This window comes from Capra hircus, chromosome 1 (assembly GCF_001704415.2).
Source record: "Capra hircus breed San Clemente chromosome 1, ASM170441v1, whole genome shotgun sequence".
In the NCBI taxonomy this organism is placed as follows: domain Eukaryota; kingdom Metazoa; phylum Chordata; class Mammalia; order Artiodactyla; family Bovidae; genus Capra; species Capra hircus.
The window spans coordinates 121714836-121859014 of NC_030808.1; the positions used below are offsets into that span (position 1 = coordinate 121714836).

The following is a 144179-nucleotide window of genomic DNA, read 5'->3' on the forward strand; positions in this document are numbered from 1 at the left end:
TTGGGTAAAAAAATGTCAGTCCCCAAAGGTCACATACTGTATGATTCCATTTATGCAACAATTTTTAAATGACAACGTTTCAGAAGTCGAGGTCAGAGTCCTGATTTCCAGAGTTAGCATAGGAGAGAAGATGTATGGAGAAACTAGAGCGAGGTGGGTACGGTCATACAAGGGCAACCTGATGGATTCTTATGATCTGGAATGTTCCATAACATGACTAAGGTGCTAGATACACAAACCAACAACTGTGATAAAATTACATACAACTCAATCCCCCTCTAACACATATGTGTACACACACACACACACACACACACACACACACACACACCCCAGTGGAGAATAAAGCTGGAGAAACCTAAATAAATTCAATTATATCAATGTCAATATCCTTGCTGTAATACTAAGTTTACAAAATGTGACTGGTGGGGGAATTAAGTAAAGTGTTTAAGGGATTTCTCTATTATTTTTAAGCAACTACATGTGAATCTACAACTATCTCAATAAAATTCAATTTAAAAATGATACATGTAAATATTTCTCCCAGAAACTACCCCCAGGAACTCTAAAGTCAGATTAGCCATTGGATTGTTGCCAGAGAAACACTGTATAAAAACTCCCCAAGCCCAGTACTACCTCCTGACCATACTCACTAACTCATCTAAACTATTAAACAATCTTATGAGAAACTGTGAGCTTCCCAGGTGGTGCAGTGGTAAAGCATCTGCCAGTCAATGCAGGAGACACAGGAGACGTGACTATGATAATTAAGCCTATGGATCAAGGTATGCCAGACTCCTGAAAGAGTTCAGAGCACTGAAGTCTCTAAATGACTATGTTTTTTCTAATCAGTATGCTTTGTTTATCATAGCACAATCCACTGGTTTTGAGAAGTTGGGACTTGGCAGAGTGTGCTAATTTCCTGTGACATAATGACTTCTACTATGACTTGGTGCAGACCAAACTGAGGTCAAAATGAGCAGCTCTTTTCCAATATTTTTGGAAGAGACACTGACAAAACCCTCCTTTCTTTTGACAAAGCTTACTGCCCAAGTGATAAATGCAGAGATATAGGAGCTAAAGCTCCCTTGATAGCAAAAAGCAAACAAAAGAGATTACATATTTTTTTTCCTAACTGGACAATTTTTAGCTTCAGAAGCTCTGAAAAATAAACATGAATGTATTTTTGATGATGGGGAAAAGGTAGGAAAAGACCAGTTTCAACAACAGAAGGTAGGAGAAGATTACACATTAAGTTTGAGACATATAAACAATAACAAAAGCGATGAAGTTCTTCCTTCAAAATCAGCAGGGGAAAGACAAGGAGCAAGAAGACAGAATTGTTGGTTTCACCAAAATACTACAGCTGGAAGAAGTACTTAATTTCTGGGCCCTATATCAGAATAATTAAGTCAGGGTCTCTGTACATACAGTCTGGATTTTAATAAATTTCTCCAGACTAAGGTATAGACACATTTGCGAACCATGGTTCTAGACTGATGTGAGGCTCAAATGTATTTCCCATGTGGAGCTTAGAAGATACCCCAGTATACACCCAGCAAACGACTCTTATCTAACGTAGTTTGTCTACCAAAATCTCAGAACACACTATCAGTGCTACAGAAAGATAACAAAGCAAACATCAGATATATACAACTTGAATGCACTGTTTTATAAGTTGGTTCAAAAATAAATTTGTCTATACCTATAGGGTGATTCTTTCAACTGAGGAGTTTTTTAAAAAAGAGAGAACAGATCTGTAGTCCTATATGAATATAAAATATCTATATAATTGAATTTGGTCTAGTGGGAGTCTGAATTTTAGGCTGAAGGCATGCTAAACCTCACTCTATAAAAAATCTTGCTTGAGTTCAGAAAGTAAGTTAATGGCAAAGTCCTAACAAAAACCCTTTTTACTATACTTGGCTATAAGTATAGTAGCAAGTAAGTTGTTGGGGAAAGTGCTACATTAATTTTAGTCTAAGTTTTTATCTGGGTTTTCTAAATTCACTGTCCATATTATCTTAGAGATAATGTTAAATGAAGAGAGAAAGAATCAAGAGGTGAATAAAAGGAGAAAGTAAACATTTTCTTTGGTCTTCATCGGCTCAAGAGGATTCAGCTTCGGATTATTCTGTGAGAAGCTTAAACTATGCTCAATACGTTTCCAAAATATATTCATATATACTATTTCATCTGATTCAAATTCTTTCACAGCAAAGTGTTTGTATAGGTGTCGAGTCCGGCTCAACAAGGCACGGTTTCCGAAAGCACAGCACGTTTTCCCCAAAGCACGGTGCGGCAAAAGAATGAGAAAGACACAAGAATTGAAAGTGAGGATCAGGGGACCAACACCATTCTGAGGCGAAGGTGCCCAATCTGATCAAGTCAGCTTTATTGTATGTTTTCAGGCAGGGGAGTATGTGCAAGGGAGAGAGACCATGCTCTCAGAAGCATATGGAGCCATACGGCTGTCAAAGATAGGCTAGGCATGTAGCATAAAGATTTACTTTTATCTAATGACTTATGTTTCTGTCTAAAAAACAAAGCTCCAGACACAACAAAATATCTGACTCAGAGATGCCAGGTCACGGAACAACCTGATGATGGCTTTCCACCTCCAGGCACACACTGTGCTTTCAAGATGTTTTTCTGTTCCCTCTGGACTTATTGCAAGAGTCATATGTCTTGAGGCATCTGGTCAGCAGACTAATAATGTTTTTGCATGCCTTTCCTAGGGTCTGCTTTTTCTCTCTTGTACTTGTTTCCTCATAGGTGTGTGTCCTCAGTCAAGTCTGACTCTTTGCAACCCCATGGACTATGGCCAGCCAGGCTCCTCTGACCATGGAATTTCTCAGGCAAGGATATTGGAGTGGGTTGACATTTCCTCCTCCAGGGGATTTTCCTGACCCAGGGATCAAACTTACATCTCTTGCATTGGAAGGCAGATTCTTTATCATTGCTTTATTTAAACACATTTGGTATCCATAGAATCTTTAATCTATTCTTTTATCCTCCGTTTTTGCATCATCACTGTCTAGTTATATTTTTCAGTTTTAACAATTTGTATTCTTCCTTCACAACATTCATTCCCATGGAATTTCAGCATGGATGAGAGAATTCAAGACTCTTACCCCCAACAACTTACTTCCGCTTTCTCCACAAGTATAAGACAGTACAATATTTCTCAGGCTTCTTCCTCCAGAAACCAATGCCAACAGTGCTTATGTGACCTACGAATGGGTACCATACACACTCTCACAGAATGCATTCTACAGGAAAATGGATATCAGAAATTTATTTTTAAATTTATCTTTTTTTAGTTCTGAAAAGATGGTTGATTTTCCAAGTACTGGTTTTGTCAGATTTGCTTGAAATTTTTTTTTCCCTTTCAAGATTTACACCAAATTTTTATCTTTTACATTCTTTGATAAGCCTTCCCATTTTTCTTCTGGCCTTTCCTCTGACTTTTTGATACATGTACACTAGAGGATTTAACCAGTTTTGACCCAATGTCTTTGTATCTTATTTTTATGAACTCCTGTTTAACCTGTTTCAGAATTCTCTACATCCAAAATATAAAGGAACAGTATTGTACCACCCAGCTTTGATACCTTTCTGGGCATCTTCACATAGTGTCTAGGTCATACTATAACTATACGGTATAGTCAATCCAACATTTTCTTAACCCAAACAATAAAAAACCTTCAATGAGCTTTATCATTTTTCTCATGTTAACACAGAAATCAGGGTGCTTTCTCTCTCAAGGTCCTCTATGACCTACATCTGCCCATTTGCACAACTTGACAACTTTCACCACAAACATGTTATACCCCAAAATCAGTCATCACTGTTAGTAGATCTTTTGCAAAATATGGTTGCTATAAATTTTGTTTAGTTGGTTGTTTACAGTCTAGTTCAATTCTCTTGAAGGTGCCATAAAGAGAGGAAATTTGTTCTCTCAGGTCTTGAGGTTGTTTGGAACTCAGTGTAGACATGCACCACTTTTCTCCTGAAATATTCTTTAGCATAAACAACTTAACTTTGTGGTTTTGTTATTGTTTCATTGCTTTCTTCTAATGCTTTATACCCCAGAATTAATTTCATTTTACTCCCCTCTTTTAACTCAGTCCTGATTGTCCAAGAACTGAAATTTCTCTTTTGATGCCTCAGAAACTTTATGGATTTCGGCAAACCCATATTTCTCACAATTGTTTCAAGAGCTAGGGGAGTAAACACTGGCAATGAAGAAGTCTTTTATCTTCATACAGATGAACAGATTAACTGTTTTCAAATAGCCTAGAACAAGTCCAAAATTGGTACACAAGAAACATTTTAGTGTACTCTTCCATTGGAGGGAAAGTGTTGTGTCCAAAAATTTTGCAGAAATTGTTGATTCTTCTAAAATCTTATCAGTGATTTAAAATCAGTTTCTACCCAAGCCCATTAAAAGTGCTGGTAAATATCTGAAGCATATTACTTTGAAGAAAGGTCAAAGTTTTACCTGCTCAAGGCAACTTACTGGGCTGTCTTCATTTCTGCCCCTAGAGGAATAAGTAATGATAAAACTGTCTTAAGCTAATAGAGATAGGTGTTGAAACTCACTTCTGATATATATAGTTATCATTATGTGGACATATGAATGAATAAAAGAAATAAATTAAACTATAAGTCAATACAATTGCATTTCATTCAACATATCCTATACATCAGAAACTAACCCCATAAATATTTTATTAGTCAGAGTTCTTCAGAGAAAAAGAACCAACAGTGTGTCATGCTCAGTATATGAAAGAGAGAGAGATTGAGATTGACTTACTATGAGTCACATGATCATGGAGACTGAGAAGTCCCATGATTTGCAGTCTGCAAGGTGAAGATCCAGGAAAAGGTGATAATGTAATTTAATCTGAGTCCAAAGGCTTGAGAATGAGGGATAATGATGTTATAAATCCCCTTTTGAGGGCAGCACAAGATGAGACGTTGCTGGGAGCCACCACGGGAGATCCCACCCATGACAAGGTCATGTGGAAGAGAACTGTTAAGCAAGGCTTCAGAACTCAACGGGCTCCCTAGGCTTTCTTGAGCATCTACCCCAAAACCAGAATCTGTCTGTTTTACTATTTCATGACTTTCACCAACTCCTCTGACATTAACAGGGGTCTAACCCTGACCACCTTTCTCTGGAGAAAATCAACTTAGGGCTATAGCTAATAAGTTTCCTGGACATGAGAGGAATATTTCAAATCAAACCCCCTCTGTTAGCATTCTAGCTTGCTCGGTAGGTATATCCAGACTCTTACAGCTACGCATGTGATCATTTACAGCCTCCCAACTGTGAGAGGCATGGAAAGCCTAAAACATAGAGCCTTTGAAAGAGTTAAAAGTTATTAGAGTAGTGCTGGTGTAGGATTTCATTACTGGGCCAATGCTTGTTGCTAAGTTCCCATATCTCTTACCCACTGTGCACCTGGAAATGCATTAGTTAACATAGTGAGAATGTAAGAAAAACAAGTGAAGCCTGGAATTTAACCACATTAGATCTTTGAGCTAATTGGTTCTTTCTTGTAACTCACTACACCTTTACTCTGTGAAAAATGTAACTCTGTTTGGCATTTTCTGAAGCTGACATAGATTAGAAATATAAAGAAAAAACATTTTGAGGGAAAATAAGTTTTCTGGTTGAGTAGCCTTTTTCAAAAGAGGGTCATAAAATGTTCACAGGCCTCCAAGGCCAGAAGATACTGTACACAACATCATTTGTGGGAAAGGTATGCAGAAAAAATCCTGGTTTCGATAAGGGCAAAACTGCTGGAATGTTTGGGCTGACTCTGTATGACCTTGCATCTTTCATTTCCCTCTATGTATAAGGCAAGGTATAAAAGTACCTTTTGAAAAATAAAGCTTTTGGGCCTCGCTATTCAAAAGAGCTTGGTCACCCCGTGTTTTTTCTTCTCTCTTTCTTTCTCTCTCCCTCTCCCTCTCTTTTTCAGGCTGATCCCTTGGAGCATAGAGGCTCCCTGCGTTCACTTATCTGCCCAGGTTTCTAAGACCTGAAAGGGAAGATAAACCAAAGAATATCAGCCTCTTTCTCTCCTCTATTTTCTTATCTTCAACATTCTTTCCTTATCTCTCTCTCTCGAATGTACACTCGTGGTGGATTCATGTCAATGTATGGCAAAACCAATACAGTATTGTAAAGTAAAATAAAGTAAAAATAAAAGTTAAAAAAAAATCAATCAATCAATCAATCAATTGAAATCGCTGACACCGTTCCTCCTTCGGGTTTCCCTGGATCCTGCGGGGGCTGGACCCGGGCAAGATGTCCTATCTTAAGTAGTGAGGCAGGAAAAACAAAAAAGGACACATTCCTCCTTTCTCTACCTTTTGTTCTCTTCAGGCTCTCAACAGATTAGATGATGCCCATCCACAGGGAAGAGGGCAATTTGTTTTGCTGAGTCCACCAATTCAAGTGCTAATTTCATAAAACGACACTTAAACGACACACCCAGAAATAATGTTTAATCTGGGCATCCTATTGCCAATAAAGTTGACACATAAAAGTAACCATTACACTTAGACTCACACATTTGATAAAAGGTACGTGTATCCAAATATTCATTGCAGCACGCAGCTTTTAATATTTAAAAGCTTGCCAACTTCCATATATTAGCAATTTACTCTTTGATTATTGACTTAAAATATAATTGCAAAAGCCATCACACTATTTAGGTTTCACAGTATTATTTTTTGAAAGATAATACATGTGAGTTGTAGAAAAAATCAAGTCCATGATTTAGGAATGGATAAGTAAATGTGATATAGGCATAAGTGAAATATTTGATAATAACAAGAAATGAAGTACTGATACAATGGTACAACTTCAATGACCTTGAAATTATATTAAATGAAAAAAGCTAGTCACAAAGGACCACATATTGTGTTGATCTCATTTTTATAAAAAGTCCAGACTTGGCAAATCTAGAGAGACAGAAAGTAGATTTATTGTTGCCTAGGGGTGGAGTGGGGGGGCTTCCCTGGTAGCTCAGATGGTAAAATGTCTGCCTGTAATGTGGGAGACCTGGGTTCAATCCCTGGGTCAGGAAGATTCCCTGGAGAAGGAAATGACAACCCACTCTAGTATTCTTGCCTGGAAAATCCCATGGACTGAGAAGCCTAGTAGGCTACAGTCCATGGGGTTGCAAAAAGTCGGACACAACTGAGCAACTTCACTTTCAAGGGTAGGGGAATGGAGGAAGCAGGGAAAGGTTGGGGTGAAAGGTAAAGAGGGTAGAGTTTCTTTTGAGGGTAATAAAATATTCTAAAATTGATTGTAGTAATGGTTGTACAACACTGTAGATGTATTAAAAGCAACTTTATTGTTCACTTTAAATGAATGAATTATACTGAAATAAAGTTGTTTAAAAAGTACATAAGGACATATAATGAAAAGCATCTCTCTATTCCCAGTGATTTCTTTAGAGTCGATCACCTATTTTATCCTATTGTGTTCTGGATAATGTTTCAGTGCATAGATAAGTGTTTATTGATCAATTATCTATGTATCTATCTAAATTTCCAATTTCTTTTCTCTGCTTCTTCTTTTTTTTTTTTTTTTTGGTCTTTTTTAGGGGGAGGTGGTATTGGCATCAACAGGGAAGGTACTTAAGACTGTTCTGTAATAGTATACATAAACTTTCTTTAATGCCAAACAATATTTCATCATACAAATGAGTCAGTCATACATCCTAAGTTATAAGGAATTATGATCATTTGTCTTAAGAATAAAAACAATCCATTGAAATAGACTCAAGATGACTCAGAATTGTAAGTTTTCATAAATGTTCAAGAGCTTAAAAAGATGATTATAATGAAGAAACACACTGCAAAACTCAACAGAGACACGGAAGATGCAATAAAGAACCAAACAGAAAGAGGAGAAATGATAAGTGTAACACGTGAAATGGAGAAATCATGGGAGAGGCTTAACAGCAGATCGAAATAAAGGTCAAAGCTTGAAGAGAAATTCAAAGAAAATATCCAGTTCAAATAGAAGAATAAAAGAATGAACATACAAACAAAGCCTCAGTGATCTGTGGGACAAAATCTAGAGTTCTGGCATATATTTCAGTTGGATTCCTAGAAATAAGGGAAAGAATGGCGAAGAGAAATTTCAAAAAACACTGGCTAAAACTGGGAGAGGAGGAATCAACTGACATACCCACGAAGCTGGGAGAACCCCAAGCAGGAAAGACACAAAGAAACCACATATTTTAGACTAACTGTAAGCAAGCCAAAGATGTAAATACATCTTTAAAACAATGATAGCCTACTCAACATCAGATAACAATGGAAATCAAACGGATGCTGTTTTTAAAATTTGTGGAAATACAACAATAAAACACTGCCAATATCCAATTATGTGTTTAATAAGATGAATCTCAAAAGCAAAATAAATTTATTCTCAGATTAATAAAGGATGAGATAACTTACTGCCACCAGATCTGCACTTTAAGATATTCAAAAGGAAATTTTTTAGCCCAAGGAGAGGTGCACTATGTAAAATTCAAATATCCAAGAAAGAATGAAGCACACCTGGAATTGTATACATGTGGTAAGTATAAGATCTTTTTCTCCCTTCTCTTAATACCTATGAAATAAAACTGACTCTATGCCAAAATTATAACAATGTACATGAAATTTATATATGTTCACATAAAATATGTGACAACAGTGACCTGAAGGATTGAGGAACTGAAGCATGTTGCACAAATTTCTTAATTTTGTATTAAGTGATATATTAATACACTCTATGTGGACTGTGACAAAATAGAAGCAATCAGTTAAAAATAACAACACACAACATGAAAAAGTGCAGCTAAAAACACTAAGACAGGTGAAAATAAATACTTAAAAAAATATGCAGTCATCACCTGACTTACTGAAGCCAGAACATCATCAGATCCTGACTTTGTTAAAGACTTAAGTTTAGATCATCATAGCTTTGGTGCCTGTTTGTTTTATACTTTCACGGTAAAGAATCTGCCCACAATGGGGGAGACCTGGGTTCAATCTGTGGGTCGGGAAAATCCCTTGGAGAAGGGAATGGCAACCCACTTTAGTATTCTTGCCAGGAGAATCCCATGGACAGAGGAGTCTGGTAGGCTACAGCCCACTGGGTCGCAAAGAGTTGGACAGGACTGAGAGACTTTCACACTATCTCTACATTTGAAAAGTGTTCTGTGCAATTTCTATGAAAAAATACAGTATTTTTTGAAAAAACTTATTCTCAAATAGCATGCATATCAAGGAAAATGGAAAATTCCAGAACTTCCCTCCCATATGCTTTCTCCTATCCAAACTTCTCCCATAGTGGGTGCAGTGCCAAGTTCTCTTCAGAGTGTAATCTATTTTTGTCCAGTTCTAATTTCTTATATGCTTTTGAACTGTGGTGTTAGAGAAGACTCTTGAGAGTCCCTTGGACTGCAAGGAGATCCAACCAGTCCATCCTAAAGGCGATCAGTCCTGGGTGTTCATTGGAAGGACTGATGTTGAAGCTGAAACTCCAATACTTTGGCCACCTCATGCGAAGAGTTGACTCACTGGAAAAGACCTTATACTGGGAAAGATTGAGGGCAGGAGGAGAAGACGACAACAGAGGATGAGATGGTTGGATGGCATCACCGACTCAATGGACATGAGTTTGGGTAGACTCCGGGAGTTGACTGACAAGGAGGCCTGGCATGCTGCAGTTCATGGGGTCACAGAGTTGAACACGACTGAGCGACTGAAATGAACTGAACTGAACTGAACTGAACTGAGTTTCTTGTAAGATCAGGGACCCAGATTCTCCCAGTTCTCCTCAATGTGTAACCAAATAGGACTACTTCTGGTCTTCTCAGAACAGACCTCCTGCACCCAGACACACCCAGATTCCTCGGCCACCTCTTGTCTGTAGAAAAACTTTAGCTCCAAGGCCTTCACTAAGTTCCAAATAATAAATTTAATCAGAGCGGTGAGAAAACACAGAAAGAAAAACAGTCAAACAAGACAAACTATATAATAACGAAAGCCACTAAACAAAGTCATAGGCCTTAAGTTCCTTGATCTCAAAGGCTATAGATAATATTCTGAGCCATATCCTTTGAGCTCTTTTGCAGAAATTGAAAACACCAGCATGTGGAAGAAGTCTACTGGCTGCTGCAAGCAGGTAGACTGGCCCAGACTGGCTGGAACCAGAAGGCTGAAGATGTTGACACCGGATTACCTAACCACCAACAAATCAGAACAATGTCCAGGAGCGGATTATCCACCCCACACCCTGCCTCCTTCATTCTGACTTTACCCTTTTGCCTAAAGACCATCAGGGAGTTCAGATCTTTTAAGCACAGGCTGCCTAGACTGCTTGCTTGGCACTCTGCCATAAACCACTTTCCTTCACCACAACTCTGGGTCAGTAGATGGGCTTTACTACAGTGACCCAACAGCAGCTTTACTGACCCAACAGCGACAAAAGAACCGTGTTCCTTCCCCGTGGACCTCAGATCTGAACCTCAGTAGTTTAAAATCAATACTTGTGTCTAACAACCTTAATTAACAAATGCCATTTTTTCTCTCAGAAAACACAGGCAACCCTGCTCCCTTACTCTTCTTTCCTGACACCATTCCTTGCTCCTTCCGACATCAAACTGGCCTCCTCCGACCCTGTGGAAAGGAAAACAAATGCCTGAGCCCTGAACCTCCGTTTTCAGCCAGCACTGCATCGCCAAGACCAAGCGCGCAAGCCAACGGTCTGGGTGGGGGCGGAGGGGACGACAGGTGCAAATTAACAGCGCTTCTTTTCCCTCCTGGACTCTGTAACCTCTGTCAGGAAGTCCTGCCTCACAGGCTTTAGAAAGTGTCTCTCGGATTACAGGCAACCGTCGACGTGCTCTTATTCTTTTCTTTACCTCACATGAGAGCGGTGACGGTGACAACTTGTTTCTCCTTGTTTTCCTGTCTCCCACGTTTTTCGCTTGTAAACTGGCTCCAAGTGGCGGCCGCGCCTCCAGAGGCCGCGGACCGCGGAGGCGGCGGAGCGCCCAGCACCGGGCGGCGCGGGGAGGCGAAGGTGCCCCAGGAGGGTCCCTGCCCGCGGGACTACGCCCCCAGGCCAGCGCCCCTCCCCCGCATCTCTATTTTAATTTGAATTTGAACAGCCTCCTCTTCCTTCTCCCTTTACCCGCCCCGCCCCTTTCCCGTTCCTCGGCGGATGAAATCGGACCCCAGGCCCGGCGTCCCGGTTCCGAGGGGACAGCTGATCTGGCGGTGAGTGGGGCTGGCCCCCTGCTAACAGAGGTGCGAGGCCGGCAACGCCCCGCGCCGCATCCTCAGGTAGTTCCTGAAGTTTCGGGGCACCGGGAGGGAGCCGGCTTTGAAGACGGCGGCCGTGGCCCCGGGAAGAAGGCTGTTGGCTAGAGTGTTCCGCCTGGGCTCGCCCCTTGGCGCCGCTTGCCCACCGCCGCGTTTCTGTCCTGCAGGCTGGGTACCGCCAGACGGGGCTCCTCTGGGATCTCGGGCTGGCGTTCCCTCTGCACAGCGCTGGGGACCCGGGTCAGGTCGACTCGCAGGTAAAAGGGTTTGTAGTCACTTAACGTGCTTTGCTGGCAGAGGGGCCGGGATTACAGGGAGAACCCATCTCTCTAGCATTCAGGCAAACTGGAAAGATGTAGTTATTTCAGGTGCTCCTTCTCAGGTAAGTCGCAAGGGACTCTTTGCTACCTCATGGACCACCAGGCTCCTCTGTCCATGGGATTTTCCCAAGCTAGAATACTGGACTGGGTTGCCATTCCCTTCTCCAGGGGTCTTCCCCACGCAGCGATGGAACCCCGTCTCCTGCATTGGCAGGCGGTTCTTTACCACTGAACAACCAGGGAAGCCCATTTCAGGGTGCACTTGCATGTAAAATAAAACTGGTATTTCTAGACTTAGGTTTTCCCTAAATTTCATATTCTCCTTTTTGTTTACCTTTACTGAGAACCTGCACTGAGTTAAATTTTATATCACATATTTAAAATTGGAGCCACCTAAAAGAGGTCTATTGGAGAAGGCAATGGCAACCCACTCCAGTACTCTTTGACGGAGCCTGGTAGGCTGCAGTCCATGGGGTCGCGAAGAGTCGGACACGACTGAGGGACTTCACTTTCACTTTTCACTTTCATGCATTGGAGGAGGAAATGGCAGCCCACTCCAGTATTCTTGCCTGGAGAATCCCAGGGACAGAGGAGCCTGGTGGGCTGCTGTCCATGGGGTCGCACAGAGTCGGACACGACTGTAGCATCTTAGCAGCAGCAGCGGCAGCAAAGTGAACTAAATCATCTCTAAATGAATTATGTTTGCATACTGCCTTTTAAAACATTAAGTATATGTTGCTTTGTTTTGAACTTACTTTGACACAGCCGCTTTCCAAAAAAGATAAGGGGGAAAAAATCAGATTGATGCCATGTATGCCAAATTCTTCATAGTGCATTAGAGGACAAAGAATTGTGACTATCTTGGAAGGAATTTGGATATACAAATAAGAGCAATACCAGGTCATATGAACCACCAGCCTGAGAACTCAGTGCGTAAATCACAAGTACAGTATAATTGCTCAGCTTTACTTTTTTCATTTATGTTCAGCCTAAGAATTACTGTGTGTATAATGTTTAATATATAATATATTTTACATGTTCTATAGTAAATATAGTGGTATATATTGTAGTGATTACATACACTGATTATTTAGCATGCTAAAAATTTAATATCTTCAATCATCAAATTATTTTATTTCTCCCTTGTAGTCTACCTCTCTCTAAGGCCTATTACCACAAGCCTTGATCAACCTGTCAATGAAATGGAAAATAAAACAGAGCTCCTGGATCTAATGTCTGGTGTTCCTCCTGCCTACTACTGCCATTTAAATTCATCAGATACCAAATTCTGATGCCCCTCCAGAATACAATTCCCAATTTATACCTGCTAAGTTAAATATTCTCTTCGACAGAAAATGACACGAAAAATTAAGGTTGCTCTTTTAATTAACTGATTAGTTTCTTGATTCAACAAATAAATATTGCATGCCTGCTGGATTCCAAGTAGTTTACTGGTTGTCAAGTGGAACAAATTCCTGCCCTCAGAGAATTTATAGCCTCCTGGGGTCAGAAGCTGTGAAAACATTGATGGCATTCTCCACATTATTAGGGAAATATGAAGCAAATATTATGGAGGAACAGAAGACAGAGTAACTGATTCTGCGAGAGATGAAAGTGAAATGAAAGTGTTAGTCATTCAGTCATGTCTGACTCTTTCCAATCCCATGGACTGTAGTACCCTCAGACTCCTTTGTCCATGGGATTTCCCAGACAATAACACTAGAGCGGATCACCATTACCTTTTCTCCAGGAGATCTTCCAAACCTGAGGATCAAACCCAGGTTTCCCACATTGCGGGCAGATTCTTTACCATCTGAGCCACCAGGGAAGCACAGAAGACAAGAGTAGCTGATTCTGCCAGTGATGAGGGAAATCCTAGCTAAGGAAGTAAAGTTTTGTTGTCATGATAATGATTTTCTCAACCCTCCCAAAAATCAGAAAGGGACCAAGCCTTGGAGAAAGAAAAACATATCCAGAAGCACAAGGTCATGAAGACCTGGTGGTTTCTTGGGGACATGATAAAGGGCTATTTGGGACAAATAGCAAAAGTGCAGAGAAATGATGGTGAAAGGGCTTGAGTGCAGATAAGGAGTTTGCATCTTATCCAAGAGACCATGGGGATCTGCAGATGCTGTTTAACAGGCCATCGGGACTATAAAGTAGATACTTGAGTTTGTTTTTTCATCACCTTCCCAACTTCTGGCACAGGGTCCATTGCATAATGAGTGCTCAGTGAATATCCTGTGAACAGCTAGTTGATATCTAATAAGACAGCTCTAAGGATCAGTGTGAAGGAACTACTGGAACAGAAAGAAATAAGAAAAAGGTGAGAAGTCAACAATAGTCCCAACTGGATGAGGCTTGGTAACAGTATCAAGAAGAGAGGCAAAAACTTACAGTTTCAAAAATAACGATCTGTGAGATGATGCAGAGATACTGTGTCTTTCTAGAAATGAGATTCTGTAGCTCAGGCAGCCTTTGCTCCTGCATTGTTTTCTGAAAATGGCAGGGCTCTTTTCCCCTCTGCCTCTTGTTTATGCATGTTATCTGGATCTGGTCCAGTGTAACCCCCAATTCTTGGGTCAATCCCTTCTAAACCCAGATGTTAACAATCCAACATAATACAGTCAGTACCATTTCTCAATATTTAGTGTCTTTCAACATGATTTAATTTCTTTTTTTAATGGAGATAAATTTCTATACATAAAATTCACCACTTAAAAAGTATGCAAGCCAGTGGTGTCTAGTATGTTCGCAAGGTGGTACAACCATCACTAGTTTAAATTTAAATTTAGAACATTTTCATTTTATTCATCACCTTCCGTTAACGATCACTCCACATTTTTGTCCTTCTCCTGGAAACCACTGATTTACTTATTGTATCAGTTCAGTTGAATTACTCAGTCGTGTCTGACTCTTTGAGACCCCATGAATTGCAGCATGCCAGGACTCCCTGTCCATCACCAATGCACAGAGTTCACTCAAACTCATGTCTATCGAGTCAGTGATGCCATCCAGCCATCTCATCCTTGTCAACCCCTTCTCTTCCTGCCCCTAATCCCTCCCAGCATCAGAGTCTTTTACAATGAGTCAGCTCTTCACATGAGGTGGCCAAAGTACTAGAGTTTCAGCTTTAGCATCATTCCTTCCAAAGAACACCCAGGACTGATCTCCTTTAGGATGGACTGGTTGGATCTCGTTGCAGTCCAAGGGACACTAAAGAGTCTTCTCCAACACCACAGTTCAAAAGCATCAATTCTTTGGTGCTCAGCTTTCTTCACAGTCCAACTCTCACATCCATACATGACCACTGGAAAAACCATAGTCTTGCCTAATCTGGATATTTTGTATAGATGGAATCATAACACAGATGGCCTTTTATGCCTACTTTTTTCAGCATATAGTTGTCAGGGTTTATCCATATTGCAGCATGTGTCTGAACATTATCCCTTTTTATGCTGAATCATATTCTGTTGCATAAACATCTTAATTATCCATTGATCACTTCATGAACATTTGGACTTTTTCCACTTTTGGGCTACTATAAATAATGTTGCTATGAACATTCACTTTTAATGGCAGGTTATGTGTTCAGTTCAGTTCAGTTCAGTCACTCAGTCGTGTCCAACTCTTTGCGACCCCATGAATTGCAGAATGCCAGGCCTCCCTGTCCATCACCATCTCCCGGAGTTCACTCAGACTCACGTCCATCAAGTCCGTGATACCATCCAACATCTCATCCTCGGTCGTCCCCTTCTCCTCCTACCCCCAATCTCACCCAGCATCAGAGTCTTTTCCAATGAGTCAACTCTTCGCATGAGGTGGCCAAAGTACTGGAGCTTCAGCTTTAGCATCATTCTGTCCCAAGAAATCCCAGGGTTGATCTCCTTCAGAATGATCTGTTTGGATCTTAAGTTTCAGGAAAAAAATTCTAATCATCTCTTAAAGTGTAGTTTAATATATGCTAAGTGTATCAAAACAGTAGGATTTCTTTTAATAAAATAAAAATGATAGATTTCTGGCCACATATTGAATCAGGATCTCCAACAAAAATCTTGAAAAACATCCTGTCTTGTTGATTTTTATCAACAGCTAAATTTTTAAACTTTATTTTTAATTGGAGGACAATTGCTTTACAATGTTGTTTTGGCCTCTGCCATACATCAACATGAATCAGCCATAGGTATACATATGTCCCCTCCCTCTTGAACCTTCCTCCCACCCCCACACCCCACTCCACCTCTCTAGGTTGTCACAGAGCACCAGGTTGATCTCCCTGTGGTATACAGCAACTTTCCACTAGCTAGCTATTTTACATATGCTCATGTATATGTTTGGAGAAGGAAATGGCCACCCACTCCAGTGTTCTTGCCTGGAGAATCCCAGGGACGGGGGAGCTTGGTGGACTGCCATCTATGGGGTTGCACAGAGTCGGACAGGACTGAAGCGACTTAGCAGCATGTATATGTTTCAGTGCTACTCTCTCAGTTTGTCCCGCCCACTTCTTCCCCTGCTGTGTCCACAGGTCCATTTGTTACATCTGTGTCTCTTTCTGGCCCTGCAAATAGGTTCATCAGTACTATTTTTAATATGCATTAATATATGATACTTGTTTTTCTCTCTCTGACTTCAGTTTGTATAACAGACCACTTTGTATAACATTCATTCACCTCACTAGAACTGGCTCAAATTCATTCCTTTTTATGTCTAAGTAATATTCCATTGTATATATATACCACAATTCTTTATACATTCATCTATCAACGGACATCTAGGTTGCTTCCATGTCCTGTCTGTTATAAATAGTGCTGCAATGAACATTGGTGTATGGGTGTCTTTTTGAATTATGTCAACAGCTAAATTTGAGAATTACTGTTCTAATATTGTTTCCCAACCTATACATCCATGAGTAGACTGTGAAATTAAGTTAGAATTTTCAGTCAATAAATTCTTGACAAAAAAAAGGTGAGAATAGATAAAAACCCACAAATGTTATCAAGGCTTCAGTCAGTTTTATAGGTCAGGTCTCAGCTAGAATCTCCTGTTAATTTGGAGTTAGTTGCATTTTAACTAAAATAAATCTGTAATAAAACCTGAGAATAAAATATTCAACCTGGTTTCTTCTATTTTGTTTTTAACTACAGTAGTTTTTAAAAACCATCTCTTTTGACTGGGGTTAAGAGGAAAGCACCTTTTGTCTTGTGGATCTGACTGTTTATTACATTTTGTTCTGGCCTTTCCTCAAAGGTCAGAGAAAGAGAGCTGTGGTTCTCCCTCTCACAGGGCTTCAGGTAAGGCTCTCCAAAGCTAGCAATAACTTAGAGTTTATTAGATACCCCTTAGTAGTGGACCCGGAGAAGGCAGTGGCACCCCACTCCAGTACGCTTGCCTGGAAAATCCCATGGACAGAGGAGCCTGGTAGGCTGCAGTCCATGGGGTTGCTAAGTCGGACACGACTGAGCAACTTCACTTTCCCTTTTCACTTTCATGCATTGGAGAAGGAAATGGCAACCCATTCCAGTGTTCTTGCCTGGAGAATCCCATGGATGGAGGAGCCTGGTGGGCTGCTGTCTATGGGGTCGCACAGAGTTGGACATGACTGAAGCAACTTAGCAGCAGCAGCAGCAGTAGTGGAAAGTGAAAGTGAAGTCGCTCAGTCGTGTCCGACTCTTTGCGACCTGTGGACTGTAGCCCACCAAGCTCCTCTGTCCATGGGATTCTCCAGGCAAGAATACTGGAGTGGGTTGCCATTTCCTTCTCCAGGGGATCTTCCCGACCCAGGGATCGAACCCAGGTCTCCCACATTGTGGGCAGACGCTTTAACCTCTGCACCACCAGGGAAGCCCCGTAAGCAGTAGTGGACCAAAGCCCAATTACTTACATAAATAAACCAATTAATTAGTTTAAATCTAAGAAAGTAAAATGAAACAAATTTGGAGATAAAAGTACTTAGATCTTATTTTTTTCAAGAACTATAGATTCTTCCCAGCAGAATGGACAGTCTCATGTCTAAATGCTGGTAATTTTTCATATTTTAAGCAGTCATTGTGAAATGTTTGTGGAAAGTTACCCATGCTTCATTAAATGTTAGGGGATCCTGCTTCCTTACAGGGAGGCTTCCTTTTGCACAGGTGGAGGTGCAGTGCTCCTTGTTACTGCTGGCAGGAGTTCAAGCTCCCTGTTAGGCCTGTACTGATACCATCCTGGCTGGAGAAGGCAGAGATAAAAGGAGACGATATCCCTGCTGCTTTTAAGAGACATTTAGTAAAAGAAAAACAAAATCTGAAGTCACCCATTAATTATACCCTCTTATTAACTCATGATTTTGAGTGCTTTTCTTAAACATCATGTCTCTTTAAGGAAATCTGGTTTCCTTGACTGTGATCTTTTTTATATTGCCAGAGTTAAAATTTAACTGATCCTTGGTTGGAGGAAAGCTTGTGAGAACCAGATGATGAGGGTATAAACAGGTGATGGAGTCACAGACAATGCAGCAGTCTAAATCATCCCTTTGAAACTAGCACATGACTTCAAATCTCAGTGTTACCACTTACGTGAACTTGAACAATAATGGTAAAGAATATAAAAGTAGGAATTTGCATCATGGTAATTTTATGCCAGACCCTGTGTTAACTAGCTTTATGTGATAGGCATAGAGAGGGTAACACATTACTTAATCTCCTCAACCTTAGTTTTTGTACTTGTGAACTGGGCATAATTATCTCACAGGTATAAGAAGATTAAATGAGTTAATAATCTGGAAATCCTCCCACTACATTTTTGGTACATGCCCCTTCCCTTAGAAAATGGAACTTCTTGCCATTGTTAAGAACCTGTCATGTGACTCATATAATCTTCATATAAAAATTAATGCTAAGTCTCAATATATTAGTTTTCACTATATATAATTGTCTCATTTGTTTTTTAATGCAGGCTCCCTGGAACAGCTGTCCCTTCACCTGCATACACCCCAGGAGACTTGCCTGTGGGATACTACAGCCTACAGCAACTCAGAACCCTCCCTTCATACCTGCCAACTGGTGGCACCCATCCTATACAGTGCCAACATGGCTGGTACCCTTCACCAAGTAAGTCTGCTCCAACAACTTGGGTGCCAGAGCCAGCTCCTATGCCGAACTGTCCTCCTGGTCTGGAATACTTAAATTGTTTTCTTATGAAATATGATCTGGGAGATCCAACAAGAAGAAATGAAAAGTTGAAGAGGGTGGATAAAGGTTAGTGATAACAGGTGTCTAATTTGTGAGACTTTAAAAGTGGTGGTACTAATTTAAGAAATGTAGAGGATAGAGATTCTTTTAGTGGGAAGAGTGTGGTTTTCATAAACAGAGTAGGTTGAACTGTAAGATACTCCAGGTGGCCTCTTGTAGAGAATTAGAAAAACAGAAGTAGGAATAGAAAAATGCTATGGTAGATGCAAGCTGGGGTGTCATTTACTAGGCACTAAGAATGAACATGAGGAAAGGTGATATGAAAGAAACAGACACTTAATGGCCAAATCATCAAGTGGCTTGACCCCTTGCTTTCCCTCACCACTCATAATTCATTAGCCACTCCAGCCCCCACCGAAACCTAATACCTTAGTAAAAAAATAAGGTGATTACCAAGCATATATGGGCTTCCCTGGTAACTCAGTTGTAAAGAGTCCACCTGCCAGTGCAGGAGATGGAGGTTCAATCATTGGATAGGGGAGATCCCCTGGAGAAAGAAATGGCAACCCACTCCAGTATTCTTGTCTGGAGAATCCCATGGATGAAGGAGCCTGGGGAGCTACAGTCCATGGGGTCACAAAGAGTTGGACGCGACTGAGAGGCTAAACAACAGCAACCAAGCACACATAGCTTCAAGTCAAGTCCATAAGACTCCCCTTCCCACAAAACGGTGATCTCCTCAATCCCTTCCACATAAAAATTGTAGAACCACCCTGAAACCCTGATCAGAAATTTGGGGATAGGCAGGTTTGGTGAACAAAATGGTGTACACGCAAAAATTGTACTTAAAGTTGTTAGTGGAAAACCTTCTGTAATCTTGGCCCATTTGGTTTTGGATGCCAGGAGTTCTAAAGTTCACTGTGAGCAAAAGACTATAATTTAATACTTGTCTCCCAATATAGTCAATAAAATATTCCTTGAGGTTGCCCAGTTCCTTTTGGCAATTCTATTTGTTAATCTTATGCACTGCAAACTATTGATACAATGCTATAGAAACAATGTGTGAAATTCAATACAGTTGTATTAGGAAACTGAAATTTAACACAAAAATTTTATTAAATTTTCTCTTTGTAAAACAACTATAAATACACATAAAATCCATTAAACTGCTAGAGTAAACCCTTTTATAGAATGTTTATAGGTAATACATTTTGGAAAATCACTTTTCTACTCACACACTAATAGAGGAATTTGTCCTTGCAAGCCTAGGGTCTCCTAGACCATTTCCCTTTCTTTTAAAATTGTACAGATTCATGTCAATATATGGCAAAAACCACCACAATATTGTAATTAGCCTCCAATTAAAATAAATAAAATTTTAAGAAAAGAAAAGAGAAAAAATAAAAATTATAATGCATAATAAAGAAATAAAATTGTACAACTTTAAAATTACTTAAGTTCAAAAAAGTTGTTCAACTTTTTCTGTTACCTTGAAAGATACTATTGATTCACTTTTCCCTTCAGAAATGGTTTCAGTTAAAAAACAAAACCAGAAATAAAAATAAAACAGGCTTTGGAGCCAGACAATATGGTTTTTAATTCTGACTTTATCCCCTACAAGCTCTGCAACCTTTAACACACTTCTTAACTTGTTGGTATTTTAATTCCTTCATTTATAAAACAGTACTATCTATCTCTGCCCTACCGGGCATTATGAGCATTATTGACATGTAATATAATTCCTGGCACACAGGAAGTACAGAATAAATGAGAACTATATTGATGCTGTTTAGTTAAAGTGCCTCCTTGGTTGTGAGTGGAAGGCACACGCCCAATCATTGTTCTGTATTTTCCCTAGATCTTTGAGATGTCATATGGAAGATATGTAGATCCTTTTCAAGACCTGTTAGTGGAATTCTGTCTAGCATAGCAGGATTATTTGGTGTCTGAGACTTAAGTTTGCCAGCAACTCCAATAAATCCTCAAATAACTACTTCTAAATAGCCGCAGTTTGTTATGGGGTAAATTTCTCCCACAATGAAGAGCTTCATTTCTTTAGGCTATTTTGCCCAGCAGTGGACATTTTACCAAGTAGTGAATATGTTTTCTCTTTAATCCTAGATTCAAGATACTAGAATATTTTAAAGGGATGGTAAACCATTTTAATGACCACTTTTGAAATATCACAAGACATTTTCAGACTGCCCCCACCACCTTTTTGTGTTTTCACAGGAAAAATACTACTGAATTAAACATGGATAGTGTTATCTCTGTCTGCATGTAATCACTCACATGACTAAACACTCATCATTTCAATTCATTTCAAAATGTATTCATTAACTTATTCAACAAATATTTAAAAATTATGGCATTTCAGTCAATGTTCTATGTTCACAGATAAGGAATGATGTAAAATTGTATGAGGCATTATCATCTGTCCTCAAGGAGAGTTCCTCTCTTCAGTTCAGTTCAGTCGCTCAGTCGTGTCCGACTCTTTGCGACCCCATGCATTGCAGCATGCCAGGCCTCCCTGTCCATCACCATCTCACAGAGTTCACTCAGACTCATGTCCATCGAGTCCGTGATGCCATCCAGCCATCTCATCCTCTGTTGTCCCCTTCTCCTCCTGCCCCCAATCCCACCCAGCATCAGAGTCTTTTCCAATGAGTCAACTTTTTGCATGAGGTGGCCAAAGTACTGGAGCTTCAGCTTTAGCATCATTCCTTCCAAATAAATCCCAGGCTTAGAAGGAATCAAATATAATAGGTAATGGAACTGTCAAATGTCTATCTTGGGAGTAATTCTGAAATAAAGTAAAGATAAAAATTTACCTAATGGTATTCCCAACCTCCCTTTTCTTTGTGTTGATCCTAGTCACATGTTGCCTGCCCTATCCATACTTTTCCCAATGTATGTGCTGCGGGAAGATGGTGGTTAGTAGTGTACATGAATGGCATCACTATGTTATTTTCTCAGAAGTACCTGTGAAATAATTTAAAATTGGACATTGTTATGCTCCGAGCCCGTATCTCCGAACCGACCGAGAGAGCAAGTCCACCACAGTAATGCAAAAACAAGAAGGGAGTTTATCTCTAGCGCGCTAGGGCTCGAGTCTCATCCCACACAAGGGAATCTGACAAGAGCCGCCAACAAAGGAGTATGGCGGCTTATATACAGGCAGTTCTTTGTCTCAGTTACAGGAGTAGCTGGCGTTACATGATTGGCCAGGCAGGATGAGCGCATATCCTGTCTCTTTTTGGTAAACATGACTCAGGTCCTAGAGACTGTCGTTTGGTCCCTAACATTCCCCCCTGTCCTTAGATCATATAGAGGAATCTTCCTCTCGGTCCTGAGACACAGTTTGATATTGTTGTCGAAGCACAAACAGCTGTACGGTATTTATGCGTTTCTTTACAAAGGCTACAAGTCTATTGATAATGCATGGGCCAAAGGTAAGCATTAGTAAAAGTACTAGCAGGGGTCCTAGCAAGGTGGAGATTAAGGTAGTCAGCCAAGGGGATTGTTGAAACCAAGATTTAAACCATCCCTGTTGAGCCTCACATTCTCGTTTACTTAGGGCTAGTCCTTTTTTCACTTTGGCCATAGATTTTCTAACTATTTCTGTATGATCTGCATAGAAACAGCACTCTTCTCCTAGGGCAGCACAGAGTCCCCCTTGTTGCAGAAAGAGCAGATCTAATCTCCTCCTGTTTGCTTTTTTCTGGATTGAACCTTATTCTGACTTGTGCATAATTGCAACTTTCACAGCTAAAAGTTGGATCTCCAAGGACCCTAGGGAGGGGCTTGGCGAATGAAAAATTAAGTAAATCTCGATTTTTTACTTTCCAGCGCCGAGGTCCATTATTAGAAGTAACATAATCTCAAGTTTTATAATAAGAGTCTTGTGCCCCCCCACAGGTCTTCCAGTCATGCCTGGGTGCGCCTGGGCATGCCCAGAACCCATAACCCCTAGCCCAAGGCACATTTACCATCGGCTTAAGGTCAAAGTACAAGTCTGGCCACCATGTGTTTGGTGGATGTATTGCGGTGGTGGAGTTTAGCACCTCTCATGTTAGTCCATTTTGCAGCTTTCAGGTGATTTTGACGGGTTGATGCGGGTTCACACTGGCAACTCCGGAGCAGAGTAACTGGGTCATCCACAAGAGGGCCCAGCCAAGTTGTCCTGGTCCTGTTGGCGCTTTCAAAGCTTTAGCCTCAAGGGGTTGGACGGGTGCAGAGATGCTTCCCATTTTTTTTTTTAGCGTCTTCTCGTTCTGCTGAAGCAGCTGGGCGTACGTGGTTGCAATGCACCCAAGGCCCGATACCGTCAACCTTTAGGGCAGTTGGGGTGGTAAGAAGAACAACATAAGGACCCTTTCATTTGGGTTCTAGTGCCTTGGTTTGGTGCCTTTTGACCCATACCCAGTCTCCTGGGCCAATGTCATGTGAGGGAATAGTTTCCTTATTTTGACCCACATGTATTTTCCGGAGCAGTTTTTAGACACGAGAGTGCATCTTGCTTAAGGCCATCAAGGCCTCTTGGAGTTGCCCCAACGTGGGAGGCGGTAGTTTTTTTCCCTTTAAATATTGGACATACAGGGGGAGGTCTCCCATACAGAATCTCAAATGGGGTCAGATTAAGTTGATAAGGAGTATTACGCGCACGGAAGAGGGCGAAGGGAAGGAGGGTCACCCAGTCCCCGCCAGTCTCTATAGCCAATTTAGTTAAAGTTTCTTTTAGAGTCCGATTTATTCTTTTTACTTGCCCTGAGCTCTGTGGACTGTATTCACAATGTAACTTCCATTTAGTCCCCAGGGCTAGGGCAAGGCTCTGAACTATTTGACTCACAAAGGCAGGTCCATTATCAGAGCCGATGGTCCTGGCAGGCCAAACCTGGGAACTATTTTTTTTTTAATCTTTTTTGCCACTATCATCGGGTTTTTTTCCTTTGTAGGAAAAGCTTTTACCCACCCTGAGAAGGTATCCACCAACACTAACAAGTACCGGTAACCATACTTGCCTGGCCTTACCTCGGTGAAATCTATTTCCCAGTGTTGCCCTGGTCCTTTTCTCCGATACCTCAGTCCTGCATGTTGTCCTTTTTCTGGCCTCATCTGTTGACACGCCTTACAAGCATGCACTATGTTCTTTACAGTTGTCTGGTGCCGGGGAAATCGCAGGCGCGCAGTTTGAAAGAGCATCAGAGTCTTCTTTTCTCCCAGATGAGTAGACAAGTACAAATGCTCACATAGTTGCCGTCCCAACTGAGCAGGGAGTATCAAGTAGCCGTCTGAGTCTCGGTACCATCCATCTATATCTTTTTGAAGGTTGGTGTGTTTTTGGATCTAAGCAAAGTCTGTGGATGAATACTCAGGGGTTGGGGGCAAAGTTCCCATACCTGGAGGTGGAAGTCCAATCGCCAACACAGGGGTGATGAAATCTTTATCAGCTGCTTTTTGAGCTGCCAGGTCTGTGGCATGATTCCCTTGTGCCGTGGGGCTGTCACCCTTCTGATGTCCAGGTACGTGTACTATTGACACAGCCCGAGGCATCTGTACAGCCTCTAAAAGTCTACGGATTTTAGGCAAGTTTTTAATTTCTTTTTCTTTAGCTGTCAAAAACCCCCATTTCCGATATATCGGGCCCTGGATGTGTACCGTGCCAAAAGCATAGCGACTATCAGTGAAAATAGTTATTTTTTTTCTTTGGCTCTCTCTAATGCTTGAATCAGGGCAATTAACTCTGCCTTTTGTGCTGAGGTATCCAGGGGAAGGGCCTCTGCCCATATCGTCCGTCCAGAGTCATCTACTATTGTGGCTCCCGCCCATCTCTGTCCATCTTTTACATAACTGCTGCCATCTGTGAACCATCTTAGCTCACTGTTATCCAGTGGAGTATCGGTTAAGTCCTTTCGCATTGCTGTTACCCCGGCCAGTATCTCATCACAATCATGGAGGGGGCTATTTTCCCCCGGATTGGGCAAAAGAGTGGCCGGATTTAGAGTGCAGGGCGTTTGGAAATGAATCCGTGGGGTGTCAAGTAGCAAGGCCTGGTAGTGCGTCAAGCGGGCATTAGAAATCCATTTACCTGGGGGTTGCTTTAAAACTCTCTCTATGGCATGAGGAGTGTAGACCAAGAGTCTCTGTCCATAAGTCAGTTTATCAGCATCGTGGACTAAGAGCGCAGTGGCCGCGATGATACGGAGGCAAGGTGGCCATCCGGCTGCCACTGGGTCCAGTCTCTTGGAAAGGTAAGCTACAGGTCGCTTCCATGGTCACCATCTCTGTGTTAGTACCCCTTTTCCTATCCCCCGCTTTTCATCTACAAATAATTGGAAAGGCTTAGATGGATCAGGGAGGGCAAGGGCAGGAGCCTCTAGCAAGGCTCGCCTGAGCTCTTGGAAGGCCTCTTTCATTGGCTCAGTCCATTTTCAGTCTTTGCTTTCTTTGGTCCCCTCATATAGGGGCCTGGCCTTTTCTGCAAACCCCAAGATCCATAACAGGCAATATCCCACCGTTCCCAGAAATTCTCTCACTTGTCTAGGGTTAGCCGGCTCAGGGATCTGGAGGATGGTTTTTTCATAGCCTGTGTTAGCCACCTCTGGCCCTGTTTTATCTTATAACCGAGGTATGTAACCTCTTGCTTGGCAATCTGGGCCTTTTTGGCACTAGCCCGGTAACCTAAAGTCCCCAAGGTTTGGAGAAGGTCACCTGTTGCCTCTTGGCACTCTTTCTCTGTAGCCGCCGCCAGCATAAGGTCATCAACATATTGTAATAAAACAATGGTAGGGTGTTCAACCCGATACTCATGGAGGTCTTTTTCCAGGGCCTCGTTAAATAACGTGGGCAAGTTTTTGAAACCCTGTGGTAAGCGAGTCCACGTCAGCTGCACAGGGGTCTGACCACCGTCTTCCTGCCATTTGAAGGCAAAGATCTCTTGGCTTGCGGGGGCAAGAGGCAAACTAAAAAAGGCATCTTTTAAATCTAAAACAGTGTACCAAATGTAGTTTGGAGGCAAGTTGCTTAGCAATGTATAAGGGTTAGGAACCATAGGATGAATATCATTTACCCGTTTGTTGACTTCTCGTAGATCTTGAACCGGTCTAAAATCAGTTCCCCCAGGCTTTTTCACAGGCAACAGGGGAGTGTTCCATGGGGACCGGCACCTTTTCAGGACCCCAGCATTTATGAGACGTTGTATATGAGGAGTAATTTCTTGTCCAGCCTCCTGACTCATGGGATACTGTCGTACCCTCACCAGGGAAGCACTGGCTTTCAGTTCCACGATGATAGGGGGCCTCTGTTTGGCTAGTCCCATTCCTGCAGTTTTAGCCCAGGCCTGAGGGTATCTTTGAACCCATGGTTGTACTTCGGGGCTTATTGTCGCTGGGGCCTCTGGCAAGTAGAGTCTGTATTCATCTTTTAATGCCAGACACAGGACCTGAAGAGGATGCCCGGTCCCATCTAAAACCGACACTTGTCCGTGGTTGAAATGAATTTGGGCATTTACTTTAGACAGTAAATCTCTTCCCAACAAGGGTGCTGGACACTCAGGTATCACCAGAAAAGAATGGGTTACCTGGTGGGCCCCCAAGTTCACATGCCGTTTTGTAGTCTATCCATATCGTTTAGTCCCGGTTGCTCCCTGCACCTAGCTACTTTTTTTAGACGTGGGTCCATCTTTTTGGTTTAAGACTGAGTATTGGGCTCCCGTGTCCACCATGAAGCCAACCGGTTTCCCCTCCACATTTATAGTTACCCAGGACTCGGGGAGGGGCTTCGAGCCCTGACCCCCCTAGTCGCTATCCTCACCCGCGTAGAGGATATGACTGTCTGGAGAGGGAGTCTCGTTCTTGGGGTTCTTGGGCCCCTCTTTTTGATTTTTACGGTTTTCTTCAGCTCTAAATTTTTTTTTTTTTTAATGCGGTCCTCTCTCTCTCCTGGGGTCTCTCCATGATTAAAAACTCTCTCGGCTGCCCTCACTAGATCTTGCAAGGATTGTTCATTTAACCTCTCTATCTTTTGTAACTTTTTTTTTAATATTGGGGGCTGCTTGATTTACAAATGCTAACATAACTGCCGCTCATGACTCATCTGCCTGTGGGTCTATAGGGGTATACTGTCTAAAAGCTTTCATTATCCTTTTTAGGAAGGCTGCTGGGCTCTCATTTGGCTGTTGTCTCACTGGATTTATTTTGGCCAAATTAGTTGGCTTTCTGGCGGCCCCTCTAAGGCCAGCCATGAGAGTCTGACGGTACACTCGGAGACGCTCCTTACCTTCAGCCGTTTGAAGTCCCAGTTGGGTCGCACCAAGGGGAACCCCTCCTCAATGAGGTTAGGCTGTATTGTGGGCCTCCCATCCACCCCTGGCACATTTTTCCGGGCTTTTGACAGGATCCGTTAGTGCTCTTCTGTAGTAAAAAGTACCTGTAACAGTTGCTGACAATCATCTCAAGTGGGATTGTGAGTAAACAGGATAGACTCTAAAAGATCAATAAGACCCTGAGGTTTTTCAGAGAAGGAGGGAGTCTGGGTTTTCCAATTGTACAAATCACTAGTGGAGAAGGGCCAGTACTGATATGCCCATTTTCTACCCTCTCTGGCTGGCCCCGCCCAGACCAGAAACGCATGAATGGTGGAGGAGGGAACCTCTGGGTCTTTTTCTGCTACGCCGGCCATTTTTTTTTTTTTTTTTTTTTTTGCCTTTTTCCGAGTTCCCTAGGTGGGGCCCCTTTTTCTGGGAGGAGCTGAAGGCTTGGTTCTCTTTTTGGCTTCTCCCAATGAAACCTGTGGAACCTGTGGAAGCAAGGGCGGGGAAAAGGGAAGGGAAGTGAGGGGCTAAAAAACAAAAGGTTTTAGCCAGGCCAGGGGGTTTTTCACCAGGTCCTGTCAGACTAAAATGTATGGAGTTTGGTCTGGCTGGGTGTCCTGAAGGGTAGGGGGTGAGCACCTTCTCTCTGACCGCTTGAATAGTAGGCAGGCTGAAGGTGCCTTCTTGTGGCCAGCTGACATCAAAAGCAGGCCACTCGGCAGAACAAAAAGTTACTAACTTGTTTTTTTTTCACCAGCAATGATAGATTCTGTGCTCTAGACTTGAAATCAGAGAAGTGGTTAATCATAAGAGATAAAGGAGTAGAAGTTGTTTGTCCCATGATCACAGAAAAGTACACTGGGAGCCAACAGAGCACACAAAGAGCAACGCAGACACCACAAATAGACAAACAGATAACAAACACAAGGTGGCCACCGAAAATGCACTCAGTCTTACCTGCAGGATGTTCACAGAGCCAGCTGCCTCCCCAGCACGAAGCTAGGCCCCGGCCTTACGCTGACTTAATCCAGTATCAGAGCCAGCTGCCTCCCCAGCATGAAGCTAGGCCCCGGCCTTACGCTGACTTAATCCAGTATCAGAGCCAGCTGCCCCCCCAGCACGAAGCTAGGCCCCGGCCTTATGCTGACTTAATCCAGTATCAGAGCCAGCTGCTTCCCCAGCACGAAGCTAGGCCCCGGCCTTACGTTGATTTACCTCTGCACTTTACAGCCAGATGCCTCCCCAGTAAGATACTAGGCCTCGGACTTAATCTGGGCTTCTGCAACGTTAGCACCGGTGCTCAGAGCTCTTATCTCCTAATGAGGTTACTCCCTTCTACCAGGAGAGTTGTCCTCCCTGGCAGGACGGAGATTCCGGACGAGCCCCCAAATGTTATGCTCCGAGCCCGTATCTCCGAACCGACCGAGAGAGCAAGTCCACCACAGTAATGCAAAAACAAGAAGGGAGTTTATCTCTAGCGCGCTAGGGCTCAAGTCTCATCCCACACAAGGGAATCTGACAAGAGCCGCCAACAAAGGAGTATGGCGGCTTATATACAGGCAGTTCTTTGTCTCAGTTACAGGAGTAGCTGGCGTTACATGATTGGCCAGGCAGGATGAGCGCATATCCTGTCTCTTTTTGGTAAACATGACTCAGGTCCTAGAGACCGTTGTTTGGTCCCTAACAGACATTCCTGCATAAAGTCCACTGGCTAAGTCACTCTCTGTAAACCACTGAGAAAACTGGCTTCTCTGTGTCTGGTCCATATTAAACCATCATGAACTTCCTGACAACTCCAGTCTGTGGGAGACATGTCAGGCATCAGTGAGTAGAGATTCACGGACTAAGCTGGGAGCAGTCCATGTCAACACAGCTTCTTCTCAATTCAGTCACTGTAGCAGGAACGTGATTTTCTGATATTTTAGATAAATGTTTTGATCTTTTACGGTAGAACTGGAGCAAACTGTTTCTCCTATCTGGTCATCTCTGCTAATAACCATCTGATCAGGTGCAAATAGGCTAATTTCACTTGATAAAATATATTTTTAATTAATTCTATTCATAGTAAGTGAAGTGAAGTGAAGTGATGTGAAGTCACTCAGTCGTGTCCGACTCTTTGCGACCCCATGGACTGTAGCCTACCAGGCGCTTCAGTCCATGGAATTTTCCACTCAAGAGTACTGGAGTGGGTTGCCATTTCCTTCTCTGGGGGATCTTCCCAACATGGGGATTGAACCTGGGTCTCCCGCATTGCAGGCAGATGCTTTACCATCTGAACCACCAGGGAAGCCCTGATGCTATTATTAAAGACACTTTAAAAATCAATTAATATGCTATAATATATGATCGATTTCTTTTCTAATGCTGACTTAATTATTTTGTTTCTCTCCTAATTGCTTTTTTTCTCTCCCAACAGTTGGACTACATACATGTTCTTCAGCATTTTGAGCCTCTGGAAAGTATGTATAATTCAACAATATTCAACAGTATTTGAATAAGGTGGAAGTTTGAATTAGCAACATTATAATCAGAATTATCCGGTAGCCACTTTCTTCTTTAGATTAATCCATTTTAGTGGTTCAAAGAGGAAAGATTTCCTTTAGAAACTTAGAGAATTATCTTTGTGTAATTTTATTTATTTATAAATCATGTAATTATCAAATCTTATATATTATCTGGTTCTTCGTTTAGTCCTTGTCTCCACTCCTATCATTAACTTGTATAGATAAGGGGAGAAAAAGAGCAGAAAAACAAAATGACTTAGCAAATGACAAGCAGAATCTTGATTTGCTGAATTTCAGTCCAGGGCCCTTGCTTTGGAAATAGGAAGAATGAGAACAGTCAACATGGAGACTGTCCTTCATCACTAAAACATTCCCAACCCTTAAAGCAACAGCTCTACACATTTGTTTGACTATAGCATAAAGTTTTTAACTCTTCTTGGTCCTTTTCCTATTTGCAAGTTGCAATTATAGTAATCATCTTCCACAAGCTGACTAATTCATGAAGCAACATACAATCTCATCAAAATACTTTTATAAGTCAAATTTTCTGGATATAGGTATTGCATAAGACATGATCAGTCTTCTTCAATATGGTTTCAATCTTTACTCTTATGTGAAAAAAAAATTTTAACCATTTTACCCTGAGATTAAAATAAATGTTTTAAATTCTAAAAGATCTAAATACTTCTTATAAAATAGTTTGATGTTTGAATCAGTTTCATTTATTTCACATGAAATTTTTAAAAAGTTGTTTTTCTTTATATCTGTAACAAATGTTGCACAAATAACTTCTTGAGGACTATTTTCACTACTTCTAATTTAAGATGGCTCTCTCATTTTGTGTTTTAATGATGGCAGGTTTTGAAACTAATTGGAGAAGGAAATGGCAACCCACTCCAGTATTCTTGCCTGGAGTATTCCATGGACAGAGGAACCTGGTGGGCTACAGTCCATGGGGTCACAAAGAGTCAGACAAAACTGAGTGACTAACACACTTTGAAACTAATTATGGATACTATGCTGAAAACAACCTGGACCAGATGGTTTACATTGTAACTGAACATGGAGCCGACTTTATGCAGAATGCCGCTGAGACACTGAGGCCCTCTGTGCTCAGGGTCACTGACTCTATAGGCCAAGAAGTCATGGCAATGCAGAGACCTTTCAAATGCATCTGTTTCTGTTGTCCCTACTCTGGGCAAGAGGTCAGAGAATGAAAGTCTAATCCATTGTTTCTTCCTGATCCAGCTGTTCACCACATGGTTGTACTCTTTCCAAAACCATGGAAATGGGGATTCTCACTGGCTCTGACAAGTCAGTATGGAAGAAGATTTGGGGGAGGGGAAAATTTAATTAATCAATTTAATTAATTCACCTAAGGAAAATCACCAAGGGATTTTCTTATGGGTTCATGCTTTTCAGTGATAATTGGTAGGCCAAGAACAAATTAGAATTGTTTAGTTAGTGTCCACAGTTCTATCAATCATGTGTACTCTCCAGAAAGCAGGAATAGAAGGAACATACCTCAACATAATAAAAGCTATCTATGACAAACCCACAGCAAACATTATCCTCAATGGTGAAAAATTGAAAGCATTTCCCCTAAAGTCAGGAACAAGACAAGGGTGTCCACTTTCACTGCTACTATTCAACATAGTTCTGGAAGTTTTGGCCACAGCAATTAGAGCAGAAAAAGAAATAAAAGGAATCCAAATTGGAAAAGAAGTAAAACTCTCACTGTTTGCAGATGACATGATCCTCTACATGGAAAACCCTAAAGACTCCACCAGAAAATTACTAGAGCTAATCAATGAATATAGTAAAGTTGCAGGATATAAAATCAACACACAGAAATCCCTTGCATTCCTATACACGAATAATGAGAAAGTAGAAAAAGAAATTAAGGAAACAATTCCATTCACCATTGCAATGAAAAGAATAAAATACTTAGGAATATATCTACCTAAAGAAACTAAAGACCTATATATAGAAAACTATAAAACACTGATGAAAGAAATCAAAGAGGACACTAATTGATGGAGAAATATACCATGTTCATGGATCGGAAGAATCAATATAGTGAAAATGAGTATACTACCCAAAGCAATTTACAAATTCAATGCAATCCCTATCAAGCTAGCAGCAACATTTTTCACAGAACTAGAACAAATAATTTCAAGATTTGTATGGAAATACAAAAAACCTCGAATAGCCAAAGCAATCTTGAGAAAGAAGAATGGAACTGGAGGAATCAACTTGCCTGACTTCAGGCTCTACTACAAAGCCACAGTCATCAAGACAGTATGGTACTGGCACAAAGACAGACATATAGATCAATGGAACAAAATAGAAAGCCCAGAGATAAATCCACACACATATGGACACCTTATCTTTGACAAAGGAGGCAAGAATATACAATGGAGTAAAGACAATCTCTTTAACAAGTGGTGCTGGGAAAACTGGTCAACCTCTTGTAAAAGAATGAAACTAGATCACTTTCTAACACCCCACACAAAAATAAACTCAAAATGGATTAAAGATCTAAATGTAAGACCAGAAAGTATAAAACTCCTAGAGGAGAACATAGGCAAAACACTCTCCGACATAAATCACAGCAGGATCCTCTATGATCCACCTCCCAGAATTCTGGAAATAAAAGCAAAAATAAACAAGTGGGATCTAATCAAAATTAAAAGCTTCTGCACAACAAAGGAAAATATAAGCAAGGTGAAAAGACAGCCTTCTGAATGGGAGAAAATAATAGCAAATGAAACAACTGACAAACAACTAATCTCAAAAATATACAAACAACTTCTGCAGCTCAATTCCAGAAAAATAAACGACCCAATCAAAAAATGGGCCAAAGAACTAAATAGACATTTCTCCAAAGAAGACATACGGATGGCTAACAAACACATGAAAAGATGCTCAACATCACTCATTATTAGAGAAATGCAAATCAAAACCACAATGAGGTACCACTTCACACCAGTCAGAATGGCTGCAATCCAAAAATCTGCAAGCAATAAATGCTGGAGAGGGTGTGGAGAAAAGGGAACCCTCCTACACTGTTGGTGGGAATGCAAACTAGTACAGCCACTATGGAGAACAGTGTGGAGATTCCTTAAAAAATTGCAAATAGAACTACCTTATGACCCAGCAATCCCACTGCTGGGCATACACACCGAGGAAACCAGAATTGAAAGAGACACATGTACCCCAATGTTCATTGCAGCACTGTTTATAATAGCTAGGACATGGAAACAACCTAGATGTCCATCAGCAGATGAATGGATAAGAAAGCTGTGGTACATATACACGATGGAGTATTACTCAGCCGTTAAAAAGAATTCATTTGAATCAGTTCTGATGAGATGGATGAAACTGGAGCCGACTATACAGAGTGAAGTAAGCCAGAAAGAAAAACACCAGTACAGTATACTAACACATATATATGGAATTTAGGAAGATGGCAATGACGACCCTGTATGCAAGACAGGGAAAGAGACACAGATGTGTATAATGGACTTTTGGACTCAGAGGGAGAGGGAGAGGGTGGGATGATTTGGGAGAATGACATTCTAACATGTATACTATCATGTAAGAATTGAATCACCAGTCTATGTCTGATGCAGGATACAGCATGCTTGGAGCTGGTGCATGGGGATGACCCAGAGAGATGTTATGGGGAGGGAGGTGGGAGGGGGGTTCATGTTTGGGAACGCATGTAAGAATTAAAGATTTTTGAATTTAAAAAATAAAAATAAAAAATAAAACATAAAAAAAAGAAAAAGAAATTTACCTGTCACTGAGAACAGTAGTCACACACTTATCTAAAGGTACCTTTGGATCCCTACATAAGGTATTGGTAAACATACGCTTAGGCTTTTAGTATTAGCAGAGATTTTAGGTAACTTTACACAATCCATCACACACATATCTTGCTACAGATAAAGAAAGAGTGGTTCAGAAGACTTAATGTCTGATGATGGTGTTATGTTTGGCAGGTGGCAGTGCCAGAACTAGAAAGCAGATATTCTGAATTATGGTTTGGTTGTGCGTGTGTATCTCAGTCACTTCAGTCATGTCTGACTCTGTGACCCTATGGACTGTAGCCCGCCAGGCTCCTCTGTCCAGGGGATTTCCCACGCAAGCATACTGGAATGGGTTGCCATGTCCTCCTCCAGGGGATCTCCCCAACCCAGGGATCGAACCCACATCTCCTGCATCTCCTGCAGTGGCAGGCAGAATCTTTGCCGCTAGCGCCACCTGGAAAGCCAACTCTTCTCCAAACTGTTCGCTACAAGAAAAGGAGAGCAGTTTTAAAAAGAGGCCAAACAGAATTTTGAATTCCAGATATGTCACCCACTTAAATGTCTACAGTTTCTTTAACTTCTTTGGAACCCAGTGTTCTTGTACTTAAAAATAGGCACAATAATATTCACAGGATTTTTTTAAAGACATGTTTATTAGCATTGACTAGATGTTAATTTATTTACATTAATAATTTACTAAATGCTGATACTTAATGATTATGTGATTTGATTTTCTATATAATAGAGAAAATAATAGTACCCATCACTTGGATCTTTTTGAGGGTTAAATAATAATAAATATTAACTGCTCTGAACAGCACCTGGCACATAGTACACTGGTGGGAGATTGTTATTAATATTTATTTCCAGGTATCATACTTTATCACTACTGCTTTTGTAGTAACAGTCTTATATTTGGAATGAAGCTTTATTTCTAATCTTTGATTATTTTGGATATACTAGGAATTTTTCTTCATATTCATGGTTTGAGTTTTCTTCCAAGATTAAAGTAAGCCATGATTCAGTGTGGCTCCATGGTAAACAATCTACCTACGCATGCAGGAGACACAAGTGTGATCCCTGGGTTAGGAAGATACCTTGGAGAAGGAAATAACAACCCACACCAGTATTCTTGCCTGGGAAATCCCATGGACAGAGGAGCCTGGTGGGCTTCAGTCCATGGGGGTTATCAAGAGTTGGACACAACTGACTACACACACACGTGATGTACTAAAGCTAATCAAAATTACAGACTTACTCAATTTATGGAACATTTATCCCATGATAGGTTTTTTTTTCTGATTTTTCCACTTATATTTGTGTTATATGTGTTTGCATGTTTAGTTCTATGAAATTTTATCACCTGTATAGATTCCTGTATTCACCACAATACAGATACCAAACAGTTCCATCACCACAAATATCCCCTTTTATAACCACATCCACCATAGAATTAGAAAGGGAGCTGCCTGTTTTATAGCAAGCAGTAGTCAGCCTCCTCTGTGTCCTGAAGGAAAACATAGCCCCATCCTTCAAAATTTCTTTCTGCAAAGATATTCTTAAAGTGTTAAGAGTGAAGTACCAGAGAACCATGAAGGGCTATCTCTCCCAACAATAGTTTCCCTAGTCCTTGAATAAGTTAAGAATATATCAAGTGGTGTGTGTGTGTGTGTATAAATATAGCATCTTCACCTCTGTCTCTGCTTCACTGGCAGCTGGAGGTGCAGTGTCCTCTTGGTGTCACCACTGGCTTTGTAGCTGGAACCTGTGCAGGGTGGTGTAGAACTTCCAAAATGAGAAGAAAGAAGATATGATTGGAGTGCTTGGGCCATGTTCTACCTATGGCTGTGGTTCATTCTATTTTTGAGGTAACCTAACCCTTATGACAGAAAGTGAAGAGGAACTAAAAAGCCTCTTGATGAAAGTGAAAGTGGAGAGTGAAAAAGTTGGCTTAAAGCTCAACATTCAGAAAACGAAGATCATGGCATCTGGTCCCATCACTTCATGGGAAATAGATGGGGAAACAGTGGAAACAGTGTCAGACTTTATTTTGGGGGGCTCCAAAATCACTGCAGATGGTGACTGCAGACATGAAATTAAAAGACGCTTACTCCTTGGAAGAAAAGTTATGACCAACCTAGATACCATATTCAAAAGCAGAGCCATTACTTTGCCGACTAAGGTCTGTCTAATCAAGGCTATGGTTTTTCCTGTGGTCATGTATGGATGTGAGAGTTGGACTGTGAAAAAGGCTGAGCGCTGAAGAATTGATGCTTTTGAACTGTGGTGGTGGAGAAGACTCTTGAGAGTCCCTTGGACTGCAAGGAGATCCAACCAGTCCATTCTGAAGGAGATCAACCCTGGGATTTCTTTGCAAGGAATGATGCTAATGCTGAAACTCCAGTACTTTGGCCACCTCATGAGAAGTGTTGACTCATTGGAAAAGACTTTGATGCTGGGAGGGATTGGGGGCAGGAGGAGAAGGGGATGACAGAGGATGAGATGGCTGGATGGCATCACTGACTTGATGGACAGATTGAATCTAAGTGAACTCCAGGAGTTGGTGATGGACAGGGAGGCCTGGTGTGCTGTGATTCATGGGGTCGCAAAGAGTCAGACACGACTGAGTGACTGAACTGAACTGAATGTCAAAATTGGAGAAGGCAATGGCAACCCACTCCAGTACTCTTGCCTGGAAAATCCCATGGACGGAGGAGCCTGGTAAGCTGCAGTCCATGGGGTCACGAAGAGTCGGACACGACTGAGCGACTTCACTTTCACTTTTTACTTTCATGCATTGGAGAAGGAAATGGCAACCCACTCCAGTGTTCTTGCCTGGAGAATCCCAGGGATGGGGGAGCCTGGTGGGCTGCTGTCTATGGGGTAGCACAGAGTCGGACATGACTGAAGCGACTTAGCAGCAGCAATGTCAAAATAATGTATTAGAATTTCTCTATGTGGGCAGATCAGCCTCTGAATGGTCTTGTTTCAGTCCACTTTTACATATAAGTGAATTGAGGTTTATAATATCACTCATAAAATGAATATAGGACTTTCCTGGTACAGTGGATAGGAATCCACCTGCCAGTGCAGGGACACCGGTTCTATCCCTGGTCCAGGAAGAATCCACATGCTGTAGAGCAACTAAGCCCAAGTGCCACAACTCCAAGCCTGTGCTCTAGGGCCTGTGAGCCACAACTACTGAGCCCACGTGCCACAATTCCTGAAGCCTACACACCTAGAGCCTGTGCTCCGCAACAGGAGAAGCCACTGTAACAAGAAGCCTGAGCACCGTGACAAAGAGTAGCCCCTGCTCACCTCAGTTAGAGAAAGCCCATGTGCAGCAACCAGTGCAACCCAAGAAATAAAGATTTTAAAAGCTTTAAAAAATAAATAAAGTAAATATAGTAGTATGATGAAAGAGTTAATTACCCAGCTGACATCAAAGCATTTTCAAAGATTGCTAATGGGTTCCATCATCTTTTCCCAAAATGGGAGGTCTTTTTTTATGATTTCAGCAGTTGATAAAGGTACAAAGAGTAATAACTCACTAAAAATATCAAAAATGTTGAGAAATAGCCTAACCTAATATAATTTTTAATAAAAACAGAACTTATAACAAGTCATACTATAGCATTTTTTCATTAAAAAAAAATGCCTTTCAGTGTCTACGAGAAATTTCTTATTATCTAACAGTAAGATTTGGCAAAAGAAATTTATAGAAATATTTTCAGGACTTTTTAAAGATTCCTTTCTGAATGCTTGACAATCCATCTAAGTTCATCATGTTTATCCAGTAAACTTTTCAACTTTTCCCATATTTATTTCACCATATTATCCGGCATTGCTTATCTGATTAAAAAAGACAAAAGTTACTGTAGCAAGGAGAAAATGTGGCTGAGCTGAAGAGTGGGAAGGATGGAGTATATTATTCCCATGAGCAAGTGACATTAACACATTCACCGTATAGTAAGTGCCTGGGTCTCCCTTTTAGAAGCAGAAGTCCTTTGGTGTCCTAGGATACCTTAAAGACAGTCAGTTTAACCTACGAAAGGTTGTGAGAATATGGATTTTTATGAATTGCACAGTACCATATCTCCTTGCTTTTTCATGTTGCTTGCTAAGCTGGAGGAGAATCCTCCCAATCCCCAGTCCTAATCTTTTGCTATATTGAGAATAATTTAGTAATTAATTCAAATCATACCTCATGACACAAGTTCCCCCTAATGCTTCATTTAAAGATGAAGAAAGAGCATCAGCCTGATAATTTTAAGACATAGTCCATTCTCTACATTTGCCTCTCTATTCTTGCCCTCAAATAGGTTCCTCTGTACCATTATTTTAGATTCTATATATATGTGTTAATATATGATATTTGTTTTACTCTTTCTGACTTATTCACTCAGTATGGCCAACTCTGGGTTCATTCACACTACTGCAAATGACCCTTTCACCTAGAGCCTGTGCTCCACAATAGGAGAAACCACTGTAACAAGAAGCCGAGTAATACTCCATTGTATACATGTACTACGTTTTCTTTATCCATTCATCTGTAGATGGACATTTAGGTTGCTTCCATAACTTGGCTGTTGTAAATAGTGCTGCAATGAACATTGAGATTCGTGTATCTTTTTGAATTATGGTTTTCTCAGGATATATGCCCAGTAGTGTGATTGATTGAAGAAGGCAATGGCACCTCACTCCAGTACCCTTACCTGGAAAATCCCATGGACGGAGGAGCCTGGTAGGCTGCAGTCCATGGGGTCACACAGAGTCAGACACAACTGAGTGACTTCACTTTCACTTTAATGCATTGGAGAAGGAAATGGCAACCCACTCCAGTGTTCTTGGCTGGAGAATCCCAGGGACGGGGGAGCCGGGTGGGCTGCTGTCTGTGGGGTCGCACAGAGTCAGACACGATGGAAGCGACTTAGCAGCAGCAGCAATGTGATTGCTGGCTAATATGGTAGTTCTATTTTTAATTTGTAGCTGTTAACTAGTTGCATAGTATATAACCCTTCTTAACTATAATTTCCTCAGTTGAAATTACATTAAGTTCTAAATCCTTTTCCTGAATTGTTTTTATGCTCTCTCAATATAAATTGTTTCTAATTTGAAAATTAAAACATGTATTTTAACACTTTTCAATCATCACAAAGTTTCATTCTTGTCTTTCTAGGTAAGATTACTTGATGGCATATGTAGCATGGGCGGTATTACTTGGACGTGGAATGATGAGCGATGCTGACCACTTTGAAATTCACTTCCCATTAGACCTGGATACGATGATGAAAGCCATGGTTTTTGGAGCTTGCTTCCTCATTGTAAGTCTGTCACTTTTGAGTTCGTGAAACTGTTATTCTTTCTGATGGGGAATAATGGTACAGAGTGCTGGGAAGGGAATAAATGTGAGAACTAGGACACCTCCTGTCTCTGCCACACTCGGTAGGTACATGACTTGTGACATGATTCAGTTGAAAAGGTCAGTCAGTAAAATCTGAGTTATTCATTAACCTACACGGAAGCCAGGAACAGTCTCAAGTACATCTGAAATATTCAGTGAATGCTGAATGAATAAAAGTCCCATTTTTTGTAAGACATGGCTGGCTATTTAAGGGGAATCAAAAATAAAACAGTAGTATATCCCTCAGCAAATATAAACAAATTAAATATATAACTAAATATGAAGTTTCCCAAGAGTTTCCAATATAAAGTGAATGCAAATTAATCTTTTCCAGACCATGTCATGAGACAAGTGTCAATTACTTCTATTTTTTAGAGATAAATCTAAAATTTTTCAGGGGTTCATAGTAGGCAGATGGGAGTACTGAGGAATCTCTTCCTTCAAATGGAATTGTAATGAAGGGAGTTGGAAATAAAGGGAGTGACTTGAAAAGTTCTGGAAGAGAGGTTGCAGAACAGGCAGAATTTAGCTGATACAAAAGCTTAGTGAGCTCATAAGTTCAAAGTTCCAACAGAAAACTTGATGAGGCAGCCTGCTGTCTTAACTCTGTTTTCCCAGTCCCCTACAGTAGGCTGGTGGTCAATGCCCCTGGAATGTGTGGTGGGGCAGGGAGAGGTCTAGGGCTGCAATGACCGTGGTACATCCACTCTTGAGATCAAAGCTATATTCTGTTTACCCAACCAAGTGTGTATCTTAGAGCATCTATCCATGTAACAGTTCTTGGATTCTAAGAAATCAAAACATATGTACAGTAACAACACATTATAAGGCAAATGATTTACATTGGAAACCTATATATAAGTGAGTTTAAAAAATAAAATCTAAAATTAACTTTCAGACACATATAATTAAATAGCTGAATAGTTGCCTATTATATTTTCCCATGGTTCTTAGTTCTACTGCTGATATCAACAAAGGACCAGTCATGTGAAATTAAATAACTTTGTTATATATAATTTCTAGGTTTACCTTAAAATTAAATGCAGCCCAGACTTATATGCATCTGGGTAGATTTTGAGGAAAAAAATCCTAATCATGAAATAGGTGGATAATGTAACCAATTACTTATAACAGCAAAGATGCTAACTGTGATGCTAAGGATGATAGGGGCAGCTATTCCTTTTTAGTGTTTTTGTATTATATGCATGCTTCTGGTTCTGACTACTTTCTGTGTAGTAACTCATTGACTTCTTATATGTTAGATAAGTTACTATGATGATTCCCATTTTAAAGATGGGAAAACTATGGTTAGTTATCTTGTGCAAAGCCATCTAGTTACATAGGTGTCCAAAAGCCACTATCGAAGGTAACTGCAGAGACTATACCTTAAACCACTGTGCCGTGTGCCTCTTTCATCTCTGTGTGATCTCTGGTTTCTTTCTGTGTTAACACAGAGGAAGAGAAACAGGATAAATGGTGGCATGTTGCCTCATGTATTTTTTAAATTTTAGGATTATAACTGGGAAGCCCATGAGGCTCTAAGGAGGTCTTGTCTGAGGGTGTTTTTCCTTCTTCTGGTGTCCCAGTGGTGCAACCAACTGAAGACCACTTTTTATGTTATTCTGTCAATTTGGTGCTGCCCAGGTCCTGTATATGTTTTAAATGTGAAACCCTAAACAAGTACAAATGTTGATTATGAATTCTCAATGGACAGGTTTCTCCCTACCTCCAGCACAGACTAGTGCAGTCAAGCTTTTTATTAATCCTCATTTGCTGGTTTTTTTCCCCTGGTTTCTCTTTTATACTGGATTGTGTACCTTAGAGGGTTCCCATGTTATTGGGAGGGTCATTAATACAATACATTTAATGCTCAGGCCCACTGCCTTGCCACAATCGGTGAAATCAAATCAGAAATTGGCAACTCTTAGGAGCCAAAGAAAATGCCTGTGTAATACATAGAATTTTCAGATTTTTCCTTACTTTCAGCTGCACAGATTTCTGTAAATTTCCTAGGAGTTTGGCTTTGTATGGAAATAGGTTTTAATTATGCAGTTTTCCCTAGAACAAGGGTTTGAACTGCAGGTCCACTTGTGTGCAATTTTTTTCAGTAAATATGTAGCACAATGCCACATGATCCACACTTGGTTGAATCCACAGATGCAGAACTCTAAAGTTATATGTGGATTTCTGATTCCCACTGCCAACATTGTTCAGGAGTCAACTGTACTTTAGTTAGTACTTTTAGATTTTCACATTATCTACTTTGAACATTCCAGAAATGGAAATGACATGGTTTGTTAGTGCCAAGAACATAGGCAGAGTGCTCAGACATCAACATAACAATTAAAATAATTTTCTCCTTGTGAATTATTAATTGTTTGCAGTGACTAAAAAAGATAGTCCTTTGTTTTCTGTTTGAGATAACATATGCAATGTTTTGTCAGATGGCATTCATACAGAATTTCCAATTGTCTGAAAATGTTTGTTTCCACTATTGTTTATTATGTAAAACATCATTCAGTTAATATAGGAGCAACTGTCTTATGATCCAGGATACAGAAAAATTTATCTTGGAAAAATTGATGAAACCATGTTTCTTCTGAAAATTTCAAGAGCATGTTTGCTCAGTTATTTTCACTAACAGTCATTGAACATTATTTACTCTTTTTTTTTGCTAAAAACAAGCAAAACAGAGTTAGAAAATAAACAAATTTTAGACTCTTGCTTATGCAAGGATAGGCAGATGAGGGATGCCAGTGAGAATAATTAAAATGACAAAATATTTATCTAGTTTTTTAAATTAATTTTAATTGCTCCTCACAGCTGTTTCTGCCCTCTCCACCATAAAACTGAATAAAACAAGCCTACAAAAGGGGGCAGCACTAGCTCATAGCTTTCTTTACTAAAATATACTCATTTTCTTAACCAGAATTATGCCAGGTCTAATCAGTACATTTTAATAAATAGAAACAAAGGATTTTAGAGTTAGAAGAAACAGGAAGAACTATCTGCTCTACATTCTAATGTACAAGTGAGAAAGCTGGAAAGGCCTAGTTCATGTAGCCAAATTAGTGCCAGAAATTAGTACTAGAACCAGAACTGTGATTACACATCCCCCTTTTTTGTCCAGTATTCTGGCAGTCACACCAGAAATTTGATTTAAAACATTTCAAGGTACTTTCATAACAGTGACATTTTAATTATTAATTATTCTAAATTAATTCTAAACTATTTTAAACTCGTGCAAACAAGGCCCATTTCAGTCATCCAGACTCATCTCACAGCAGTCCTCTAACTATGGTGGAAGAACCGAATTAATCTGTTGCAGAAATAAACACTTTAAAAGTGTCTACATCATAGATTACATAGAGGTTTATTTTATTTTAAATGTCAATAAATGTATCTTTACTTTCATGGCTACCATTCACATCTGAGTTTAATTTTTTATTAATATAACTGCTTTTAGATTTTTTTGGTAAAAGGATATTTAGCATTTGACAGATTTACTTGCACTGAGGTAATTTAATTACTGGTGGCACAATATCAGATGAGCACAGACAGAATCAAATCACTACCTTGATTAGGAGATGGGAAGTATATTTAATGGGCTGTCAGATACAGTCTGCCCAGATATAATCCAGCCTTCCTGCCAGCCTGACAGAAGACATGCCTGGGGTGGGAGAATATTTCATTCAGAGGTCTAGCAGACTCAGACAGCTATGGAAATTATTCTGGTTACTGCTACAATATTTCCATGAGTTTATTTTTATTTTTTCATTAGTTTTAACATTTGCATTTTTTGTTATGTTTTCTCTGTTTGTATATTTCTTTCTGTTCTGTTTGTCTTTGTGTATTTCTGTCTACATGTAATCCATGCCGTTTGTTTGTGATATGGCTATAGCACCTGCCTGGAAATGGATATCAGGGAGAGACTGTGCCATTTCCTTCACTCATAGATTTACAACATTCTAAGAGAGAATGTGTTCATATTTTTTTCATTTTTCAAGAGGTCACTTTATAATCAATTGAGAAAACAGGAGTGAGAAACATGTTATCTTTATCCTGACAGAGCTGTTGAGAGTACATGGCTGTGTTCTTTGGGAACACAATAAGTACCCTACATGCAAACCTTCATGTTATGAACTTTCAAAGATGCGAACGTGCATCTGGTTCTTGGAGGGAAACAGAACCTGAGCTCTCAACATCAAGTATGAGTGAAATTGTAGCTTGCCCTCCATCTCCTGTTGCTAATCATCCTTCAACTCTGCCATCTCCCACCTCTTCTCCCTCCTCCAGTTAGTAACTGTTCTTGCCTGTTCACACGATGGCAGCCCCTATACCCCAAATGTTGTACTGACTACTGTACTTTTTGAGGTACTGTACTGTAAGATTAAAATGTTTTCTTTGTTTTTGTGTTTTTTATGTGTTATTTGTATGAAAAGTATTATAAACCTATTACAGTATAGTACTATATAGCTGATTTTGTCATTTGGTACTTTGGCTAACTCTGACTTAATGAGCAAACTGAACTTATGAATATGCTCTTGGAACTGAACTTTGTATGTAGGGGACTTAGTGCAATAGATCTGTAGAAGGATACAGAGTGACATTTACTCTCCTTGTCTCAGGCAGAGTCAAAAAACCATAGTCCTCAGTGCATAGTTGACAATGCACTGGTCAACCCAAGATAGATAAAACAACTTTAAATGAGTAAAAAAATACAATCTTATATACCTGGAAGGAAAGAAAATAGTTTGTAAGTAACACTAATGCTAACTCACAGATGTTCTAGTTTGGGGTTTTTTTTCCCCTTTTCTTCAGAAAAGCTTGCAATTCAAAATGTTTTATGAAATCACTTAATATATAAATGTGGGCAACTGACTACATTTTTAAAACACATCTGTAGGTTGATGATGCTTGCTGGCTTCTAGTTTTGTATTTCATTTTTATCAACTAACATCTTGGTAGAAGCTAGGATAAATTAGTTGAGTGAAAGGCCCTAGGGATAAGGAAAATGAAAAACAGAGGGAAGTTTCTCAATTGGACACAGGCAGAGGTATCAAAGATATACATTTACTCACTTCGAAGTTTGCCTGCCCTGAATGTTTAAAATTAAAAAGACTGACAAAACCAAAGTGAGAGTGGAGAACAACTGGAACTGTCATAAATTGGTTTACCATTTTAGAAAATCATTTGGAAGTATCTAATAAAACTAGACATATACTTTATGATTTTAATTTTTAAAGGTATATACTCAAGTAAGTGCAAATGTTTAGCAAAGGTCGTGCACAATAATGTTTCTAGCAGCTATTTTCATAGCACCAAATGCAAAGATCCCAAAATATTCATCCACATAATCTCACAATGGAATACCACACAGTAATAAAAGGGAGAAACTGTGACGAACAACACATCATGGCTGATGGAAAATCTCAGAAGCTATCTATATTAGTCAAGTTTCTCCAGAGAACCAAGAGAATATATATTAATATATGAAATTGGCTCATTTGCTTTTGGAGACTAAGAAGTCTCACAGTCTTCCATTGGCAACCTAGAGACACAGGTGAGCTAATGGTATTCTAGTCCAAGTCCAATGTAGGAGAAAACCGATATTACAGCTCAGACAGAGAGTAAATTCTCCCTAATGCCAATTTTTGTGGGCATCCAGCTGATCAGATGATAATCAGCCATACTGTTTTGAAGGGCAATCTGCTTTGCTCAGTCTACTGATTCAAATATTAATGCCATCCAGAAACACCCTCACAGACACACCCAGGAAGCCTAACTACATATTTGGGCAACCCATAGCCCAGTTTTTGACACATAAAACTATCACGAGTCTACTCCATGTCAACTTGGCACCTATACATACCTCCTTAAGCCATACTCCACCTTTGAATATAGACAATAAAAGTTAATTCCACCTAACCTGATAGGACTATACTTCTACAACTGAAAATACAATCACTCCTTCCCCAGAAGATAAAGTCCTTGAGTGACATATACCCTTCTGATACCTGGTAACTTAAATACTATGTGCCGGGGTCCAGCCCCGGTGGATCCAGGGAATTCGAAGGTGGGGACGGCGTCGGCGTCCTTGGAAAAATACAAATTTAATTACAGATATAGAGAGAGATTAGAAGCGGATAGTGTAGTAGGATTAGTGGAGAAAAAGAGGCTGAATAACTTGGATTACGTGAAATAGCATCCATGCTCCAGATGAGAATTCAGCCAGAAAAACGAGGAGCAAGAAAGAACGACATGGGGGTATCAGTCTTTCCGGAAACTGATCCGATTTCTTTATTTTTGGGTTTGCTTGTATTCCTTTTGTTATACATAGGGATGAATACAGAGTCACGCGGGGGTCAGCAGTCCTGACCTTTATCAAAATCAGGTGCTTCACATAAATATATAAAAAAAAGGTCTTGGGGATATTACATCATCTTCTGGCCATGAGTGAGACCTGCTGACATTTTATGATCCTTTCTTTCTGATAATCAAAAAACTTATTTTTTCCAAGGGTGTTTTTTCTTAAACCAGGTACCACTCTCCAAATAAAGTTACATTCCTATAAGGTGAGGGTGTAGTGAGTTACAATCAAGAAAGGAATTTATTTAACCCAAGGTTAACATGATTAATCTTAAAGGTTAATACTTATTTCTCCTATATACTTAAAGGTTAATGCTTATTTCTCCTATATGCTAGTTATATTCATTATAAGGGCAGGGAATATGGAGATTTAGCAGCAAACATAAACCCAACAAATGAAAATCCTTTCATCAATGTTCCTCTTAAGATCTATTTAGTCTTAAGATAGTGATAAAGTTACATTTTTACATAACAAGGACACAGTGATTTATAACAAAGTACAGTGATCTATTACAAAAGAGAAAATTCATTAACTCAAAAAGTCTAGTATTTCTAACCTTAAAAACTACTATATTTCCTTTTCTATATTCCAAATACATTGATTAATATATTCCCAGGTATCTAAGGATATGGAGGCCTGGTGGCAATCATTGACTCAACAATGAGAAAAGCTATGCTAATTAAGACATTAAAAATACTCCAAAACTCTCTGTGCTGTTTATGGTTGAGAGGTAGTAAACAATCATGTGCCTGGTGGCAGGAGTATGGATAATCCTGTCACATAAGCTAGTCTGTCAGCAGAGAGGTTTGACCTAAGACACCCTTGTCACACCCAGGACAGGGAATTTTTATTGCCTTGGAGCTGCATGTTTACTCCTTCTCCAAGAGAAACGGTTATGGGGGAAAGCCCCCCGTAAAGTCAGAGGTGTAGGTGAGAGCATAAAGCAGACTCTGGTTTGGGGGTTAGATGCTCGGGAACAGGGGGTTTCCTGAGGCTTGATCACGCCTTTGCGTATGCCAAGCCTCCTTCCTCATGACCTTTGCCATGGGCGGAGTTCCTCACGCTGGCCCCCGTCAACTATGGTATAAAATTAATATATAAGTACCATGATAATAAGTCAGTACATCTTATGTGACATGATAATGGAACAGGAGAGGAAAACAAAGGCATCTGGTATACACACAACATATACAAAATAAGGAACACTCTAATTCCCAATTCTGTAACAGATCACATGGTCATAGCTGGCATTTATAATTGCCTTCTTCCTCTATCCATTACCTTTGCCTGCAGACTACACTTCAGATGCTTTGATTTTTTACTTGGTGGACTTACCCAAACCTTCACTCCTAAAGAGCATAGCACACTAGTAGTCCTGTCTGGATTGGGTTGTTGTAGTTTTCCGTTGACATTAATGCAGGGCATGGTGATATCAAGATATGCCCTAAGAGACTTCCTGTATTCCAGAATACTCTTCTTTACCTTCATTGTTGAGTAGAATCCAGTTTCCCCTTGGTAATCAGGATTAGTCACTTCATTCAGGATAGTTACACCCTTGTTTACCTGTTGATTCAAAGGCTCAAAGTGTTAGGGTGGTGGTTCTTAACTTTCAGTTTAATGCAGTTCATTGCTTTTCCTCCTAGGGTAGGCCTTCCTCATCCTGGTACTAAGGCTTCTAGGCCAGCAGAGCATGAGGTCACAGGAAGAGGAAACATAAATTGTGCTAATGGATTCACTATGGGTAATAGTGGTTCTGCTCCCATTTCCTCCCCTTGCTTCCTGTATTCGTGAATACTGGCTACAGAAGAACAGCACTGTATTTTGGATTCTGAGTCAGAGCAAACACAGCCTCCTAGAGAACCTCACCCCAGCTTTGCAAGGCATTGGCACTTGGTGCTGTAGCCAAATATTCAAAAAGCTCTTTAACCATTATTTCAAGCCAGCTGCTTCCAGATGGTAAAGAACATGGCAACACCAGTGAAGTCCATGAACAGAAACCCATTGCCACACTTCTTTTGCTGTAATGTGTGTTCCTCAGTCAGAAGCAACATTTGTGAAATACCATGATGTGGTGGAAAAAAAGAACACAAATGGTAGTTTTGGAAGAAACATTGCATGCAAGGAAAGCAAATCCATATCAGTTAGCATCTATTCCAGTAAGAACAAAATGCTGCCCCTCCATGAGCTAAGAGCCCAAAGAGGTCAACCTTCCATGTGGTAGCTAGCTGATTACCTCATGGAGTGATGCCATGCTGAGGACTCAGGGTTGAGCTCTGCTGCTGGCAGAGTGGGTGCTCAGCCTTGGCCATGTGTGTGTGTTAGTTGGTCAGTTGTGTCTGACTCTTTGGCCCCATGGACTTTAGCCAACCAGTCTCCTCAGTCCATGGAATTCTCTAGGCAAGAATACTGGAGTGGGTTGCCATTTCCTTCTCTAGGGGATCTTTCCCGACCCAAGGATTGAACCTGGGTTTCTTATATTGCAGGGTCTCACCATGCTTGGTGAGAAGTTCATGGTGCTGAACCTGTGCTGACCGCTCTCCCTGCCACCGTGAATCCAAGGGGCAATGATGTGTGGCAGGGGAAAGGGATTGGCTGGTAGAAGAGAATGGTTCATCCTATTTGCTTGATTATTAAAACTCTCCTCTATTGAGGTCACCCTTTGAGGAGCATTCACACAGGACACAGATAACTTCATGTTTTTGCCCAAAGAAGTCTGCCCAAATACCTCTTCCTCATATTTCCTTGTCATTGGTTTTCCAACCATGTTCATTCCAAAGTTCTGATCATCCAACCAAACGGTCATGTAGCCATTGATGAATCATTGATGAATATTGATGAATCATATAGCCCATGCAACATTATCACACATCTGGCCTTTTATCCTTCCAAAGTGAACAACCAGGTATCTTGCCCAGGGGTCTGCTAACTGGGAGGATTTTCTTGGCCACTGTCCTTCGGGGCTGTCCCAGAAAGGGGCTGTAGTGTTGCAGCTATCCACAGCTGGTGCCTGTGTATCCTGCAGAACCATCTGTAAATCAAGCCTGAGTGTTTTTCTCCTCTGTGAATTGATGGCAGGGGTATTCTGAGAGTGAACAAGAAGTCAGTGTGGCAGGAGTGGGGACCACAGACATTGGGGCTATTTCTTTATGTAATCTGTGCCTTCTTGGCCTACTCAGGCCCAATCATATATATACCACTTCCATTTGATGATAGAGTACTTCAATGCACACCCAGTCTTATGGCTTGCTGGATCAGATAACAGACAGTTCATGACCAATAGCTCAGGTCCCATGGTACTTGGTGGTCAATGCTTAATAATTTTTTTCTCTGCTAAGGCCCATAGCTGACCAAGAGTGATTTCTCAAAGGAAAGTAGTTTTCTTCAGAGGATGTCAGGATTTTGTTCCAAAACCCAGTTGATATCATCCAGTCACCAAGTCATGTCCGACTCTTTGCAGCCCCATGGACTGCAGCTCAACAGGCCTCCTTGTACTTCACTCTCTCGAAGTTTGCCCAAGTTCATGCCCATTGTATCAATGATGCCATCCAACCATTTCATCCTCTGTCGTCCCCTTCTCCTCCTGCCTTCAATTTTTCCCAGCATCAGGGTCATTGCCAATGAGTCAGCTGTTTGCATCAGGTGGCCAAAATTTTGGAATTTCAGCTTCAGCCTCAGTCCAAAACCATAAGGCTCTGCTAAAGACTCCAGGCAGCATCTCTGTATGTCATAGACACTTCAAACACCATTGGATCTGCTGGGTAACATGACCAAGCAGCTTGCACAGCAGACCAGATCTGTTGCAGAGCTTTCTCTGGTTCTGGCTCAAAACTATCAGCCATTCAGGACACTTGGCAAATGAGCTGCAGTAACACTCAAATGAGAAAATGCTGCCTCCAAACTCCAAAGGCTGCAAGGAGGCACTGTGCCTGTTTTTGTTTTTGTTTTTGTTTTTTTCAATTGTAGAAGGGGCCAGGTGCACCAAATTATCCTTCATGTTAGAAGGGATATTTCAACATGCCCTGCACCACCAAACTGCTAGAAATTTCACTGAGGTGGAAGGCCCCTGAATATTTGCTGGATTTGTTTTCTACTCTCTTGTTATGCAAATAACTTACCAATAAGCCTAGAGTAGTTGCTATTTCTTGCTCACTAGGTCCAGTCAGCATAAAGTCACCAGTACAACAGACCAGTGTGGTATCTTGAGGAAGAGAAAGGTTATCAAGATCTCTGTGAAGTAAACTATGACATGGGACTACAGAGTTTACATCCCTGTGAGGTAAGACAGTGAAGGTTTATTATTGGTCTTGCCAGCTGAAAGCAAACAACTTCTGGTGAACCTTGGAGACAGGGATGGAGAAAAAGGCATTTGCCATATCAATAGCTGCATACCAGGTACAAAGGGATGTGTTAATTTGCTCAAAGCAATGAAGCCATGTCTGATACAGCAACTGCAGTTGGAATAGCCACCTGATCATCTACAATAATCCGCTGTCATTCTCTAAGATACTTCTGTCTTCTGCACAGGTCAGGTAGACAAGTTGCATGGGGATGTGGTGGGAATCACCACGTTTGCATCTTTCAGGTCCTTGATAATGGCACTAATTGCTGGGGTCCAGCCCTGGTGGATCCAGGGAATTCAAAGTGGGGATGGAGTCACCGTCTGGGAAAGGACTATTTAATTAGAAATATAAAGAGATTAGGAAAGAACAGTGTAGTAGGAAATTTAGAGGAAAGAGGCTGTATTCCTTGGTTTACATAGAAAGCCAATAAAGCCCCGAGACAAGGGACTTGAACCATCTACGTAGGGCCACAGATGTCCACTTGAATAGCGGAGGGTGCCCCACCTTGGGCTCCCTCTTGTGTGGGTCTTAGAAGCCCAGGCAAATAAGTATACATGGCTAGCCTCTATGCCCCAGATGGGAATCAGCCAGAAAATAGAGTAAGAAAGAAAAGAAGACACGGGGGAACCAATCTTTCCAGGAACTGGCCCATCCTTTATTCTCCAGAAAAGCTTTTTATACTTTTGGTTGTACATAGAGATCAATGGATAATACAAAGTTATGCAGCATCAGCAGCCCTGACTCTTATCAAGACCAGGCTTTCTCTCTGCATACCTAGCTATACACACAAGTCTTAGGTGATTTACATCATCTTCTGGCCAGGAGGCCTATTAGCATTTTATGGCCCTTTTCTGATATGGGTCCGTCAACCAGAAAACTTATTTGCCTTAAAAGTGTTGTACTTACTAAAGTCTGGTGCCACTCTCAGAAAGCAGTAATTAAGGTTACATTCTTATATAGCAAGGACATAACAATTTATAACAAGGAAAGAGGAGTACAGTGATTTATAACAAAGAGAAAGTTCACTAACTCAAAAGTCTAGTGTTGCTAATATCAAAACTACTATATTCCTTTTTCTATATCCCAATTACATTGATTAATATCCTCCAGGTGCCTAAAAGATGAAGACTATGGAGGTCTGGCAGCAGTCATTGACTCAACAGTGAAACCCATCACCAATATAATTTTTAGCTTTTTAGAAAAGGCTCTATATCTTTAAGATGGTTGGGGTCGTAAACAATTCACATGCGTAGTTGTAAAAATTTGGACAGACTGGTCAGGTAAGTTAGAAAGCTATCAGAGGGGTTTAAGCTGAGACAATCTTTTTACACCCAGGAGACTTATTGACTGGAGCTAAGTTAATTCCTTTTAGAGGAAGGTGGTGGGGGACAGCCCCCTGTTAATGTCAGAAGCATAAGCGAAAAGCATAATGCAGTGTGGCAGGCAGACTCTGGTTTGGGGGGTAGATGTTCGAGAGAATTCAGCGAGGCTCCCTTAAGGCCCGACTCCTGTCGGACCCCTTAACCTCATGACCTTTGCCACGGGCGGGACTCCTCGTGCCGGCTCCTGGCATCTAATCTCTACTCTCTCTCTGGGTATTACAGTATTGATTTTGGTTTACTATTTTGCTGGGTAAAAGTGGCCCTAGTTGGCTTCTCCTTGGTCTTTTCCACCATAATTGCCTTCACTCCACATGTCAAGGAACCAGTGAGGGCATTCTGTCAACTACTGAGTATTTCTTCCAGTTATGCACTCTAAACTGGGGAAATAGCAACAGGATGGGCTCAGGGACTCATTATTTCCTATCCTCAATGCACAGTTACCCTAGTAAAAGGCCATAGGTCCCACAGGGATGGCTTGGGGAAATATTAGTTGTGTAAATTTTTAGTAATGTCTCTGGGTCCTTCCTCCAGGGGACCTGACCTCCTCTTTATTCAGGGACTTTTCAATCTATAAACTGACTAGAGTCTGGGAGTTGACTCAGTGTGTGTGACCTTCTGTTTTTATGATTCAGTTATGATTCAGAGATTTAAGTTATCCTAATCTAGAACTTTTCTGCTGCAAGTGTAAGACATCAGAGAGTGAAGGAAAGTGGGAGAACTGATGGTGCAGGCCACTTTAAGTGAAAGTGAAGTTGCTCAGTCCTGTCTGACTCTTTGCAACCCCATGGACTGTAGCCTATCAGGCTCTTCTGTCCATGGGATTTTCCAGGCAAGAGAGCTGGAGTGGATTGCCATTTCCTTCTCCAGGGGATCTTCCTGACCCAGGAATCGAACCCGGGTCTCCTGCATTGCAGGCAGACGCTTTACCGTGGGAGCCATCAGGGAAGCAGGCCACTTTAATGTCCCTCAAAGTAAAATACAAACAAGCAAATAGTGCTGACATGATCCTAACATGTGGACTGGCCTGACTAAGACAAAAAGACTCCATTTGCACCCATCTTCAAATAGTATTTACATACCTATGCACTACTTTTAAACAATAAATGGGTTATTAATAAAAATTAGTACTTAAAACAATTTATTATAAGCAGCAGTATTTCTTTATGATTAAAATAAGGACTGTGGAAATAAATATCCAGTTAGAGTTAGCATCCCATTTCTACTATTTGTTCCTCTGTACTTCACTTTCCCCTTAGATCCATGCTTCGGGCAAATCATATTAACCTCTCTATGCCCTAGTTTTCCCATCTGTAAACTGGGGAAAATTATACTACCTACCTACATGAGTTGATTTGGGGATTGCGTGCTTAGTAGCTTCAGTTGTGTCCGCCACTTTGTCGGACTATAGTCCGCCAAGCTCCTCTGTCCATGGGATTCTCAAGGCAAGAATACTGGGGTGGGTTGCCATGCTCTCCTCCAGATGATCTTTCTGACCCAGGGATCAAACCCAAGTCTCCTATGTCTGCTGCATGCAGGTGGATTCTTTACCCACTGAGCCAACTGGGAAGCCCAAATTGAGGATTAAATGGGTTCTTATATATAAAATGCTTAAGACAATGCCTTCTTCACAGCCACAGTAAACACTACAAAGGTGGTAGCTATTATGTTGTTTCTAACTTTTCCTTTTTAAAGGGAAGCACTGTTGTTAACTTGAAATCTGAGATTTCAATGACACCTGCCATAGCTCAGTTTTTTTTTTCAGTATTTAATTGTTATATCTTAAAAAAAAAAAAAAAACTTTAAATATTGTTTCTAGTTTGATTTTGGATCAACAGCAATAGAACAAATGTATTCCCTACAACTAACCCTTAAGCTAAGGATTTCTTAGAGATTCTCAAACTAAATTGTACATCAAAATCACTGGAGGGTTTGTTAAAGTAAATTTCTGGGCCTGAGATGGGTTTAGTAGATGGGTTCAGTTCCTCATTCAGTAGGTTTAGGGTAGAGCCTCCCTAATGGATCAGTGGGTAAAGAATCTACCTGCAATGTAGGAGACACAGGTTCAATCCCTGGGACAGGAAGATCCACTGAAGAAGGAACTGGCCACCCAGCACAGTATTTTTGCCTGGGAAATCCCATGGACACAGGAGCCTGGTGGGCAACAGTCCATGGGGTTGCAAAGAGTTGGACACGACTGAGGGACTAAACAGCAACTGAGGTTTTGCATTTCTAAGTACTTCTGGTATACTCCTGCTAGCCTGGGGATGACACTTGAGAGCTATTGTCTTAGTGAACAAAACTGAACATTTGTTAGGAAAAGAATTTTGAAAATTTAGTGAGTTATTCTCATTCTCTATCTGGGTATGTATGCATATATATATATATACACATATATATATATATATGTATATATATATATAGTTGTTGTTTAGTTGCTAAGTTGCATCCAACTCTTGGGATCCCATGGATTGTAGCCCACCAGGCTCCTCTGTCCATGGGATTTCCCAGGCAAGAATACTGGAGTGGATTGCCACTTCCTGCTCCTGGGGATCTTCTTGACCCAGGGACTGAACCCATGTCTCCTGCATTGCAGGCAGCTTCTTTACCACTGTACCACCTGGGAAGCCCAGTTGTATTATATTCAAGGTTAATTTCTCTCATGCAATGTTATGCAGTATCCTAATCACAAGATTAACTTATCAATGCTTCCCAATATGATCCCAAGTCCTGAGGAACATCACTTAGCCAACATGTGTGGCCAGGATTGGAACTCTGAAGCCCTGGGAGATGGAGCATAAAATATATCTTCCAATGGTCTTAAATATACAACCTTCTGTGGGCACTTACTCTGTTTGCAGCATGAAGATGAAGCAGCTGCCCCCACATGGACTCCACAAGAGGGAAGGGGCTTTAGAACTATGTGTGGGCTCTACCACCAGCTCGTCCATGTCTCGGGGAGCATGAGGGGGGACACTTGGTATTACAGAGAGAACTCTATTCCTGGGGCCTCCGAACAGAAGGGCTGGGACAACAGCTGCTTCTGCATTGCTAAGATATATGAAAGCGTTACTCTGTATCAGTTCAGTTAGGTTGGTTGCTCAGTCATGTCCCACTCTTTGCAATCCCATGGACTGCAGCACGCCAGGCCTCCCTGTCCAACACCAAACCCTGGAGTCTGCTCACTCACATCCATTGAGTCTCTGATGCTATCCAACCATTTCATCCTCTGTCGTCCCCTTCTCCTCCTGTCTTCAATCTTTCTCAGCATCAGGGTCTTTTCCAATGAGTCTGTTCTTCACATCAGGTGGCCAAAGTATTGGAGTTTCAGCTTCAGTATCAGTCCTTCCAATGAATATTCAGGACTGATTTCCTTCAGGATTGAGTGGTATGATCTCCTTGCTGTCCAAGGGACTCTCAAGAGTCTTCTCCAACACCACAGTTCAAAAGCAGTGATTTTGGAGCCCAAGAAATAAAGTCTGTCAGTGTTTCCATTGTTTCCCTATCTATTTGCCATGAAGTGATGGGATCAGATGCCATGATCTTAGTTTTCAGAATGTTGAGTATTAAGTCAACTTTTTCACTCTCTTCTTTCACTTTCAAGAGGCTTGTTTATTCTTGTTCGCTTTCTGCCATAAGGTGGTGTCATCTGCATATCTGAAGTTATCGATATTTTTCCTGGCAATCTTGATTCCAGCTTGTGCTTCATCCAGTCCAGCATTTCTCATGATGTACTCTGCATATAAGTTAAATAATCAGGGTGACAATATACAGCCTTAACTTACTCCTTTCCTGATTTGGAACCAGTCTGTTCTTCCATGTCCAGTTCTAACTGTTGCTTCTTTACCTGAATACAGATTTCTCAGGAGACAAGTCAGGTGGTCTGGTGTTCCCATCTCTTTCAGAATTTTCCACAGTTTGTTGTGATCCACACAGTCAAAGACTTTGGCATAGTCAGTAAAGCAGAAGTAGATGTTTTTCTGGAACTCTCTTGTTTTTTTGTTTTTTTTTTTTTTTGATAATCCAATGGATGTTAGCAATTTGATATCTACTTCCTCTACCTTTTCTAAATCCAGCTTGAACATCTGGAAATTCATGGCTCACGTACTGTTGAAGCCTGGCTTGAAGAATTTTGAGCATTACATTGCTAGCGTGTGAGATGAATGCAATTGTGCAGTAGTTTGAGCATTCTTTGGTTTTGCCTTTCTTAGGGATTGGAATGAATACTGACCTTTTCCAGTCCTGTGGCCACTGCTGAGTTTTCCAAATTTGCTGGCATACTGAGTGCAGTACTTTTACAGCAGCATCTTTTAGGATTTGAAGTAGCTCAACTGGAATTCCATCACCTCCGCTAGATTTGTTCATAGTGATGCTTTCTAAGGCCCACTTGACTTCACATTCCAGGATGTCTGGCTGTAGGTGAGTGATCACACCATCGTGGTTATCTGGATCATGAAGATTTTTTTTTATAGTTCTTCTGTGTATTCTTGCCACCTCTTCTTAATATCTTCTGCTTCTGTTGCTGCTGCTGCTGCTAAGTCGCTTCAGTCATGTCCGACTCTGTGCAACCCCATAGACAGCAGCCCACCAGGCTCCCCATTCCTGGGATTCTCCAGGCAAGAACACTGGAGTGGGATGCCATTTCCTTCTCCAATGAAGGTGAAAAGAGAAAGTGAAGTCGCTCAGTCATGTCTGACTCTTAGCGACCCCATGGACTGCAGCCTACCAGGCTCCTCCGCCCATGGGATTTTCCAGGCATGAGTACTGGAGTGGGGTGCCATTGCCTTCTCCGTCTGCTTCTGTTAGTCCATAGCATTTCTGTCCTTTATTGTGCCCATCTTTGCATGAAATGTTCCCTTCGTATCTCTAATTTTCTTGAAGCAATATCTAGTCTTTCCCATTCTATTGTTTTCTTCTATTTCTTTGCACTGATCACTGAGGAAGACTTTCTTATCTGTCCTTGCTATTCTTTGGAACTATGCATTCAGATCGGCATATCTCCTTTTCTTCTTTGCCTTCAGCTTCTCTTCTTTTCTCAGCTATTTGTAAAGCTTCCTCAGGCAACCATTTTGCCTTTTTGCATTTTTCCCCCCCTTGGGGATGCTCTTGATCACTGCATCTTGTACAATTTCACAAACCTCCATCCATAGTTCTTCAGGCACTCTATCATATCTAATACCTTGAATCTATTATCTGTTACTCTGTATATCATTTACTCTATAGTTGAAAAGATAAAATCTTACCAAATAAAATCATATAAATATAAATACTTAGAAAGTTTAACATTCATGAAACATTTCTAATGCCAAGTACTCCAAAGGAATATATTTTTTATTTCATAGCCATAGAATTTTTCTTGCCAAGCATTTTTTTTTTTTTCAAAACAACTAGTTATTCTTCCCTTGGCTAACAAGTAATCCATATGATTACTATCATTTAGGGCAAGATGATTTCTTGGATATTCTTTATGTCACTAACTTCCAGGGAAAGCTCTGCTAAAAAATAAGCAAACAAATCTGTTCTTGCTTCTGTGTATGTGTGTTTGCCATTTACTTTAAAGAGATCTAAGTGTAATTGTGAAGTATTTTAAGCTATGTGATATCAAAATTTATTATCAGTTGTACAATAATAGTAAATAAAGTGTAATAATTTTTAAAATTTAAGTGTAATAACTTTTAATATTTAAGTGTAAGCCATTTACTTTAAAGAGATCTAAGTGTAATTGTGAAGTATTTTAAGCCATGTGATATCAAATTTTTAGTATCAGTTGCATAATAATAGTAAATAATTTAAAGAAGAAGGCCAATCAAAACAATAGTGAAGCTTGTTTTTTGTAGATAAGTTTTTCTAAGCTGTGCATAAAGTAAAAAGCAGGACAACATGTAGGACATAAAGTAAAAGCAGAACAGATTCCTTTGTTATTCCCTCTGTTGTAAACTCACATCTGGTGACTGACTCTCAGTTTTATCGTTTGTGGTATTTTTATGATGCACTCTTTAAGAATGTCAGAAGGAAATAGGATTTGAAGAGTAAAAAACTGGGAGCAATAGAAATACAAAACTGTACCAGTAATTATTTTATTACATTTTTTTATCTTATTGAAAATGTGGCTGTGTGTTATTTAAGCAATCACTTCCTTAAAAGAACACTGACTCAGCACTCTTTGTTAATTGATACAGTGTCTCAGGATAGATAATAATGTAGAGCTTCTCATTTGGTCAAATTGTAGAACAAAACTGGGAATTCTGCCAAATGACCAGGTAGTTAGTATTCCAGGTTAGTTGAGATACCAGGCGTCTGACACTGAGTCCACAGGGTCACTGACTTTAAAAAAACAAAACAAAACAAAGAAACAAATCTGTGAAGCCAGTTTAACTAATGGGTTGATTCATTTTTGCTTCTTTGTTGGTTTTAACACTGTCCTACTTTATTGTACAGGTCACAGGCCTTCCTGTCTGGAACTGATCTAGTTTTTTTCCATTGAGATAATGAAAAGTTCATATCCATGCCTCAGAGTTACGTGGGAGTTGATGTTTTGGGGATTATTATCCAAACTGCTCTTCTAATAGCATTTCAGTATGATCCATCCTTAGGGAATTATGAGGAAATGCTAGATAATGAAATTCACTCATATTATCAGATATAAAAAATATGTAAAAGTATGTCATTTTTGCTTCAGAAATCCAAATATCACCAGGGTTGGATTTTCTAGCTCTATCTTTTTAGACAAAATCCTTATTGAAGTCTCTGTAAGCCTTGATTAGTAAGGGTAAGAATTCCCTCTTTTTGGATTGTTGTTATAAACATATTTTACCATTATTTTATTTATATTATTACTACACCCTTCATTCTCAACTCTAAGTATTTTTATGGCTTTCAGATGATGCATAAGTACTCTAAGTAGGAGATAAATTTCTTAGAAAAATAATGAAGAAGTAAAATTTTACTAATTCTAAATATTAGATATACCTAATCTAGCATTTTCTATACTGAGGAAATAGATGTTCTCCTACAATACTGGTGTATATATGTAACATATTTTTTATTTTTAAAAGTCAATTCAAATAACAACTATAATTATTAATGTGTGTATTTATATTAATAAGCCACACGTCCTCCAGATTAGTTTTACAATCAGTTCAGTTCAGGTGCTCAGTTGTGTCCAACTCTTTGCAACCCCATGAATCACAGCACGCCAGGCCTCCCTGTCCATCACCAACTCCCGGAGTTCACTCAAACTCACACCCATCGAGTCGGTGATGCCATCCAGCCATCTCATCCTCTGTCGTCCCATTTTCCTCCTGCCCCCAGTCCCTCCCAGCATCAGTCTTTCCTAATGAGTCAACTCTTCACATGAGGTGGCCAAAGTACTGGAGTTTCAGCTTTAGCCTCAGTCCTTCCAAAGAACACCCAGGGCTGATCTCCTTTAAAATGGACTGGTTGGATCTCCTTGCAGTCCAAGGGACTCTCAGGAGTCTTCTCCAATACCAGTTCAAAAGCATCAATTCTTCGGCACTCAGCTTTCTTCACAGTCCAACTCTCACATCCATACATGACCACTGGAAAAATCATAGCCTTGACTAGACAGACCTTTGTTGACAAAGTAATGTCTCTGCTTTTGAATATACTATCTAGGTTGGTCATAACTTTCCTTCCAAGGAGCAAGTGTCTTTTAATTTCATGGCTGCAATCAACATCTGAGGGATTTGGGAGCCCAGAAAAATAAAGTCTGACACTGTTTCCACTGTTTCCCCATCTATTTCCCATAAAGTGATCGGACCAGATGCCATGATCTTCGTTTTCTGAATGTTAAGCTTTAAGCCAACTTTTTCACTCTCCTCTTTCGATCTCATCAAGACGCTTTTTAGTTCCTCTTCACTTTCTGCCATAAGGGTGGTGTCATCTGCATATCTGAGGTTATTGATATTTCACCTGGCAATCTTGATTCCAGCTTGTGCTTATTCCAGCCCAGCGTTTCTCATGATGTACTGTGCATATAAGTTATATAAGCAGGGTGACGATATACGGCCTTGACTTACTCCTTTCTCGATTTGGAACCAGTCTGTTGTTCCATGTCCACTTCTGACTGTTGCTTCCTGACCTGCATACAGGTTTCTCAAGAGGCAGGGCAGGTGGTCTGGTATTCCCATCTCCTGAGGAATTTTCCACAGTTTATTGTGATCCACACAGTCAAAGGCTTTGACATAGTCAATCAAGCAGAAATAGATGTTTTTCTGGAACTCTGTTGCTTTTTTGATGATCCAGCAGATGTTGGCAATTTGATCTCTGGTTCCTCTGCCTTTTCTAAAACCCGCCTGAACATCTGGAAGTTCACAGTTCACGTACTGCTGAAGCCTGGCTTGGAGAATTTTGAGCATTACTTTACTAGCGTGTGAGATGAGTGCAATTGTGTGGTAGTTTGAGCATTCTTTGGTATTTCCTTTCTTTGGGATTAGAATGAAAACTGACCTTTTCCAGTCCTGTGGCCATCACTGAGTTTTCCAAATTTGCTGCCATATTGAGTGCAGCACTTTCACGGCATCAGCTTTTATAATCTTATCATACCATTAAAATTACATAATTATATAATTAATTTTACTGACTAGTGAAGAGTGAGTGAAGTCACTCAGTCATGTCTGACTCTTTGTGACCCCATGGACGGTAGCCTACCAGGCTCCTCTGTCCATAGGATTTTCCAGGCAAGAGTACTGGAGTGGGTTGCCATTTCCTTCTCCAGGAGATCTTCCCAACCCAGGGATCGAACCCAGGTCTCTAACATTGTTGGCAGACACTTTACCATCTGAGCCACCAGGGTGACTGACTAATTGCCTTTTAAATGAAATATACTTGATTTACTATATTGTATTAGTTCAACATGTATAAGAAAGTGATTGAGTTTTATGTATTTATTTATATACATATATTTAAGATTATTTTCCAATATAGATTACAACAAAATATTGGATATTGTGCCTTGTCTTCCAGGAAGTCCTTGATCCTCAGCTATTTTATATATAGTTGTGGGTTCTGTTAATCCTATACTTCTAAATTATTCCTCTCTCCCATCTTCCTTTCCTCTTTGGTAAAAATACATTTGTTTTCTGTGTCTGTGAGTCTGTTTCTGTTTTGTAAATCAATTCATTTATCTTATTTCTTAGATTTCACATGTAAATGATACACAATATGTGTCTCTTTGTCTGACTGACCACTCAGTTTGATAATCTCTAGGTCCATCTCTGTTTTGCTACAAGTAGCTGCCATATTTAATTTTTTTTCTGTGACCAAGTGTTATTTTATTGTATATGCATACCACATCTTCTTTATCCATTTATCTGTTTATGGACACTTATGTTGCTTCCATGTGCTGGTTATTATAAATTGTGTTGCTATGAACACTGGGGTACATGTGTCTTTTTGAATTAGAGTTTTCATCTTTTCCAGGTGTGTGCACAGGAATGGGACTGCTTGACCATATAGTAGCTCTATTTTTAGTTTTTTACGGAAACTTCATACTGTTCTCCATACTAGCTGCGCTAGTTTATATTTCTACCAGCAATATAAGAATATTCCCTTTTCTACACACTTTCTCCAACTTTTATTATTTGTAGACTTTTTGATGATAGTCATTCTGACCTGTGTGAGATGATACCTCATTGTAGTTTTGATTTGCATTTCTCTACTAATTAGTGATGCTGGGCATCTTTTCATGTGCCTTTTGGCCTACTGTAGGTCTTTTTTGGAGAAATGTCTATTTAGGTCATCCACCCATTTTTTGATTGAGTTGGGTTTTTTGTTGTTATTTAGTTTTAGGAGCTGTGTGTATATTTTGCATATTAACCCCTCTGTTACATTTGCAAATAGTTTTCCCCATCCCATAGTTTGTCTTTTTGTTTTGTGTATGGTTTCCTTTGCAGTGCAAAAGCTTTGAAGTTTGATTAGGTCCCATTTGTTTATTTTGTTTTGGGGAGACTGACCTAAGAAAGTATGCTTCAATTTATGTCAGAGAATGTTTTAATTTTCTGCCTGGGTGATGGATGTCTGATGGGTGATTTCCATTATTCTATTTTCCACATCCCTTATGTATTCCTCTGCATTATTTAGTTTGCTACTCATTGCTTTTAGCTTAGTTTTTATTTTGGCAACTGAGTTGTCTAATTTTGATGGGTTCCTCTCTAAAGATTTTAGTTCCTTGTCACAGTGATCTATGTTTCTATTGATAATCTTTCTTAATTCCTTTAGTATTTTTATTACCTCCTTTTTGAACAGGATCTAGTAGATAGAAGAGGTCTGTTTCACTATTTGTTCTTTTAGGGGATTTCTCTAGTTCTTTTAACTGGGAGTAGTTCCTCTTCTTTTTCATTTTACTGGTTTCTCTGCCTGTATGTATTGGGAGAAACAATCATATACTGTGTTCTTGAGGGCTGTTTTTATGTGGGAGAGTTTGTGTGTAGACTGTGTGAGTCCAGTATTTTTGGTGCCTGGGCTGTTTCTGGTGTGGATGCCTGGCACACTTTTCGTCAGAGTGTGCTGGCCATTATCCCCTTGCTAGGGGGTGTGATTGGTATGGTGGTGACCAGAGCCTGCACCGGATGTTGGGTGGGGTTTCCTCTTTGCTTTGTGGCTACATTAGCCCTGTCAGGGGCAGGCCTGTTCCCCAGTTGTTGGAGTAGAAGCCCTGAAGATTGGGTTCAGTAAAGCTCTATTCCTGTTAAGTGTGTGCTGTGTCGCTAAGGAGGTGAGATGCCAAAGCAAGAGAGGCCTGTGTGGTCACAGTGAGCCTATGTGTCACCTGTGCTGCTGTCCTCAGTTTTTCCCAGAAACAGCCCAAGATCACGTCCCCTTCTCCACGGTGTTCATCCCAGACCTGTGTTAGTCTGACACAGAGGGCAGGGGTGTTGTGGCTGTAGGAATCAAAATGGTTGTACTGAACACCATTACCTGGCTTGCCTCTCTGGCAAGCCTCTCCTAAGGCATGTCTGGCCCAGATCCAGCTCTAAGACGCAGTATAATATAGGTGGGAGTGGAGTGCTCTGCTGGGAAAGGAACCACTCCATACTCCTCCCCAGAGGCTGTCCTCCAGGGACATGCAATTCTGTGACGCCTTCCACCACCTGATGTGTAGGCTGACTAAGTCTGCTGCTGTGGAACCTGCCCCTGGATGACCCCTGCTGTCAGAGAACTGATAATCATTCTTCCCAGTCCTCAAGCTCACAAAGTTTGCAGCCTCTTAAGCCACACCTCATCATGGCAAGGGGGAAATGGGGCTCTCATGGCTGACTCACACCCGTGTATATGCTCATTTTGGGGTGTATACAGCATACCACACCCCATCCTGAATGCACTAACTGTCAGCCCAGACTACACTCCACACCCTTCAGGCTGTCTCTATGCAGCCTAGATGGAGTCCTTTCCAAGGGTCCATCAGCTGAAGCCCTACTTTCAGTGTCTGGGCACTTCACATACTCGCAGCCTCAAGCACATTCTGGGCTGGAAAGGGCAGGGAAGTGGAAGCCAACAGCTCCTGTCTGTCTCTGCCCCGATAGTTAGGCAAGCACATTCCAGGCTCCTTGGGCTCTCCATCTGTCCTAATGGACTTCCCAGTCACTGAAGGGGATTCTCAAGGCAAGGGCACCTTTCCTCTTTCACAGCTCCCTCTCAGGAGCTCCAATCCCATCCCAAAGTCTTTTCCTTTTTCATCCTGCCCAGCTACATGAGGATCTTTCTTGCAGCTTTGCTTGAATAAGAGGTCTTATACCAGTTCACAGTTGCTTTTGTGTGAGAATTGTTCCATGTATAAATATATTTTTGATGTGTTTGTAAAGAGAGGTGAGTTCCAAATCCTTCTACTCCATCATCTTGATTTCTATCCTTAAACTTTTTCCTACTGAATAATTTCCTGCACATTGAAATTATATCCATTTATGACAGCACTTATCACAGCTTGAATGTAGGCAGGGTCTATGACTTGCTTCTAAAATAATAAAATATGAAAATGAGATGGGATATCTCTTCCTTGATTCGGTTAGTAATATGGCAAAGGTTATGAGATGTCACTGTTAGCTGATTAGGGAGATATTTTTTCTCTATTGATGACTCGAGGAAGTAAGCTACCAATTTTTTAGTAACCCCAGGCAGAGGTCCAGGTGGCAAGAAACTGCAGATAGCCTTCAGCTGACAGCCAGACAATAAAACAGACATTTCAGTTATACAGTGGCAAAGAAGTGAACTGTGTCGACAAACTGAAAGAGCTTGGGATCAGATTCATCCACTCAAGCCTCCAGATGGTAATTCAGCCTAGAGAACACCTTAATCGACACCTTGTAAGACCCTGAACAGACAACCCAGGTGAGTTTTGTCAACCCTGACAAAAATTTTGAGATAATAAATGTATGTTGTTGTAAGCTACTAAGTTTATGGTAGTTAATTACACAGCAACAGAAAAGTTATACAATCAGCCAGGTCAAATTGAAATCAGTTGAGCCTCCTTTACCATTTTCTATAGTGCTGTCTCATTCAAAATATTTGTTGCTCAGTCACATCTAACTCTTTGCAACTCCATGGACTGTAGCCTGCCAGGCTCCTCTGTCCATGATATTTTCCAGGCAAGAACACTGGAGTGGGTTGCCTTTTCCTCCTCCAGGGGATCTCCCTAACTCAGGGATCGAACCCAGTCTCCCACATTACAGGCAGATTCTTTATTGTCTGAGCCAGCAGGGATGCCTGATGTCTCATAAATGACTGCAATTTGACTTGTGAGTTTTTTCAATTAATAAAAATATTTTATTTTTCTGAATTTAAGGTGTCTGTGGCATGACCAGTTTTTTTTAATTTTAGATTTGTTAAACATGATTTCTTTAATATATCTAACACAATACTCACTTTCATACCTAAGTACTATTTTTTTGTTATGTTTTTTTCTTTAAAGAAGGCTTGCAAAATCCTATCTACTTTGGCCCTTCAAAACCTAGATTCACCCTGAGCACTGATCACACACTCTGGCTTTTGGACAGCCTTGCACAACAACTGCAAGCTCTGCAAGCTGTCAGAGATAGGCTAACTCCTCTCCTTGGCTGATCAGGAGTCCTGCCTACATCACTAGGCAAAATTGGCTGAACCAACAAAGGGATAGATTGGAAGCCTTACAGGCTTTAAATAATCAGAGGAACTGCTCTTCTCCTTGCCAGAGCTGAGACTGAACTCATTTTCCTAGAGACACCGTGTAGTAGGGGACAATAGCTGGGGGAATCCCACCACAATTTCCTAGTCCACAAGGTACATGACTCTTCTCCACAGCCCGGAAATAACCATTCTGCTGGCAGCACGGGCAGATGGCATCATGCAAGTCTAGGAGATGTTCTTTGTCCCACACACTGGAGAATCCCTTCCCTAGAGGTGCAAAGTCACTAAGCCTGGGGAAGCTCCTTCAGCTCCCTCAAACTGCATTAGCTGAGACCAGTGGCAGCCTCATGTCACAAGCTAAGAGAAGCAGAAGACAGCTTTGAAAACTAGTTATTGGAACCACAGACCATAGAATTAGGCCAAAGATAAATAGAGGATTGCAAGCTAAGACAAAATTTTAAAAGGACAGGGGGCATCCTTAAAATATAGTCCAAATGCCTGCGATACAATTTAAAAGATCACCCATTATACAGAGGATTGAAAATTAACTTGAATAAGAATATTGAAACATTATACTATCATGTAAGAATCAAATTGCCAGTCTATGTCCAATGCAGGATACAGCATGCTTGGGGCTGGTGCACGGGGATGACCCAGAGAGATGTTATGGGGAGGGAGGTGGGAGGGGGGTTCATGTTTGGGAACGCATGTACACCCGTGGTGGATTTATGTCAATGTATGGCAAAACCAATACAGTATTGTAAAGTAAAATAAAGTAAAAATAAAAATAAATTAACAGATACCAATACAAAGATGAGTCAGGTATTGGGGTGATCTGACAAAGATCTTAATCATTATAAAAATGATTTCACAGCTATTAGAAATTATCTGAGATGGAAACATGGAAAATTTCAGCATAGAAATACAAGTTACTTAAAGGAACAAAAGAAATTATAGATCTGAAAAATACAGTAACAATTTTTTTAAACTTTCTAGACTTGCTAGAAAGAGTAGGAAATGGCAGTAGGAAATGGCAACCCCCCCAGTATTCTTGCCTGGAAAATCCTGATAGCTTACAGTGAATGGTGAGCAGTGCCTCCAGATTCACGGTCTCTGAAGAAGATTTAATTCCAGGACCAAAAACAAGGTCTCAGTCACTCAGAGCTTTGTGTGCAAAATTTTATTTAAAGTGACAGGATAGAGAAAGTTTCTGATATAGACATCAGAAGGGGATAGAAAGGGTACCTGCCTCACTAGTTTAAGCAGGGGCCTTATATACTTCTCAACTAACTGCTGAGAATAGATGAAAAGAATACTTCAAGGTTGTAAGAGTTCCACCAGACCCTTTCCCAAGGCATACATCCTGAGATAACTTTGGCATAAGATTAGTCAGAGAGAATGTGTTATGGGCAACCTCTCTGGGCAAGATCTACTGTTGCTGTGTAGTCAGGGGTACAAGTCTTGAGAAACAGGTTCCCAGGCAAGATTTGTTACAATTATAATCATTAACATAGAACCTAAGAAAAGTATTTCCATGAGCAAGACATTGTGCTGTGTGATCATTCCTTTCAGACTTAAAGAAAGTCCAGTTCTCGGGGGCAAGATACATTGTTGCACAGGGCTTAAGGAAAGCATGAGGGAGAATGTTCACCTCCTCCTTAAAAGGCCTTGGAATGCCTGCCTAAGCTTTCACTCTTTCAATCCCATGGACAGAGATGCCTTGGAGGGCTACAGTCCGTGGGGTCCCAAAGCGTCAGACGTGACTGAAGCAGCTTAGCACAGCACAGAACAGACAGACCCAATGATAGAGTGGAGATGACAGAGCATAGAATCAGTGAACTCTATATAACTGATCTAACCTGAACAAAACAGGAAACTAGACTGAAAAGAAAATAAACAAACTGGCAAAGACCATAATAGCAAATAATCTGACCTTTGTGTCATCAGTGTAGACAGACAGGGGCTGAAAGAGTTTTCAAAAAATAATGGCTGAAAACTTCCCAAGTTTGATGAAGGGTATAAATTCATAAGTACAAAAAACTGATAGGTATATCCACATGGAAAATCACAAAAAATCTACATATTAAATAAATAAAACTATAATTAATGAGTGAGTTCAGTAAGGTCACATGATACAGATCAAGACATATAAATCAATAGCAATGAGCATGTAGAAAATCAAAATCAGAAATGTAATATCATTTATTGTTAACATTAAAAAAAAATGAAAGACTTAGGTAGTATTTAACAGGCCTTAGTTTTAAGTAGAATGATTTCTCCTACTTTATTCATAACCTTAACAAACATGTACAGGATCTATATGCTGAATTACAAAATTCTGCTGAAAGAAATCAAAGATGTAAACAAATGGAAAGATTCACTGTTTTCATCCTGTATTTGAAGATTAAACATAATAAAGACAGTTCTCTCCAAATTGGTTTATAGGTTTAATGTAATTTCTATTGAGTTTAAAAAAAAAGAAAAAGAAAAACTTGTGTAAATATAGACAAGCTTATTCTAAAGTTCATATTGCAAAAAAATTAATAAACAGAAACTTTCAACTAAATAGGATTAGGAGATCAGAAGGGGAGGCTCTCATTCCCTGTGAAAACAGCAGAGTCTTACTGGAGGGAAATTCTCCTCCTTCTTCCCCAGGAAGAAGGACTCATCCAACGAAAAGCCATGGACTCTTTATTTACTGAGGCATCCCAGGTGGCACAGTGGTAAAGAATCTGCCTGCCAATTCAGGAGACACGGGAGATGTTGGTTCAATCCCTGGGTCGGGAAGGTCCCCTGGAAAAGGAAATAGCAACCCTTTCTAGTATCCCAGCCAGGAAAATCCCATGGACAGAGGATCCTGGCAGGCTACAGTCCACAGTGCTGCAAAGAGTCAGAAATGACTGAGTGACTGAACATACTGTGTTTATTATAGCCCTCCCAACTTCCCTTTTCCCTCTGAAAAGCATTCTCCTTCCCTTGCCATGCAGACACTGGCCACAGACGCAGACCCAAACTACAATTCTCTGCTAATCTCAAATAAACTCATCTTTGCTGTAGAAATATCTGCTGACCTGTTTACTTCAGGTCTACAAAATATAAACATACAACTATCCCTAGAACAGCTAAAATAATCATGAAAAAGAACAAAGAGTTAGGAATCCTCATACTGAACATTAAGGCCTAATAGAGAGCTACAGTAATGAGAACCACATGCTATTGGTGGAAGTCTAGTCATATAGATCAGTGGAATAGAATACAGAGTCCAAAAGTAGATTCACACAAATTTGTTGAACTGATATTTTACAAATGTGGAAAAATAATTCATTGGAGAAAGGAGAACTTTTTCAATAAATGGTGCTGGAGCAGTTGGAAATCCACAGGCAAAAATATAAACCTCAACCTAAATCTCATACTTCACATAAAAAAATTTACTCAAAATATATCAGATATTGAAATATAAAGCTTAAAACTATTAAAGTTTTATTAAAGAATAGGAGAAAAATTTTCAGATCTAGGACTAGGCAAATAATTCTTACACTTGGCAATAATATTCCAATCCATGGAAGGAAAAATTGATAAAATGGACTTCATCAAAACTAAACATTTTTGCTCTGCAAAAGACCCTGTGAAAAGAAAGACTGGGGAAAAAAATGTGCTAATTAGAAATCCCAAAATATACAACTATCTAGAATATATAAAGCATTCCCAAAACTCAATAGTGAAAGAAAAACTGTTGTCCTACAATTTTATATCAAGTTAAAAATATGCTTAAAATTAACATGGCAGTAGGCTATTTTGTGGTAAAAGAAAATGAAAATTTTCCCTTAATTCTTTTATGGGCTTCCCTGGTGGCTCAGAGCCTAAAGTGCCTGCCTCCAATGCGGGAGACCCGGGTTCGATCCCTGGGTCGGGAAGATCCCCTGGAGAAGGAAATGGTAACGCACTCCAGTATTCTTGCCTGGAAAATCCCACGGACGGGGAAGCCTGGTAGGCTACAGTCCATGAAGTCGCAAAGAGTTGGACACGACTGAGCGACTTCACTTCTTTTATACTTATGAATGATAAAGTAAAGATTATAGCCATAATGTGATTTATAACATATAAAGATATATTGTATGTGCCAAAGAGAGCACAGAGATGGGAACAGAGTATATAGACCCAAATGTTTTTAATGTTTCTACATTAATATGAAATAATATAATGCTAACTCTATTACACTGAAAAGTTAAGGACCTGATCTGTAAACCAGAAAAACCATTAAAATTATGTAAATCAAATTATAGCTAAACATCCAATAGATTAATTAAAAGCCAGACATTTGCAGTATGGATTAAGGGGGGGGGGGAAATGCTACATATAGGCATTGCACTTTAAAATAAAGGTATAGAAATACTTGAATTAATGGATGGAAAAATATATCAGGGAAACAGCATAACAAAGCTGAAATGGCAATATCACTATTGGGTATGATAGTCTTCAAGAAAAAATATGGTTGAACACAAATAAGGACATCATAATAATAAAATAACCACTTTATTTTGAATAAAGATAAATATACTTCATCTCACACGCAAGCAAAAGTAATGCTCAAAATTCTCTAAGCCACGCTTCAACAGTATGTGAACCGTGAACTTCCAGATGTTCAAGCTGGTTTTACAAAAGGCAGAGGAATCAGAGATCAAATTGCCAACATCTGTTGGATCATCAAAAAAGCAAGAGAGTTCCAGAAAAACATCTATTTCTGCTTCACTGACTACACTAAAGCTTTTGACTATGCAGATCACAACAAACTGTGGAAAATTCTTAAAGAGATGGGAATACCAGACCACCTGACATGCCTCCTGAGCAATCTGTATGCAGGTCAGGAAGCAACAGTTAGAACTGGACATGGAACAACAGACTGATTCCAAATTGGGAAAGGAGTATAACAAGGCTATGTATTGTCACCTTGCTTATTTAACTTACATGCAGAGTACATCATGAGAAATGCTGGGCTGGATGAAGCACAACCTGGAATCAAGATTGCAGGGAAAAATATCAATAAAATAACCTCAGATATGCAAATGATACTCCACTTATGGCAGAAAGTGAAGAGGAACTAAAGAGCCTCTTGATGAGGGTGAAAGAGGAGAGTGAAAAAGCTGGCTTAAAACTCAACATTCAAAAAACTAAGATCCTGGCATCCAGTCCCATCACTTTATGGCAAATAGTTGGGGTAACAGTGGAAACAGTGAGAAACTTTATATTTTGGGCTCCAAAATCACTGCAGATGGTGACTGCAACCATGAAATTAAAAGATGCTTGCTCCTTGGAAGAAAAGTTATGACCAACCTAGATGACATAATAAAAAGCAGAGACATTACTTTACTGATAAAGGTCCATCTAATCAAAGTTATGGTTTTTCCAGTAGTAATGTATGAATGTAAGATTTGGACCATAAAAAATGCTGAGTGCCAAAGAATTGATGCTTTTGAACTGTGGTGTTGTAGAAGACTCTTGAGAGTCCCTTGGACTGCAAGGAGATCAAACCACTCAATCCTAAAGGAAATCAGTCCTGAATATTCATTGGAAGGACTGATACTGAAGCTCAAATTCCAATACTTTGGCCACCTGATGTGAAGAAGTGACTCATACAAAGACCCTGATGCTGGGAAAGATTGAAGGCGGGAGGAGAAGGGGACGATAGAGGATGAGATGGTTGATGGCATCACCAACTCGATGGATATGCGTTTGAGTAAGCTCTGGGAGTTGGTGATGGACAGCGAGGCCTGGCTTGCTGAAGTCCATGGGGTCACAATGAGATAGACATGGCTGAGTGACTGAACTGAAATGATAAATATACAAAAGCTGAAACAATCTTCAATACTCCTGAACACATAGCTTCAAAATTTAAGAAGTAAAAGAAGAACTTGACAGAATTCCCTGGTGGCGCAAGGAAGAATCCACCTGCCAATGCAAGGACATAGTTTTAATGTCTGGTCTGGGAAAATTACACATGCTGTGGAGCAACTGGTCCCGTGTGCCACAACTACTGAGCCCACGCTCTAGAGCCCACAAGCCATAACTACTGAAGCCCACACACTTAGAGCCTGTGCTCTGCAAAGAGAGAAATCACCAATGTGAAGCCCTTGCACTGCAACAAGAGAAAGCCTGTGCAAAGCAATGAAGACCCAGTGCAGCCAAACAAACAAACAAACAAAAAATTTAAAGAAATAAATAATTTTAAAAAGAAATGAGAAATTCCCCAATAATAACTGAAAGTTATAAAACCTCTCTCTCAGCAATTGAAAGAACAATGAGAATAATACATACATGCAAAGGAGCTTCCCAGGTGGTGCAGTGGTAAAGAATCTATCTGCCAAAACAGGAGACACAAGAGAGGCGGGTTCAATCCCTAGGTTGGGCAGATCCCCTGGAATAGGAAATGGCAACCTACTCCAGTGTACTTGTCTGGAAAATTCTGTGGACAGAGGAGACTTGATTATAGTCTATGGGGTCACAAAGATTTGGACACAAAGAGTCAGACATGACTGAGCACACACGCAGGCAAAGACATACATAATGAAGACTCAAAAGATGAATAACACTATTAAACAACTTAGTCTAATTGTTATTTAACTACACAGGAGAACTGCAGAATACATGTTCTTTCCAATTTTATTTGGTACAAGATAAACAATATGCTGGGCCATAAAACAAGCCTCAATAAATTTAGAACTGATATCATATAGAGTATACCCTCTGAGCATCATATGATTGAATCATAATAAAATATTTTTAAACTGACATATATGTGAAAATTAATGCATTTTGCAATAATGTATAGAAGAAAAATTAATCAAAAGGAAAATAATGAATTACAATAAAAACACAATATATCAAAATTTGTGTGATGCATTATAGTTCTTACAGGAAGTTTTATACCTTAAATTATTTATATTAGAAAATTAATTAAAGTGAAGCATTGCAGACTTTATTTTTGGGGGCTCCAAAATCACTGCAGATGGTGACTGAAGCCATGAAATTAAAAGATGCTTACTCCTTGGAAGGAAAGTTATGACCAACCTAGATAGCATATTCAAGAGCAGAGACATTACTTTGCCAACAAAGGTCCATCTAGTCAAGGCTATGGTTTTTCCAGTGGTCATGTATGGATGTGAGAGTTGGACTGTGAAGAAAGCTGAGCACTGAAGAATTGAAGCTTTTGAATCGTGGTGTTGGAGAAGACTCTTGAGAGTCCCTTGGACTGCAAGGAGATCCAACCAGTCCATTCTGAAGGAGATCAGCCCTGGGATTTCTTTGGAAGAAGTGATGCTAAAGCTGAAACTCCAGTACTTTGGCCACCTCATGTGAAGAGTTGACTCATTGGAAAAGACTGATGCTAGGAGGGATTGGAGGCAGGAAGAGAAGGGGACAACAGAGGATGAGATGGCTGGATGGCATCACCGACTCGATGGACATGAGTTTGAGTGAACTCCGGGAGTTGGTGACAGACAGGGAGGCCTGGCGTGTTGCAATTCATGGGGTCGCAAAGAGTTGGACATGACTGCGCGACTGAACTGAACTGAACTGAAGGAAGTTAAAAAAATCACTCAAATCTACATAAAGAAAAATATCAATATAAGACCAGAACTTGGTGAAGTATAAATGTCAATAGAAAACAACAGAAATTAATAAACCTAGCTAAACTTACCAAGAAGAAAAGGAAAGGAAAAATAAATTATGATTATCAGGGATGGCATATAAGTAAGCAATAAGTAAGAAAAGTTGACAAATATCTTGAAAATACTACTTATCAAGACTGATACAAGCTACAGAAGAAGATATATATAGTCCCATATCTAATATAAAAATTGAATTTGTTATCAAAATCATTTCCACAAGCAAATTTCTGGGTTCACTGATGAATTCTACAAAATATGAGGAAGAAATAACACTTATATTTCAGAAACTCTGAGAGAATATAGGGGGAAGACAGACTTTACAACTGGTTTTAAGAAGCCAACATAACTCTTAAAATGAAACCTGACAAAAATATTACCAAAAAATAATACTCTATACCAGTATTTCTCATAAAACCACAAAAGATTTTTGACAAGATATTGGCAAAATTGATCCAGCAATATGTATGATTTGAGTGATGGAGTGAAAGTCGCACAGTTGTGTCCAACCCTTTGTGACCCCATAGACTATACAATCCATGGAATTCTCCAGGCCAGAATACTGGAGTTGGTAGCTGTTCCCTTCTCCAGGGGATCTTCCCAACCCAGGAATTGAACCCAGGTCTCACTCATTGCTGGTGGGTTATCTTGATAGAGTTTACCTTAAGTATGCAAGACTGGTTTAATATGCACAAGTCATCAATGTAATTCACTGTATTAACACAGTAAAAGAAACCCAATATAATCATTTCAAATAGATTCAGTTCAGTCACTCAGTTGTGTCCGACTGCAGCAGACCAGGCTTCCCTGTCTATAACCAAATCCCGGAGCCTACTCAAACTCATGTCCATCAAGTCAGTGATGCCATCCAACCATCTCATCCTCTGTCGTCCACTTCTCTTCCTGCCCCCAATCCCTCCCAGCATCAGGGTCTTTTCCAATGAGTCAGTTCTTCATATCAGGTGGCCAAAGTATTGGAGTTTCAGCTTCAGTATCAGTCCTTCCAATGAACATTTAAGTCTGATTTCCTTTAGGATTCACTGGTTGGATCTCCTTGCAGTCCAAGGCACTCTCAAGAGTCTTCTCCAACACCACAGTTCAGAAGTATCAATTCTTTGGCACTCAGCTTTCTTTATAGTCCAACTCTCACATCCATGCATGACTACTGGAAAAATCATAAATTTGAATAAAGATTTGTGGGCAAAGTAATGTCTCTGCTTTTTATTATGCTGTCTAGGTTGGTCATAACTTTTCTTCCAAGGAGCAAGCATCTTTTAATTTCATGGCTTCAGTGACTTTCTGCAGTGATTTTGGAGCCCAGAAAAATAAAGTCTGTCACTGTTTCCATTGTTTCCCATCTATTTGTCATGAAGTGATGGGACCAGATGCCATGATCTTAGTTTTCTGAATGTTGAGTTTTAAGCCAGGTTTTCACTCTCCTCTCACTTTCATCAAGAAGCTTTTTAGTTCCTTTTCACTTTCTGCCATAAGTATGATGTCATCTGCATATCTGAGGTTATTGATATTTCTCCCAGCAATCTTGATTTCATTATGTGCTTCATCCAGCCCAGCACTTTGCATGATGTACTATGCATATAAGTTATGTAAGCAGGGTGACAATATACAGCCTTGACTTACTCCATTCCTGATTTGGAACTAGTCTGTTGTTCCATGTACTGTTCTAACTGTTGCTTATTGACCTGCATATAGATTTCTCAGGGGACAGGTCAGGTGGTCTGGTATTTCCGTCTCTTTAAGAATTTTCCAGTTTGTTGTGATCCACACGGTCAAAGACTTTGGCACAGTCAATAAAGCAGAAGTAGATGTTTTTCTGGAACTCATACTTTTCCGATGACCCAATGGATGTTGGCAATTTGATATCTGGTTCTTCTGCCTTTTCTAAATCCAACTTGAACATCTGGAATTTAATGGTTCATATACTGTTGAAGCCTGGCTTGGAGAATTTTGAGTATTACTTTGCTAGTGTGTGAGATGAGTGCAATTGTGTGATAGTTTGAACATTCTTTGGCATTTCCTTTCTTTGAGATTGGAATGAAACCAACCTTTTCCAGTCCTGTTGCCACTGCTGAGTTTTCCAAATTTGCTGGCATACTGAGTGCAACACTTTCACAGCATCATCTTTTAGGATTTGAAATAGCTCCACTGGAATTCCATCACCTCCACTAGCTTTGTTCGTAGTGATGCTTTCTTTCTAAGGCCCACTTGACTTCACATTCCAGACTGTCTGGCTCTAGGTGAGTGACCACACCATCGTGGTTATCTGGGTCATGAAGATCTTTTTTTTACTGTTCTTCTGTGTCTTCTTGCCACTTCTTCTTAATATTTTCAGCTTATGTTAGGTCTATAGTACTTCTGTCCTTTATTGTGCCCATTTTTGCATGAAATGTTTCCTTGGTATCTCTAATTTTCTTGAATAGATCTCTAGTCTTTTCCATTGTGTTGTTTTCCTCTATTTCTTTGCATTGATCATTGAGGAAGTCTTTCTTATCTCTACTTGCTATTCTTCAGAACTCTGCATTCAAATGGGTATATCTTTCCTTTTCTCCTTGCCTGTTGCTTCTCTTCTTTTCTCAGCTATCTGTAAGGCCTCCTCAGGCAACCATTTTGCCTTTTGTGCATTTCTTTTTCTTGAAGATGGTCTTGATTCCTGCCTCCTGTACAATGTCATGAACCTCTATCCATAGTTCTTCAGGCACTTTGTCTATCAGATCTAATCCCTTGAATCTATTTGTAACTTCCACTGTATAATTGTAAGTGATTTGATTTAAGTCATACCTGAATGCTCTAGTGGTTTTCCCTACTTTATTCAATTTAAGTCTGGAATTGGCAATAAGGAGTTAATGGTCTGAGCCACAGGCAACTCCCAGTCTTGTTTTTGCTGATGTATAGAGCTTCTCCATCTTTGTTGCAAAGAATATAATCAATCTGATTTTGGTATTGACTATCTGGTGATGTCCATGTGTAGAGTCTTCTCTTGTGTTGTTGGAAGAGGGTGTTTACAAACAAGCATTCGACAAAAGTCATCAATCATCTGTGATAACTCTCAATATACAAGGAATAGTAAGAGCTTTCTTAGCCTGATAAAGGGCATATGAAAAAGCTATTTAATGCTAACATATTGAGTGCTTTGGAGTTGAAAAAAACAAAGGCAAATGTCCCAACCTACCATTTCTATTGAATCTTGTATTGCAGCTATAAGCTGATTGCTGTAAAGAAATGATAATACTTAAAAGGCCTAAAGTTTAAAAATAAGCAAAACTTAACGAAATTGTTAAGGCATCAGTTCACTCCACACTGATCTATAGATTTAGGGCAGTCCCAAACACAATCCCAACAGACACTTCTGTAGAAATTGATTCTAATACTTATATGGAAGCACAAATGACCTACAATATCCAAAGCAACCTTGGAAAAGAACAAGATTTGAGGATGTACATTAGCTAACCTCCAGACTTACTAGGAAGCTACAGTGATAAATGTGGTACTACTCTACAACTGATAAACAGATTAAAGAAGAGAGAGTCCAGAAATACAATCACATGTTGATGGTAAGTCAAGTTTTGACAAAGGTGCTCCTGAAATCCAAAAGGGATCCAAAGGGATAGGAATGTCTTCAATATCTGAAAGAGATATCCAATATCCAAAAGGCATAGGAATGTCTTCAGTAAATGATCCAGAAAAAGTGGACAGCCATATGGAGATAAGTAACTTCAAACACTATCTAGTACCATACACAAAACTTAACTCAAGCTATATCTGGAACTAAAATATATTAACTGAATCTATAAAACTTTAAAAATAATAAGCATGGTGTAATACTCTTTAATGTGGATTTAGCAAAAGTTTTATAGACAAAACTAAGAAAGCAATAACCATAGGAAAAAAAAAAAACATATATCAGGCTTTGTATACAGTAAAACTTTGGCCATCAAAAGATATTTTAAAAATTAATAGGTAACCCAAAGACAGGGAAGAAAGTTTTACAAACATGTATCTGATGAAAGACTGCTATATACAATCTAGTTTTAAAGACTCTTATAACTCAACAATTAAAAGACAAAAGAAAATTATTAAATATGAGCAAAATATTTCAACAGACATTTGACAAAAGGAGAGATTCTAATGACCAATAAGCACATGAAAACTGTTCAGTATTGCTTGTTAGGAAAATGTCTGTTAAAATTGCAGAAAGATATCTACACACCTGATCAGAATAAACTAAATTTGGGGGAGAATATTAAGCACTTGTAGCTCTCATGCATTTTTATTTGGTGTGAAATACTGTACAACCACATTGGAAAAACTCTGGCAATTTTTTATGAAACTAAGCATATATTTGTATTTTGACACAGTAATTCAATCCTGTGTTTATCCAAGAGAAGTGAAAGCACATGTTCACAAAAACACTTGTATAAAAATATTTTTAGCAGCTTTATTTATAATAGCCAAAGCCTGGAAATAGCTAATGATTGCTTCAGTGACAATGGCTAAAGAAGGTGGAATCCAGATGGTGGAACTAAATGACACCGAGCTCATCTTCCCTCACAAATACATCAAAACTACAACTACATATAGAACAACTCTCAGGAATTGACCTGAAGACTAGCAGAACATCTGTTCTACAACTAAGCTATAAAGGAAGATCCACACGGAGTCTGATAGGAAGAAAAGAGAAGTGATGTAGTCTGGAATCACATTGCTAGCTGGGAACCCAGGAGAGAGGGGGATATCACAGCCTTGGGTAGTGAGGTGTTCAAGTCACATAATAGGAACACCAGCCTTGCAGTCTGACAGCCTTCTTAAGCTGGTTTGAAAATCAGTGAGGTTTACCAGAGGGCTCTAAGAAATTGAGACTCTGCTTTTCAAGAGTGCATACACAGACGTTGCTTAATCCCAGGCACAACATGGAGACAGCCAATTGAAAACTGCCCAATGATCTGGCTTGCTTGCCAGTACCACCGACATCATGTCGCCCAGCTCTCACTGGGCTCCTGCTCCAGTCCCTCTTGCTCTGGTGCTGCTCCCAGTTAAGACAGAGGTAGCCATTGCAAATGAGAGTGTGCACACTAAAGAGGGAACAGAGCTGGGTTGGGCCCTGGCCCTGCCTTTGACCAGGGCAGAGGCAACCACTGCAGGTATGTGCATTTGTGCACACACTTTAGGTCAGTCGCTCAGTCATTTCCGACTATGCAACCTCATGAATCGCAGCACGCCAGGCCTCCCTGTCCATCACCAACTCCTGGAGTTCACTCAAACTCACGTCCATCGAGTCCGTGATGCCATCCAGCCATTTCATCCTCTATCGTCCCCTTCTCCTCCTGCCCTCAATCCCTCCCAGCATCAGAGTCTTTACCAATGAATCAACTCTTTGCATGAGGTGGCCAAAATACTGGAGTTTCAGCTTTAGCATCATTCCTTCCAAAGAAATCCCAGGGCTGATCTCCTTCAGAATGGACTGGTTGGATCTCCTTGCAGTCCAAGGGACTCTCAAGAGTCTTCTCCAACACCACAGTTCAAAAGCATCAATTCTTCAGCGTTCAGCCTTCTTCATGGTCCAACTCTCACATCCATACATGACCACAGGAAAAACCATAGCCTCGATTAGATGGACCTTAGTCGGCAAAGTAATGTCTCTGCTTTTTAATATGCTATCTAGGTTAGTCATAACTTCTCTTCCAAGGAATAATCGTTTTTAATTTCCTGGCTTCAGTCACCATCTGCAGTGATTTTGGAGCCCCCCAAAAATAAAGTCTGACACTGTTTCCACTGTTTCCCCAGCTATCTGTCATGAAGTGATGGGACCAGATGCCATGATCTTCGTTTTCTGAATGTTGAGCTTTAAGCCAAGTTTTTCAGTCTCCACTTTCATTTTCATCAAGAGGCTTTTTAGTTCCTCTTCACTTTCTGCCATAAGGGTGGTGTCATCTGCATATCTGAGGTTATTGATATTTCTCCCAGAAATCTTGATTCCAGCTTGTGCTTCTTCCAGCCCAGCATTTCTCATGATGTACTCTGCATATAAGTTAAATAAGCAGGGTAACAATATACAGCCTTGACGTACTCCTTTTCCTACTTGAAACCAGTCTTTTGTTCCATGCCCCGTTCTAACTGTTGCTTCCTGACCTGCATACAGATTTCTCAAGAGGCAGGTCAGGTGGTCTGGTATTCCCATCTCTTGAAGAATTTTCCACAGTTTATTGTGATCCACACAGTCAAAGGCTTTGGCATAATCAATAAAGCAGAAATAGATGTTTTTCTGGAACTCTCTTGCTTTTTCCATGATCCAGCGGATGTTGGCAGTTTGATCTCTGGTTCCTCTGCCTTTTCTAAAACCAACTTGAATATCAAGAAGTTCACAGTTCACGTATTGCTGAAGCGTGGCTTGGAGAATTTTGAGCATTACTTTACTAGCATGTGAGATGAGTGCAATTGTGTGGTAGTTTGAGCATTCTTTGGCATTGCCTTTCTTTGGGACTTGAATGAAAACCGACCTTTTCCAGTCCTGTGGCCACTGCTGAGTTTTCCAAATTTGCTAGCCTATTGAGTGCAGCACTTTCACAGCATCATCTTTCAGGATTTGAAGTAGCTCAACTGGAATTCCATCATCTCCACTAGCTTTGTTCGTAGTGATGCTTTCTAAGGCCCACTTGACTTCACATTCCAGGATGTCTGGCTCTAGATGAGTGATCACGCCATCATGATTATCTGGGTCATGAAGATCTTTTTTGTACAGTTCTTCTGTGTATTCTTGCCACCTCTTCTTCTGCTTCTGTTAGGTCCATACCATTTCTGTCCTTTATCGAGCCCATCTTTGCATGAAATGTTCCCTTGGTATCTCTAATTTTCTTGAAGAGATCTCTAGTCTTTCCCATCCTGTTCTTTTCCTCTGTTTCTTTGCATTGATCACTGAGGAAGGCTTTCTTATCTCTCCTTGTTATTCTTCAGAACTCTGCATTCAAATGTGTGTTTTTCCTTTTCTCCTTTGCCTGTAGATTCTCTTCTTTTCTCAGTATTTGCAAGGCCTCCTCAGACAGTCATTTTGCCTTTTTGCATTTCTTTTCTTGAGGATGGTCTTGAGAATGTTGTATCCCACCAAGAAATGATACCCCACATCCAAGGCAAAGGAGAACCCCTGGCAAGACAGTAGGAGGGGCAAAATCATGTTTAGAATCAAATCCCATACTGTCAGGAGCTGTGTTAGGCATTACTGACAAAATGGAGGCAGGGCCCCAACCCCCTCTCCTCATCTCGCAGGCTCAGTCCTGGGATGAAGGAGTTAAGCCTTGTTATTCTGACTTGTTCTTTCCTTTCTTCAGTTGAGTTGGCTGGAAAGAATGTTAAGGTGCTTGAGAGAAGCATGAGAAAGCACAAAGCCTTCTGCAGTTGTGCCCAGAAAATAATCTATAAAGTAACCATTGACATTTGTTCAAGGATTTTTACAAAGAATGTCCCAGGATGAGCACATAGGCCTCAGCTTGAGGCCATGGGAAGGATTGTTGTCTGAGACCTGTTTGTGAGGGAAATATTTATGGCAAAAGAAGTTTGTTGAGTTTAGGGTTTAGGAATAATTAAGAATAGCTAGAAGCCTTTTCAGGAGATAGTGATCTTAAGAAGATAGGGGCAAATAAGATTTAGAAAGATAAGAAATAAACTGAGGAATGTAGTATGAGTTACAATGTAATCACAAGTTAAGTATAGGACACATAAGAGAAAGTAGATAATAGATAGTAAAGTCAATTCTGAGAGAATCACTGAAGCAGGAACTGTGTTTGTAGGACAACAATGATTTCTGGAGACAGTAAATCTGGGTGGGGAAAACTAAAAATGTCAAACCTGTGACCTAATACTTTTGTCAAAGTATAAAAGAAAACCTGAAGCTTGAAATAAACATGTAGTTTTGTTTTATGAGTCAGAGGCTACATCATCATCCGCCGACACCACTCATCCCTTCAGACTGATTCCCTGGCTGCTGGAGCTGGACGCCGGCACCATACCCACCAGAGATACTTGGAGGGCTCAAACAAAACCTTGTGTGCACCACGAGTCCCCACAGAAACTGAGCCAGACCTGCCTTTGAGTGTTTGAGTGTCACCTATGGAGGTACAGGTCAGCAGTGGTCTGCCACAGGGGCAGGGGCCTGGATGCAGCAGACCTGGGTGTGGTATAAGCCCTCTTAGAGGAGGTCACCATTAATCCCACCATAGAGCCACCAGAACTTACACAGGACTGGCAAAACAGACTCTTGGAGGGCACAAACAAAACCTTGTGTGCACCAGGACCCAGGAGGAAGGAGCAGTGACCCCACAAGAGACTGACCCAGACTTGCCTGTGTGTGTCCAGGAGTTTCCAGTGGAGGCATGTGTCAGCAGTGGCCTGCTGCAGGGATGGGGGCACTGAGTGTGGCAGGCATCCATGGGACCTTTTGAAGGAGGTTGCCATTATCTTCATTACCTCTACCATAGTTTGGTCTCAGGTCAAACAACAGGAGGAAACACAGCCCCACTCATCAACAGAAAACTGGATTAAAAATTTACTGAGTATAGCCCCGCCCATCAGAACAAGATCCAGTTTCCCCCACAGTCAGTGTCTCCCATCAGGAAGCTTCCATAAGCCTCTTCTCCTTATTCCTCAGAGGGCAGACAGAATGAAAACCACATCACAGAAAACTAATCAAACTGATCACATGAACCACAGCCTTGTCTAACTCAATGAAACAATGAGCCATCTCATGTAGGGCCACCCAAGACAGATGGGTCATGGTGGAGAGTTCTGACAAAATGTGGTCCACTGGAGAAGGGAATGGCAAACCACATCAGTATTCTTGCCTTGAAAAGCCCATGAACAGTATGAACAGTATCCTGACTTCTAACTATACTGCAAAGTAATAGAAGTTAAAACAGCATGTTTCTGGCAGAAAAGCAGACATATGAATCAACAGAAAAGAACACAGAGCACAGAAATAAACCTAAGCTCATATGGTCAATTAATATATGACAAAGGAGGCAAAAATATTCAATGGTGAAAAGACAGTCTCTTCAATAAGCACTATTAGGAAGACTGGACAGTTAATGTAAAAGAATGAAATTAGAAAATTTTCTTACAATATATACAAACATAGACTCAAAATGGATTAAAGACATAAATGTGAGACCAAAAGTCACAAAACTCAAAGAAGAAAACATAGGCAGTACTCTCTAAGCAGAAACTATAGCAGCACTTTTTTTTTTTTTTTGGATCTATATCCTCAGGCAAGGAAATAAAAAGCAAAAATTAACAAATAGGACCCAATCAAATTTAAAAGCTTTTGCACATCAAAGGAAGCCATCAACAAAATGAAAAGATACCCCCACTGGATGGGAGGAAATATTTGCAAATAATATGTTTGACAGGGGGTTAATATTCAAAATCTATAAAAGGCTCATACAACACAATATCAAAAGAAAAAACAAACAATCTGATCGAAACTGAACAGAAGGACCTAACAGACATTTTTCCAAAAATACAGCTAGCCAACAGGTACATGAAAAGCTACTCAGCATCATTAACCGTCAGAGGAATGTAAGTCAAAACCACAGTGAGAAATCACCTCACACCTGTCAGAGTGTCTGTCATCAAAATTCATCAAATAATATGTATTGGCAAGGATGTGGAGAAAAGGTAGCCTTGTGCCTTTTTGGTGGTAATGTAAATTTGTAAAGTCACTATGAAAAACAGTATGGAGATTCCTGAAAAAATTAAAAATATAACTACCATATCACCCACCAATCTCACTCTTGGATATTAGCATTATTTACAATTGCCAAGATATGGAAGCAATCTAAGTGTCCATCAATAGAGAAATGGATAAAGAAGATGTAGTGTGTGTGTGTGTGTGTGTGTGTGTATATATAATATTAGTCATGAAAGGAATGACGTTTTGCTATTTGCAACAACATAGATACATCTGGAAGCTTTTATGCTTAGTGAAGTAAGTCAAACAGAGAAAGACAAATACTGTATTTTAACTTGTACATTGAACCTAAAAAAATTAATGAATATAACAAAACAGAAACTCACACAGAGAACAAACTGTTTAATCAAGGAAATAATTCCTCTAAGATTTTATTTCTCTTATGATTCCTATTTTTTTAATAGGAGTATTGTTGTTAGTTTTAAGTGTAGAGCAAAGTGATTCAGTTGTACATATATGTGTATTAATATCTATTCTTTTTTTCTTTTTTTTTTCTTTTCCCATTTTGTTATTACAGAGTATTGAGTAGAATTCCCTGTGCTATACAGTAGGTTCTTGTTGGTTGTTTTAAATAAAGCAGTGTACACATGTCAATCCCAAACTCCCAATCTATACCTCCCCATCACCCTTTCCTCCCAACCCCAGTACTCATAAGTTCCTTTTCTAAGTCTTTGAATCTGTCTGTGTTTTGTAAACTGTTTGTTTGTATCATTTATCTTTTTTAGATTTCTCATGTAAGTGCTATGATAGTAATGAAGCACTTATGCGTTCATTTTGGGGATTCATTAAGTTTTGAGTTTAGGGAAGTTTCACAAAACTCACCTGAAAAGTGCATAATTATGATTGACATACACAACAGTTCAAGACATTGAATATATACCAACTTTAGCAATTCATTTTATTTCATTTTAACAAATTTCATCAAAATTTTCCTAAATACTGATGCTCTAAAGATAAGGCAATATTCCACTACTTAAGTAGCCTAGTAGAGGAGAAGCACATTTAAACCTTTACAACCAGGTGATAAGGGCAATTAAAGAGGTTTATATAGGGTACCACAGGAACACACTGAGAGATAAGTGTATGCTTTCTGTGCAGGAGACAAAGTCTTGCTGTTGTTCAGCCACTCAGTCATGTCTGACTATGCAACCCCATGGACTGAAGCATGCCAGTCATCCCTGTCCTTCATCATCTCCTGGAGCTTGCTCAAACTCATGTCCATTGAGTCAGTGATGTCATCCACCATTCTCATCCTCTGATGTCCCCTTCTTCTCCAGCCTTCTATCTTTCCCAGCATCAGGCTCTTTTCTAATGAATCAGCTCTATGCATCAGGTGGCCAAAGTATTAGAGTTACAGCTTCAGTATCAGTCCTTCCAATGAATATTCAGGACTGATTTCCTTTAGGATTGACTGGTTTGATGTCCTTGCAGTCCAAGGGACTCTCAAGAGTCTTCTCCAACACCACAGTTCAAAAGCATCAATTCTTCGGTGCTCAGCCTTCTTTATGGTCCAACTCTCACATCTATACATGACTACTGGAAAAACCATAGCTTTGACTAGACAGACCTTTGTCAGCAAAGTAATGTCTCTGCTTTTTTAATGCACTATCTAGGTTTGTTATAACATTTCTTCCAAGGAGCAAGCGTTTTTTAATTTCATGGCTACAGTCACCATCTGCAGTGATTTTGAAGTCTATAGATAGTTTTATAATTTCTCTCTTTTGCCTTTCCCCTCAGCTACTGTATTTTAAAAATAATTGCTAAGAAGAGTCAAATATTCCTTCAAGAAGCTAGAGGAAGTCACGTTTGTCCCAAGTCCTATGGTTTACCAAGAGGGTTGCTCAAGGCAAAAGAAGGGCATTCTAGGTAACTGTAGAGAGAATCATCAAGGTATCTTCCTCTGGAGGATTTCAGAAGCATCAGCATGGGTAGCCAGCACTTTAGCAACAAGTGAGCACATTTAGAGTATATGAGTACAATTCTCACAAGAGAAGAAACTGATATCTGAAAGGTGAAGCTGTTTTCCCAATAATGTAGAAATGGCTCAGTTCCAAAGATATTCAGAAACAGTTTCACTAAATAGGCCAGGCTTTTTCACACTCATTACAAACATGAAGACGGTGTAAACAGCTGTCCAGGTCTTTCCTAGAAGCAGGACCAGCAACATAATGCTGAACCCTGGACAAACTAAAAATGCTGACCCCCTTGCTAAAAAATGCAGAATTTTAAGAGAGCATTGAACTACATGTGGTGTTCCATGCAACTGACTAAGGCCCTTGAAGCCAGCCCTGGCAGTGGGCAGTATCACTTTACATATTGAAGCATGCAAGCTAAATAGTTTCCATTTCTGTCCAGTACTGGAAATCACTGGTTTACAAGGTAGCAAATGCAGATCTGAGTCCTACACTCTGTCACACATCACCTATTGGATTGGGGGCAAGTTATATTTGGTTTCCTTTCTGAAATGTGGTCATACAAATTAAATTTCCATGGCAAGTTCCAGCATCACATATGAACTGGATACATAGATTTTAGTCCCGTGAATGTACAAATAACTGAGTGTACTATAAATACTATGAGAATCTGTGACTTTAAAATCTTGCTATTAGTGTTAGAACAAGAACTATATTAATTAAACAATCTTTTTTTTCTCCCCTGCAACTTTTGGGGTTCTTCATCCCAGATATGAGCTACCAATCATAAGTACAGATCATTTTAAAACCAGAAATGCTTATTAAAAGCAAAGCTATATATTTAGGATTAAGAACATAATACCAGGGCTTTTCTGGTGGCGCAATGGATAGGAATCCTCCTGCCAACGCAGGAGACAGGGTTCCGATCCCTGGTCCAGAAAGATTCCATGTGCTGTGGAGCCACTAAGCACCACAACTACTGAACTTATACTCTAGGGCCTGCAGGTTACAACTACTGAGCCCACGTGCTACAACTACTGAAGCCTGCGTGCCTAGAGCCTGTGCTCTGCAACAAGAAGAGACACCACAATGAGAAGCCTCCATACTGCAACAAAGAGTAGCCCCCATGCACTGCAATTAGAGAAAGCCCGGGCAAACCAATGATGACCCACCACAGCCGAAGCTAAAAAAAAAAAAAAAATTATGGTATAAAAAAGAGGATTAGACAGTTAAGATGTAAAAAAGAAATCATGTGTACTATATATTCCATTCAATACATATAGTATTCTTCATTGTACTCTGTTGCCGTTACTTTTTACTATTCATAGGTAGATTAAGTTACATAGTGCCTAACAATTCTAAAAGTCTGTTTACTTACATTTTACCTTTTACTCTTGTACTGAAAAACAGGAGTGCCAGTTCTTGACTGTGGACCTCTCTCTGTGGGAGACCTGGCAACTTCCTTCATGGTCTGTGCGTGCTCGAGAGCTGGCTTTTTCCAGTACATCATTAAAAACCTGGCACCAAAGCTCAAAGTATCTATTTCCCAGAGGCAGATCACTGTCATGCACTCTCCATTAAAAAGAGAAAACAGCAGGAGGCAAAGTACCTCTGCCAGCACCCAGCCCTATGTCCCAAAAACATTTCTCCAGGAAATTGTAAAAGCAGGGGACTCACAGTCCTGCTGACACTGGCCTGTGAGTTCCTGCCTGCATTATGTGATGCCTGCTATTGTGTGCCCTAAACCTTTGGAAGATAACTTTTAAGTCATCATGGGACAAATAGGGGCAGGACAAATATTCATCTATTTTACCAGTGAGAAACGAAAAGTCATATGGATAAAGTGAAATGCTAAAGGTCACATTTTAAAATAATTTTATTTATTTATTTTATTTTTGGCTGTGCTGGGTCTACATTGCTGTGCGGGCTTTTTCTGGTTGAGAGAGTGGGGGCTACTCTCTCACTGTGGTGTGTGGGCTTCTAATTGTGGTGGCTTCTCTTGCTGTGGATCAAGAGAAGTTCTAGGGCACAAGAACTTCAGTAATTGTTGAACATGGGCTCGGTGGTTGTGGCTCCTGGGCTCTGGAGCACAAGCTCAGTAGTTGTGGTGCACAGGCTTAGTTGCTCTGCAGCATGTGGGGTTTTCTCAGATCTGGGATCAAATCTGTGTCTTCTGCTTTGGCAGGTGGAATCTTTTACCACCAAGTCATCAGGGAAGCCCAAGGTTATATATCTTAATTGATGGGGCACTTGACCTTCCTTTTCCAGCATAAATCATCAGTGATGTAGGCTTCTTAATATTTATAGCTAACACATCACTTACTCTATACCGGATCCTCTCACAAGCACTTTATATTTATTGACACATTTAATCCTACAACAAACCTCTAGGGCAGGGACCAATATTACCCCATTTTTACAGAGGGGAGAAATGGAGACAATGGTGTTTTCCTCAAGGTCTAACTGATAGTAAATTGCAAAGCTGGAATCCAAATCTAGACAATCTGGATCCAGACTCCACCCTTTGATCCTCCAGCTGTACTTAAACTCACCTGCTGGCTCTGCAGCCCTTTCCCAGTGTTGAAGCTGTCCAACCATAGCTCTTTCTGAGCCTCATAACGAGCTTATTCTGAGGAAAAGGAAAAGAAAGATCTCCCTGTCAAAGGTTAGCTCAGTATTCAGGGTGGCCCCAGAAGGACAAAGCAGGGTTTGTGGGCCACATCCCAGGTTAGGGCAGAGTGTAAGGGCAAAGGCAGCAGATGTGTAGAGGGCTGTTGGGATAAGTTGTTGTTTAGTCACTGAGTCATGTCCAACTCCTTTGCGACCCCACAGACTAGCCTGCCAGGCTCCTCTGTCCATGAGATTTTCCAGGCAAGAATACTGGAGTGGGTTGCCATTTCCCTCTGCAGGGGATCTTCCCAACTCAGGGATTAAACCCAAGACTCCTGCTTTGGCAGGCAGGTTCTTTACCACTGAGCCACCAGGGAAGCTGTGGGATGAGTCAGTAGTCCTCAATATATCAGACTCATTAAACACTTGATGACACCTATTTTGTCATATCCCCCATTAGGCATTCAAAGTCAGGTAGAACACCAACAAATACTCTTTGTGCAGAGCTGCCCTGTGCAATGTAGGAAGTCCAATCTCTCTGGTCCCTGTCCGTTCCGTGCCAGTAATGTTCTTATCAAAGTGACAGCCATAAGTGCCCCTTCAAATGCTCCCCATTCCCAATAAGAGCACTGAGATGGTTCATTCTGTGCTGAGCATCCCACAGTATGCAAAGCCTTCAGGTATGATCCAGACACAGGAGCCACAGGCAACTCATCTGCACTTCCCTGGAGTATACCTCATATCTTTATGTACCTGGCCTAGAAGCAATTCCCAATTCCTGGGGGCATGCCTTAAGTTTCTCCGAAACAAGATGGCTATGTTTCCTTCACTGCTTGTTTCACAAGCCATCAATTCAATATATTAAGAGATTCTGGGCTCATCCATGTTGTTATAGCTTCATTGAAGGCTGAGTCCCAAGAAACAAAAATTGGAGGCAAAATGTTTGCATGACCCTCTTACAGGAAATAGTTAACTGGCTGGAGTGTTGAGGTGGGCTATAACTGTGCATAGATTTTTAAAGAACAGCTAAGGCAGAAGCACCCCCAGAGGTAACCAAAATAAGAAAACTGGTGAGCAGTTCTACACAAAAGTTCTTGAAGACTGTCAGAAATTAGACACAAAATATAAATGCCAAATCTCCATGATAGAAACAAACATTAAATGAAAAAAAAAAAAGGATCAAAAGTCAGGAAACAGATGGAGATGGAATTTAAGAGTTAGCAGGCCAGGAACATAAGAGTAGAGATGATCTGGGGTGACAGCCAGACTGTTGTATGTTTTGGGCTCATTATTATTGCTTGGTGCTGATGTTGCACAAATCTCTCAATATACAAAACACTGATGAGTACATTTTGAAAGGGTAAATGTTATGGTATGTGAATTATATAAAAATAAATCTATTTTTAAATATATGATTAAAATAGATAAAAATTTAAGAAGAAAGAGGCTTCCCAGGGCTCAGTGGTAAAGAATCTGCCTACCAATGCAGGAGACATGGGTTTGATCCCTGGGTTGGGAAGATCCCCTGGAGAAAGAAATGTCAACCCACTCCAGTATTATCGCCTGGGAAATCTCATGGACAGAGGACGCTGGTAGGCTATAGTCCATGGGGTCCCAAAAGAGTCAGACATGACTAGGCAACTCAGCACACACACAAGAACAAAGAATGTGTACCTAGTAATCTTAAGGTTCTTAGATGTTAACACAAAATGTATATACATGGAACTGAAGGTGAAACGGCATCTCCAGCCAGGGCTTCTAGCAGTCACAGGTCATGACATCACAGATCTAACAGAGCAGCAGAGGATAACTTACACTAATTTTCTTTATCTGGAAAGTGTGTGTTAACTCTCAGATCTTCCCAACCCAGGGATCAGAACCAGGTGTCCTGCATTGCAGCCAGATGAACCACCAGGGAAACCTCTTCATCTGAAAAGCAGGATCTTATCACCCACTGGTTTGAAAGTAAGAATTCATTTTCTCCTGTGTGCTATTCAGAGTTATTAAGAATATCAAATAAGTATTAAAATAATATTTTATGAATTTAATGATATGATTCATATAAAATGCTTTCTTTAAATAATCTAAAATATGTTCTTATTCTACAATTATTTTTAAACACATGTGTTGTAGTTGATGAATGTCTCCATTGATTTTTATTTTTTCTTACCAGTATGAAGCTGAGCCATGTCACAAGGTACTGAAGCCAGTAACTTCAGACTTGGCTTAGGTCTAGCAGAGCACAAACAGATAGTAAAATAAACATATAATGGGTATTATTAAATCATGTTTAGCTTATGGCTAATTTTGTGGTAGATGGTATCTATCATTATTTGTTCCTGTGTCCAAGAGCATTCAAAGTTTGTTGAAAACCTCTGCAGAGTAAAGGAATGGGGACATGTAAACATGATTAAATAAAACAGTGATTCTAACCTCCTCTTTGGATGTATACCAAAGAATTGGAGAAAAACAACACCAATTGACACTGAAACATTTAACAAACATGTATTCAGTGTACTGTTATTGAGTTTTCAAGGTGCATTTTCAATGTTCTTGAACTCTTAATATAATTAAAATGACGTGAAAATCAGAAAAATAGAATAAGCAATATGTCCTTGGCCACAACATTTGTGCTCTTTTCCATTTAGTTGGCACTCAGTAAGTGATTATTCAAGAATTCTAGTTAAAGATGTAATTCATTTGTCCATTAAAAGTATGTATTGGGACCTCCTTGGTGGTCCATTGGTTAAGTCTTTGCCTTCCAGTGCAGAAGATACAGGTTCAATACCTGGCTGGGGAGCAAAGATCCCACATGCCTCGCAGCCAAAAAAACAAAACATAAAACAAATGCAGTAGTGTAACAAATTCAATAGAGACTTTTTTTTCAAGTACTTATTGAATCCAATCACATGCAAAGACTGTGCCAAGAAGTGGGGTTATACAGGTCCCAACTTGTACACAGTCCTTGCCCCCACTGGGCTATGAATCTGTTGTAAGACAGTATGTAAACCTACAGAGCTAATTGTAATATACTGTATGAGGATCATGACAGAAACATCCATAGAAAGAAAATTTAACACAATGGGGTTAAGAAAGAATAGCAAGAAAACTTAGAAAGACTTTGGGAGTAAGACCTGAGCCAGGCACGACATAGAAGCTGTGGGCTTCCCTAGTGACTTATACAGTCAAGAATCTGCCTGCAATGCAGGAGACCCAGGTTCATCTGCTGGGTTGGGCAGATTTCCTGGAGAAGGGAATGGCTACCCATTCCAGTATTCTTGCCTGGAGAATCCCATGGACAGAGGAGCCTGGCATGGGGTTGCAAAAGACTCAGACATGATTTACCAACTAAACAACAAGCCAGGTAAAAGGCAGATATGGCAGCTGGAAGCAGGAAAAAAATCCAAAACAAAGGAATAAAATTAAACAAGGAGTAGAAAAAACAAATAGCATAGTGAAAGGGAGTTTGCTAGCAACTGGATTATGACGAACATATTGTTGGGAAGTATTGGGAGCAAGGGTGACAGAGGCAGAGGAGCCATGTGTGCATTTGAGAAGCTGGCCTTTAGTATTTTAACAGATTATACATCATTAAAAGCTGTTATAATGGTTATAATTTTCTGTGCTATACAACATATCTTTGTTACTTATCTATTTTATACATAGTAGTGTATCTCTTAATCTCATTAGTTCAGTTCAGTTCAGTCACTCAGTCACTCTTTGTGACCCCATGAACTGCAGCATGCCAGGCCTCCCCGTTCATCACCAACTCCCGGAGTTCACTCAAACTCATTTCCATCGAGTCAGTGATGCCATCCAGCCATCTCATCCTCTGTCGTCCCCTTCTCCTCCTAATCCCCAGTCCCTCCCAGCATCAGAGTCTTTTCCAATCAGTCAACTCTTCGCATGAGGTGGCCAAAATATTGCAGTCTCAGCTTTAGCATCAGTCCTTCCAATGAACACTCAGGACTGATCTCCTTTAGAATGGACTGGTTGGATCTCCTTGCAGTCCAAGGGACTCTCAAGAGTCTTCTCCAACACCACGATTCAAAAGCATCAATTCTTCAGTGCTAAGCTTTCTTCACAGTCCAACTCTCACAGCCATACATGACCATAGGAAAAACCATAGCCTTGACTAGATGGACCTTTGTTGGCAAAGTAATGTCTCTGCTTTTTAATATGTTATCTAGATTGGTCATAACTTTCCTTCCAAGGAGAAAGCATCTTTGAATTTCATGGCTGCAATCACCATCTGCAGTGATTTTGGAGCCCCCCAAAATAAAGTGTGCCACTGTTTCCACTGTTTCCCCATCTATTTCCCATGAAATGATGGGACCGGATGCCATGATCTTAGTTTTCTGAATGTTGAGCTTTAAACCAACTTTTTCACTCCCCTCTTTCATTTCCGTCAAGAGGCTTTTTAGTTCCTCTTCACTTTCTGCCATAAAGGTGGTATCATCTGCATATCTGAGGTTATTGATATTTCTCCTGGAAATCTTGATTCCAGCTTGTGCTTCTTGCAGCCCAGCATTTCTCATGATGTACTCTGCATATAAATTAAATAATCAGGGTGACAATATACAGCCTTGGCATACTCCTTTTCCTATTTGAAACCAGTCTGTTGTTCCATGCCCAATTCTAACTGTTGCTTCCTGACCTGCATATAGGTTTCTCAAGAAGCAGGTCAGGTGGTCTGGTGTTCCCATCTCTTGAAGAATTTTCCACAGTTTATTGTGATCCACACAGTCAAAGTCTTTAACATAGTCAATAAAGCAGAAATATATGTTTTTTCTTGAACTCTCTTGCTTTTTTGATGATCCAGTGGATGTTGGCAATTTGATCTCTGGTTCCTCTGCCTTTTCTAAAACAAGCTTGAACATCTGGAAGTTCATGGTTCACGTATTGCTAAAGCCTGGCTTGGAGAATTTTGAGCATTACCTTACTAGCATGTGAGATGAGTGCAATTGTGCAGTAGTTTGAGCATTCTTTGGCATTGCCTTTCTTTGGGATTTGAATGAAGACTGACATTTTCCAGTCCTGTGGCCACTGCTGAGTTTTCCAAATTTGCTGGCCTATTGAGTGCAGCAATTTCACGCATCATCTTTCAGGATTTGAAGTAGCTCAACTGCAATTCCATCACCTCCACTAGCTTTGTTTGTAGTGATATTTTCCAAGGCCCACTTGACTTCACATTCCAGGATGTCTGGCTCTAGATGAGTGATCACACCATCATGATTGTCTTCATTGTGAAGATCCTTTGGTATAGTTCTTCTGTGTATTCTTGCCACCCCTTAATATCTTCTGCTTCTGTTAGGTCCATACCATTTCTGTACTTTATCGAGCCCATCTTTGCATGAAATGTTCCCTTGGTATCTCTAATTTTCTTGAAGAGATCTCTAGTCTTTCCCATCCTGTTCTTTTCCTCTGTTTCTTTGCATTGATCACTGAGGAAGGCTTTCTCATCTCTCCTTGCTATTCTTTGGAACTCTGCATTCAGATGCCTATATCTTCCCTTTTCTCCTTTGCATTTCACTTATCTTCTTTTCACAGCTATTTGTAAGGCCTCCCCAGACAGCCATTTTGCTTTTTTGCATTTCTTTTCCATGGGGATGGTCTTGATCCCTGTCTCCTGTACAATGTCACAAACCTCCATCCATAGTTCATCAGGCACTCTATCTATCAGATCTAGGCCCTTAAATCTATTTCTCACTTCCACTGTATAATCATAAGGGATTTGATTTAGGTCATACCTGAATGGTCTAGCGGTTTTCCCTACTTTCTTCAATTTAAGTCTGGATTTCGCAATAGGAGTTCATGATCTGAGCCACAGTCAGCTCCCGGTCTTATTTTTGCTGACTGTATAGAGCTTCTCCATCTTTGGCTGCAAAGAATATAATCAGTCTGATTTTGGTGTTGACCATCTGGTGATGTCCATGTGTAGAGTCTTCTCTTGTGTTGTTGGAAGAGGGTATTTGCTATGACCAGTGCATTCTCTTGGCAAAACTCTATTAGTCTTTGCCCTGCTTCATTCCATATTCCAAGGCCAAATTTGCCTGTTAACCCAGGTGTTTCTTGACTTCCTACTTTTGCATTCCAGTCCCCTATAATGAAAAGGACATCTTTTTTGGGTGTTAGTTCTAAAAGTCTTGTAGGTCTTCATAGAACTGTTCAACTTCAGCTTCTTCAGCATTACTGGTCAGGGCATAGGCTTGGATTACTGTGATATTGAATGGTTTGCCTTGGAAATGAACAGAGATCATTCTGTTGTTTTTGAGATTGCATCCAAGTACTGCATCTCAGACTCTTTTGTTAACCATGATGGCTACTCCATTTCTTCTAAGGGATTCCTGCCCACAGAAGTAGATATTATGGTCTTCTGAGTTAAGTTACCCATTCCAGTCCATTTTAGTTCACTGATTCCTAGAATGTTGACATTCACTCTTGCCATCTCCTGTTTGACCAATTCCAATTTGCCTTGATTCATGGACCTAACATTCCAGGTTCCTATGCAATATTGCTCTTTATAGCATCGGACCTTGCTTCTATAACCAGTCACATCCACAACTGGGTATTGTTTTTGCTTTGGCTCCATCCCTTCATTCTTTCTGGAGTTATTTCTCCACTGATCTCCAGTAGCATATTGGGCACCTACCGACCTGGGGAGTTTCTCTTTTGGTATCCTATCATTTTGCCTTTTCATACTGTTCATGGGGTTCTCAAGGCAAGAATACTGAAGTGGTTTGCCGTTCCCTTCTCCAGTGGACCACATTCTGTCAGCTCTCTCCACCATGACCCGCCTGTCTTGGGTGGCCCCACACAGCATGGCTTAGTTTCATTGAGTTAGACAAGGCTGTGGTGTGTGATCAGATTGACTAGCTTTCTGTGATTATGGTTTCAGTGTGTCTGTCCTCTGATGCCCTCTCACAACACCTACCGTCTTACTTTGGTTTCTCTTAACTTGGACTTGGGTATCTCTTCACGGCTGCTCCAGCAAAGCGCAGCTGCTCTTCCTTACCTTGGACAAGGGGTATCATGCCTAAATCTCATTTCCCCTTCCCCATTCTCTCTCTGTACTGGTAACCACAAGTTTGTTTTCTATATTGATGACTCTGTTTCTGTTTTTCTATACATAATCCTTGTATTTTTTTTCAAGTTCCACATGTAAGTGCTATCATAGAGTATCTATCATTCTCTGACATTTCATTAAATGTAATATTCTCTAGGTCTGTCCACGTTGCTGCAAGTGGCAGAATATTATTCTTTTTATGTCTGAGTAATATTCTATTTTATACACACACACACACACACACACACACACACACACACACGGGCTTCCATGGTGGCTCAGTGGTAAAGAATCTGCCTGCCAATTCAGCAGATGCAGGAGATGCACGTTCAATCCCTAGGTTGGGAAGATCCCCTGAAGAAGGAAACAGCAACCTACTCCAGTATTCTTGCCTGGGAAATCCCATGGACAAAGGAGCCTGGCAGTCTACAGTCCATGGGGTTGCAAAGAGTCAGGTACAAGTGAGTGCACACATCACAACAACCACATACTTATATACCACATCTTAATTCATTTGTCTGTGGATGGACACTTGGGTTGCTTCCATATCTCAGTTATTGTAAATAGTGCTATAATGAACAGTGGGATGCATGAATCCTTTGAATTAGTGTTTTTGCATTTGTTCTGGTTATATACCAAGGAGGGGAATTGTTGGATCACATGGTAGTTCTATTTTTTTTTTTTTTTTGAGAAACCTCCATACTGTTTTCCATATTGACTGCAGCAATTTACATTCCCACCAACAGTATACAAGGGTTTCCTTTTCTCCACGTTCTTGCCAACATTTGCTATTTGTAGACTTTTTGATGATAGCCATTCTGACAGGTATGAGATGGTATCTCATTGTTTTGACTTCATTTCTCTAATAATTACTGATGTTGAGCATTTCTTCATGTGACTGTAAATAATTTGTTTATCTTTTTTGGAAATATGTCTATTCAGACCTTTTGCCCATTTTATGATTGGGTTGTTTCTTCACATTGAGTTGTCTGTTCATGTATTTTGGATATTATCCCCTTGGTCATATCATTTGCAAATAACTTTCCCATTCTGGAAGCTGTCATTTTGTCATTCATTTTGTCATTGCTTTCCTTTACTGTGCAAAATCATTTAAGTTTCATTAGGTCCCATTTATTTATTTTTGCTTTTATTTCTTTTGCCTCAGGAGACAGATTCAAAAAATGTTGCTGTAATTTATGTCAGTCAGTGTTTTGCTTGCGTCTCTTTTGGGCTTTTTATGGTTTCGGGTCTTACATTTTAGTCTTTAATCTGTTTGGATTTATATTTGTATATGGTGTGAGAAAATGTTCTAATCTTACTATTTTATGTATGGCTGTCTAGTTTTGCCAATGCCACTTGTTAGACTGTCGTTTCTCCATTGTTTATTCTTGCCTCATTTGTTGTTGCTTTATTGTTCAGAGGGTGCATGGGTTTGTTTCTGGGCTGTCTTTTCTGTTCTATTGACCTATATATCTGTTTTTGTGCCAGTACCATGCCATTTGTTATTCAATGTGCAACCCTATGTCTTTTTATTGAGGCATTTAATCATCGACATTTAAAGTAACTATAGATAGGTATGTAATTAATGCCATTTTATTACTTTCTTTCCAGTTGTTTTTGTAGTTCTTCTTTATTCTGTTTATTCCCTTGCAGTTGACATTTTTAGTAGTATGATTGTGCTCCTTCTTTTTTAGTTCTTGTATATCTGTTGTAGGTTTTTGATTTGTGTTTATCTTGGGGTTCATAAATGATGACCTATATTTACTTATTTTAAGCTGGTAGTCCTGAATGATCTCCATTTCTTTCCTCTGCTCTCCGACATTGTGTTTTTGATGACTGCCAGGGTCCAGCCCCCGCAGGATCCAGGGGAACCTGAAGGAAAAACGGTGTTGGCGATTGATTTAGAGAGAGATAAGGAAAGAATATTATAGATGAGAAAATAGAGGAGAGAAAGAGGCTGATATTCCTTGGTTTACATAGAAAGCCAATAAAACTTTGAGACAAGAAGTTTGCCCTGTTCACGGAGGCCACAGGTGCCTTCCCGGTTTCCCGAGGGAGTGAAGACGCAGAACGTCTTCCCGTTCAGGTCTTAGAAACCCGGGCAGATAAGTGAACGCAGGGAGCCTCTATGCTCCAAGAGATCAGCCTGAAAAAGAAAGTAACAGAGAAAAAAAAGAAAAACACGGGGTGACCAAGCTTTTTCAAGCGAGGCCCATTGTTTTTATTTTCAAAAGGATCTTTTATACCTTTACTTGTACATAGAGGGAAATGAAAGATGCAAAGTCATACAGAGTCAGCCCAAACATTACACCTGTTTTGTCTTTATCGAAACCAGGATTTTTTCTGCAAACCTTTCCCATAAACAATATTGTGTACATTATCTTCTGGCCTTGAAGGCCTGTGAACATTTTATGACCCTCTTTTGATAGAGGCTTTTCAACCAGAAAACTTATTTTCCCTTGAAATGTTTTTTCTTATATTTCTAATCTATGTCAGCCTCAAAAAGTATTAAACAAGTTACATTTCTCACGGAGTAAAGGTGCAGTGAGTTACAAGAAAGAACCAATTAGCTCAAAAGTCTGATGTGGTTAATTTCAAGGCTACATTTGTTTTTCTTACTTTCTAACTATGTTAACTAATGCACTCCCAGGTGCACAGTGGATAAGAGATATGGTAACTTAGCAACAAGCATTGGCCAAATAATGAAATCCTATATTAACACTACTCTAATAACTTTTAAGTCTTCGAAAGGCTCTATGTTTTAGGCTTTCCATGCCTCTCACAGTTGGGAGGATGTAAATAATCACATGCGTAGCTGCAAGAGTCTGGATATATCTGCCAAGCAAGCTAAAATGCTAACAGAGGGGTTTTGATTGGAAATATTCTTTGCATGTCCAGAAGACTTATTGGCTATAGCCCTAAGTTGATTTTCTCCAGAAAAAGGTGGTCAGGAATAGCCCCCTGTTAATGTCAGAGGAGTTGGTGAAAGTCATGAAATAGTAAAATGGACAGATTCTGGTTTTGGGGTAGATGTTCGAGAAAGCCTAGGGAGCCCGTTGAGTTCTGAAGCCTTGCTTAACAGTTCTCTTCCACATGACTTTTGTCATGGGTGGGATCTCCCATGGTGGCTCCCGGCAGATGACATATTTTATATCTTTATGTTTATCCCTTAACTGTTTATTTTAGTTATAGCTATTTTTACTTTTTTTGTTGTCTTTCAATCTTCATACTGGCTTATTTAGGTGGTTGATCCTATCATCTCTATATATTTGCCTTTCCTAGTGGGATTTTCCCTTTTCCATAGATTCTTCCTTCTTTTCCACTTAGAAAAGACCTTTTAACATTTCCTTTAGGGTATGTTTATTATTGATGAATCCTTGTTTTTCTTTGTCTGAGAAGTTCTGTATGTCCCCTATTCTGAATGATAATCTTGCTGAGTAGAGTATCCTAGGTTACATGTTTTTCCCTTTTAGCACTCTGAATATATCACACTATTCCCATCTTGTCTGCCAAGTTTCTGCAGAGAAATCAGCTAATAGCTTATGGGGATTCCCTTGTACATGACTTTTTTTTTTTTTTTCTTTGGTCTTACTGTGTCTAGATTTCTTTAACTTCCACTATTTTTATTATGATAAGTGTTAATGTGGGTCTGTCTGGGTTCATCTTATTTGGGACCCTCTGTGCTGGCAGCTATCACCTTGCTGGGATGTGGAGCTGGAGATGAAGAGGCTAGAGTTGTTACGCAGTGTGAGGTACATCTTTCCATCTGCTCAGTGGCCATCACTACCTTATTAGGGGCAGGGTCTGATCCCAAGTTGCTAGAGCAGAAATCCTGTGAGTTGGGCCCAAGCTTGCTCTGTTCCCTTTAAAGGTGTATTTTTCCTTCTTCTCATACCAGGACCCTTGTCCTGGAGATGGAGAGTGCTGAAGCAAGTGGGGCCCATGTGCAGACAGAGTACATATGCTCTATCTGTGCAGGAACCCACAGCTCTGCTCAAGAGCTGTGCAGGAGTGTGCAGGAACCCATGCAGCTCTGGATGTAAGTTCCCTTTGTCCCTCACAGACTGTGATGCTCCAACTTCTGCCATCTCTGCCCTGTCATGGAACTGCCTCACAGGGCAGGTGAGGCCTGTGTGGATTCCCTGCATGTGTGCAAGGTGAGCTATTGTGGCGCAGCCCCATCACAGATCTGGGCTACTTCTGAGGCACTCCTTGAGTAAACACAAGCAATAGTCACCCCTACCCAAAACAGTCTCTGTCCTGGGACTGGGCCACCTCTGCATCCCATGGTCATGCCTTTTACTGGGTTGTGGTCATTCTGGATCCAGTGCCATAATATGACATGAGTGAGTAGGGCCTTAGCATTCACTTGGCCTGGGCTGGAGGATGTGTAGCATAGTTGTGGAAAACCCGGTGGTCACTAGAACAGACCTCTCTCTGTCCAGCCTCGGGGGCCAGCCAGCATGTGAAGACTCCTCATGAATGGAACCCAAGCTTCCCACAGCCCTTTTGTTTGTTTCAGTGTCTTCCAACCAGCCAAGGAGGCTTGTCTCCCTTGTGGAGATTCCCAGGACTAGAGGCCTCCCAGGGGCACAGGTCCCAGCTCAATCACTTTCCTCCCCTTTTTACTCAATTTTTATTTCTTACCATTTTGGTCGTACAGAAGTCCTACCAGTTTTCAGTAACAATTATTCATCATGTAGATGTATCTTTGATATGTTCATGGGGGAGTTGAGTTCCATGTTCTCTTACTCTGCTATCTTGATCTGAACCTGAAAGATAGAGAAATTTTGAGAAAAACTACTGGTTTCTAACTAAGTGGATTATGGTGCTACCAGTTAAGACAGGGAACATACAAGAAGGCACCTAAGGTAAAATCAGTTTTGTTTTAAATCTGTTGAATTTGGGATGCCACAGTCATACCCAAATGGCAATATCCAATAGCTAACCAAGTTTGTGAATCTGTAGTTGAGGTCAGAGATCTCTGTAGGAACTACAGTTTGGGGAATTTTGTATATGTGGGTAATCATTAAAAACATTTTCAAAGATGAGATTATCCATCTAATTTTAACAAATAATTTGCTACTATGGAACATGGGCATTTAAGTGTTGTGCAAGAAATGTAAAAGAGACAAACAACTGCAAAAGTGTAAGAACCAGAATGATGTGATGTCAGGGAACAGAGAGCCAAAGAGGATGCGTAAATAAAGACAATCATTTTCAGTGAATTTGGAAATACAGAGGACATTGGAAAACTATGAATCATTTCCACAGAGAGTTGGCAAACCAAGGCAGATTATAAGTAATTGAGAAATAAATGGAAAATAAGATAGCAGAAATGCTTTTTAGTTAAGACATGAGAAGAGACTTTATGGTGGATACAGGGAAAAGTAGTGACAACAGATTATTTTTGGATGGGAGGGATAAGCCTAAATTTTGGCTAAGGGAAAGAAAGGAAATAAGGGAAGAAGAAATTGAAGACATAGGAGGCAGACATTTCAAAGGGATGGGAGTAGAAAATTTAGATGAATTGCCAGGACTGAAGAAAAGGAGATGGGAGGAAGAGAGATGGTTCCTGATACATGTTATCAATCCAGAAAGGTACAGAGGTTGGCACAGTGTACTGACACAGGTTGGTCAGTTAAGATGGATTTGGCTAGACAGTCTGCAACACCAAAATTTCACATATGCCCAGTCTGGAATTGTTTGCTTTGCATTTAGTAAGTACAATCTTGAAATTAGGAATGAATTCAACTTTCTCTTCTATCCTGCACTTGTGTGGGTATGTGTGTGTATGTTTGAGTATATGTTTCTTCTCTTCTGTATTGGTTGAGTCTTCATAATACATATGGATTATTTTCACAACCAGAAAAATATTAAGAATGTTGCTATTAATATTGTGAACATAACAAGAATTAATGGTTGAGAGAAGTTGAACAGAAATATCTGACTAAATTCAAAGGGAGGGCCATGGACAGAGTTTCTTTCTTGTTGCATTAACTCAGAAAGCACTAGACCCACAAGTAACATACTTAATCAGAAAAAATATATACAAACATTGAAAGCAAAGTGACTCTATTCACTAGAAATTACTAGACTTATTTTTTAAATTTTTTTACTATTTGCTTTTAGAACCTATAAATAAATCCATTTCTGGTAGTCTGTGTCCCTAAGATTTAAAAGTCACCACAGTATAATTATGGTAGGAAGCAATATACTATGAGGATTAAACAAGAATAGAAATAGATTAGCAACACTTTTAATAATTGTAATATGTTTGTATGTGTGTGCTTAGTCACTCAGTTGAGTCCAACTCTTTGCAACCCTTTGGACTATAGCCCACCAGGCTCCTGTGTCCATGGGATTTTTCAGGCAAGAAATACTGGAATGGGTTGTCATTTCCTTCTACAAATATGTTTGTGAGTATTTATAGTTGAGTTGCTGATAAATCAGATTTGAAAGCTAATCTGATAAATCAGATTTGAAAGCTAATCTGATAAATCAGATTTGGCAAAATCGTTTTTCATATTGAGTCATCGGAAAACATATTCAATGGCTCTATTACTGTGAATTATACACTGAGTTACATTTCCAGTATTTTCCTTGTCTATTCATGAACATTTATGTTTTCCTCTGTATATTAAAAGATCATTTTAGCCAGTTCTTTAAAAGTTGGAAATTGTTGTACATTGTTAACATATCAATTTTAATGAGTTGATATTTTTAAAATATTGCTTCTTCTTATCCAAATCATTGCTTATAGTTCCTATATTTTACAACATTCATTAAAATTTCAGTCTTTTTCATAAAGGTTCTATCAATTTTTTTGTTAAATATATTCCTAAATTCCAAAATTGTCCCCATTGTGCATAGTATTTTTTGTAACTCTTGCCTTTTCAAGGACTGGTGGAGATGACATTGCTTGAGAGAGGCAGAAAACAAATGTAATGAGTGCATTCATAGATACAAAAATTTTTAACAAGTATATTACATAGTACTTGAAAAAGACAGATGGTACAGCAGTTACAAAGAACCTAGGATAGGAGTGTGACTCTGATATTCAAGAATCAGACTGATGCCACTGACCGCTGTAAAGTAAGAGTAAGAGAGCAATGGGAGGTGATGTTCAAGTTGCCAGATCATATAGTTCACTGGCTTTGACTGTGCCAAGACGGATAGAATAAAACCAAGCAAGTCGCTAGTTCTTTAATGAGGTACCCAGAGAAAAACTCTTGATGACTCAGTGTACTGCTAATCCCCTCTGCACAGAGCAGGAAAGATCTGTTCAGTTTCTTCTTGGCTTTTCTGTGTGAACTCTGGCTTCCAGGAATTAATCCAGTCCAAGAGTTAATGGTTCTGCATCAGTTGTCCACACCATGGTGACCATGAAACACACTGACCTCACCTACACACAGACAGCTGCAGGCATCAGCATCTGTGTGACTCAGGAGAAACAGACACATGGCAGTTGATGGTGGAGGATAGCGAGCTATCTTCCTGTCATCACCTTCACAGAATTCTTGCTCCACAAGAGCAAATTTCTTGACCAAATTCCATTCTCACTTTCCTATACTGCAAAGAAAATGATAAAAGTAAGAAATTAAAATGAAGCTATTTCTACATCCCAGTAGATAGCATTTATTACAAGAATTAATATGATAGTTTACAATGAATTTTGTGTAACTGATGATATTTTTCAAAGAACAATACTTTATTATAGACAACTGACAAACCAACAATCCGAAAAAGCTGTATAACACAAAGCTGTCATTGGATTTTTCACAGAGCTATCCAAGGCTATGGAAACATACTTTCCTGAAACGAGTATGAATATAATCAAAACAACTAATATCTTTTCAGCACTTATTGTTTACTGTATATTATATTAAATACTTCAAACAACTTTGGATGGTAAGCCTTATTAATATTTCATTACTCCAGAGGAAGACATAAATAGGAGCACCCACACATCAAGTAGCAGAGCTGGTCTTGTCTGACTGCAAGTCCAGGGAACCTAACATCTACTCACTGTTTATAAAATCACCCAAAAAGGTGGAAGTACCCAAATCTAAATGACATAGGACACTTGTAAAGATAGAAAGCTATATCACAAAACTCAATTCCAGTTGACCTGTTAAGACTGCAAAAGGAGAGTGGTTCAAAACTTGTTTGGACTTCAAGTCTGGTGGTCCAGTGGCTAAGATCCACACTCCCGATACAGGGGGCCTAATATCTATCCCTGGTCAGGGAACTAGATCCCATATGCCACAACTAAAAGATTCTGCATGCCTCAGCAAAAATAGAAGATCCTGTGTGCTTCAGCTAAGACCAAGTGCAGCTAAAAAAAAAGTCTTGTTTCCAAGGACAGGAGCTTCTGTGAAGTAAGTACTCTAACACTTGAAGATATGAGGGGCACACTTTTATCTTTCATTCAACCATCAAACAAAATGAAAGACATTTTTCTGTCTGGAATATTTGTCACTAAGCAAAGATCAAGACTATCAGATGGAACAATTAATACTTTGTGTTTTTAAAGTTTATTAAAAAATAATAACTTTCATATACCAAGAAATTGTGGCATTCTTTTTCAATGCCACAAGTGATTTCATTTGGCATTTATTTTGCTTTAATGTTCCCTTCTTCTAAATGTTTTCTATATCTGCTATCTATATCAAATAGAGATCATTTTTACCTGTTACTAAAATAATCCTGTCATGATATATTGGTTCATAATAAAAACAAACTATAAAAACACATGTTTTACTGAAAACAGCTGAAAATTTTGACATCATACCACCACAGAAAATTATTCACTATTATTATGGCCATATTATTTGAAAGCATGTAAATACAGTGTTATGAAAATGTGGAATAATTTTTGATTTCAAGAATTTCTGAGAATTCCTGGAAATTCCAATCTGTCATTCCTGAATGATGAATGTTAATATCAGTTGGGGATTTGGAAACATTATTCTGGATCATCAGCTTTCACACCTTTTAAAGCAGCAGATCCCTTTTATAAAACAAAATCTACCTTGGAAACTGAAGCAAAGATAAAAATGAGGCCCTGGCTATAGGAGATAGCAGAAAAATGAGATGTGATTCTGATATGACCTTTGTGGCCAAACTGCTGAGTGACTTGAGGGTCATTGCTTTTATTCCTCTAAGTCTTGGTTTCCTCATGAGTAAACGACAGTTGATGTAGCTCTTCTAGACACCAGGCATGTTGTAGGAGACAGTTGAGTTACTGTGGCAGGAAAGCTTTGCAAACCCAGGATGCTATTAGGTGCAAAGCCGACAAAGGATTTCTATACTACTGATACAACCCTTATAACATGGGACTGATAGGAAAAGCAGTGACTAGTGCCCCAGACTCCATACTATCCTGGCTGCTTTCCAAGGCTTCTCCCTCTCTCTGCTTGTGCCTTTCCCTTTTAAGGGCTGAGGGTGCAGAGAGAAGGGAACCCTTACACTGCCCACTGCCTGTGGGAATGTAAATTGGCACAAAAACTAAGGAGAACAGTTCGGAGCTTCCTTAAAAACTAAACATAGAGCTACCATATGACCCTGCAATCCCACTCCTGAGCATATATCTGGAGAAAAACATAATCTGAAAGAATACATGCAGCCTAATCTTCATTGCCAACAAAGGTCCGTCTAGTCAAGGCTACGGTTTTTCCACTGGTCATCTATGGATGTGAGAGTTGGACTGTGAACAAAGCTGAAAGCCGAAGAATTGATGCTTTTGAAATGTGGTATTGGAGAAGACTCTTGAGAGTCCCTTGGACTGCAAGGAGATCCAACCAGTCCATTCTGAAGGAGATCTGCCCTGGGATTTCTTTGGAAGGAATGATGCTAAAACTGAAACTCCAGTACTTTGGCCACCCCATGTGAAGAGTTGACTCACTGGAAAAGACTCTGATGCTAGGAGGGATTAGGGGCAGGAGGAGAAGCGGACAACAGAGGATGAGATGGCTGGATGGCATCACTGACTCGATGGACGTGAGTCTGAGTGAACTCCGGGAGTTGGTGATGGACAGGGAGGCCTGGCATGCTGTGATTCATGGGGTTGCAAAGAGTTGGACATGACTGAGCGACTGAGCTGAACTGAACTGAATGTTCACTGCAGCATTATAATAGGCAAGACCAGGAAGTAACATAATTTTCCGTTAACAGAATGGATAAAGAAGATGTGGTACATATATACAATGGAATATTACTCAACCATTAGCAAGAATGAAATAATGCCATTTGCAGCCACATAGATGGACCCAGAGATTATCATACTGAGTGAAGTAAGTCTGACAGAGAAGGAGAAATGTCACATGAAATACTTATATGTGGAATCTAAAAAGAAATGATACAAATGAACTTACAAAACAGACTTAGAAAATGAACTTACGGTTGTGAGGGTAGGGATGGAGTGAAGAGATAGTTAGGGAATCTGGAACGGACATGTATACACTGCTATATTTAAAATGATAACCAACAAGTTCCTACTATATAGCAAAGGGAACTCTACTGAGTGTTATATGGCAGCCTGTATGGGAGTTTGGGGAAGAATGGATACATGTATATGTTTGGCTGACTCCCTTCCCTGTTCACCTGAAACTATCATAACATTGTTAATCAGCTATACCCCAGTACAAAATGAAAGCTTAAAAAAAAAATAAAATGGAGCCATTCTATAATTAGTTCAGGTCAGGCAGTAACCCAGAAAATATACCTCTCACCACCTAAAAGTTATAGATTATAAAATAAGGAGTGTTATTTATGAGGGATTCCATATTTCACTGAAATGGGGGCCAGAAGGTTGTATTTCAGTCTGCAACTGCCATGAGATCCAGCGGAATGTGCCAGTTCCCCTCTTGACTTTGAAGGCCAGGAGGGCTTGGATGACTCCACTTTTCCACTCAGAGGATTCATGGCACCTCGTTCCCTGGCTGAACTCACACAGAAAAAGGAATCAGTGGTGTTCATCTGTGTCTGCAGTGCTCTTGTTAAGTGGAGCTCTGACATTGCTCAGGTCAGGGAGCTCTTTTTGCAAATAATAACTATTTACTAAAAAGTAATTGTCATGTTTACTTTCCATAACCTTGATACCAGCTTTTTAAAAAATATTACTACTTGTAAAAGCAAAAAATGCTTGCTAAAATAAACTTTAACAGAAGTATATAAAGATGAAGTTTCTTACACCCTCCAATCCTATCCCCCAGTATTTAATCATATACTTCCAAACTTTTCTCTATGTTTATTCAAATATACGTGTGTGTGTGTGTGTGTGTGTGTGTGTGTGTCTGTGTGTGATTTAGCAGATTTTTGTTTGTTTGTTTTCTTAGGGGGAAGGGGTGCTTGTTTATTTGCTTCCTATTTTTTCATGAGGCCATTCTGTATTTTGTTTTTTTTAAAAATATATATATTTATAGTAGGCAGTTTCTAAGTCAGTACATTTTTATAATGACTGTTCTATTTTGTGGATATACCAAAATTTGTTTCTACATTTCTGTATTGATGAATACTTGGATCTTTATACCACTTTGCTATTAAAAATGATACTGCAAGGACAAAACAACTCAATTTCAGTGAGCACCATATAGCTTTCAACAGAAAAATTTGCTCAGGAAAGGCTGTCTGCTCTAACCTCTGCCAGGATACTGCAGGCCAAGAATTAAATTTTTAGCTCCAGGGTACTCTTTCTCTTAAAGATGTAGTTTCTAAGTTGAGGGCATTAACTAAGCCTCAGCTTTCCTGTTTGTCTCTTGAATGCCAAAGGATATTACATGGCAAAGTGATAACAAGAGAATGACTGTAGTGCACTCAACTTTTTAAATGTGAAAACACATGATTGGTATAATTTACTGTCATCACATCAACATTAACACTATCATCACCTTATCAGTATTTGCAGGCAAACTCTTTCCATGGTCAAAGTTTTGGATCTAATATATAGTCTTGCACTAAGAGATGAGTCTCTGTATTCTCGTCTCAAGTTAAACTGCTTGGGGCTGGATGCATGTCTGGAATCTTCTGTACAATGTATTCGACAGGTGTTCTTTGAAGCTTCTGGAGTGTAGTAAGAATTAGAAAGTGACTGAAAATATGTCATCCTCCCCTGCAAATTCTAGTCCTTATTTTCAGCTCTAACACACTGAGATGCAAAATTACTTCTACATAGTTCAAATACTCTAAGATAACTGGGTATCTTTTCCTTATTCCCAAATCTAATCTTTCTTCTGGACTAAACATCCTCTGCTTTTCAAACAAAGTCATATATCTGCTGGGGTTCAGCCCCGGTGGATCCAGGGTGATTCGAAGGTGGGGACGGCGTCGGCGTTCTTGGAAAAATACATATTTAATTACAGATATATAGAGGATTAGAAACAGATAGTGTAGTGGGAAAATTAGTGGAGAAAAAGAGGCTGAATAACTTGGTTTACGTGGAATAGCATCCATGCTCCAGATGGGAATTCAGCCAGAAAAATGGGGAATAAGAAAGAAACGACATGGGGGAATCAGTCTTTCTGGAAACTGATACAATTTCTTTATTTTGGGGTTTGCTTATATACCTTTTGTTACACATAGGGATGAATACAGAGTCACGCTGGGGTCAGCAGTCCTGACCTTCATCAAAATCAGGTGCTTCACATAAATATATAAAAAAAAGGTCTTAGGGATATTACATCATCTTCTGGCCTTGAGACCTGCTGACACTTTATGATCCTTTCTTTCTGATAACCAAAAAACTTATTTTTTCCAAGGGTGTTTTTTCTTAAACCAGGCACCACCCTCCAAATAAAGTTGCATTCCTATAGGGTGAGGGTGTAGTGAGTTACAATGAAGAAAGGAATTTATTTAACCCAGGGTTAACATGATTAATCTTAAACGTTAATACTTATTTCTCCTATATGCTTAAAGGTTAATACTTATTTCTCCTATATGCTTAAAGGTTAATACTTATTTCTCCTATACGTTAGTTACATTCTTTATAAGGGCAGGGAATATGGAGATTTAGCAGCAAACATCAGCCCAACAAATGAAAATCCTTTCACCAATGTTCCCCTTAAGATCTATTTAGTCTTAAGGTAGTGATAAAGTTACATTTTTACATAGCAAGGACACAGTGATTTATAACAAAGTACAGTGATCTATTACAAAAGAGAAAATTCATTAACTCAAAAAGTCTAGTATTGCTAACCTTAAAAACTACTATATTTCCTTTCTATATTCCAAATACATTGATTAATATATTCCCAGGTGCCTAAGGATACGGAGGCCTGGCGGCAATCATTGACTCAACAATGAAAAAAAGCCCTATGCTAATTAAGACTTTCAAAATACTCCAAACTCTCTGCTGTTTATCGTTAAGAGGTAGTAAACAATCACTTGCATAGTGGCAGGAGTATGGATAATCCTGTCACACAAGCTAGTCTGTCAGCAGAGAGGTTTGACCTGAAACACCTTTGTCACACCCAGGGTAGGGAATTAGCAGCAATTATTGGCACAACAAATGAAAAACCCTTCACCAATATTATTCTTAACCAACTCACTATACTAATAATTTCCAACTCCCCAAAAGAATTTGCCTTTAGTAAGTCTAAAACATCTCGGGCCTCTCAGGTTGGGAGGCTGTAAACAAACAATCACATGTGGCCGGACGAACCTATACAGGCGGGCTAGATAACCTTCAGAGGAGTCCATAAGCTGAAACACTCTTGTCACACCCAGGAATTATTGCCTTAGAGCTGCATGTTTACTCCTTCTCCGAGAGAAACGGTTATGGGGGAGAGCATAAAACAGACTCTGGTTTTGGAGTAGGTGCTTGGGAACAGGGGGTTTCCTGACGCTTGATCATGCCTTTGCGTATGCCAAGCCTCCTTCCTCATGACCTTTGCCATGGGCGGAGTTCCTCACACTGGCCCCGGGCATATATCCAGACAGACTCTAAGATGACTCTTTAAAATACTTTAAGTTCTACAAACCTATTTGAGATGAGGTCCCAGGAACTAAGTGATACTTCAAACACATTCTGAGCACTGCAGATTATAGTAAAACTAGGTGCCCTTCCTTGATTGGACACTGGATATCTCCTAATGGAGACTGAGTTTACATCAAGACACATGAGAAGGCTAAATCATACTGAGCATGCAGTCTACTCAACCATTTAGATTTTTATTTATTTTGCATAAATGCTAGAAGCTTACCAATTAGGGTTTTATTTTTAATAGATATCAACTGATATAATAAAAAGGGCAGTGGACTTAAAGTCAAAATATCTGGATTAAATCCCTGCAAAAATATTCATAAAGTCATTCAACAACATAGAGCAAACTTATAAATGTATTATTCAAATCTCTCAGTTTAAGTTTTCTCATGTTTAATTTGGGCTTGATAAAGGTTAAAGATGAAGTAAACTTGAAGTTTCAAAAGTGATTTATAAAGAACTGTGTGATCATTAAGTATTGTTTTTAAAAAAAACTTAAGTGAGAACATTCATTAATTCTTTTTAATTCCATCATGTGAGTTTTGCCCAGCTATTTCTTTACTAAAAGACATTTGATAAGAGATAGAGTTAGCAATTATATTAAATATGACTGTGTGTATGCTAAGTTGCTTCTACTGTGTCCAACTCTTTACGATCCAATGGACTGTAGCCTGCCAGGCTCTTCTGTCCATAGGATTCTTCAGCCATGAATACTGGAGTCAGCTGCCATGCCCTCCTCCAGGGGATTTTCCCAACCCAGGGATTGAAACTGCATCTCTTACATCTCCTGTATTGGCAGGCAGGTTCTTTACCACAACACCTGGGAAGCAATTTAAATATATGTAAACCAAAATTCCCCTTCATGGATCACAGCCTTGTGGCGAAGGGGCTTGCATAACCCAATGAAGCTATGAGCCATGACATGCAGAGCCATCCAAAATGTACAGGTCATAGTGAAGAGTTCTGACAAAATATAGTCTACTGAAGGAGGGGATGGCAAACCACTCCAATATTCTTGCCATGAGAACCCCATGAACAGTCAAAAAGATATGTCACCAGAATATGAGTCCTCCAGGTCGGAAGGTGTCCAATATGCTACTGGGGAAGAGCAGAGGACAATTACTAATAGCTCCAGGATGAAGCAGCTGGGCCAAAGTGGAAATGCTTAGTTGTGGATGTGTCTGGTGGTAAAAGTAAAATCTGATGCTGAAAAGAACAATATTGCATAGGAACCTGGAATGTTAGGTTCATGAATCAAGATAAATTGAAAGTGGTCAAGCAGGAGATGGCAAGAGTGAACATCAACATCTTAGGGATTAGTGAGTTAAAATGGACAGGAATGGGCGAATTTAAGTCAGATGACCATTAATATCTACTACCGTGGGCAGGAATCCCTTAGAAGAAATGGAGTAGCCCTAGGAGTCAACAAGAGTCCAAAATCGAGTACTTGGGTATAATCTCAAAAACGACAGAATGATCTTGGTTTGTTTCCAAGGCAAGCCATTCAACACCACAGTAATCCAAGTCTATGTGCCAACCACAAATGTCAAACAAGCTGAAATCAAATGGTTCTGTGAAGACCTACAAGACTTTCTAGAACTAATACCAAAAGAAGATGTCCTTTTCATATAGGGGATTGGAATGAAGAAGTAGGAAGTCAAGAGATAACTGGAGTAACAGTCAGGTTTGGCCATGGAGTACAAAATGAAGCAGGGCAAAGCCTAACAATTTCGTCAAAAGAACACACTGGTCATAACAAACACACTTTTCTAACAACATAAGAGATGATTCTACACATGGACATCACCAGATGGTTGACACCCAAATCAAATTGATTATATTCTTTGTAACCAAAGATGGAGAAGCTTTATACAATCAGCAAAAACAAGACCAGGAGCTGACTGTGGCTCAGATCATGAGTTCCTTCTTATAAAATTCAAGCTTAAATTGAAGAAAGCAGGGAAAACCAGTAGGCCATTCAGCTATGACATAAATCAAATCCCTTATGATTATACAGTGAAAGTGATAAATAGATTCAAGGGATTAGATCTGGTAGACAGAGTGCCTAAAGAACTATGGAGGGAGGTTTGTAACATTGTACAGAGATAGTGACCAAAACCATTCCAAAGAAAAAGAAATGCATGAAGGCAACCTCAGTGGTTGTCTGAGGAGGTTTGACAAATAGCTGAGGAAAGAACAGAAGCAAAAGTCAAGGGGAAAAGGGGAAAGATATACTGAATACAAGAATGCAAGGAATACTAAAGGAAATTCCCCATCTTGAAGGGAAGTAAAAACAGACAAAACTCCTTATCTATAAGAAGAAAATGAAGAGCACATTATTACATATTTGTGAATAAATGTGAAAACTATTTTTCACCTGTTAATAATTATAAACGACAACTGACTGCCTTGGAAAAACCTAACATTAAATTCCACAGTTTATAATTTATGTGCATGTAAAATACTATAGCAATGACATACAGGATTGAGGCACTGAAAAGTGCTTTGCAAATTTCTTAATTTTATGTAAATTTTAAGTCTAAGCAGACTGTGATAATGTAATTAAAAAAAAACAGTAAAAAGAATAATACAAAGAGATGTAGCTAAGGAGCACTGAAAATAGGATTTAGGACTACACTAAAGCCTTTGACTGTGTGAATCACAATAAACTGTGGAAAATTCTTAGAGATGGGAATACCAGACCACTTTACCTCCCTCCTGAGAAATCTGTGTGCAGGTCAAGAAGCAACAGTTAGAACCAGACATGGAACAACAGACTGGTTCCAAATTGGGAAAGGAGTATGGCAAGGCTGTATATGGTCACCTTGCTTATTTAATTCATATGCAATGCACATCATGTGAAATGCTGGGCTGGATGAAACACAAGCTGGAATCAAGATTGCCAGGAGAAATATCTATAACCTCAGATATGCAAATGACACCACCCTTATGGTTGAAAGTGAAGAGGAACTAAAGAGCCTTTTAATGAGGGTTAAAGAGGAGAATGAAAAAGCTGGCTTAAAACTCAAAATTCAAAAGAGTAAGGTCATGGCATCCAGTCCCATCACTTCATGGCAAACAGATGTGGAAACAATGGAAACAGTGAGAGACTTTATTTTATTGGGTTCCAAAATCACTGCAGATGGTGACTGCAGCCATGAAATTAAAAGATTCTTGCTCCCTGGAAGAAAAACTATGATCAACCTAGACAGCATATTAAAAAGCAGATACATTACTTTACTGACAAAGGTGCATCTAGTCAAAACTATGGATTTTCCAGTAGTCATGTATGGATGTGAGAGTTGGACCATAAAGAAAGCTGAGCACAAAAGTATTGATGCTTTTGAACTGTGGTATTAGAGAAGATTCTTGAGAGTCCCTTGAACTGCAAAGAGATCAAACCAGTCAATCCTGAAGGAAATCAGTCCTGTATATTCATTGGAAGGACTGATGCTGAAGCTGAAGCTCCAATTTGGCCACCTGGTGCGAAGAACTGACTTATTTGAAAAGGCCCTGATACTGGGAAAGATTGAAGGCAGGAGGAGAAGGGGACAACAGAAGATGAGATGGTTGGATGGCATCACGGACTTGATGGACATGAAGTTGAGCAAGCTCTGGGAGTTAATAATGGACAGCAAAGCCTGGTGTGCTGCAGTTCATGGGGTTACAAGGAGTAGAAAACGACTGAGCGACGGAATTGAACTGAAAGTACGATTACTACAAAAAAAATAATAGAGAATTTTTCATACCCTGAAGGATTTGAGTTGGATCATCACCAGATCAGGAATTTCAGAAAGACATAGGTTTCATCATTACTTTTCCTCTCAAAACTTGGGATTTGGGGCATATGCCTTACTTTCAACTGTTTCTTTATCCCTCCCCAAAGCAGGATGTTCCATGAGACATGTTTCACTCTTGAATTACTGGGGCCTGTTCATGTGACCACCATGGATGTTTGCATTAATAAACTCCATTTCTGAATCACTCTCATGAATTCAAAACAAAACTAACAGGTAGTATTATATTTAGCTGTAGTTTTTGGCACCACTCCGTTTTATGCTTTCAATCTAACATTATTTCAGTATGTGGCTAATGTCCCATGTAATTACTACTGAGAGATACAATAAGAATTTAAAAAATCTATTTCGCACGCATGATTGCAAATACCATACATAAAAGAAAAATGGAAAATTCCAGTTCTCCACTCCCATATGCTTTCCCCTAACTAAACTTCTCCCTTAGTAGGGGCACTGCCAAGCTCCCTTTAGAATTTAATCTAACTTACTTTTGTCCAGTTCTGTTTCTTTACAGTGTCAGGGACCCCCAGTTCCTGTCGGTGGGTTGTTTTCCTCCCCGTGGACCACAGACCTGAACCTCTGTAGTTTGAAAACAATACTTGTGCCTAACAACAGTAGTTAACGAATGCCATTTTTCTCTCAGAAAACACAGGCAACTCAGCTCCTCCATCGCTCTCTCCTGGCACCCCTTGCTTCCTCCCTCCAACATCAAACTGGCCTCCTCCAGCCCTGTGGAAAGGAAAACAAATGCCTGGGCCCCGCGCCCCAGTGTTTCCAGCCAGCACTGCATCGCCAAAGCCAAGTCTCCAAGCCAAAGGGTTGGGGGGGGGGGGGGTGGGACAGATGCAAATTAACAGGGTTCTTACGAAAGACTGTTTTTTTTTTTTTTTTTCTTTTCCTTCCTGGACTCCGAAATCTCTGTCAGGAAGCCCTGCCTCACAGGTTCAAGAAAATGCCTCTTGGATTACAGGCCGCCGTCGACTTGCTCTTATCTCTTTCCTCACCTCACAGGAGAGCGGTGACAACTAATTCTTCCTCATTTCCTGCGCCTGGTGTTTTTACTTGCTAGCAGGCTCCAAGCCGCGGCCGCGCCCCCAGGAACCGCTGACCCCGACTGCGGAGCTCCCAGCGCAGGGGCGGGGCGGGAGGGCACCCCGGGAGGGTCCCTGCCCCGGACCCCGCCCCCGGCCCGCGCCCCTCCCCCACGGGACTCGTTGGGTTTTCATTTCAAAATCCTTCTCTTCCTTCTTCCTTTTCCCGACCCGCCCCTTAGTCTTCCTCCGCGGATAACATCAGGCCCTGGGCCCGGCGTCCCGGATGCCGAGCGGACGGCCGGCCGGGCGGTGAGTGGGGCTGCGCGGGCGGAGAGCGGGGTCGCGGGCGCCCAGAGCAGAGGTTCGAGGCCAGCGGACTCGAGGGCGCGCGGCGTCCTGGGCTCGATGCGCCCCGCGCCGCATCCTCAGGCGGTTTCCGAAGTTTTGGGCTGTCGGGAGGGAGCCGTCTCCGGCGCTGGGTGGGGGTCGGTGTCCCCCGTCCCCCGGGTCTGAAGTCGGCGGCCGTGGCCTTGGGACAGAGGCTCTGTTGGGGAGACCGTCCCTCCTGCGCAGAAGCGGCCCCGGGAGACAGGCTGTGTTGCCCCGCCTCGCTGCGCCCCTTTCCCGCGTCTCCTGCGCGGGACTGGGCTCCGCTGGGGTCTCGGGCTGCCCCTCCAGCCTCCGCACAGTGCTGGGGACCCAGGTCAGGTTAACTCGCAGGTAAAAGGGTTTGCGGTCACTTCTGGACGTGCTTTCTGGCAGAGGGACGGGAGAACCCATCAGTTTTACATTCAGGTAAACTGGTGAAGAAGGAAATGGCAACCCACTCCAGTATTCTTCCCTGGAGAATCCCAGGGACAGAGGGGCCTGGTGGGCTGCCGTCTATGGGGTCGCACAGAGTCGGACAAACCGAAGCGACTTAGCAGCAGCGAACTGGCAGGCTACAGTCCACGGGGTCACAAAGAGTCAGACAGCTGAGCAACTTCACTTCAAACTGCCGGGGAGGGGGCTTGCAGGGTTTCAGGGAGCAGTTGCTTAGTTTCTACAGAATAAAACGTTTTTATTTCAAGACTGAAGAGTTTCCTTTCATTTGTTTTTCTGGTCTTATCTTCTCTTAGGATCTACAATTTAGTTTTTACTTTTTTGTTGCATGTTTAGTAGGTATCCACTCAAACTAGTACAAAGATGAAGATACTATGCAGTAAGGTTTTCCCACCTTCTTAAAGGGTAAATCTTTAGTGTTTTTTCTTGGGTGTGACTACATTAGGAGTAGAAGGATAACCTCCATCTATCTACCTCAATAAACCTATCGTGGGAAAACTTGGAACGCCAGCATCATTTCCAGGAAATTTGGAAAAGCGAAGAATGGTCATGATCATATCCTTTGACGTTGTAGTGTAGGCCAGTGAGGTAGGCAGGAGGACACATTAACATTCTCATTAGAAAAAACACAAAATTAGCCCTTTTTACACATAATGCAATTGTGTACCTTGAAAGCAACCTAAAATCTCATAAAAAAGAATTTAATGAAGTGTCTAATTGCATCTAACTGCAATTTTAAATTTTCAATAGATATTATATATCTAAACTAGAATATAGATTAAAACAAAATAAGCCATTTAATATGGCATGAAATAACTTGGAAAATGTATTTTTAAAGAGGCATAAAGCCCTAGAGACAGATGAAAATATGCTATGTGAGAATGTATAGGTGAAAATATAGTAAAACACATTGTTCTAAAGATATAATTTCTCTGAAAGAACATATAAATTAAACAGCATCATAACCAATGGGGGGGGGAGTGATTTCAAAACAACTGTTCAACTCAAGTGAAAAAACAACTACATGCCAGAAAGATTTCAATTCCAAGGAAAGTGTACATATGTGAATGGGGATTTTTACTATAAAATAAAAGGTATTATAAAGCTATAATGATTTAAAGGCCATAGAATAGGAAATAGATCTACCAAAGTAGGAAACTGAAGAGACATACAAGAGTAAAAGGAAAGCTTACATTTGATAAGCATACTTCTAAAGTCAGGGAATGGAGAAGAAATAACATTTAATTGATCATGTAGGATAATTACATATTTATTTGGGTAACCTAATAATAAAACTTGAACTTTCCCTCACTTTTAACATACCAATGAAATGCAGATGATTTAAACAATTTAAGTCTTAAATATATGAAACCTAGAAAAGCTGAATGAGTATTTGTGAGTGTCGCATGTGGGAAAGCATTTTTGAGATTGATAGAAAAACCTAAAGCCCATGTAGGGACATGATTCTTAACATTTGCAAGAAAATATATATATATATATACAAATGGCAATTGTTAGTAGAAAAAGAGCTAATTTTCTAATATGCCTAGAACTCTCATTAAGGACTGAGGATTAAACAATTTGAGAATGGAAAGTGTTAACTTGCTCAGTGGTGTCTGATTCTTTGTGACCCCATGGACTGTAGTCTGCCAAGCTCCTCTCTCCATGGAATTCTCCAGGCAAGAATACTGGAGTGGGTTGCCATGCCCTTCTCCAGAGGATCTTCTGGACCCAGGGATGGAACACAGGTTTCCTGCATTGCAGGCAGATTCTTTACCATCTGAGAATAAAGAATGTCAATTCCAAGTAAGAGAAACACAAATGACAAGTGGCAGAAAGACCCTCAGCTCTGTTAACAGGAAAATGCAGAGTAAGATAGTGTTTTGCCTGTTTCATAGATTTTGAAAGTGTGATAATTCTCTGATAATGTGATGAGAGAAATATACTCTTAGTGGAAATGTATTGATAAAACTTTTTTATGGTGATAACAAAATTTTCAAATATTCATTCACTTACTAAAATTCATCATGCTCCTTCCTAAGTGTGCAAGTAAATGTGTGTCAAAGGTGGTCACAGTAGGATTGTTGTTAGTAGAAAATTTGGGCATAGTTTTGTAACCATTGATTGGAATTTAGTTATATAATTTATTGTACATCTACAATGGATTGTAATAGTTTAAAATATTTGTTAGTTCTAAGTGTTCTAAAGTGAAAATATGTCCAAAGTATATTATAAGTTGAAACGCAAACAGAAACAAGTTGACACACAGTATGTGTAAATATTTGTGTATGTCTGTATGTTTATTATATATATGTGTGCTTTATCATGGTCTGAAATTGAACCTGCGATAGCTCTGAGGATGAATGTATTATATGTATATTCATGTTCTTTTACATAGTTCTGTAATATATGCATGTTTATAATGAAAAGTAATATTACAATAGGAAAAATAAAATAATAGTAAGGGTCCTGAGGGCATAAATGGTAATTTATGCATATAATTCCTTTATGGATGTGTTAGTTGTCATTCAGTGTAGAAGAAATATATTTTCTATCACAAAGCTTTTCTTTTTCTTTGCTCTATTTGCTTTCTTTTTGAATGTTCTCTTTCAGGTTCTTTCTTTGAAAATCCCTTCCTTTATCTGGTTCCTTAGCATTGATTGCTATGATTTCCTATAGGCACACAATTGAAAAGTTGAAAACTTTTGCCTGAGGCATTTCACAGCCTGTTAATATTTTCATAAACAGAAAACATAGTTAATTTTCATACACTTTTATATTAAAGTAGCATTGTCCTTAAGTCACTTGTATAGTACTCGTTCTTCAGGAAGAGAGAGACACTGTCCTTTATAAAGGAAAGTATTTAAAATTAAACTTCATTTTTGTAATAGTCTAATTTTTTTTACAGTTTAGTCAAAAAAATATATGGCAAAAATATAGTAAAAATTAATAACAATATTCTTAAAGTTTTAATATTATTCAGATAAATAACATGAAAATAATTTAAAAAAACTAGCAAACAGTAAAATGGACACATGACAGGCAGTTCACAGAAGTGTAACTGAAAGTGACTTTTAAGCAAATAATAAAAACTGTTTGAGATATGGAAAATAAACCTGAAATATTTCACCTTTCAGTTTGTAATGACAAAACTTTTGATAAAACATAGTGTTAGGAATGTAACACAATTTTATCGGTTTGTGAGCTGATTCAGATTCATGGAGAAGAGTTTTACAGTAATATCAAAAATGCGCAAAACTTTAGACAGGCAGTTCTGCTTCCAAGGATTTAATACACAAATACACAGAGAAGTATGTATAAATTTATTTCAGCATTGTTTGTAATGTCATACAATTGGGAACAGTTTAAATTTTCATCAAATAGCCTGTTGAACTGTGGTGTAGTCATTTAAAAAAAATAAGGTTATATGAACTGAAGTGTAATCAACATCAAGATATTTTAATAAAAAGCAAAATAAAAAACAGTATATAGGAAACTGCCATTTGTATTAGAAGGTAACAGATAGTAGAAAATCTGCCTGCAATGCAGGAGACTCAGGTTCTATCCCTGGGTCAGGAAGATCCCCTGGATAAGGGAATGGCAACCTACTCCAATATTCTTGCGTGAAGAATTCCATGGACAAGAGAAGCCTGGTAGGCTACAGTCCAGTTCAGTTCAGTTCAGTTCAGTCCAGTTGCTCAGTCGTGTCCGACTGTTTTGCAACCCCATGAATCGCAGCATGCCAGGCCTCCCTATCCATCACCAACTCCCGGAGTTCGCTCAAACTCACATCCATCGAGTCGGTGATGCCATCCAGCCATCTCATCCTCTGTCGTTCCCTTCTCCTCCTGCCCCCAATCCCTCCCAGCGTCAGTCTTTTCCAATGAGTCAACTCTTCACATGAGGTGGCCAAAGTATTGGAGTTTCCTTCCAAAGAACACCCAGAGCTGATCTCCTTCAGAATGGACTGGTTGGATTTCCTTGCAGTCCAAGAGTCTTCTCCAACACCACAGTTCAAAAGCACCAGTTCTTCGGTGCTCAGCTTTGTTCACAGTCCAACTCTCACATCCATACATGACCACTGGAAAAACCACAGCCTTGACTAGATGGACCTTTGCTACAGTCCGTGGAATCACAGAGTTGGACACAATTGAGCGACTAAAGCACACACACATATTTGTGTTTGCTTAGAAAACCTCTTGGAAGACATGAAATAAGAAATGGGGTATAGGTAGGAGGGATCCTTTTTGTAATATATGTACTTTTGCTGATAATATATTTAAATGGCTGTTTTTGTACATGTAAGATTTCTTAGTATGATTTTTATTGTAGGTCCTATGACATCCTGTTTTGTTACAGTTTGACACTAGAAGACTAACCAAAAAATGACACAATAATATATTTTCTGGTAATCTTTCAGATATCATGATTGGCATGGTCATGTTTCCTAAAACATCATGATTATGTTACTCTTCTGCTATTTCTTATACTCCAAGTAACAGAAACATGCCTCCTCTGAAAATTAAAATAAAGAAGCTTAATATTCTCTTTTAAAAAGTTAAACTAATATGTTTGGTAAAAGTTATGTATCAACTGTGACTATCAGTTTGCTCCCATTTAATCAAATTCTTTTGTTTTAAAATAAAGCCACATAACCAACTTCTTCCTAAAATGAAGGAAATATCCAGTCATAGACTTTTTGTTTGGAAGGAACCATGATGAGACTAAAATGAGAAAAATGTATAAAGTATTAAAGCTTAATATACATTGATTAGATTTTGCCAACATTTTCATAATGAAAATAAATAACTGTTTACTATTGTATGACTGATTTCATGCGAATATATAATTAAATATTTATTCCATGTTCTAGATTCCATGTATCTCTGTACACTTAAATTGTGTATTTTATTCCAAAATAACAGACCTAAGTTTATCTTGTTAGTGCAGGCCTCTGTAATTGCTTTTTGAGTAAGATTGTTTCTTCATTCCAGTGCATGTAACAGCAACCTATTAAGTTGCCCAAGTGTGGAATAGGAATGACTGAATTCTTCACAATCACCAGACTTTATTCATACTGAACCCACTCAACTATCCAGTCCCCTTGTAATCAAGAAACACATAAAACTAATCATCTCAGTACACCACAGGAGCCAAGACTTTGGTTTCAAATCTATCGAGTATTGTGCTTGAAAGTGTGTGTAAACTTTTCATCTTTGGTGAACCTGAGTTCTTTTTAGTTAAAATCACTTTGAGGGTAGATTGTCAGTTCTGTTTCTCTTTATTGTTTTTCATTTCAGATTATAAATTCTGTTATACATTTCTTATAGAAAAAATTTTTTAAAGGAAATATGATTTGTATTTTAGCATCTCTAGATCTTAAATACTTTAAGACAAAAGTATCCGTATTATAATTATATGCAGATTATTATAAGCATTTTGATTATTTTACAAATTATTTCTGACCATATTCTTTAAAGAAATGTGACTTTATAATGTTTCACTGTAATGTGTCTTCTTAATTATTGTGCTGGATATTTATGTAGTTTACAGTTACTACTCTTTCATTCTGTACTACTTTTGTGAGAATGAGAATGTATCATTTAAAATCCTACAACAATATTTTGCATTTCTCTTTACCTTTAGAGGAAATTTACTTGGGTTTACAAATGAGGTTTGAGGGGGGAAAATAGGTATTGTATTGGTAAACTGAAAGTTTAATTGAATTTATTAAGATAATGATTCTTTTAGAAGTGGGCTGTTTTTGAGTGAAGGATAGACACATATAGATCTGAATTTGAGGGGTTGTGTGTCAGCGGGAGAGGGGGCAGTAGAGAATATGTCAAAACCACTTGGAAAATGGTTTCAAACCTCATAAAGTTTGTTAAAAAGTCTTCTAAAATTAGTGATTGTCAGAGTGAACCAGCAGCATCAGCTCATCCTAAGTCATATTTCGAATAGTTCCAAATTTTGTTTATATAATTATCCACATCCTCTTTGAAAATCATCATATTTGATTGCTGAGGTGCAGGACTTTTGTGCAAGAAGAAACTTTGGAAATCAATTTGTTCCAACTTTTATACAGGTGTACCTTCATTCTTGTCTGGGGATGTTCTGTATGTCACAAGTTCTGTGAAATATTTGCACAGTTTTTCTTCAATTTTGACATGATGAATATTTTGTAATTTTACACTCATGAGAACAAACTGTTATATTATTTAGGTAATATATGTAGCAAATTTGACTTTCTTAAATATTCTTCATAAGAGTGGAGTGTTTAAGACAAAGATATATCTACATTCATTTTGAAAGTAGTAACATCAACTGATGAGTTAATATTTGGAAAATCCTTGTAGAAACATTGCATATCCTCTTAATCCTTTTGAAAGTTTCTGCTAAGTACCCTTGAATAGTATTGTAACAAAAATTTTTAAAAAGACACTTGATTTAATGTCATAATCTAAAAATATTTATTTATTTAAAAATATCTTTAACAACTTGATCCAATTTAAAAATCTACCCAAAATATCCTCTTTAGGTTTGTCTACAGAAGGTGTTAATTTTCATTTCAAATGTAATTTCTCAGTTGTTTTTGAGTTATTTTAATGTTGGAAGTTTATGTACTTATAAAGGTGTTAGAAGAAGTTTTCCCAGTGGAAAAGAAGTAAAACATTTGCACATTTGATCATGTCCCTGCTTCAGGGCATCATTTTCTTAGTTGTTCATAATAGGTACATAAATATATGTTTCTGTACTTGAATAATTAAATATTTACAGTAGAAATGATGTTTAATTCCTTTATTTAAAATATGTATTTTCACCCCCAACATGAGGGTACAGAGAAAATGAGAAAATATTGGGGAATTCTGTAACTCTTACTGAGCTGTAGGGATTCCTCTTTCCTTCTGCTCTAGCCAGGATGGCAGGACTTCCCTGGACTCTGTCCACTTGGCAGCTGCTACTGTGTGTCAGGCTGTGTTGAAATAGTATTACATCAGGAATACCAGAGAAAAATTAGGAAACTGATTCTGGTTGGAGAGCGTTTCCTGTTATGCTCTTCTTCTCCCAGGCTCTTGCTACTGTTTAATTTTAAGGACCTTGAATGCCCAATCATTCTGTCTAAATTAAGTGCATTCGGTGGTGTATGTTTACTGAATCTAACCCAGAACTGGAATATGTGACCTCTGAAGAATTTTTTTCCTCTGAGTTCATGGATCATTTCTCTCCCAATTATATACATATTTCAAAAACCTTACAAAAGGGAAGTTGAAAGGGAGCTCAGTAGAGGAGCCTGTTTTCATTTTAGAGGGAGGGCACAGTAATAGTATTGGGGAGAGCTGGAGAGATCAGTGAGTTGCAGAAAGTAATTTTCAGTCCATTTAGAATACTAACCTGGCCTTTGATGATGGTTTTGAACAACCCTTTGCCCAGTTTATAGAACTGTGACCTTAATTGATTATTTAAACTCAAGGGCTTCTGTTTCCTTACCTATGTAATAAAAATTACAATCCATCTCAAGCAATATGTGCAAAGTTCCTAAAATCTCATAAATAATTAGTAGTTGTTATCTAAAATTGAAACCCAATGACACTATTTTATGTATATTAGTTCATTTGGGGGATTAATTAGCTCTCAATAGCATACTACTTCTTAAAAAGTTTTAAATATCCTCTAAAAAATATTAAAAATTTTCACTTAAAAATCTGATTTTCTGTTTGGCCTCATTCAAGATATTTTTGCTTCCCTTCTGGCTCAGTTGGTAAAGACTCCACCTGCAATGCAGGAGACCTGGGTTTAATCCCTGGGTAGGGAAGATCCCCTGGAAAATGGAATGGCTACCCACCCCAGTAATCTTGCCTGGAGAATCCCCATGGACAAAGGAGCCGCAGATTATAGTCCATGGGGTCGCAAAGAGTCAGACATGACTGAGCAACTTAAGCACACATACAAGATATGTTTAAATTGAAGTGTAAAAACAGTTATTTGCTTGAGAATTTAGAAATACAACTTGTTTACCTAGGCTTACCTGGGGACATATTTACATATATAAATATGTATATAACAGGTAAACAGTTTATATGTCATGTGTTTGGTATATAAAATACATATTTAGTATATATAAATAATTGAACATAGTTATCACTACATATGAGGTTGTAGAAATAGTATGTGGTCAAGAGAATTACATTTATAATTTATATGATGAGCACAAAAATATAATACTATAGACAATACAAAAGTGACAAAAATGTAAAAATTTAGGGGAGCTATCTCCATGTGAGTCAACTAACAATCAAAAAGATTTTAAAGAAAGGAAATTTTAGAATATGCAACCTCCTTTTTTTCCCGAGAGAAACTGATGTGTAAAGTGCATATATCCTGTAATCCTTCATGGTCCAGGATCTGTCTCTGCTCAGTCGTGTCTGACTCCTTGCGACACCATGGACTGTAACCTGCCAGGCTCCTCTATCCATGGGATTTCCCAGGCAGAATACTGGAGCAGGTAGCCATTCCTTTCTCTCGGGAATCTTCCCAACCCAGGAATGGAACCTGCATCTCCAGCTTGGCAAGTGGATTCTTCATCCCTGCACCACATGGGAAGCTCATCTTCTTCCTGAGCTCTATTTACATCACAAGAAATCTTGCTGCAGAATTTTTTTGTAAAATGAATTCTTCACCTACCTCATTCCATTTACTAAAATACATAAACTGACTCAGTTTAAAATTTACAGTGAACATTTTTATTATCCATGGTAGCATTACATATGAATTAGTCTCTATAATCCACAAAACTTTCTCTGAGCCAAAAGAGATTAATATAAATGTATCACCATTACTGTAAAAACATTTCAAAAGCCAGACCCACCCAATTAAAACGAATTTTATATTCAGAAGAGTAAGCATATCTGAATTAGTTGTTTCTGCTTTATGATTTTACTGTCTGTCGCCAGAATGCTGTACCTTACAGAAACAAAAAGCTCATTGAATAGTACATACAGTTGACCCTTAAAAAACATAGGTTTGAACAGCAAGGATCCACTTACACGCAGAATTTTTTCACTGAATAAGAACTCTAGTACTGCATGATTGGACGTTAATTGAATCCAAGGACAAAAATGAACCAGGGACTAAAGGACAAACTATAAAGTTATAGGTAGATTTTGGACTGCTGAAGGTCAGCACCTTGAGTCCTCATTGTTCAGAGTCAGCTGTATGGTTCTACGTTCAGCTCTGTCCCACCTCAGAAATAAATATTGAAGAGTTTTGGTGTGAAGGAAAAGCAGGCAGCTGCACTGGGTAAAAGAAAGGCTCGGGCAAAATAGTAACATGGTCTAGCCTCGGGAACTGGATTGCCAGTCTGATTCTGCCTGAACTTCTTACTAACTGTACAGTGTTGGAGAAAAGTGAAAGTGTTAATCACTTAATTGTGTCCGACTCTTTATGACCCCATGGACTGTAGCCTACGAGACTCCTCTGTTCATGGAACTCTCCAGGCAAGAATACTGTCGTGGGTTGCCATTTTCTTCTCCAGGGGATCTTCCCAACCCAGAGATTGACCCCAGGTCACTGAAGTTGCAGGTAGACTCTTTACAGACTGAGGCACCAGGGAAGACACAAAGAAAAAAAGTGAAAGGCCTTGGAGAATACCCCTTTAAAAGAAAAAAAAAGAAGTTTATTTATTTATTTTTGGCTGTGCTGGGTCTTCGTTGCTTCATGGCTCTTCTTTAGTTTCGAGGAGTGGGACTACACTCACTATGGTCCACGGGCTTCTCATTGTAGTGACTTCTGTTGCCGAGCACGGGCCCATGCGCTCTAGGGCTCTCTGGCTTCAGCAGTTGCAGCATGCGGGCTCTGTAGTTTTGCCTCCTGGGCTCTAGAGCACAGGCTCAGAAGTTGTATCACTTGTGCTTAGTTGCTCTGTGGCATGTTGGATCTTCTGGACCCGGGATTGAAATCGTGTCTCCTGGATCGGCAAGTGATTCTTTACCACCAAGCCCCCAGGGAAGCCTGGAGAAGAGCCTTTTGAATAACTTCTCTGGGCCACAAGTTTTCACCTCTATTTTAGTATCTCTTCTATAAAGTTTTCTATGAAAATAATATTTATTTGTAAACTTCCTATGAAGATGTTTTTAAAGTATTTTTTTGAATATATGTTAAAGATAGAGATCAATGATAATGGGTAATCTGATTTGATATATTGGCTACAAAAATAATGATCAGTTTTGGGGTCTCCAGTCCTTTTCACCCATCAATATAAAGTTAAGAAATGTAAAAAAAAAAAAAAAAAAAAAGAGCAGAAGAACACATAATACATCTATTAAATTTACTGCAAGAATCTAGTTAAACCCTAAATGCATACGATTTGGGGTGGATCAGAGGCCATATTTCTGGATGCCTCTGTCAAGTATGATTTGAACTAATTTGTTTTCAGCAGTGATTTCAAGGAGGCTACCCCTAAACATGTGTGTTTAGATTTTCTTTCTTTCAAAAAAGTAGTTACCCAGCTATTACAATATTGAATCCAGAATCCACAGGCAAGCTAAATCAGAGACAATGCATCTGTTGCTATTAAACCTCCAGTATGGGGCTGTTTCGCTAGGCAGCCATCAAATTTACACTTGTTTTTATTTTGCTTTGTTTGAATAAATTAATAGAAGTTTAATATGATGTGGGATCTTCCCCAGTGGCTCAGGAGCAATAAATATTTAAAGGGTCACTTATAAAAGGAAGCATCAGCAATTCTTTTGAATATAAGTAAAAGTTCATGAGTACCTACTATTTTGTAATACTTTTGCATTCAGTTCAGTCGCTCAGTCGTGTCTGACTCTTTGTGACCCCATGAATTGCAGCACGCCAGTCCTCCCTGTCCATCACCAACTCCCAGAGTTCACTCAAACTCATGTCCATCCTGTCAGTGTTGCCATCCAGCCATCTCATCCTCTGTCGTCCCCTTCTCTTCCTGCCCCCAACCCCTCACAGCATCAGAGTCTTTTCCAATGAGTCAACTCTTTGCGTGAGGTGGCCAAAGTATTGGAGCTTCAGCTTCAGCATCAGTCCTTCAAAGAACACCCAGGACTGATCTCCTTTAGAATGGACTGGTTGGATCTCCTTGCAGTCCAAGGGACTCTCAAGAGTCTTTTCCAACACTACAGTTCAAAAGCATCAATTCTTCGGTGCTCAGCTTTCTTCACAGTCCAACTCTACTTTTTCATTAGTGATTCTTTAAAATCTATTAAGCCATCTTATCAGTTAAACTCTCTTTCAAAGGAGCATATTACTATTTTTAATATTTAAGGAATTAAGAATTCTATTCACTGGGATGGTAATACAAAAGAAAATTTTCTATAGTGTATGGGCAAAGTTTAAAGGAAGATAGTATTTAATATTGAGATGGTCACTTAGATATGATTTAGGTTTAAACTGAAGAATACTTGTTAGAAAGAAAATAACAAAATATTCCCTAAACTGTAAAAAAACATTCACCTATAGAACATGAATCCTTCTTACATAGTTTTACTGTTAGGAAATGGCCAGAGATAATGTACAAATATTTATGTAAATAAAAATTTTATAGCACTGATCATAATACCTAAAAAGCATAAACAATAAAAATGGAATAGTTTGAACAAATTAAGGTACAGTCATTGGTACCTAACATTTAAAAAAATATCCACAGTATTTCTGAAATAAGTGACAAAGACGTGATATCTTTAATATAGTTTTAATTTTCTGCTCTTTTAAAAGTCTATTACTAAATAAATCTGTTTATCTTAATAATATAACATAATGTCACTGTCCTAAACTAGAAGCAAATCCGGCAGACACTTAAACTGTGCTTTACTCATTTGTCATTATTTTAATGACAAATAAAAAATTCTCCAGCAATGTCTCCACTTTCTTTCTCCTAGTTCTTTCCAATTTGAAACTCCTTACAAGCAAAGCTCATGAAATCATATCCGGTAAAATGGCTAGTGGCCCCAGTTAACCTCTTGGACTGTTTAATCAATACAAATTGTTAATAGACCAGACAATAAATTCAGGCAAGGTTTATCGGGGTTCATGCTGCAGCACATGGGAGTGAGAACAAGACACAGGTGGCCTTGCTGGTTCCCCAAGGAGGGGGCAGGCTGGTTTCTTAAATGGGCTGAGGGCAGGGACAGATCAGTGAGTGGAGAGGAGGCACAGCTTAGGTGGTGTGCCCACCCCTCTGTGGTGCTGTGTGCAGGGACCATGCACAGTACTCTTCTTTGGCTCTAGGTGCTTCAGAAAAGGTACTTGGTTTGTGGTCTTTTGGATCTTATTGTTCATAACTGCCCCACTCTGCAGGCGTGTAGTTATTTTCAGTCCCTTATAGTTTGTTTGTATTCTGTTGCTCAAGGAGATGAGGGTTCCAGTTTCCAACCTATCTCAAAACTTTAATCTCTGATGGTAGGAGATGGGAATTTTTGGTGTCAGCCTAAAACCCAGCATAAAGTCTTATGCATGGATGCTGGGTAATACATGATAAATGACTGAATGAGAGACAGCATTTTTTTAAACTATATTTTAATACAGACATATATTTTTGGTCTCTTTACCAGTTAGTTAATTTTACCTAGTGAAGTGCATACTTGTCCATGATTTGCTCTGTGCCAGGCACTGTGTTAAGTGCTATCCGAATGTAACCTTGATTAGTCTTCACAACAGTTTGTATGGTGGATCCAACTGTCATCATGTCCATGACACACAGGAGGACTGAGAAACAGAAAGGTCGCTGAAGGTCACAGAGCTATCTGTCTATCTGGGATTGATCTGTCTGAACCACTATCCATACTGTGTGAAATGTGCTGGTATACACAGTTTACCAGCTACCCAGGCTTATACTACCCTCCTCCAAGTATCCTATCTTGTGTGCAAAGGATATCACCCCTAAAGGTTATATATTAAACCCAAATAGGGGACTGTGATGGCTTCCTAGGTGGCTTAGCAGTAAAGAACCCACCTGCCTATGCAGGAGATACATATTCGATACCTGGGTAGGGAAGATCCCTTGGAGAAGGAAATGGCAACCCACTGCAGTATTCTTGCCTGGGAAATCCCATGGACAGAGGAGCCTAGCAAGTTACAGTCCATGAGATCACAGAGAGTCAGACATGACATAGTGACTAAACAACAACAAGGGGACTGTGATAGATGGACTAGGACTTTGCAAGATCTGGCTATATTTCCTGCCGCTTCTCAGAAACTGAATAGACAGAAATTTCAGACTACTCAGAAATTGTGTAGACAGGGACCTCTTGCTTTTCTCTCTTCTCACAGCGGAAGGCACTGGAGGCAGGCAGAGCCCAAGGTTTTAGATTTCATATGCAGGTTTCCAAGCCTTGTGCCTAAAGAACTGCAAGATTCTCATGTGCCCAGAGTCTCTCTTGCCAAGAGACTATGACAGATTCTAGTAAATTGTTTAGTTGCTCAGTCATGTCCTACTCTGTGACTCCATAAATAGTAGCCCGCCAGGCTCCTCTCTCCCTGAGATTCTCCAGTCAAAAATACTGGAATGGGTTCCCATTTCCTCTTCCAGGGGATCTTCCCGCCCCAGGGATCAAACTGGTGTATCTTGCATTGGCAGGTGGATTCTTTATCCCTGTGCCACCTGGGAAGCCATTCTGGTAAATATTGAACTGTGAAGAGCGGCTGGTCATTTTTCAGTTGTGTGATTGAAGTTTCAAATATCCCTGGTATGGCTCTAGGGCTTGTGGTTTTATTGAACTTTGCTAGTATGTCACTGTTTACAAAGGCGAAATTGCAGAGTGAGCATATAAAACAGCTGCAGTGTTTGTCTCAGCAAGCAGTATTCAGGAAAGTGTTCTTTGCTGTGAGATGCCGTTTAGGATATCAGGGCTGCCTTACACAGCCGCAAACCAGCTTCCCCAACCTCATCCTACCATGTCTTTTCCCTCTTAATTACATTTCACTTGGCTTCAATTTCCCTCTAAGTAACCTCAGCCTTGAAAATGCCAAAGCCTCTACAATTAAGAGATCTGTGGACCGTGTAATGCTAGCCTATTATGGAGACACAGCTCAGTCTTCTGATTTCCATTTGATAGAAAGCCAAAAGTCAGCCTTTCTTCAACTTACGGCACTTTTTTGCCTTGCTGAGTGAGAAATCTGAAACAATTCAGTGAATTTTAAGAGAAGATTAAGTTAGCAACATTCCTGATTGTACCAGTTGGACATTATCCTGCCTTATATAACATTCTTGATAAAAACCATACTATAAAGTTTACACGAAGGGGGAGAGAATGTATAGTGGTGAAAAAAGAAACCAGTGGCTCAAAGGAGGGAGGAGGTAAATTCCATGAGTACCTGCAGCTTCTGAGGCAATGTATAGGTATACTTTACTTTAAATTCATTGATATCCATTACTTTAAAAAAACATTTTTATAGATTTAAAATTTTTTTCAAAAAATGTTATATTTTTTCAAGCTGTTTTTCAATCACTCGAATCGCATTTGAATGCTAATTTCTGCCTGGTGTGGTTGAGAACTGTTATTTTTCTTAACACTGTAACAACTCGAACATGCCTGGTCAAGGGTTTCACCTGCCTTGTGTTAAAAGTACAGATTTCCAGGCCCAGACCCCAGAGGTTCTACCTCACTTTTGGAATCCAGAAATGCATATTTTTTTCCTTCAAGTTTTTTTTTTTTTAATATACAAAGATGTTTTTATTTTATTTATTTTGGCTGCACCACCCAGCCTATGGGATCTTCCTTCCCTGGCCACGTGCTTGGCCGTAAACACATGGAGTCCTAACCACTGGACCATCGGGGAATTTCCGTCCTTTAAGTTCTTTTTGTAAGAAAATTATTCAAATTTCTATCTTTACTTAGCTTCAGCAGTTGTTAACATTTGTCATTTTATACAATGCTATGTACTGTTTGCCACTATAGACAGATGGATGGGTGATGGATGGATAACCAGATAACTTAGCCCCTTTTCACTAAGGCACTCAATAACCTGTTCTAATTACTTTCTGTCACATATCTTTGACAGCAATCCCCAGGCTTAATATAGAAAGGAATAACATATGTTTAGTTAGAAACTTACACTCAACATATACCTGTCACATGGTTCATCACAATAATAAAGAAGTACTTTTTATTGTGAACAATGTCATACATACAAATATGCAAATTTAAACATACATATACTCTTTAAAAACTAGTTATAACACATCACCCCTGTTCATACCACCCTGTTAGAACTAGAACATTAGCAGGAAGTTCAGACCCCTTGAGGATCAGAGCTGAACACTTGTCCCACATCACGTCTCCTCCATATGTAACCATTTTCCTGAATTTTGTGTTAATAATTCCCTAACTCTTTTTAAGTTTTCTCCCATACATGTATCAGAAAAAAAGTTTTTGTTTCGTTTTTCTGCTTTCGAATATTCTTAAATGGATTAATATGTGTTCTCCTATGACTTATTTTGTTTTTTTGTGTTGTAATTTTGAGATACATCTATTGATGGGTATGGCGGGGCTTCCCAGTTGGCTCAGTTGTAAAGAATCCACCTGTCAATTGCAGGAAATACAGGTTAGATCCCTGGGTCAAGAACATCCCCTGGAGGAGGAAATGGCTATCCACTCCAGTGTTTTTGCCTGGAAAATCTCACGGACAGAGGAGCCTGGTGGTTAAAGGGGTTAAAACTAGTTGGACACGACTTAGTGTCTGAGTATGCACGCACACATGATGAGTATAACTGTACTTTGTTTTCTCTACAGTATACTGTTTTACTTTTTGAAAATACCAGGTTTTATTTATCCAGTGTACAACTGATGGAAATTGGAAATGTTTTCAGTTTCTTTTGATACACAGTGTGTCAAGAACATTCTCACGTATACCTGTGTGTACATGTGCAGTCACTTGAGGGTGCAGTCCTAGGAATGTCCAGAATTTAAGGTTCTAGAAAGGTATGGGCATTTTCCTAAACACCAGATATTACCATCATTAATGGAATAGGACCAATTCCTGGAACTCTTGATTGGCCTGCGGTTGGGTCTGTATTTGCAATGTGTACCCGGAAACAGTTTTTACTTTTGTTGTTGTTCAGTCACTAACTCATGTCCAACTCTTTGTGACCCCGTGGACTGCAGCATGCCAGGCTTCCCTGTCCTTCACTATATCCTGGAGTTTGCTCAGATTCACGTCCATTGAGTCGGTGATAACATCCAACCGTCTCATCCTCTCTTGCCCCTTTCTCCTCCTGCCCACAATCTTTCCCAGCATCAGGGTCTTTTCCAATGAGTTGGCTCTTCTCATCAGATGTCCAAAGTATTGAAACTTCAGCTTCAGCCCTTCCAGTGAATATTCAGGGTTGATTTCCTTTAGGATTGACTGGTTTTATCTTTCCTTACACTCCAAAGGACTCTCAAGACTCTTCTCCAGTGCCATATTTCAAAAGCATCAATTCTTCGGCACTCAGCCTTCTTTATGGTTCAACTCTCTCATGGTTCAACTCTCGTATATGACTACTGGAAAAATAATAGCTTTGACTAGATGGACTTTTGTCGGCAAAGTGATGTCTTTGCTTTTTAGTACTGTGTCTAGGTTTGTCGTAGCTTTTCTTTCAAGGAGTAAGCATCCTTAATTTCATGGCTTCCCTAGTGGCTCAGACAGTAAAGGATCCACCTATGATGCAGGAGACACAGGTTCAGTCCCTGGGTGGGGAAGATCCTCTGGAGAAGGGAATGGCTGGCCACTCTAGTAGCCTTGCCTAGAGAATTCCATGGACAGAAGAGCCTGGCCGACTACAGTCCATGAGGTCGTCAAGACACTAACACTTTCACTTTTACTTTTAAGACACAATAAACTCCAGCTCCAGAGAAGGAGAGGAACTGGGCCAAGACTGGTGGCCCAGGCTTGGCAAGAGCCTAGAATCTACATAGTGGCTTATGCAGTGGTGACATTCACTGGGTCAACTCAGTATCCTTATTGACTGCTCACTCATATAGTGTTCCAATGCTTCTTTGACATATCTACTCTGTATCAGTAACTTTCTACTCTACTTGAACTACGCAAATGACCACATTCTGTGCTCTGATAAGCAAGATAATTCATTGGAAAGAACATGGAAAGTACTTAGAAGTACTTAAGTTTAGCAACATTTTCCATTTATGTATTAGATGGTTTTTGTTTGTTTCTTCCACTATTACACTTTTATTTATTTTTTGTTTTCAATTTTTCTTTTATATTGGAGTATAGTTGATTAACAGTGTTGTGTTGGTTTCAGATGTAGAGCAGAGTGATTTAGTTACACATGTACCTGTATCTATTCTTTTTCAAATTCTTTTCTCATTTATGATACTACAGAAAAAACAGTTCTCTGTGCCTACCCAACAGTAGGTCTTTGTTGATTAGCTATTATAAATATAGCAGTATGTACATGTCAATTCCAAATGGCCTGTCTATTCCTCCTCCAACTTTTCCCCTCTGGTTACTGTGTTTGTTGTCTAAGTCTGTGACTCTGTTTCTGTTTTGTACATGGTTGTTATATTTTTAGAGTTCACATAAAAGTGATATGATATTTGTCTTTCTCTGCCTGACATACTTCATTTAGTATAATCTCCAGATCCATCTATGTTGCTGCAAAGGGCATTATTTCATTCTTTTTAATGACTGAATAATACCCATTGTGTGTATATACACACCTCATCTTCTTTATCCATTCCTCTGCTGATGGACATTTAGGCTTCTTCCATGTCTTGGCTATTGTAAACAGTGCCTCAGTTAACATTGGGGCGCATGTATCCTTTTGAAGCATGTTTTTCTCCAGCTATATACTTAGGAGTGGGATTGCTGGATCATCTAGTAGCCCTATTTTTAGTTTTTTAAGGCACCTCCAGACTGTTCTCTGTAGTGGCTGCACCAATTTACATTTCCACCAACAGCATTGGAGGGCTCCCTTTTCTACACATCCTCTTCAGCATATTGTTTGTAGATTTTTTGATGATGGCCATTCTGACTGGTGTGAAGAGAGACCTCATTGTAGTTTTGATTTGCATTTCACTGTGGTGTTGGAGAAGACTCTTGAGAGTCCCTTGGACTGCAAGGAGATCCAACCAGTCCATTCTGAAGGAGATTAGCCCTGGGATTTCTTTGGAAGGAATGATGCTAAAGCTGAAACTCCAGTACTTTGGCCACCTCATGTGAAGAGTTGACTCATTGGAAAAGACTCTGATGCTGGGAGGGATTGGGGGCAGGAGGAGAAGGGGATGACAGAGGATGAGATGGCTGGATGGCATCACTGACTCGATGGACGTGAGTCTGAGTGAACTCCGAGAGTTGGTGATGGACAGGGAGGCCTGGCGTGCTGCGATTCATGGCGTCACAGAGAGTCAGACACGACTGAGCGACTGAACTGAACTGAATAATTAGCGATGTTGAGCATCTTTTCATGTGCCTTTTGGCCATTTGTATGTCTTCTTTGGAGAAATGTCTGTTTACATCTTCTGCCCAAGTTTTGATTGGGTTGTTTGTTTTTTTGATACTGAGCTGCACAAGCTATTTGTAAATTTTGAAGATTAACCTCTTATTGGTTGCATTGTTTGCAAATATTTTCTCCCATTCTGTGGGTTGTATTTTGTTTATAGTTTCCTTTGCTGTGCAAATTTGAGATAATACATGAAAAATCCTCTGCCTTTTCCTGACATTTGACAAGCATTCAGTATATTGTAGCTTTTGATGATCTTCTCTCTTTATTTGTCATCACACAGAACCAAGAAACCTGAAATAATAAAATTCCTTTCTCTAATAATAATCTTTTCCCCTTGACTGAATTAATGGAATCTCTCTCCTAACCCACCTCTTGTTTCAAATATCATCTCAACATTTTTACTTCTCTGAATTATTCTCATAGTGTTCACCTACACATATTTTTGATTTAAATGTTTAACATGTGTTCTTATAGCCTTATCTTAAACATAACATGTTTTGATTTAAACTTTTGATTCCTACCTTCTCCAGTCCCCAATATTTTCCCACCATCTTCCTCTCTAGTTCAGTTACTGGCATCAGCATCAACTTAGATACCCTAGGTTAAAAAGTGAGACTCATCCTTGACTGCTCTCTGTACTGAGTCCATCAGCAAGTCCTGTAGGTTCTGCTCCCAAATCTTTTTATGCATCTGACCACATCTGACCCTCTCGGTGTCACCTCCAGTCTAAACCAGCATCAGTTTTCACATGGATTACTGCTGCCATCCCTTCCCCACTGCTTCCATTCCACACCCTCAAGATAAAGTTTAAATCTGTCTGATCACTCCACTGATTAAAGTCTCCTAAAGACTCCCCCACTGCAGTGACAACAGATTCCAAACATTTTACCATGAGTTTTAGGTATGATCAGACCTCTATCTCCACCTCTGACCTTGGTTCTCTTCTTTCCCTGTGTCCCTGTCACAGCTGAACTCTTTCTCTCCCTTGAGTATCACAAAGCTTACTGTTATCTCAGGGCCTTCTCATTCAAGTTTCTTGTCTTTCTGGAACTTTTCCCCGTCAGCTAGCTTAAAGGTCACCTTCTGAGAGAGGTTTTCTCTGACCCTCGGGGACCATCCATGTTTTCACTACTTTAACTTTGTTTTCCTCATAACTGAACTATCTACATTTAATCTTAAGTATTTGTTGATGTGTTCCACCCCACTGGAATATAATTTCTAGCAGAGTGCCCATCTGCTTTACAGCTGTATTTTCAACACCATGTAGAAGATAGGTGCTAGGGAAATATTTGTTGAATTAATGAAGGAATGAATGAAAGGTAACTAGAGACTAAAAGAATGACAGAACTTCTTACATGTATCACTGATTAATAATAGTAACTGTAAATATATAAGGTAAAAATTGTTTTTTTGTTTGTTTTCAGGTTTAATTGGAATTCTTCAAAATGTCTGGTAAGTTTTTGTGAATACATTTTAATATGCTGTATTTTCAATTGTGAATTGTGTGATTCCTTTCCTTAAAAAGTTAGAGTCTATTTCCTTTTGAAGTTACTTATTCGTGTTTAATATTTGAAGAATTTATATACATATATACATTTATTTATTCATTTATATATATGAACATTCTTATTTATCTTTGACAGAAAAGGATTAAAAGGGATTTAGAGTGGCATATAGGTAATGAAAAAAGTCTCCGCTTGTACGTGGGGGCAGATTAGGTAAAGGAAAAATGCAGGTGGGAAAGTAAGTCAGCCAAGAGAGGTGATAGTTAAAAATATATTTATAGGTTGATATCTAATATATATACTGAGTTGCTTTTTATAAGAAATGAGTATATTTAATATTGGTCATATTCATTGATGCATACCAACAGAAAAAATGAATATTCTCTGATCATATTATCATTCCATTGTAAATCATGTACTACCTTTCTCACCCCTAAGATATAGTCTCCACAGCTCCTAAGCAACCTGCAGATGAGACAGAGAATCAAATAAAGTCACCTGATCCAAGGCCTGGTGCCCCTCCTGAGTACAGTTCCAGTTTTGTACCAGGTAGGTTAAATATTCAAAAAGAATTTTTCCCCTCTCCAGAAAACCATCCTCATAGTTAAGATTACTTTTTAAATTAACTAATTAATTAATTGAATGATCAATAATAAATATTTAATGCCTGCAGGGGGCCAAGTAGTTTACTAGATGTTTATTAGAATCATATTCCTGTCTTCATAGGATTTATAGGCAACTTAGGAAGAAAATTGTACAAACATTGATGGCACTCTTTTTGCGTAAGAATGAAGAGAATGTTGTAAGTGCACAAAGGCAGGAACTACCTCTATGGGGGATTGGAGGGAAGCACTGAGGAAATCAAGTTTTACTGGCACAATGAGGAATTTCTCAATCAAAGGAAAGAACACTGTGTCCAAAAGCTCATGGTCATGATGGTCTGGTCCTAGGCATTCTTGGGACAAACGCCAGGAGAAGTGCAGAACAGTGGAGGCAAATGGCTTCAAGTTCTAATTAAGGAGCTTGTTTTTCTGCAAATATTTTTGTAAGTCTGAAAGCTCATACTGTATTCAGAGACTCAGGAAAATGGATGCTGATAAGTATGTGGGCAGTATGTAACTTTAAAAAAATTAAATAGTCTTTTGAGGAAATAGTTTTAATCAGGATTATATTCAAATACATTTTGAAGATTTAGAAAATGATAAAGTGTAGTACTATTTCTTTAAATATATATTTAAGCATATGTTTTGAGATAGAAACAAGTGAGTTAGGCTGTGGAAGAGCAGAAGAAACCCCAGTATCCATAGGATACTGACAAGGGTGTTCTCTTGGCTCCAGACATACGATCCATGGAGCTCAGGTAGCCTTTGTCTCTGCAGTGCTTTCTGAAGTTAGGGCTTCCTTTTCCTCTTTCCCTCATGTATATGTGTGTTATGTGAATCTGAGCATACAGCCCCTGTATAACCCCTCATTACTGATTAATACCTGCTAAATCCAAATTTTTGACAACCCTGGGTCATAATTTCACTGTATCTGACTGTTACTCTATATTTTACTTCAGTGGCTTTCAAATTATCTACATAATCTATCTTATATTCACCAGTTGCTCTATATCCAAGTACCTAGGTTATACTAGAACAGAAACTATACCATTTCTAAGAAGTAAATGTTGGCTATAAATCATGTTCTGTTCATCTGGGAAAGTGTCTGTCTGTTCCCTTCTGTATCAAAAAATTAGCAAGAGAGCAGGATACAGCCTTCAAGTTAATTGTTGGCTATAAATCATGTTCTGTTCATCTGGGAAAGTGTCTGTCTGTTCCCTTCTGTATCAAAAAATTAGCAAAAGAGCAGGATACAGCCTTCAAGTTAAACGAGTAAGTAAGTTGAAAAATATTATGATGAAAAACATATGACTAATGAATTTTCAGTTATGAGAATCGGCAACAAAAATTTACTATGATCACCATCTAGTGGCTGAACGATATACTTACTTATACTGATGCAAATTGTGTCCCCTTAATTCACATTCAGTTCAGTTCAGTTCAGTTTAGTCGCTCAGTTGTGTCCAACTCTTTGCGACCCCATGAATCGCAGCACGCCAGGCCTCCCTGTCCATCACCAACTCCTGGAGTTCACTCAGACTCACGTCCATCGAGTCAGTGATGCCATCCAGCCATCTCATCCTCTGTCGTCCCCTTCTCCTCCTGCCCTCAATCTCTCCCAGCATCAGGGTCTTTTCCAATGAGTCAACTCTTTGCATGAGATGACCAAAGTATTGGAGTTTCAGCTTCAGCATCAGTCCTTCCAATGAACACCCAGGACTGATCTTTAGGATGGAGTTAGGAACTGGAAATACTGTACTTGAAATACTTAGTTTTAATGAATTTCTTAAGGTTCAATTATATATTCTATTTGCATTATATTACTGGATATTTATTCCACTGAAAATAAAGTAAAAAAGTACAATAATAGTCAAAATGACTAAGAAAATACAAATTCCATAAAACAGCATCTCTCACACTAGTAGTGGTAGGACAATGCTCCATAGCAAAGTTATACAAAGTTAAACATGTTTTATTGTGTTGTGTTTTCTTACAGAACAATCAGAACTTTTAAGAGCAGTTTTAAAGGTTAAAAGGGAGTATAAAACGTATACCGTTTCCCACACATATTATGCTCTTCTCTTAACATCTCAGAATGATGTATTCTTATAACATTAATCATTTGATTATGTACATTTTTATATTTTTTTAGAAATATAGTCTCTATACTCTATAGAATAGCACCATAATCTAAATTGTAGTTTTCTTACTAATTTATTGATATTCAGATTTTGTTCCATGAGATACTTTTATCCTAAGATTACATGGTTAATACCACAATAATTAATCAACTCATTAAAATGATATAACAATTAGTATTTTTGAGATAGTTTGTATGACATTGTTATTTTTTAATAATAGTTCTAAAGAGGAGAGAGATATCCAATATTTAGTCCAGTTTGGGTACTCTTGAACACAAGTCTTAAAGAAATTAAAAGTATTTCATTGGCCAAAAAATTTGTTCAATTTTAAGTACAAATGAAAGGCATATTTTTCATTTTCACCAAGAACTTTATTGAACAGTATATTCCCTAACTAAATGAACTTTTTGGCCAACCCAATATGTTCTTTACAACAAACTGAATTTTCTCCATTTTTCTAAAGACGTTAGCTCTTTTTTCTCACTTAGCTCTAATTTGACATTGTTTCTAGTTGCCATTATTTTCCTTTAGTCTTTCCTGAGTATGTCTCTATCACTAGCTCTGTGTAAACTACACTTAGAAACTGGTATTCCCAGAGGTCCTTGGTCTGATTCCCTGTCCAGCCCCTGGCTGCACCGGCCTATCCACTCTCTCATCTCTTCCATTTACTTGTCCTTTTACACTCTCTTTAGTAATCTTGGGAATATCCCATGGTTTCATTTGCTTTTAGCCACTTATGAATCCCTTTGTTGTTTAGTTGCTAAGTTATGTCTGACTCTTGTGACTCTGTAGCCCATCAGGCTCCTCTGTCCATGGGATTTCCTATCCAAGAATGCTGGAGTGGGTTGCCATATCCTTTTTTAGGGAATCTTCCCAGCCCAGGGATTGAACCCCTGTCTCCTGCATTGCTGGCGGATTCTTTACCACTGAGCCACCAGGGAAGCCCTAGGAATCCTTCCGCTCCCACCCAAATCAGTCTCCTCTGCCCTAAACTTATATTTCCACCTGCCTCTAGACCACTTGCCCTTAGTGACCTGGGATCTCAAACTCAAGTGATCCTCAATACATCTTTGGCATCTTGTTCCTAAACACAGTATTCTTTCTCTACACTGGACTCCTGCAGTCAGAAACTTGAGACCCTTTCCTCATATCATTTGTTACCAAGACAATATGTCTCTTTAATGTCGATCATTGTTTTTCCACTTTCTACTCCTTTCATCATAATTAAATTTCCTACCTCCCATCTAGACTCTTTCAGGCACCTCCTGCCTCATCCAACCTTCCTATTCATAAAGGCTCTAAATGTAAAACTGGTCACTCCAGTGTGCATGTTACCAGCATAAAGTCCTTTGCACAGAGTAGAGGTCTTTCATCATCATCCCTTCTTCCCCACCTTCCTTTCCTCTTTGTTTGCTAAATCTTCACACGTAGCCTTTACCCATGTGGTACTGAGATTTCCCTGTGCAGCTGCTCATTTTGTGCCTGTTCTGTCTAAAACCTTTCCTACTCATGAAGGTGCTAACTGGGTCTCATGTGTCAGCACTTACATCATAGGATATCTCCTCTGCCTCAGTTCCTTGCCCCTCCTCTTTAATCCCTTCATCCACTATGCACCTACCTATGTGAGTGTTATAGACCTAGATCCTTGGACTATTTAATCAATAGAAATTGATAAGGCGCGAGATGAGAGATTCAAACAGGGCTTACTGAGGCTCATGCTACAGCAGGAGGGAGTGAGAACAAGTAACAGGAGCCAAGTAGGTAAGCTAGTTCCTTAAATGGAGTGAGGGAAGGGGTGAATCAGTGGGTTGGACAGGAAGCATAGCTTAGGTGGTCTGCCCACCCCCTTGGCTGTGCTGTGTGCAGAAATCATGGGCAGCATTCTGCTTTTGCATATATAAGGTCGTATTTCCTTATGGTATATTTTAGTTTCTGTAAGGTTTTAGTAATAGCCCCATTTTCATTCCTGATTTTAATAACTGAAGTGTATTTTTTCCCTTGGTTAGTGTGGCTTAAGGTTTCTCAATTTGTTGATCTTTTAAAAGAACCTACTTTTGGTTTTGTTGATTTTGTCCATTTTTATTTTTTCATTTCTTTCTCTTCTATTTCAGTCTTTATCATTTCCTCCTGATGGCTTTGAGTTTGGTTTATTTCTAAGGTGGAAAGTTGGGTTACTGCTTCTAGATATTTCTTTCTTTCTTTCTTTTTGGCTCCAGGGGTCTTTGTCGCTCCCCTTGGGCTTTCTCTAGTTGCAGCTATTCTTTTTTGTGGTGTGTGGGCATCTCATTATAGTGGCTTCTTTTAACACAGAGTACAGGCTTTAGGGCATGCAGGCTTTCAATAATTGTGGCCAATGAGCTTAGTTGCTCCAAGGCGTGTGGAATCTTCCTAGAGCAGAAAACAAACCCATTTCTCCTGCATTGTTCTTAACCACTGGACCACCAGGGAAGTCTTAAGATATTTCTTTTTTAATGTAGGTGTTTACAGCTTCAAATTGCCCTCTAAGCACTGTTCCAGCTACATCCCATAAGCTTTGGTATATTATGTTTTTGTTTTATTCATCTCAAATTATTTTCTAATTTCCCTCATTTTTTTTATCCCTTTGATAATTTAGGAGTACATTATTTTATTTCCTCATATTTGTGATATCCCAAATTTCCTTCTGTTATTATTGATATCTGGTTTTACTCTGTTGTAATAGAGTATATTTTGTTTGGATTTCAGATGTCTTAAATTTATTGAGACTTGTCTTATGGCCCAGCCAATAAGTCTGTCTTTGAGAAGGTTCTGTGTGCATTTGAGAAGAATGTTTTAAGGTTTATTGTTGGGTCAAGTGTTCTATACGTTCTGTTATGTCTAGTTTCATTTGTAGTGTTTCATTTGTAGTGTTTCGCACTTCTGTTTCCTTTTTGATCTCCTGCTCATGTATTCTACCCATTATTGTGAATGGGGTATTGCAGTCTCTAACTATTGTTTGTTGAATTGCCTATTTCACTTTATATTTGTCAGTTTTTGCTTGATATATTTTGAAACTCTGTTTTTAGGTATATATAATTGTTACGTCTTCTTGACAGAGTGCCACGTCTGTTATTATAAAATATACTCTTGCCTGGAAAATCCCATGGGCGGCAGAGCCTGGTAGGCTGCAGTCCATGGGGTCACTAAGAGTCGAACACGGCTGAGCAACTTCACTTTCACTTTTCACTTTCATGCATTGGAGAAGGAAATAGCAGCCCACGCCAGTACTCTTGCCTGGAGAATCCCAGGGATGGGGGAGCCTGGTTGGCTTCCATCTATGGGATTGCACAGAGTCGGACACGACTGAAGTGACTTAGCAGCAGCAGCAGCTATAGTTTTCATCTTAAAATATATTTTATCTGACATGAGTATGATTATTTCACTAATTTTTATTAATGAAGTACTAATACATGCTACAACATTGATGAACCTTAAAAATATGCCACAAAGAGCAACCAGGTACGAAGGCTTTGTGTTACATGATTTTATTTATATGAAATGTCCAGTTTAGGCAAATCTGTGGAGGTAGTAGTTTCCAGGGCCTGGGAGAAAGGTGGGGAATGATTGGTAATTGGTATAGGATTTTTTAGGGGGTGATGAAACTATTCTGGAACTGCTTTGACATTAAGTAGACCTTACTATCTTTCTGACCTTAAACAATTTGTGTATGCACTTAGTTGCTCAGTTGTGTGACTCTTTGGAACCCCATGGACTGCAACCCGCCAGGCTCCTCTGTCCTTGGGGATTCTCGAGGCAAGAATACTGTAGTGGACTGCCATGCCCTCCTCCAAGGGATCTTCCCAACCCGGGGATTGATCCCAGGTCTCCCTCATTGCAGGCATATTTTTACCATCTGAGCCACCAGAGAAGACCTTAAACAATAGTAGCAATAAACATAGTAGGAAAAACTTCACCATTCTAATTATATGCTAGGCCTTACATTAATCTTCCTACAAAGGAAACTAATGCATAAAGGCTAGCATGTTAACTTGATATTTCAACCTTACTTCTATGCCTCTGAAATGGGAATAATTACTTCATAAGATTTAAGAGGATTAAATGAGTTAAGGTATAAATCCCCTTAGTGCATTTTGGTACATTCTATATACTCATAAAATGGAACATGTTCTTATTTTTAAGTGGAGGTTGTGTGATGCATATCATTTCCATGTAAAAAGTCATGCTGACACCACCATAAATTGTAGCGTTCATAATGTATAATTCTTCCATTTGTTTTTGAATGCAGGGCCTCCTGGACCAGCTATCCCTCCACCTGCAGGCTACCCAGGAGGCTTGCCTATGGGATACTATGGTCCACATCAGCCCAGTACCTTCCCCCTGTACATGCAGACTGGAAGTATCCATCCCATCCAATACCAGCCTGGAAAATATCCTGCACCACAACTTTCTGCTCCAGTAGTATGGATGCCAGTGCCAACTCCCATACCACACTGTCCTCCGGGTCTGGAATGCCTGGCCCAGGTACTCCACACAAATCCAAATTGTTTTCTTACAAAGTATGACTAGGGATCCAAGAAGAAGGGACTAGATAGAGTACATAAAGGTGATGTGTCAGAGATGACAGATGTTTAATTTGTGTGACTATAGGAATGGTGATGATAATTTCAGGAATGGGAATGGGGAAAAAAGAAGATAGGGATTTTTCTGGTGGTATGAATATGACTTTCCTGAAGGGTGTATGCTGAATTTTAAGACATTCACAATGTCCTGTTGAACACAATTTAAAAAATAGGAATAGGGATAGTAGAAAGTCTATGAAGATGTTAATTAGGTTGCCATTTGTTTAGAAGTAAAGGGTGAACAACAAGAAAAGCAATGTTACAAAGAACAGAGGGCAGTGAGTGAATCACTCGGTGCCTTCAGTTCAGTTCAGTCGCTCAGTTGTGTCCAACTCTTTGCGACCCCATGAATTGCAGCACACCAGGCCTCCCTGTCCATCACCATCTCCCGGAGTTCACGCAGACTCACGTTCATCGAGTTCGTGATGCCATCCAGCCATCTCATCCTCGGTTGTCCCTTTCTCCTCCTGCCCCCAATCCCTCCCAGCATCAGAGTCTTTTCCAATGAGTCAGCTCTTTACATGAGGTGGCCAAAGTACTGGAGCTTCAGCTTTAGCATCATTCCTTCCATGAAATCCCAGGGCTGATCTCCAGAATGGACTGGTTGGATCTCCTTGCAGTCCAAGGGACTCTCAAGAGTCTTCTGCAACAACACAGTTCAAAAGCATCAATTCTTCAGCGCTCAGCCTTCCTCACAGTCCAACTCTCACATCCATACATGACCACAGGAAAAACCATAGCCTTGACTAGACAGACCTTAGTCGGCAAAGTAATATCTCTGCTTTTGAATATACTATCTAAGTTGGTCATAACTTTTCTTCCAAGGAGTAAGCGTCTTTTAATTTCATGGCTGCAGTCACCATCTGCAGTGATTTTGGAGCCCAAAAAAATAAAGTCTGACACTGTTTCCACTGTTTACCCATCTATTTCCCATGAAGTGATTTAGGCCTTTGCTTTTTCTCACTATCCATAGTTTTCATCAACCAATCCTGCCTCCTCCCAAAGCATACAATGTAAATAAAAATAGAAGCCAGGCAAGAATATTGTCCATATGCTGGGAAAGGTGAAGGCAAAAGGAGAAGGGGATGGCAAAGGATGAGATGGTTATATAGCATCACCAACTCAATGGACATGAATTTGAGCAAACTCTGGGAGACAGTGGAGGACAGGGGAGCCTGGCAGTCCATGGAGTCTCAAGGAGTCAGACACAACTTAGCAACCAAACAACAATAACAAGGATATTGTTTCAGGCCAAGTTCCAGAGAACCCCTTTTTACAACATAGAGACTCCCTAATTTTCATTTGTATGGACATTTTAGGATCTGGACAACTATTTCAGAAGCTGGAGCAATATGCCAACATGTTTGTGTACTGAATGGTGTTGTTTCAAAACCCATGTCAGAAACAAAAATGTTGCTTAAAGAAAATAAGATAAACCTAGTATTGTAAATACCTTAGAAACTACTAAATTATGATCACGTTTAGAAAAAGCAAATGTTTAAATACCTTAAAAGCAAGGGACTTGCCCATTCAATACTTGTTCCCCACATAGTCAACCAAATGTTCATTGGCACTGACATGTTTCTCTTTTTGACTTTATATACTGACTGTTAATCCTGTGCGTTGAAAACCATTGTTACAAAGTTATAGTGTTGATCTTGAAAGCAAAACCGTTAGATCAGGAAAATTTGGATTTTACATAAACCAAAAACTTTATTATTGTTTGACAAAATATTGATGAAATACAGAGCCTTCAGGTAAAGTGCTAGAATAATTGCTATATTATTTTGGAAGCTTATAAAATGCTTATAAATTAATCAGGTTTTAAAAGTTTATTTTTTCATAAACTTTAATATCTTCTAAAAACAGAAAATTTCCTTAGAAATCTAATATCTGATGTCATTTCTTTTTAAAAATGTATAGCTTTAATATTGTTCATTCAAATATTAAAAATTTTTCTTAATTTCTTCTATTACTTTGAATGAAGTTAAATGAACATATTTTATGAATACCGCTTTCCCTTTTAGGAGTGTTTTTAGTTTAAAAAAATGTAAAAGAAACAAACAGGTTTACAGCCAGACAACCTGGCTTTTTATTCTAGCTCTGCACCCTCCTCATTCTACCTTGAGTAACTTTTCTAACCTCTTGGTGCTTGAATTTCATCATCTATCAGTTCAGTCGCTCAGTCATGTCCCAACTCTTTGCGACCCCATGAATTGCAGCACACCAGGCCTCCCTGTCTATCACCAATTCCCAGAGTTCACTCAGACTCACGTCCATCAAGTCAGTGATGCCATCCAGCCATCTCATCCTCGGTCGTCCCCTTCTCCTCCTGCCCCTAATCCCTCCCAGCATCAGAATCTTTTCCAATGAGTCAACTCTTCGCATCAGGTGTCCAAAGTACTGGAGTTTCAGCTTCAGCATCATTCCCTCCAAATAAATCCCAGGGCAGATCTCCTTCAGAATGGACTGGTTGGATCTCCCTGCAGTCCAAGGGACTCTCATCTTCTCCAACACCACAGTTCAGAAGCATCAATTCTTCGGCACTCAGCCTTCTTCACAGTCCAACTCTCACATCCATACATGACCACTGGAAAAACCATAGCCTTGACTAGACAGACCTTTGTTGGCAAAGTAATGTCTCTGCTTTTCAATATGCTATCTAGGTTGGTCATAACTTTTCCAAGGAGTAAGCGTCTTTTAATTTCATAGCTGCAGTCACCATCTGCAGTGGTATATATTCATCATCTATAAAATACTACTAATGATACCTATGCAACTGGGTTGTTAGGAGAATTTTTAATGGGATAAAGTTTATAATATGCCTGATATTTCTGGCACAAGGACCCACCGAGTAGATGATAACCTGTGCAGATGTTAATACTTGAAACACCTTATGTATATGCATGGAAGACATAGAGCCAAGCATCCAGACATTTTCTTTTATCTAGTTTTCTTTCTCACTCTCTTTTTTTTTGCACCGCTTGAAGGCATGTGGGATCTTAGTTTCCTGACTAGGGACTGAACCTTTGCCCTCTGCAGTGGAAGCTTGGAGTCTTAACCCCTGGACCTTCAGGGAAGTCCCTGTCCTAGTTTTTTGCTATCTCATGTGCTAATTACATGAATCATTATCAGGACTATCCTGACACTTTAACATCCAGGGCATCAGGTTTACATTATTTCTAGTCACTGGATTGGCGAGTGACTCCACACTTGGTTAGTACTGCTTCTTAAAACTATAGCATCTTATTCAATAAACTCCATTCACATGAACAGGCATCATTTCTTTAACATATTTTGCTCAGCAGTGGAAGCTCTTACCAAGCGGTGAATACTTTTACTTTTTAGTTATAGATATTAGAAAGCCCCTAGAGTTTTTCAAAGGGATTGTAAAGCAATCCGAGTGGCCACCTTTGATAAACTTTGATAATTTTATAAGACATGTTTAGACTCTAACCTGATTGAGTTTTTATAAAGAAAAATTTTTTATTCAAATAAAGATTGTATCCTCTCTATACCCTCCTGTAGTTGATCATGCCACAAGACTTTTGTGTCTGTTTACATTATTTTAAATTTTGCTTATTACTTCATTAATGTGGTGTTCATTAATTATTCAACAAGTAGTTGGTGAAATACGGCATTTCAGGCTATTTTCTGGACTCATGGATTAGGAATGATCTGATAATCTAAGTGGGGGCGACGGAGGATGAGATGGTTGGGTGGCATCACTGATTCAATGGACATGAGTTTGAGCAAACTCCGAGAGATAGTGAAGGACAGGGAAGCCTAGCATGCTTCAGTCCACTGGGTCGCAGAGTCGAACACACCTTAGTGACTGAACAGCAACAAGAATTATCTAAGTCATCTAAAATTACAGATGATTAGTCTGTCTTTAAGGGGGTTTCTTTTCTGCTAGAATGTTCTCAAGTATAACAGGTGATGGGCCAGTCAAACTGTTTATCTTTACAATGACCCTTAAGTTAAAGGAAGAAGTTGATGTAATAGTATGCCCAACCTCCATTTTCAAGGGATCAAATCCCTAAATGTTTCCTCTCCTTTGCCCTATTCCTAATCACATACTTCCAGCTCTTTGGGTCCTCCCCTGTTAGAGCTGCACTAGGGAAGCAGCAGCTCAGGTGAATG

At 39.7% G+C, this 144179-nt stretch overlaps 1 protein-coding gene and 2 pseudogenes across 1 annotated transcript in view; 2 read left to right on the forward strand and 1 right to left on the reverse strand.

Moving 5' to 3' along the window:
• On the forward strand, positions 10945–38876 carry LOC102185874 (annotated as a pseudogene).
• LOC108636369 lies at positions 48970–76730 on the reverse strand (annotated as a pseudogene).
• Positions 112103–144179, forward strand: part of PLSCR4 (phospholipid scramblase 4) — a 42291-nt gene continuing 10214 nt past the window's right edge. The window contains exons 1-4 of the mRNA XM_018049184.1: positions 112103–112205; positions 132615–132642; positions 133134–133244; positions 139703–139938. Coding sequence (XP_017904673.1) covers positions 132636–132642; positions 133134–133244; positions 139703–139938 — 354 coding nt within the window. The 5' untranslated portion in view covers positions 112103–112205; positions 132615–132635. The remainder of the gene's footprint in view (positions 112206–132614; positions 132643–133133; positions 133245–139702; positions 139939–144179) is intronic.